We start from the raw sequence: 141,389 nt of genomic DNA, 5'->3' as shown, positions 1-141,389 counted from the left end.
CCCTAAACCCTAAACCCTAAACCCTAAACCCTAAACCCTAAACCCTAAACCCTAAACCCTAAGCCCTAACCTAACCCCAACCCTAAGCTAACTAAGTCTAACCTTAGTAGGAAGTAAGGTAGGCGTGTGAACTTCCGAAAGGCATGTGATTGTGAAGGGCCGGATCTAATTTAGTACATGGGAAAAGTTACTTAGTACCTCGGGAAAAGTTCCTTAGTACCGTGGAAACATTTTTGATGGACCGGATCATGAACTGTCCAATTAAGATTCACAACAATCAATCAATTGATTGTTAGGTAAGGACCCAGGTAAGCTATTTATACTCTTGACATGAGAATATTCCCATGTCACGGTTACTCGGAGCCACGTAACCAGAGTATTTTATATCCATGTGATTCACATCACAGTCAATAACCCACGATGTCAAAGAACAAAAGTGTTGGATCCACTTTTGACAGGTTACCATGTGCCACATCGACCCGTGACACTCTGTTCATCAGAGATCTGTCTAACTTGACAATAAACATTGACAGATTTGTGATAGTCGGTAAGATACATGACAGCTGCGCAGCATCACTTCACGCGCTGTCATCGGATGTTCCAGAACATTCCTTCTAAGAATAGCCACTGAAGAGTCTATAAAGACGAAAGGGCTGGCTGCTGATAACAATCAACAGCCCTCTGGCCTTCTTTCCATTTAACTCACAGTTTAAACAAGTCGCTCGCACCTCGCTTCGCTCGGTGCTCGCTCCCCCCCTAAACCCAACGACTTTGCTATTACCCAACAGCTACTATGTCTTCCACTTACTCTGCTGCCTTCTCTCGTGCCATGTCCCCCACCCTGGACGCACTCACCCAGGCTGTCGTCAACAACACAGTTTTTGGCGTCAACGACGAAGCTGGCCGCCACAACGCCCTCATCGACGAGTTGGCCACTGTCGTCATCAAGAAAATAGCTGAGTGCCGCTCCATTGACCAGATTGTAGACTGCGTCTTTTTTGACTATCGTGCTGCCCTTAGGGAGTTTCTCCTCAACCTCGCATCGTGGTGCGATAAGAGGGAAACAGTCAAGGCTAGCCTCGAGCGCCTTGAACTTGCCGTTAGCGCAGGCAACACCCCCAATCGCCTTCGGGTGAAGGCTCCCGAGTTCCAACTTACGAAGGAATTCGCGGATGCCGGGTCAGCGGAAGCTCTTCGAGTTTCCTCTACGTTCTCCACCGCTCGTGATGTCTTCCAAAAGGCAATCAACGACGGCGCCATTCAGGCGAAAAAGGACGAACTGGCCTTTTGGGATGATAAATGCGCACTCAATAACTGTTATGAAGCTGCTGCCCTCATCGTTAAGACAACTTACGATGATCGCAAATCCAGCTATAAGCTCCCCGTTTTCTCTACAGACAACAAGGGAGTTCGTCGAATAACAGATTGGGTAGTGTCACCGCAGAAGAAGGCTGAATGCAGCGCATTGCAAACCATTTTGCCAGCCATCTTCTCTCATATCAAACAGATTGTCAACTTGCGCCACCGCGCTTTGGCAATCAAGATTGAGAAAAAGCGGTCGACTGCGGCAACAGCCGATGTCGAGATGGCCGATGCGACCAAACCAGGTCCATCGATTCAATCCCTTATTGATAAGGGCTTGAATGCACGTCTCAAGAAGCTCAACCTTGGATCTGTGGGCAAGAAGGCAAGTTCTCGTAACCCTTCACCCATAATTCTGGATACTAATTACTATTCTAATTACCCAGACTTTGTCTGGCCAGAATTCGTCCAAGGCTCCTCAACCTCAGGCCAAGAAAGCTGGCCCTTCGAAATTCAAACCCTCGTCGACGCCTTCGCAGAAGAAGCCCCAAACCAAGGCTTCCAACAAGGTCGACAACAAGAAGAAAGGGAAGGGGAGAGCTCCCGTCAAGAACGATCCAAAGGGAAAGGGAAAGGCAAGAGCCTAGACGCGCGGTCTAATGTAGTACCTTTTACGTCGGTAAGACCCGCCTTCCCCAACTCTATTCCTGACGATATACTCACCATGACTAAAACAGACGCAGTTTCTTTTGTACACTTACATACGCCGATCTCATTCTTGTTGGCTGGCCAGTATCGTAGTAGTGTACACTGTAGTCCTGGTGTGGTGGTCCCTGTAGATATAGCAAATGATTTGTCACTCGGACTCAATTATATGTTTTTTACTCTGCCTTCTCAAAGTCTGATCATGCAAGCATGGAATGATTTTCAACGAAGAATAAGATGGCGTATCTATTTTTTGTTTAAGGAAGGCATGAACAAACCTTTTGATCCAGATTACGGAGTAAGCTCAAAAAAGAAAGAGAAACCTCCAGTATTACCGCAATACATGGAACTTGGCCTTTCGATGGGACGTCGGTACGTGCAACGCACGATCGCAAGTATCCCGGAAGAAGCCCTTACGGAGATGCGAAAGCACGCGTTCTCTCCTAAAAGGGACAAGATCCGTAAGTTTCTTATCGATAACAACTATGTTATTACGATGACAGATAAGAATCTTGGCCTCGCGGTGTCTGAACGCGACTGGATATTAAGGAATGAGCTCAATCTTCTTGAAGATGAACGTAACTATGAAGAGTTAGAATTCGAAGTTGCGCAAGAAGTAATGAAGAGCAAAATGATCCAGATGCAAACTCTTGCACGTACCGTCGAAGATGAACATCTGTTTCTATTTGAACTTGGGTTGTCTCGATTCTTTCTATCGAATGTACCGGAAGACGGATCATCGTTCAAGTATCCTCAATTTCATGGTATACCTAAAATCCACAAAAAACCTACTGGATTTAGACCCATAATTCCGTGTCACTCTGTAGTATTTAATCCTGCAGCCAAGTTTGTATCAAAAGAGCTTAAGCCGATTATTAAATCGACTCCTTCAATCATTCACGGAACGAAGGATCTCTTTACGAGATTAAGCCAATTGCGTATAGACCCCAAACGACAATGGTATTTTGTCACCGGGGATGTAGTTGCTTTCTATCCCAATATTCCGTTGGACTTGTGCATCGAAATCGTTTGTAATATGTACGAGGAATGGTTACTCAACGCTTCGGAAGAAAACACTGCATTAGCCCATATTAATCCAAATTCGTTAGAGAATAACTTGGTTAAATTGGGCATCTTTAAACGTGCTATCGAGATTGGCAATACGCAATTGATAACACAACATGGGTCTAGATATTTTAGACAAAAAAATGGCCTCGCAATGGGCGTCGCGGATTCTCCGGACCTTGCTAACCTCTTTGGAGCCCATTTTGAAATAAAGTCAAAAATCTTAGACCACCCAAACGTGGCCTTCTATGGAAGGTACATCGACGATTGTTTCGCAATTGTTTACGCCGAGTCCGAAGCACTTGCACTTAATCTTATTAAAGAAACAATAAAGTTCGATGGTTGTGTTATCGAATGGGCTGTTTCCTCGTCGGGATGTCAATTTCTCGATGCTTTCATATTCAAGGAGTCTGGAAAACTTCATTGGAAGCCATTTGTCAAGACAGGAAACAACCGAGAACGAGTTCCATGGGTATCACATCATCCTTTGGACGTCAAACGTGGCGTCTACATTGGAGAGTTATCCAGGTTAGCCGTGCTATGTAGTACCAAGGAAATCTACATCGGAGCAATTAGAGACCTTAACGCTCTCTATTTGATGCGCGGTTATCCCGAAAACCTAGTCATGTCTTGGTGTAAGAAGAATATACAAGAACGTTGGGAAAAGCGATTCGCTTTACGAGTCGCAGAGCACGACGAATCCATTCTTGTACTTAAAACCAGATTTGATCAGGTATGGAATTGGTTTTCAGCTGCTGAACTTGGAAAAACTGTTACCGAGTACTGGTCGGCATGGTATGAACATGCCGAGAAAGGTTTGTATAGTGCAGACTCGTCCAGACCCCTTATCAAACCAGATCCAAATTACGTTCACGACCTCGATGATGTTCGCCCGGAGCTGTTCACACAGATCCTCGTGGACGGAGAAACTGAGTTCGTACCGGATTTGAGGAAGATAGGACTACTCGGAAGTCGTTGGATAGTATCGCGAAAACGCAATACTAATCTTTTCGACCTTACAAATGTGTGGAAGAAAACAGTCTTTCGTAAACTGGATGAAGACATCGCTGAAAAAGGTGGTGTTGTTCCCGAAACTCAAAACGTTAATGAAACTTATCATTCTGCTTTAGTTGAAGCTGCTGAACAGATAAGTATCGAAAGTGATAACGAGATAATACTTCATAGACGTTCAATCTCACAAGAGAGGGAACATCCAGAATTCGGCAGAATATCCAAATCTTACAACCGATGAAAAGAATACTAGCGCGTAAGGCGTAAAGCATTAGAAAAAAACCCTAACCGTAAGTATTCCTTGCTACAAAGTAACAAACATCTACTTACAAGCAACACATTGGATTAAATAGCTAAACCTAAACCTAAACCCTAAACCCTAAACCCTAAGCCCTAACCTAACCCCAACCCTAAGCTAACTAAGTCTAACCTTAGTAGGAAGTAAGGTAGGCGTGTGAACTTCCGAAAGGCATGTGATTGTGAAGGGCCGGATCTAATTTAGTACATGGGAAAAGTTACTTAGTACCTCGGGAAAAGTTCCTTAGTACCGTGGAAACATTTTTGATGGACCGGATCATGAACTGTCCAATTAAGATTCACAACAATCAATCAATTGATTGTTAGGTAAGGACCCAGGTAAGCTATTTATACTCTTGACATGAGAATATTCCCATGTCACGGTTACTCGGAGCCACGTAACCAGAGTATTTTATATCCATGTGATTCACATCACAGTCAATAACCCACGATGTCAAAGAACAAAAGTGTTGGATCCACTTTTGACAGGTTACCATGTGCCACATCGACCCGTGACACTCTGTTCATCAGAGATCTGTCTAACTTGACAATAAACATTGACAGATTTGTGATAGTCGGTAAGATACATGACAGCTGCGCAGCATCACTTCACGCGCTGTCATCGGATGTTCCAGAACATTCCTTCTAAGAATAGCCACTGAAGAGTCTATAAAGACGAAAGGGCTGGCTGCTGATAACAATCAACAGCCCTCTGGCCTTCTTTCCATTTAACTCACAGTTTAAACAAGTCGCTCGCACCTCGCTTCGCTCGGTGCTCGCTCCCCCCCTAAACCCTAAACCCTAAACCCTAAACCCTAAACCCTAAACCCTAAACCCTAAACCCTAAACCCTAAACCCTATTTGATGCGCGGTTATCCCGAAAACCTAGTCATGTCTTGGTGTAAGAAGAATATACAAGAACGTTGGGAAAAGCGATTTGCTTTACGAGTCGCAGAGCACGACGAATCCATTCTTGTACTTAAAACCAGATTTGATCAGGTATGGAATTGGTTTTCAGCTGCTGAACTTGGAAAGACTGTTACCGAGTACTGGTCGGCATGGTATGAACATGCCGAGAAAGGTCTGTATAGTGCAGACTCGTCCAGACCCCTTATCAAACCAGATCCAAATTACGTTCACGACCTCGATGATGTTCGCCCGGAGCTGTTCACACAGATCCTCGTGGACGGAGAAACTGAGTTCGTACCGGATTTGAGGAAGATAGGACTACTCGGAAGTCGTTGGATAGTATCGCGAAAGCGCAATACTAATCTTTTCGACCTTGCAAATGTGTGGAAGAAAACAGTCTTTCGTAAACTGGATGAAAACATCGCTGAAAAAGGTGGTGTTGTTCCCGAAACTCAAAACGTTAATGAAACTTATCATTCTGCTCTAGTTGAAGCTGCTGAACAGATAAGTATCGAAAGTGATAACGAGATAATACTTCATAGACGTTCAATCTCACAAGAGAGGGAACATCCAGAATTCGGCAGAATATCCAAATCTTACAACCGATGAAAAGAATACTAGCGCGTAAGGCGTAAAGCATTAGAAAAAAACCCTAACCGTAAGTATTCCTTGCTATAAAGAAACAAACATCTACTTACAAGCAACACTTTGGATTAAATAGCTAAACCTAAACCCTAAACCCTAAACCCTAAACCCTAACCTAACCCCAACCCTAAGCTAACTAAGTCTAACCTTAGTAGGAAGTAAGGTAGGCGTGTGAACTTCCGAACGGCATGTGATTGTGAAGGGCCGGATCTAATTTAGTACATGGGAAAAGTTACTTAGTACTTCGGGAAAAGTTCCTTAGTACCGTGGAAACATTTTTGATGGACCGGATCATGAACTGTCCAATTAAGATTCACAACAATCAATCATTCTATTATTTGATTGTTAGGTAAGGACCCAGGTAAGCTATTTATACTCTAGACATGTGAATATTCCCATGTCGCGGTTACTCGGAGCCACGTAACCAGAGTAATCTATATCCATGTGATTCACATCACAGTCAATAACCCACGATGTCAAAGAACAAAAGTGTTGGATCCACTTTTGACAGGTTACCATGTGCCACATCGACCCGTGACACTCTGTTCATCAGAGACCTGTCTAACTTGACAATAAACATTGACAGATTTGTGATAGTCGGTAAGATACATGACAGCTGCGCAGCATCACTTCACGCGCTGTCATCGGATGTCTAGAACATTCCTTCTAAAGAATAGCCACTGAAGAGTCTATAAAGACGAAAGGGCTGGTTGTTGGGATCCCCCAACAGCCCTCTGGCCTTCTTTCTATTTCAAACTCACAGTTTAAACTAGTCGCTCGCACCTCGCTTCGCTCGGTGCTCGCTCCCCCCCTAAACCCTAAACCCTAAACCCTAAACCCTAACCTCCCGAGTTCCAACTTACGAAGGAATTCGCGGATGCCGGGTCAGCGGAAGCTCTTCGAGTTTCCTCTACGTTCTCCACCGCTCGTGATGTCTTCCAAAAGGCAATCAACGACGGCGCCATTCAGGCGAAAAAGGACGAACTGGCCTTTTGGGATGATAAATGCGCACTCAATAACTGTTATGAAGCTGCTGCCCTCATCGTTAAGACAACTTACGATGATCGCAAATCCAGCTATAAGCTCCCCGTTTTCTCTACAGACAACAAGGGAGTTCGTCGAATAACAGATTGGGTAGTGTCACCGCAGAAGAAGGCTGAATGCAGCGCATTGCAAACCATTTTGCCAGCCATCTTCTCTCATATCAAACAGATTGTCAACTTGCGCCACCGCGCTTTGGCAATCAAGATTGAGAAAAAGCGGTCGACTGCGGCAACAGCCGATGTCGAGATGGCCGATGCGACCAAACCAGGTCCATCGATTCAATCCCTTATTGATAAGGGCTTGAATGCACGTCTCAAGAAGCTCAACCTTGGATCTGTGGGCAAGAAGGCAAGTTCTCGTAACCCTTCACCCATAATTCTGGATACTAATTACTATTCTAATTACCCAGACTTTGTCTGGCCAGAATTCGTCCAAGGCTCCTCAACCTCAGGCCAAGAAAGCTGGCCCTTCGAAATTCAAACCCTCGTCGACGCCTTCGCAGAAGAAGCCCCAAACCAAGGCTTCCAACAAGGTCGACAACAAGAAGAAAGGGAAGGGGAGAGCTCCCGTCAAGAACGATCCAAAGGGAAAGGGAAAGGCAAGAGCCTAGACGCGCGGTCTAATGTAGTACCTTTTACGTCGGTAAGACCCGCCTTCCCCAACTCTATTCCTGACGATATACTCACCATGACTAAAACAGACGCAGTTTCTTTTGTACACTTACATACGCCGATCTCATTCTTGTTGGCTGGCCAGTATCGTAGTAGTGTACACTGTAGTCCTGGTGTGGTGGTCCCTGTAGATATAGCAAATGATTTGTCACTCGGACTCAATTATATGTTCTTTACTCTGCCTTCTCAAAGTCTGATCATGCAAGCATGGAATGATTTTCAACGAAGAATAAGATGGCGTATCTATTTTTTGTTTAAGGAAGGCATGAACAAACCTTTTGATCCAGATTACGGAGTAAGCTCAAAAAAGAAAGAGAAACCTCCAGTATTACCGCAATACATGGAACTTGGCCTTTCGATGGGACGTCGGTACGTGCAACGCACGATCGCAAGTATCCCGGAAGAAGCCCTTACGGAGATGCGAAAGCACGCGTTCTCTCCTAAAAGGGACAAGATCCGTAAGTTTCTTATCGATAACAACTATGTTATTACGATGACAGATAAGAATCTTGGCCTCGCGGTGTCTGAACGCGACTGGATATTAAGGAATGAGCTCAATCTTCTTGAAGATGAACGTAACTATGAAGAGTTAGAATTCGAAGTTGCGCAAGAAGTAATGAAGAGCAAAATGATCCAGATGCAAACTCTTGCACGTACCGTCGAAGATGAACATCTGTTTCTATTTGAACTTGGGTTGTCTCGATTCTTTCTATCGAATGTACCGGAAGACGGATCATCGTTCAAGTATCCTCAATTTCATGGTATACCTAAAATCCACAAGAAACCTACTGGATTTAGGCCCATAATTCCGTGTCACTCTGTAGTATTTAATCCTGCAGCCAAGTTTGTATCAAAAGAGCTTAAGCCGATTATTAAATCGACTCCTTCAATCATTCACGGAACGAAGGATCTCTTTACGAGATTAAGCCAATTGCGTATAGACCCCAAACGACAATGGTATTTTGTCACCGGGGATGTAGTTGCTTTCTATCCCAATATTCCGTTGGACTTGTGCATCGAAATCGTTTGTAGTATGTACGAGGAATGGTTACTCAATGCTTCGGAAGAAAACACTGCATTAGCCCATATTAATCCAAATTCGTTAGAGAATAACTTGGTTAAATTGGGCATCTTTAAACGTGCTATCGAGATTGGCAATACGCAATTGATAACACAACATGGGTCTAGATATTTTAGACAAAAAAATGGCCTCGCAATGGGCGTCGCGGATTCTCCGGACCTTGCTAACCTCTTTGGAGCCCATTTTGAAATAAAGTCAAAAATCTTAGACCACCCTAATGTGGCCTTCTATGGAAGGTACATCGACGATTGTTTTGCAATTGTTTACGCCGAGTCCGAAGCACTTGCACTTAATTTAATTAAAGAAACAATAAAGTTCGATGGTTGTGTTATCGAATGGGCTGTTTCCTCGTCGGGATGTCAATTTCTCGATGCTTTCATATTCAAGGAGTCTGGAAAACTTCATTGGAAGCCTTTTGTCAAGACAGGAAACAACCGAGAACGAGTTCCATGGGTATCACATCATCCTTTAGACGTCAAACGTGGCGTTTACATTGGAGAGTTATCCAGGTTAGCCGTACTATGTAGTACCAAGGAAATCTACATTGGAGCAATTAGAGACCTTAACGCTCTCTATTTGATGCGCGGTTATCCCGAAAACCTAGTCATGTCTTGGTGTAAGAAGAATATACAAGAACGTTGGGAAAAGCGATTCGCTTTACGAATCGCAGAGCACGACGAATCCATTCTTGTACTTAAAACCAGGTTTGATCAGGTATGGAATTGGTTTTCAGCTGCTGAACTTGGAAAAACTGTTACCGAGTACTGGTCGGCATGGTATGAACATGCCGAGAAAGGTCTGTATAGTGTAGACTCGTCCAGACCCCTTATCAAACCAGATCCAAATTACGTTCACGACCTCGATGATGTTCGCCCGGAGCTGTTCACACAGATCCTCGTGGACGGAGAAACTGAGTTCGTACCGGATTTGAGGAAGATAGGACTACTCGGAAGTCGTTGGATAGTATCGCGAAAGCGCAATACTAATCTTTTCGACCTTGCAAATGTGTGGAAGAAAACAGTTTTTCGTAAACTGGATGAAGACATTGCCGAAAAAGGTGGTGTTGTTCCCGAAACTCAAAACGTTAATGAAACTTATCATTCTGCTCTAGTTGAAGCTGCTGAACAGATAAGTATCGAAAGCGATAACGAGATAATACTTCATAGACGTTCAATCTCACAAGAGAGGGAACATCCAGAATTCGGCAGAATATCCAAATCTTACAACCGATGAAAAGAATACTAGCGCTTAAGGCGTAAAGCATTAGAAAAAAACCCTAACCGTAAGTATTCATTGCTATAAAGTAACAAACATCTACTTACAAGCAACACATTGGATTAAATAGCTAAACCTAAACCTAAACCCTAAACCCTAAACCCTAAGCCCTAACCTAACCCCAACCCTAAGCTAACTAAGTCTAACCTTAGTAGGAAGTAAGGTAGGCGTGTGAACTTCCGAACGGCATGTGATTGTGAAGGGCCGGATCTAATTTAGTACATGGGAAAAGTTACTTAGTACTTCGGGAAAAGTTCCTTAGTACCGTGGAAACATTTTTGATGGACCGGATCATGAACTGTCCAATTAAGATTCACAACAATCAATCAATTGATTGTTAGGTAAGGACCCAGGTAAGCTATTTATACTCTTGACATGTGAATATTCCCATGTCGCGGTTACTCGGAGCCACGTAACCAGAGTAATCTATATCCATGTGATTCACATCACAGTCAATAACCCACGATGTCAAAGAACAAAAGTGTTGGATCCACTTTTGACAGGTTACCATGTGCCACATTGACCCGTGACACTCTGTTCATCAGAGACCTGTCTAACTTGACAATAAACATTGACAGATTTGTGATAGTCGGTAAGATACATGACAGCTGCACAGCATCACTTCACGCGCTGTCATCGGATGTCTAGAACATTCCTTCTAAGAATAGCCACTGAAGAGTCTATAAAGACGAAAGGGCTGGTTGTTGGTACCCCCCAACAGCCCTCTGGCCTTCTTTCCATTTAACTCACAGTTTAAACAAGTCGCTCGCACCTCGCTTCGCTCGGTGCTCGCTCCCCCCCTAAACCCTAAACCCTAAACCCTAAACCCTAAACCCTAAACCCTAAACCCTAAACCCTAAACCCTAAACCCTAAGCCCTAACCTAACCCCAACCCTAAGCTAACTAAGTCTAACCTTAGTAGGAAGTAAGGTAGGCGTGTGAACTTCCGAACGGCATGTGATTGTGAAGGGCCGGATCTAATTTAGTACATGGGAAAAGTTACTTAGTACTTCGGGAAAAGTTCCTTAGTACCGTGGAAACATTTTTGATGGACCGGATCATGAATTGTCCAATTAAGATTCACAACAATCAATCATTCTATTTTTTGATTGTTAGGTAAGGACCCAGGTAAGCTATTTATACTCTAGACATGTGAATATTCCCATGTCGCGGTTACTCGGAGCCACGTAACCAGAGTAATCTATATCCATGTGATTCACATCACAGTCAATAACCCACGATGTCAAAGAACAAAAGTGTTGGATCCACTTTTGACAGGTTACCATGTGCCACATTGACCCGTGACACTCTGTTCATCAGAGACCTGTCTAACTTGACAATAAACATTGACAGATTTGTGATAGTCGGTAAGATACATGACAGCTGCGCAGCATCACTTCACGCGCTGTCATCGGATGTTCCAGAACATTCCTTCTAAGAATAGCCACTGAAGAGTCTATAAAGACGAAAGGGCTGGCCGTTTGTACCCCCAAACAGCCCTCAAGTACTCGTCCTCTCCCAAACTCCTGCCGCTTGTGCCTTCCCAACTCATCCGGGAGCCCTTTCGTCACTGATCTTGCCCTTGACTCGGGGACGTTTCATCGACATGTTGGCTGCCTCACGGCAAGCGGGGCCCTTTTTCTTTCACTCGCTCACGCCTTCTATGTTGGGTTACGGAGGTCATACAAACTCGTTTTAGTCTAGCTGCGGGGTTATCCAGCTATGATGACTTTGTAATTCGAGGGCGCGCAGTTCTTCAATGGGTATGGACATCAGGTGAGAGTACACTGGGGGTTGTCAGGACCAGCTCTGCTGGATACGCTCCTGGCAAGTCGGTTGCAGCCGGCGACACTACCGAATTGCTGGGACGTCCTAAAGCTTGTGGGTACCGCCGACCGCTGGAAACAGCCTAGGCACCGGTGGCGACCGGGTATGGTAACAATCCCCAAGATTCAGCGAAAGCTGGAATGGATAATCAGCAGCGAATCCGTAACGGTCACGCCGACGGAAGCGTTCAACGACTAGGTGGTAGTGGGGTCTTCGGATCTTAAGATATAGTCTTGGGAGTGGGGAAACCCACATCTGGTATCTAAACCGCGCCTCGCTGCTTACGAGGACGGCCCGAAGTCCAGAACCGCTTAAAACGCGGGTGACCCGGCCTCCCCTTAGTAAAGGGAGTTAACACAAGGATGGACAAATAGTTCGTCGCCGGAAATGAACCTGTGGCTGTAATGGCTGATGTGGCGCCCCTTGGTAAAGGGCTTAAAGGGTATTAGCCTGCCATGTCCAATGGCATGAGAGTGTCCCTTGGTAAAGGACTTAATAGGCAATAGCCTGCTCTTTTGTCATGAGCGGTATGTAGTGATCGTTTGCCTGTACGGTAGCGCCCATTGCTTGCACTGGTCCACGCCCGTAAAAAATCACGAGCCGCAAGTACTCGTCCTCTCCCAAACTCCTGCCGCTTGTGCCTTCCCAACTCATCCGGGAGCCCTTTCGTCACTGATCTTGCCCTTGACTCGGGGACGTTTCATCGACATGTTGGCTGCCTCACGGCAAGCGGGGCCCTTTTTCTTTCACTCGCTCACGCCTTCTATGTTGGGTTACGGAGGTCATACAAACTCGTTTTAGTCTAGCTGCGGGGTTATCCAGCTATGATGACTTTGTAATTCGAGGGCGCGCAGTTCTTCAATGGGTATGGACATCAGGTGAGAGTACACTGGGGGTTGTCAGGACCAGCTCTGCTGGATACGCTCCTGGCAAGTCGGTTGCAGCCGGCGACACTACCGAATTGCTGGGACGTCCTAAAGCTTGTGGGTACCGCCGACCGCTGGAAACAGCCTAGGCACCGGTGGCGACCGGGTATGGTAACAATCCCCAAGATTCAGCGAAAGCTGGAATGGATAATCAGCAGCGAATCCGTAACGGTCACGCCGACGGAAGCGTTCAACGACTAGGTGGTAGTGGGGTCTTCGGATCTTAAGATATAGTCTTGGGAGTGGGGAAACCCACATCTGGTATCTAAACCGCGCCTCGCTGCTTACGAGGACGGCCCGAAGTCCAGAACCGCTTAAAACGCGGGTGACCCGGCCTCCCCTTAGTAAAGGGAGTTAACACAAGGATGGACAAATAGTTCGTCGCCGGAAATGAACCTGTGGCTGTAATGGCTGATGTGGCGCCCCTTGGTAAAGGGCTTAAAGGGTATTAGCCTGCCATGTCCAATGGCATGAGAGTGTCCCTTGGTAAAGGACTTAATAGGCAATAGCCTGCTCTTTTGTCATGAGCGGTATGTAGTGATCGTTTGCCTGTACGGTAGCGCCCATTGCTTGCACTGGTCCACGCCCGTAAAAAATCACGAGCCGCTGGCCTTCTTTCTATTTCAAACTCACAGTTTAAACTAGTCGCTCGCACCTCGCTTCGCTCGGTGCTCGCTCCCCCCCTAAACCCAACGACTTTGCTATCACCCATCAGTTACCATGTCATCCCAATACTCTGCTGCATTCTCTCGTGCCATGTCCCCTACCCTGGACGCACTCACCCAGGCCGTCGTCAACAACACTGTCTTCGGCGTCAACGATGAAGCAGGCCGCCATAACGCTCTTATCGACGAGCTGGCCACTGTGGTCATCAAAAAAATAGCTGAGTGCCGCTCCGTTGACCAAGTCATAGACTGCGTCTTTTTTGACTATCGTGCTGCCCTCAGGGAGTTTCTCCTCAACCTCGCATCGTGGTGCGACAAGAGGGAAACAGTCAAGGCTAGCCTCGAGCGCCTTGAATCTGCCGTTAACGCAGGCAACACGCCCAATCGCCTTAAGGTGAAGGCGCCCGAGTTCCAACTCACGAAGGAATTCGCGGATGCCGGGTCAGCGGAGGCTCTTCGAGTCTCCACTACGTTCTCTACCGCTCGTGACGTCTTCCAAAAGACGATTAACGACGGCGCCATTCAGGCGAAAAAGGACGAGCTGGCCTTTTGGGATGATAAATGCGCGCTCAACTCTTGCTACGAAGCTGCTGCCCTCATCGTTAAGGCAACTTACGATGACCGCAAATCCAGCTACAAGCTCCCTGTTTTCTCTACAGACAACAAGGGAGTCCGACGTATAGCAGAGTGGGTAGTGTCTCCGCAAAAGAAAGCCGAATGCAGTGCGCTGCAAACTATACTGCCGGCGATCTTTTCTCATATCAAACAGATTGTCAACATGCGCCACCGCGCCTTGGCAATTAAGATTGAGAAAAAGCGGACGACTGCGGCAACAGCCGATGTCGAGATGGCCGACGCGACCAAACCAGGTCCGTCGATTCAATCCCTTATTGATAAGGGCTTGAATGCACGTCTCAAGAAGCTCAACCTTGGATCTGTGGGCAAGAAGGCAAGTTTTCGTAACCCTTCACCCATAATTCTGGACACTAATTATTACTCTAATTACCCAGACTTTGTCTGGCCCGAATTCGTCCAAGGCTCCTCAACCTCAGGCCAGAAAAGCTGGCCCTTCGAAACCCAAGTCGTCGTCGACGCCTTTGCAGAGGAAGCCTCAAACCAAGGCTTCCAACAAGGTCGACAACAAGAAGAAAGGGAAGGGGAGAGCTCCCGTCAAGAACAACGATCCAAAGGGAAAGGGAAAGGCAAGAGCCTAGACGCGCGGTCTACTGTAGCATCATTTACGTCGGTGAGACCCGCCTTCCCCAACTCTATTCCTGACGATATACTCACCATGACTAAAACAGACGCAGTTTCTTTTGTACACCTCAATACCCCGATTTCATTCTTATTGGCTGGCCAGTATAGATCTAGTGTACACTGTAGTCCTGGTGTTTCGGTCCCTGTTGATGTAGCAAATGATTTATCTCTTGGACTCAATTATATGTTTTTTACACTGCCTTCTAAAAGTCTGATCATGCAAGCATGGAATGATTTTCAACGAAGAATAAGATGGCGTATCTATTTTTTGTTTAAGGAAGGCATGAATAAACCCTTCGATCCAGACTATGGAGTAAGCTCTAAAAAGAAAGAGAAACCTCCAATGTTACCGCAATTTATGGAACTTGGCCTTTCAATGGGACGTCGGTACGTTATTAAAACGATCGCAAGTATCCCGGAAGAAGCCCTCAAGGAGATGCGAAAGCACGCGTTCTCTCCTAAAAGGGACAAGATCCAAAAGTTTCTTATCGATAACAACTATGTTATTACGATGACAGATAAGAATCTTGGCCTCGCGGTGTCTGAACGCGACTGGATATTAAGGAACGAGCTCAATCTTCTTGAAGATGAACGCAACTACGAAGAGTTAGAATTCGAAGTTGCTCAAGAAGTTATGAAGAGCAAAATGATTCAGATGCAAACTCTTGCACGTACCGTCGAAGATGAACATCTGTTTCTATTTGAACTTGGGTTGTCTCGATTTTTTCTATCGAATGTACCGGAAGATGGATCATCGTTCAAGTATCCTCAATTTCATGGTATACCTAAAATCCACAAGAAACCTACTGGATTTAGGCCCATAATTCCGTGTCACTCTGTAGTATTTAATCCTGCAGCCAAGTTTGTATCAAAAGAGCTTAAGCCGATTATTAAATCGACTCCTTCAATCATTCACGGAACGAAGGATCTCTTTACGAGATTAAGCCAATTGCGTATAGACTCCAAAAGACAATGGTATTTTGTCACTGGAGATGTAGTTGCTTTCTATCCCAATATTCCGTTGGACTTGTGCATCGAAATCGTTTGTAGTATGTACGAGGAATGGTTACTCAACACTTCGGAAGAAAACACTACATTAGCCCACATTAAGCCAAATTCGTTAGAGAATAACTTGGTTAAATTGGGCATCTTTAAACGTGCTATCGAGATTGGCAATACGCAATTGATAACACAACATGGGTCTAGATATTTTAGACAAAAAAATGGCCTCGCAATGGGCGTCGCGGATTCTCCGGACCTTGCTAACCTCTTTGGAGCCCATTTTGAAATAAAGTCAAAAATCTTGGACCACCCAAACGTGGCCTTCTATGGAAGGTACATCGACGATTGTTTCGCAATTGTTTACGCCGAGTCCGAAGCACTTGCACTTAATCTTATTAAAGAAACAATAAAGTTCGATGGTTGTGTTATCGAATGGGCTGTTTCCTCGTCGGGATGTCAATTTCTCGATGCTTTCATATTCAAGGAGTCTGGAAAACTTCATTGGAAGCCTTTTGTCAAGACAGGAAACAACCGAGAACGAGTTCCATGGGTATCACATCATCCTTTGGACGTCAAACGTGGCGTTTACATTGGAGAGTTATCCAGGTTAGCCGTGCTATGTAGTACCAAGGAAATCTACATCGGAGCAATTAGAGACCTTAACGCTCTCTATTTGATGCGCGGTTATCCCGAAAACCTAGTCATGTCTTGGTGTAAGAAGAATATACAAGAACGTTGGGAAAAGCGATTTGCTTTACGAGTCGCAGAGCACGACGAATCCATTCTTGTACTTAAAACCAGGTTTGATCAGGTATGGAATTGGTTTTCAGCTGCTGAACTTGGAAAAACTGTTACCGAGTACTGGTCGGCATGGTATGAACATGCCGAGAAAGGTCTGTATAGTGCAGACTCGTCCAGACCCCTTATCAAACCAGATCCAAATTACGTTCACGACCTCGATGATGTTCGCCCGGAGCTGTTCACACAGATCCTCGTGGACGGAGAAACTGAGTTCGTACCGGATTTGAGGAAGATAGGACTACTCGGAAGTCGTTGGATAGTATCGCGAAAGCGCAATACTAATCTTTTCGACCTTGCAAATGTGTGGAAGAAAACAGTTTTTCGTAAACTGGATGAAGACATTGCCGAAAAAGGTGGTGTTGTTCCCGAAACTCAAAACGTTAATGAAACTTATCATTCTGCTCTAGTTGAAGCTGCTGAACAGATAAGTATCGAAAGCGATAACGAGATAATACTTCATAGACGTTCAATCTCACAAGAGAGGGAACATCCAGAATTCGGCAGAATATCCAAATCTTACAACCGATGAAAAGAATACTAGCGCTTAAGGCGTAAAGCATTAGAAAAAAACCCTAACCGTAAGTATTCATTGCTATAAAGTAACAAACATCTACTTACAAGCAACACATTGGATTGAATAGCTAAACCTAAACCTAAACCCTAAACCCTAAACCCTAAGCCCTAACCTAACCCCAACCCTAAGCTAACTAAGTCTAACCTTAGTAGGAAGTAAGGTAGGCGTGTGAACTTCCGAACGGCATGTGATTGTGAAGGGCCGGATCTAATTTAGTACATGGGAAAAGTTACTTAGTACTTCGGGAAAAGTTCCTTAGTACCGTGGAAACATTTTTGATGGACCGGATCATGAATTGTCCAATTAAGATTCACAACAATCAATCATTCTATTTTTTGATTGTTAGGTAAGGACCCAGGTAAGCTATTTATACTCTAGACATGTGAATATTCCCATGTCGCGGTTACTCGGAGCCACGTAACCAGAGTAATCTATATCCATGTGATTCACATCACAGTCAATAACCCACGATGTCAAAGAACAAAAGTGTTGGATCCACTTTTGACAGGTTACCATGTGCCACATTGACCCGTGACACTCTGTTCATCAGAGACCTGTCTAACTTGACAATAAACATTGACAGATTTGTGATAGTCGGTAAGATACATGACAGCTGCGCAGCATCACTTCACGCGCTGTCATCGGATGTTCCAGAACATTCCTTCTAAGAATAGCCACTGAAGAGTCTATAAAGACGAAAGGGCTGGCCGTTTGTACCCCCAAACAGCCCTCTGGCCTTCTTTCTATTTCAAACTCACAGTTTAAACTAGTCGCTCGCACCTCGCTTCGCTCGGTGCTCGCTCCCCCCCCTAAACCCTAAACCCTAAACCCTAAACCCTAAACCCTAAACCCTAAACCCTAAACCCTAAACCCTAAACCCATTTAACTCACAGTTTAAATTAGTCGCTCGCACCTCGCTTCGCTCGGTGCTCGCTCCCCCCCTAAGCCCTAACCTAACCCCAACCCTAAGCTAACTAAGTCTAACCTTAGTAGGAAGTAAGGTAGGCGTGTGAACTTCCGAACGGCATGTGATTGTGAAGGGCCGGATCTAATTTAGTACATGGGAAAAGTTACTTAGTACTTCGGGAAAAGTTCCTTAGTACCGTGGAAACATTTTTGATGGACCGGATCATGAACTGTCCAATTAAGATTCACAACAATCAATCAATTGATTGTTAGGTAAGGACCCAGGTAAGCTATTTATACTCTTGACATGTGAATATTCCCATGTCGCGGTTACTCGGAGCCACGTAACCAGAGTAATCTATATCCATGTGATTCACATCACAGTCAATAACCCACGATGTCAAAGAACAAAAGTGTTGGATCCACTTTTGACAGGTTACCATGTGCCACATTGACCCGTGACACTCTGTTCATCAGAGACCTGTCTAACTTGACAATAAACATTGACAGATTTGTGATAGTCGGTAAGATACATGACAGCTGCACAGCATCACTTCACGCGCTGTCATCGGATGTCTAGAACATTCCTTCTAAGAATAGCCACTGAAGAGTCTATAAAGACGAAAGGGCTGGTTGTTGGTACCCCCCAACAGCCCTCTGGCCTTCTTTCCATTTAACTCACAGTTTAAACAAGTCGCTCGCACCTCGCTTCGCTCGGTGCTCGCTCCCCCCCTAAACCCAACGACTTTGCTATTACCCAACAGCTACCATGTCTTCCACTTACTCTGCTGCCTTCTCTCGTGCCATGTCCCCCACCCTGGACGCACTCACCCAGGCTGTCGTCAACAACACAGTTTTTGGCGTCAACGACGAAGCTGGCCGCCACAACGCCCTCATCGACGAGTTGGCCACTGTCGTCATCAAGAAAATAGCTGAGTGCCGCTCCATTGACCAGATTGTAGACTGCGTCTTTTTTGACTATCGTGCTGCCCTTAGGGAGTTTCTCCTCAACCTCGCATCGTGGTGCGATAAGAGGGAAACAGTCAAGGCTAGCCTCGAGCGCCTTGAACTTGCCGTTAGCGCAGGCAACACCCCCAATCGCCTTCGGGTGAAGGCTCCCGAGTTCCAACTTACGAAGGAATTCGCGGATGCCGGGTCAGCGGAAGCTCTTCGAGTTTCCTCTACGTTCTCCACCGCTCGTGATGTCTTCCAAAAGGCAATCAACGACGGCGCCATTCAGGCGAAAAAGGACGAACTGGCCTTTTGGGATGATAAATGCGCACTCAATAACTGTTATGAAGCTGCTGCCCTCATCGTTAAGACAACTTACGATGATCGCAAATCCAGCTATAAGCTCCCCGTTTTCTCTACAGACAACAAGGGAGTTCGTCGAATAACAGATTGGGTAGTGTCACCGCAGAAGAAGGCTGAATGCAGCGCATTGCAAACCATTTTGCCAGCCATCTTCTCTCATATCAAACAGATTGTCAACTTGCGCCACCGCGCTTTGGCAATCAAGATTGAGAAAAAGCGGTCGACTGCGGCAACAGCCGATGTCGAGATGGCCGATGCGACCAAACCAGGTCCATCGATTCAATCCCTTATTGATAAGGGCTTGAATGCACGTCTCAAGAAGCTCAACCTTGGATCTGTGGGCAAGAAGGCAAGTTCTCGTAACCCTTCACCCATAATTCTGGATACTAATTACTATTCTAATTACCCAGACTTTGTCTGGCCAGAATTCGTCCAAGGCTCCTCAACCTCAGGCCAAGAAAGCTGGCCCTTCGAAATTCAAACCCTCGTCGACGCCTTCGCAGAAGAAGCCCCAAACCAAGGCTTCCAACAAGGTCGACAACAAGAAGAAAGGGAAGGGGAGAGCTCCCGTCAAGAACGATCCAAAGGGAAAGGGAAAGGCAAGAGCCTAGACGCGCGGTCTAATGTAGTACCTTTTACGTCGGTAAGACCCGCCTTCCCCAACTCTATTCCTGACGATATACTCACCATGACTAAAACAGACGCAGTTTCTTTTGTACACTTACATACGCCGATCTCATTCTTGTTGGCTGGCCAGTATCGTAGTAGTGTACACTGTAGTCCTGGTGTGGTGGTCCCTGTAGATATAGCAAATGATTTGTCGCTCGGACTCAATTATATGTTTTTTACTCTGCCTTCTCAAAGTCTGATCATGCAAGCATGGAATGATTTTCAACGAAGAATAAGATGGCGTATCTATTTTTTGTTTAAGGAAGGCATGAACAAACCTTTTGATCCAGATTACGGAGTAAGCTCAAAAAAGAAAGAGAAACCTCCAGTATTACCGCAATACATGGAACTTGGCCTTTCGATGGGACGTCGGTACGTGCAACGCACGATCGCAAGTATCCCGGAAGAAGCCCTTACGGAGATGCGAAAGCACGCGTTCTCTCCTAAAAGGGACAAGATCCGTAAGTTTCTTATCGATAACAACTATGTTATTACGATGACAGATAAGAATCTTGGCCTCGCGGTGTCTGAACGCGACTGGATATTAAGGAATGAGCTCAATCTTCTTGAAGATGAACGTAACTATGAAGAGTTAGAATTCGAAGTTGCGCAAGAAGTAATGAAGAGCAAAATGATCCAGATGCAAACTCTTGCACGTACCGTCGAAGATGAACATCTGTTTCTATTTGAACTTGGGTTGTCTCGATTCTTTCTATCGAATGTACCGGAAGACGGATCATCGTTCAAGTATCCTCAATTTCATGGTATACCTAAAATCCACAAGAAACCTACTGGATTTAGGCCCATAATTCCGTGTCACTCTGTAGTATTTAATCCTGCAGCCAAGTTTGTATCAAAAGAGCTTAAGCCGATTATTAAATCGACTCCTTCAATCATTCACGGAACGAAGGATCTCTTTACGAGATTAAGCCAATTGCGTATAGACCCCAAACGACAATGGTATTTTGTCACCGGGGATGTAGTTGCTTTCTATCCCAATATTCCGTTGGACTTGTGCATCGAAATCGTTTGTAGTATGTACGAGGAATGGTTACTCAATGCTTCGGAAGAAAACACTGCATTAGCCCATATTAATCCAAATTCGTTAGAGAATAACTTGGTTAAATTGGGCATCTTTAAACGTGCTATCGAGATTGGCAATACGCAATTGATAACACAACATGGGTCTAGATATTTTAGACAAAAAAATGGCCTCGCAATGGGCGTCGCGGATTCTCCGGACCTTGCTAACCTCTTTGGAGCCCATTTTGAAATAAAGTCAAAAATCTTAGACCACCCTAATGTGGCCTTCTATGGAAGGTACATCGACGATTGTTTTGCAATTGTTTACGCCGAGTCCGAAGCACTTGCACTTAATTTAATTAAAGAAACAATAAAGTTCGATGGTTGTGTTATCGAATGGGCTGTTTCCTCGTCGGGATGTCAATTTCTCGATGCTTTCATATTCAAGGAGTCTGGAAAACTTCATTGGAAGCCTTTTGTCAAGACAGGAAACAACCGAGAACGAGTTCCATGGGTATCACATCATCCTTTAGACGTCAAACGTGGCGTTTACATTGGAGAGTTATCCAGGTTAGCCGTGCTATGTAGTACCAAGGAAATCTACATTGGAGCAATTAGAGACCTTAACGCTCTCTATTTGATGCGCGGTTATCCCGAAAACCTAGTCATGTCTTGGTGTAAGAAGAATATACAAGAACGTTGGGAAAAGCGATTCGCTTTACGAATCGCAGAGCACGACGAATCCATTCTTGTACTTAAAACCAGGTTTGATCAGGTATGGAATTGGTTTTCAGCTGCTGAACTTGGAAAAACTGTTACCGAGTACTGGTCGGCATGGTATGAACATGCCGAGAAAGGTCTGTATAGTGTAGACTCGTCCAGACCCCTTATCAAACCAGATCCAAATTACGTTCACGACCTCGATGATGTTCGCCCGGAGCTGTTCACACAGATCCTCGTGGACGGAGAAACTGAGTTCGTACCGGATTTGAGGAAGATAGGACTACTCGGAAGTCGTTGGATAGTATCGCGAAAGCGCAATACTAATCTTTTCGACCTTGCAAATGTGTGGAAGAAAACAGTTTTTCGTAAACTGGATGAAGACATTGCCGAAAAAGGTGGTGTTGTTCCCGAAACTCAAAACGTTAATGAAACTTATCATTCTGCTCTAGTTGAAGCTGCTGAACAGATAAGTATCGAAAGCGATAACGAGATAATACTTCATAGACGTTCAATCTCACAAGAGAGGGAACATCCAGAATTCGGCAGAATATCCAAATCTTACAACCGATGAAAAGAATACTAGCGCTTAAGGCGTAAAGCATTAGAAAAAAACCCTAACCGTAAGTATTCATTGCTATAAAGTAACAAACATCTACTTACAAGCAACACATTGGATTAAATAGCTAAACCTAAACCTAAACCCTAAACCCTAAGCCCTAACCTAACCCCAACCCTAAGCTAACTAAGTCTAACCTTAGTAGGAAGTAAGGTAGGCGTGTGAACTTCCGAACGGCATGTGATTGTGAAGGGCCGGATCTAATTTAGTACATGGGAAAAGTTACTTAGTACTTCGGGAAAAGTTCCTTAGTACCGTGGAAACATTTTTGATGGACCGGATCATGAACTGTCCAATTAAGATTCACAACAATCAATCAATTGATTGTTAGGTAAGGACCCAGGTAAGCTATTTATACTCTTGACATGTGAATATTCCCATGTCGCGGTTACTCGGAGCCACGTAACCAGAGTAATCTATATCCATGTGATTCACATCACAGTCAATAACCCACGATGTCAAAGAACAAAAGTGTTGGATCCACTTTTGACAGGTTACCATGTGCCACATTGACCCGTGACACTCTGTTCATCAGAGACCTGTCTAACTTGACAATAAACATTGACAGATTTGTGATAGTCGGTAAGATACATGACAGCTGCACAGCATCACTTCACGCGCTGTCATCGGATGTCTAGAACATTCCTTCTAAGAATAGCCACTGAAGAGTCTATAAAGACGAAAGGGCTGGTTGTTGGTACCCCCCAACAGCCCTCTGGCCTTCTTTCCATTTAACTCACAGTTTAAACAAGTCGCTCGCACCTCGCTTCGCTCGGTGCTCGCTCCCCCCCTAAACCCTAAGCCCTAACCTAACCCCAACCCTAAGCTAACTAAGTCTAACCTTAGTAGGAAGTAAGGTAGGCGTGTGAACTTCCGAACGGCATGTGATTGTGAAGGGCCGGATCTAATTTAGTACATGGGAAAAGTTACTTAGTACCTCGGGAAAAGTTCCTTAGTACCGTGGAAACATTTTTGATGGACCGGATCATGAACTGTCCAATTAAGATTCACAACAATCAATCAATTGATTGTTAGGTAAGGACCCAGGTAAGCTATTTATACTCTAGACATGTGAATATTCCCATGTCGCGGTTACTCGGAGCCACGTAACCAGAGTACTCTATATCCATGTGATTCACATCACAGTCAATAACCCACGATGTCAAAGAACAAAAGTGTTGGATCCACTTTTGACAGGTTACCATGTGCCACATTGACCCGTGACACTCTGTTCATCAGAGACCTGTCTAACTTGACAATAAACATTGACAGATTTGTGATAGTCGGTAAGATACATGACAGCTGCGCAGCATCACTTCACGCGCTGTCATCGGATGTCTAGAACATTCCTTCTAAGAATAGCCACTGAAGAGTCTATAAAGACGAAAGGGCTGGTTGTTGGGATCCCCCAACAGCCCTCTGGCTTCTTTCCATTTTAACTCCCAGTTTAAACTAGTCGCTCGCACCTCGCTTCGCTCGGTGCTCGCTCCCCCCCTAAACCCAACGACTTTGCTATCACCCATCAGCCACTATGTCATCCCAATATTCTGCTGCTTTCTCTCGTGCCATGTCCCCCACCCTGGACGCACTCACCCAGGCCGTCGTCAACAACACCGTCTTCGGCGTCAACGATGAAGCAGGCCGCCATAACGCTCTGATCGACGAGCTGGCCACTGTGGTCATCAAAAAAATAGCTGAGTGCCGCTCCGTTGACCAAGTCATAGACTGCGTCTTTTTTGACTATCGTGCTGCCCTTAGGGAGTTTCTCCACAACCTCGCATCGTGGTGCGATAAGAGGGAAACAGTCAAGGCTAGCCTCGAGCGCCTTGAATCTGCCGTTAGCGCAGGCAACACGCCCAATCGCCTTAAGGTGAAGGCACCCGAGTTCCAACTTACGAAGGAATTCGCGGATGCCGGGTCAGCGGAGGCTCTTCGAGTCTCCACTACGTTCTCTTCCGCTCGTGATGCCTTCCAAAAGGCAATTAACGACGGCGCCGTTCAGGCGAAAAAGGACGAGCTGGCTTTTTGGGATGATAAATGCGCGCTCAACTCTTGCTACGAAGCTGCTGCCCTCATCGTTAAGGCAACTTACGATGATCGCAAATCCAGCTACAAGCTCCCTGTTTTCTCTACAGACAACAAGGGAGTTCGACGTATAGCAGAGTGGGTAGTGTCTCCGCAAAAGAAAGCCGAATGCAGTGCGCTGCAAACTATACTGCCGGCGATCTTTTCTCATATCAAACAGATTGTCAACATGCGCCACCGCGTCTTGGCAATTAAGATTGAGAAAAAGCGGACGACTGCGGCAACAGCCGATGTCGAGATGGCCGATGCGACCAAACCAGGTCCATCGATTCAATCCCTTATTGATAAGGGCTTGAATGCACGTCTCAAAAAGCTCAACCTTGGATCTGTGGGCAAGAAGGCAAGTTTTCGTAACCCTTCACCCATAATTCTGGACACTAATTATTACTCTAATTACCCAGACTTTGTCTGGCCAGAATTCGTCCAAGGCTCCTCAACCTCAGGCCAGGAAAGCTGGCCCTTCGAAACCCAAGTCGTCGTCGACGCCTTCGCAGAGGAAGCCTCAAACCAAGGCTTCCAACAAGGTCGACAACAAGAAGAAAGGGAAGGGGAGAGCTCCCGTCAAGAACAACGATCCAAAGGGAAAGGGAAAGGCAAGAGCCTAGACGCGCGGTCTACTGTAGCATCATTTACGTCGGTGAGACCCGCCTTCCCCAACTCTATTCCTGACGATATACTCACCATGACTAAAACAGACGCAGTTTCTTTTGTACACCTCAATACCCCGATTTCATTCTTATTGGCTGGCCAGTATAGATCTAGTGTACACTGTAGTCCTGGTGTTTCGGTCCCTGTTGATGTAGCAAATGATTTATCTCTTGGACTCAATTATATGTTTTTTACACTGCCTTCTAAAAGTCTGATCATGCAAGCATGGAATGATTTTCAACGAAGAATAAGATGGCGTATCTATTTTTTGTTTAAAGAAGGCATGAATAAACCTTTCGATCCAGACTATGGAGTAAGCTCTAAAAAGAAAGAGAAACCTCCAATGTTACCGCAATTTATGGAACTTGGCCTTTCAATGGGACGTCGGTACGTTATTAAAACGATCGCAAGTATCCCGGAAGAAGCCCTTAAAGAGATGCGAAAGCACGCGTTCTCTCCTAAAAGGGACAAGATCCAAAAGTTTCTTATCGATAACAACTATGTTATTACGATGACAGATAAGAATCTTGGCCTCGCGGTGTCTGAACGCGACTGGATATTAAGGAATGAGCTCAATCTTCTTGAAGATGAACGCAACTACGAAGAGTTAGAATTCGAAGTTGCGCAAGAAGTTATGAAGAGCAAAATGATTCAGATGCAAACTCTCGCACGTACCGTCGAAGATGAACATCTGTTTCTATTTGAACTTGGGTTGTCTCGATTCTTTCTATCGAATGTACCGGAAGACGGATCATCGTTCAAGTATCCTCAATTTCATGGTATACCTAAAATCCACAAGAAACCTACTGGATTTAGGCCCATAATTCCGTGTCACTCTGTAGTTTTTAATCCTGCAGCCAAGTTTGTATCAAAAGAGCTTAAGCCGATTATTAAATCGACTCCTTCAATCATTCACGGAACGAAGGATCTCTTTACGAGATTAAGCCAATTGCGTATAGACCCCAAACGACAATGGTATTTTGTCACCGGGGATGTAGTCGCTTTCTATCCCAATATTCCGTTGGACTTGTGCATCGAAATCGTTTGTAGTATGTACGAGGAATGGTTACTCAACGCTTCGGAAGAAAACACTGCATTAGCCCATATTAATCCAAATTCGTTAGAGAATAACTTGGTTAAATTGGGCATCTTTAAACGTGCTATCGAGATTGGCAATACGCAATTGATAACACAACATGGGTCTAGATATTTTAGACAAAAAAATGGCCTCGCAATGGGCGTCGCGGATTCTCCGGACCTTGCTAACCTCTTTGGAGCCCATTTTGAAATAAAGTCAAAAATCTTAGACCACCCAAATGTGGCCTTCTATGGAAGGTACATCGACGATTGTTTCGCAATTGTTTACGCCGAGTCCGAAGCACTTGCACTTAATCTTATTAAAGAAACAATAAAGTTCGATGGTTGTGTTATCGAATGGGCTGTTTCCTTGTCGGGATGTCAATTTCTCGATGCTTTCATATTCAAGGAGTCTGGAAAACTTCATTGGAAGCCATTTGTCAAGACAGGAAACAACCGAGAACGAGTTCCATGGGTATCACATCATCCTTTGGACGTCAAACGTGGCGTCTACATTGGAGAGTTATCCAGGTTAGCCGTGCTATGTAGTACCAAGGAAATCTACATTGGAGCAATTAGAGACCTTAACGCTCTCTATTTGATGCGCGGTTATCCCGAAAACCTAGTCATGTCTTGGTGTAAGAAGAATATACAAGAACGTTGGAAAAAGCGATTCGCTTTACGAGTCGCAGAGCACGACGAATCCATTCTTGTACTTAAAACCAGGTTTGATCAGGTATGGAATTGGTTTTCAGCTGCTGAACTTGGAAAAACTGTTACCAAGTACTGGTCGGCATGGTATGAACATGCCGAGAAAGGTCTGTATAGTGCAGACTCGTCCAGACCCCTTATCAAACCAGATCCAAATTACGTTCACGACCTCGATGATGTTCGCCCGGAGCTGTTCACACAGATCCTCGTGGACGGAGAAACTGAGTTCGTACCGGATTTGAGGAAGATAGGACTACTCGGAAGTCGTTGGATAGTATCGCGAAAACGCAATACTAATCTTTTCGACCTTGCAAATGTGTGGAAGAAAACAGTCTTTCGTAAACTGGATGAAGACATTGCCGAAAAAGGTGGTGTTGTTCCCGAAACTCAAAACGTTAATGAAACTTATCATTCTGCTCTAGTTGAAGCTGCTGAGCAGATAAGTATCGAAAGTGATAACGAGATAATACTTCATAGACGTTCAATCTCACAAGAGAGGGAACATCCAGAATTCGGCAGAATATCCAAATCTTACAACCGATGAAAAGAATACTAGCGCTTAAGGCGTAAAGCATTAGAAAAAAACCCTAACCGTAAGTATTCCTTGCTACAAAGTAACAAACATCTACTTACAAGCAACACATTGGATTAAATAGCTAAACCTAAACCTAAACCCTAAACCCTAAACCCTAAGCCCTAACCTAACCCCAACCCTAAGCTAACTAAGTCTAACCTTAGTAGGAAGTAAGGTAGGCGTGTGAACTTCCGAACGGCATGTGATTGTGAAGGGCCGGATCTAATTTAGTACATGGGAAAAGTTACTTAGTACCTCGGGAAAAGTTCCTTAGTACCGTGGAAACATTTTTGATGGACCGGATCATGAACTGTCCAATTAAGATTCACAACAATCAATCAATTGATTGTTAGGTAAGGACCCAGGTAAGCTATTTATACTCTAGACATGTGAATATTCCCATGTCGCGGTTACTCGGAGCCACGTAACCAGAGTACTCTATATCCATGTGATTCACATCACAGTCAATAACCCACGATGTCAAAGAACAAAAGTGTTGGATCCACTTTTGACAGGTTACCATGTGCCACATTGACCCGTGACACTCTGTTCATCAGAGACCTGTCTAACTTGACAATAAACATTGACAGATTTGTGATAGTCGGTAAGATACATGACAGCTGCGCAGCATCACTTCACGCGCTGTCATCGGATGTCTAGAACATTCCTTCTAAGAATAGCCACTGAAGAGTCTATAAAGACGAAAGGGCTGGTTGTTGGGATCCCCCAACAGCCCTCTGGCTTCTTTCCATTTTAACTCCCAGTTTAAACTAGTCGCTCGCACCTCGCTTCGCTCGGTGCTCGCTCCCCCCCTAAACACTGATCTCGACAATGTCTCCAATTCGTATGGAGGCAGGATTATAAGAATAATATCTGTTGCAACATGATATTAGTTTGGTTGTGATGTGTTGTTGGTATTTTCTAAACATACCTGGCTGTTCCGTCAGGAAGTATCTCCCGACGAAGAAACTGTACCTTGTTATCGATTGCGTGGATGAAACTGTCCCCTACCATGGACGCCAACACGTTATCAGGGTTGACCAGGGGATGAAAACCTATGTTGTCAGATTTGTCTTGATATGCGGATACCTTCGTGAAATATTGGCTATGCGCATGGAAAACATTGAAACCCGTGTCTTTGTGAAGAACTGGGTCATAGCCGCTGACGCTGTCCGCGGGAAAATTGTTTGCAAAACGGAGGAAAACTTCTTCTAGCTTTTCCATCACCTTATTGAACACAATGTCTCCGAGTCCCGTGATAGCAATGGCGGTACGTAAATATGGTTGTTGCTTGACCGTTCTGTCGCGGCTGTAACAGTCCTCATTTGTAATTAATTCACCTCAATGGAGTGGACGTACAAAGCAGGCTTTGCCATTGGTGGTAGCATCTTGTCGCTAACTATGCCTTGGAGTCTGAATATCACTTCGTCCATTGCACCGATATCCACGTCAAAGTTGGACATATTTATATTATATTATATATATATTATATTATTACAAAGCGTGACGCTGAATCGTAAAGACTCGTCATGCCACGCTCCGCGGTGGCCCACTAAAACAAGTTGTGAACATAGACTATACTGTTACAAAATTTGGCTGTGTACGCTACTTTCACATGACGATTTGGAACATATGTTGATTGCTAACACCTCTTTCCCCTTAGTGAGCGGTGGTAGCCGGGTCCTCACGGTGATATCGGTACGAGGCTTAACAAAAGACTGAAAATACCTACTGATTGCATATGCGGGACTGCAGATATTACCAAGTATCAGTGCAATAGTGGCGGGATTATGTCCGTGGTATTTCTCGACGTGATGATAATTGACTAACACTGTCTATTTTTGAAATACAGATGCGTCATATTTGTCGTACGTGTATACAATGCTTGAACGGGCATTTTTTACATTGCGCTGTTATCTTAGTCATCGAGCAAATGGCATCGAAGCCATGAACATGACAGTGAGTTTGTAATAGCAAAACTCCATCTATAATAATTTCAGCTACATTTATGATATTATCAATAATCAGGGACCACTGTACGCCACCCTAATTTCAATATTTGTAGCCGATTCAACTATTGCGGCTACTCTGTGCGTCCTTCTTTGGCAGAAGAAATCCCAAATCAAACGGTGCGTCATGAGAACTTGGTTTTTCCTTGTTTTCTGACATCATAGCAGAACAAGATGCATTGTGAAATCATTGACGTTCTATGCGGTTGCTACAGGCATTCTTACAGTGCTGATAAACCTTACTACACTGCTCCTTGTAAGCCTCACCTTACAACACCGCATAACTTGATCACGCTAATGACTTTCTCAGAAAATATTTATGAACGGTACCCCAGCGTACGAAGGTCCATTATTTTTCCTCAGCAATGGTCCGTGTGTTTAACGTGCATATCATACTCTGACTAATGTTATTCTGTCTGCTGTATACCTTTATATAGTTTATGCATGCAGTCTCCTCACCTCTCTTGATCGACGTGAACGTATGCTGACCGAAATTTGCCCATCCAAAGGACATATCAGTATTTCTCTCAATAGCAAAGACCATTCTTCCTCCAAAATCGAAATATCTCCGTACACAAAATGCGATAGAGACGGCGACTGCTGCCAGCCATCAACTGAGAATATACAGGCTCAGTGTGCTCTGAACGGAGATTGCGGGAAAGATCACACCGATTATGTGCGTTGTAATTTTCTGTTTTTCTTTAATAGGCAAAACACTGAAGCAATTTATCTCACTTAGGGGGATGTTCAGATCAAGGTGGAGACACAGACTTTTCGGAGTACACCCGACCACGAATCTGCTTCAAAGTAATCGATATAGTTCAAGTTGGTGCTGAAAGCATGATCTATCATATTAAAAGCACACATTTATTTATGGAAGTGTCCGGAGGAATAAATACAAACACATCAGGAGTACAACGCATTTAAATCTACATTGGCGGAGGTGTTTCCAGAGCTGAAAAAAGTCTCATTTGCACTCCACATATCTTTGAAAAGACCCATATTATTCAATATACAGTGCTTTTAGCATAACCAAAATTGTATGATGCGCAAATTGTAGCCAATGGAAACAAGAAATCAGATAACGGTCTCCTACAGTGAGTCCTCCTTGGGTCGCCGGTCCATTATCTGGTCCACCAGAAAAGCGTGGTCATATTTGACACCCTCTACACGCACAGAGGATCCGCATTCCTTCTCGGCAGCCGCTCAACATCCTGGTATTGCATGCAGCCTTGCATAAAGATAAAAGCTGCAAAAGCCTGGATAAGTCTTTAAGGATGTGCAAAAGCGGTCATCACAGAGCTGGCAGTTCGTAAATATGCCGCTCGGAGTCCATCTAGAATTCCATGTTGTCCTACAAATTTTCCACAATATCACCATTGTGCAGTTGGGCTACACGACGTCCTGAGTTTTACTTACGATCTCCGCTACAAGCAATCCATATCGCTTGTACAATTGCAAGTACCACAACACTCCTGATCAGCACGTATCATTGAAGTTGTTTCACTCGTCGTTGACGTCGATCAGAAATTGCTTGTGTGTCGATGTACACAATCAGGTGGTACATTTACCTTTTCAAATACTCCCTATATTGTTCCTCCATTACCTTCTTTGGCACCTCGCCACAATCATCATCACGGTCAACACCTGCCCCTACAGACCCGACTCCCCACTCCGCAATCTCTACAACTGCCACCGCCTCTTCCTCTTCAACCACTACACCACCCTGTCAAAAACAAACTGGTTCATCACTCAACACCCCCTCTATCGGCTTCACACACACACTTTGTGCGCGGCGTCTCCCTTCCAAGTCGCGCATCTATGATAATTCACATAAGAGCTATAGGGGGGCTAATCCGACCAGAAACTATGTTGACGCACATACTGACAGTATCTAATTCATTCATGCGATATCATTTCAAGAGCTCGCTCGAGAAAGAAGCATGGAAGGACTATCGAGGCGCATATCGTCGCTGTGACCCATCCTTGCGTGCACATCAGGAGTCAAGCGGAGTTTGAATGCTCTTGACAACAGCAAGGACAAACAATGCGAGCCTCACTGCTTTCCTTTCTTTTTTCCACTGCCATCTCCACTCAGCTCTACTCCAACCAAGACAACGATTTGAATGGAGGTGTTTATCTCTGTATTTGGGACATTTAGGCGTTGACTTGGACAAGGATTTCGCTGAGCGCTCTAATTTTTCTCTTCTTTGTTCCCGCATGGAACCACCACTACCCTCTCCCCTCCCTCTGCTATGGCTCGCACCATCGACTACTCCAGCCACTCGAAGTACTATGACTCGAAGGGAAGGTCAGCTGTGTGTATTTGAGAAATGCTGGGAACCTTGTGGCTTACGTAGCAGTATGACCTTGAGGAGGGGACAATGGATTCAGATGTCGATGAGGAGGAATTCGGTGAGTACTTTACATGCTCTCCATCGTTTTTACATGGAACCACAGAAACTACCACCACCCTTTCCTGTCTTTCTGCTGTCGCTTACACCCGGCACCATCATTTTCCTAGTCAGCACTGCACTGGCGCATGCGAAACATCGACGCCGCGGCAGCTACACCCAGTCAATAACTGACTCTTGACATACTGTGTGCAGCGCAGTTGTGCATAAAGCGTCAGTAAAGTGGAATGGCAGGTCTACGCTACGTCTCCCTTCATTCTCCGAATGCTCCTCGCATCTCTATCTGTTGAGACACGTCATCGACCACTTATCGACCACCCGGGGCCTGCATATTTGTAGGCGCATACACACAGTACCTTCGTCTTTTGGACCCCGCCACACGCTCTCGTTCCCCTCCTCCCATTCCCATGCTCCCGTCATCAAAGACCTGCAAAACTTACTTGCCCAGTGCTTAACAAAGCGAATCTTGCTTTGGAGACGTATTACAGACGACAACAGGGTAAACATTCGACGGAAATCGCTAATCTGAGACTAGGGTTGTTTGTCCTTGCCGTTCATATCGCAGAAACACATGTCGCGTGTGTACGGCTTTCTCTGCGGTCCTGTTGGGGAAAAGCCCCGCCCCCACCGTCTCTCTATTGTTGACGTGTACGCTGCGTGGCCAACCTGCAGCGCATTTTCCGGTGTCGGTGTCCTCCCACTTCTATATTGTAACGCTCGATGCTCGTCGAAGCAGGCTGCGAATGGTGAACCTGATATCTCACTCACCCCGAACGCGTGAATCACGTAGCGTAGCACACCTCAGTCATTTTCACTTATGTACGTCGAATTCTAACTGTAATGGTGCAAATTTCTGAGCAATACAATTATAGTGCAACACAAAACGGACGGCGTCTCTGCTTAGGATCAATGAGATTACCCGCAACAAATGTGGCTCTGGGAGAGTAGCGCTCAGGATCATTCGCGCTTCGCACACTGGCATCTTTGGAAGGCCACACGTAAACCATAGCCAAGTTGCAGACACCTGTCCGAGACCGCCTCAGCCTGTATAAGCTGGTCTCTCCCTCTCCGTACCTCGCAACCTACACTACTTCTCGCCAACAACTCCGGGGTCCGACCACCTCAATTTCATCGTGTCCCCGTCTCCTCAGCGAATAACCCACTGTTCACTCATGTTCCGGTTCCTTCCTATCCACATCCCTCACCCGTGCCGCCAAATCAAAATGGCCGTGACAGATTTTGTGCTCGCTGAAGGTAACTGCAACGCTAACGGGAGTGCCGATATCCATCTCCCTGACTCAGAGCGCACAATCGACTTTGTCAAGGTCAGTTTTAATTTCCATCCGCATTTTATTTGTGAAATAGATGTACGGATGATCAAATATAATGAATCTTGTGGGCCACTTTGAAAATTTCCATCAAATTGCGCATATATTCGACAAATTGTGACGCGTATATATATGATAGGGTTGTACCGTGTTTCCTGCATCCAGGTTAGTGTGCATATTATGAAAACTGCCATATCGTTGATTATGCAACTCCTGAAGTGATGATTGAGCATCTAGTGCCAGGTTTAGTAGAAGTATTATAACTATCGACGTACGTCGTGTGATTAAACTAAAGTTGACAAATGAAGGTCTTAAGGATATACCGGGCTCATCCAACCATGGGCAATAAAACAGAGAAACAATTGACAACAACGCACATCTGTACGTCGACTGTACCTACCCACTCAAACACCCAAGCACGCATAATGATCTAAACATCCCGTCAACCCACAACATCGCAGCCTGCGTATGGACAAACGGAAACCTCACCGCGAACAAAACAAATTATGTATCATGCCCAAATCCTCCTGATATTCTCCCATGTCACAAGTCAGCCTCATTTCCACCGTCTCCTTTACTCCCAGATGCTGTTGCAGTCATAGCGCGTCCCTCTTTGGTTCAGCTAACGTGCCATCACGTTCTAGTGCAAGGATATTTGGGATACGAAGTGCAACGGGATGTTTCTCAACATTTTGGATATGTGGCACGATATTATGTGTCAATATGGGTCGTTTTATTATGGATAATGGATGTATAGGTAAGCTACAAGTTGCAAATTGCGTCTTTGAGGGCTGAAATTTGCGATGAAAGTTGGAGGGTTACTGGAGTGTGTGATACGATATCCGAAGGATGAAAAATACCAGTGATTTGCCTAGAATTCGTTATCTCCTGGGATTCATAATGCATGAAGGTAAATACGGTACTATTGTGGTAGAGTATACGGATCTGAGTCCAGCTGAACGTTTGAGATAAACTCCAAATTCACAAAAATCGCTCAAACGCATTGATTATCCACCAATACCGCACAACAAACACCCAAAAACCTTAACAAATGTGTAAACTGTAATTAGAGAGTGAGTTACAGCGTCATTTATTGCCTACAATTCGTCTCACTCACCACAATCATTCCTAATCATCCCAGACATGAAATTTTTCCTCCTCCCCAACATCTCCATTCCACCAACTCCAAACTTTCACCTCTACATAGAGTCTGTCCGAACTAGTCTAAAATTTCTTTACTGTACCTATACATAGCGTCTGTAGCCTGAGCACACGAGATAGCAGCGACGCTGTTGCGGTCCAAAAAACTCAAAGAGGTCTGTTCATCCACTGTGAATGAATTTGCATATTCCGTGAAAATCAGAGTCTCCATTCGCATTCTCAGTGTTGTACGTCTCGAATCTCCGATCGCGATTTATGGGGTGTGCCGATGAGGTTGAGTTGATTGACTTGCGTACTAAGTAGAATTGGATGACATCAGGTTGAGATTAGTCGATTTCGAGTATGTATATCCATAATCTAATACGCATATAAGACTCAGTTGGCTGCGGTGGTGTATGTTTCATGGGACACTCATTATTTGATCGTGATGCAAAGTTCCCGTTCTCATCGTGTACTTATACATCTTTCGCACAACGGCAATCTTGTTCATAGTTAATCTATTCTTGTTGGAGGGAGATATAAAACGCGTCTCTGTCTCTGTGCATCTGTATGAGATTTTGTCTAGAATTTTTTTGTGAACTTTGTACGGCATGAGTGATTATGTGCTGTGCAATCTAGAAGTGCTCCACTTGAAATATTTAATTCGTCAACGCATGAATAATGGCACAAATGTACTTATTATGGGTTCATTGTCTGTGTTATCATTGACGTTCCTCTTTTTACCGCCCAACTGTCGAGGTTGATCAAAAAGACGTGAACACAAAGTGCCGAAAGGCCGTTCGCAGCAATATGTCCCACGGTCACTGAGCGTCGTGATTATCTCGGAGATATTAGCTCAATGAAAACCAAAGGGTTATCTGATCTCTTCTTATCATGCTCTGGGACGACTGTCGCCTTTATGTTATCCCACCTACATTATGACAGTGTTAAAAGATACTCAAACTTATCAAGATATTCAGTGTCTCCCAAGGTATTTGTATACTTTTTCATTTTCTCAGATACTAACTACTTTCTGGTGGCTAGCATCAAACCGAGGTACTCCCCCCTAGAGCCTCCTATGGCCCTTGTGTGGGCCTCATCACCTGGAAGGTGAAACCCCCTTCCTTCTTTCGGTGACGCTCACGCTTTTCTATCACCAGACGCCCCTCTGAGAACCCGTCAGCGAGACAGCGCGGTCGCGCTGGCTGCACCACCTGCGGCCTCACTGCGGGCTTCAGGGTCGCCGAAACCCTGCCTTCTCCCTCTTTGGTCTGCACAGGGTCCTGTAGAGACCCTGTCCTCGGGCGTTTGGCGGTAGAAGCGGATTTGCCTCTGCATCAGAAATGGAAGGGAGGAGATAGACTGTTAGACATTGAGAGGATTGGTAAAAGGTGCGTTTGTACATACCTATCTCGGTCTGACGTCGACAACCTTCGCTTCCTGGAGTGTCTGGAAGCGTTGGTGACTCGGCTAATTTTGCAAGACAAAGTCAGTTCTGCTGACGGGTTCATTTACTATGTGAAGGAAGGCTCTTACCTGTCACCACCCTTCTTCGTAGAGGGACGGTCAACCATCCTAAAAATTGGCAAAACATATATCAGTTCCACTCTCTGGATATGAGAAAAGAATGCACGTTATCATACCCTCCATCATGGTGTCCACGCCTAGCGAAAGGCTCGACGGGGTCAACCCCGGAGCTTCCTTCGCTGTTCAAATCCATCTGCATGGATCCTGTATGACATGACTTCTTTTCTCCGGCGCTGGAGTGAAAACTGTTGGCAAGATTGCCTGGGAGGTTATCGTGCCTCCCAGGCTGATAGTACGAAACAAGTTGCTGAGTTCTTGAAAGCATTGGGTGGTTCAATTCTCTCTGCGATTCACAAGGCGTCGTTGTATACGGTACCTGGGATGCTGTGACCTTTGTTTCAGCGATCTTCGGCATTAGAAAAATCTGAGAGAATAACTAACCACGAGATTTCAGAGCCCCCAAACTCCTATCATTGACGTGCCTCACACGAGTAATCGGCTCAGGCGTACTGCACCAAAATCCTGCATGAGCAATGTCGACGTATCGACTTTGCTGTGTAGCTTCTTGGTTATCTCCCAACAAAGATACTTTGGGCGTCAAATGATAATTTGAATGCCTGACCGCCAATATCAGTTTGAATTTACATTCTATTGCAAGTTCGGACGTACTCATTATCCTGGCCCCCATATGTATCCGCCCACTGATTACTGGTCGGTTGAGATTGGTATCCGCAGAATGACGCCTCAAAGGAGGTGGGTGGGTGGCTTGAATACCTGATGAAATCCCCAGAGATGTCGGTGGGTTGTATAAATGCTGTGCTATCGTCTGGCGCATATGCCGAATTCACATCTATAGAGGGGAACGTCGCTAGCGACGATCCGGAAAATACTACTCAGGAGTGTATTGTTAGCTTGAAGTTGCGAGCGTGGAGTACTTTGGTTCTTACAGTGAGCATTCTCAAAAGGTTGAGAATGATAAGAGGGAGTCGGGACCGTCGCAGGCTCCTGGCGAAGTCGAGGGTGTGATGAAGACTCTGCTGTCAGTTGAGCGCAGTGTTGCGGAGACAACTGAACAACTGAATTGTAAAATGATGTGCCAGTGTGTGAATTGGGGACTGATGCGGCGTATCCTTCGTTTGTTCCGGTATGCACATTTGACATCCAATTGAACCTTTCTGCTTAATTTACGGTCAGCGTCGAATTTCGAATGCAGATTATCCCGTATCTTACTACGCATATTGGCCATAATTGGAAAAGAAGAGGAAGAGGAAGTTGCGATATGCTCGACGGGCATATCGAAGTCGCTTGAAAATGAGGGCATGGTGTTTGGAGGGCTGCCGACGCTGACCGGAAGACCATCTGTCAGGGGATAGCCATCAGATAGTCGTTCGGTATTGTCTAAGCAGCAGTCGAAAAATCGATAAGAAATTCAACTTTATTAGAGGGGAGTGTACTCACCGACCCATAAGTCAGGGAATAAAAGATCATGGCCCAAAGAATAATCAAAAAAGCCATAATCGTACGTATTGCTGGAATCCATTTTTGTGTTGGATTTACTGGCTTGGGGTAGCGATGTAGATGTGGGAGGAGGGAGAGAATGGTTTATCACAAATCGAACAATGAAGGGGTATTTCTCATGTTTTCGGCCTTGTAAGGCTAGTGTACAATGAACTCTCCAACTCCTCGTGTGTAAAATGACTCACCTCTTTTAGGAAAAAAAAACAATCTTCCTGTGAATACACACACTCGGCGTGGTTCTATGCTTACAGCCGCATCATTTCCATGACGTGCCCAGAGAAATGACCCGTCATCCACCTCATGTTCTATTTCCACCACAGAAACTGTGATTGGTTAATATGACATTTCTCCCAGGACTATTTTTAATACATCACGGCAGGTTACATCGAGGTTGATGTTTCTGCCTCGCGTTCAACCTATTAGTTGGACCTTAAATCATTTATATGGAAGAAAGGTGAGAGGCGGACGGGACACCCTCCATACGCATGTGTTCATTAACAATAATGATTATGACGCAAAGAAACACTGGAAAAAGGATCGAAACAGCTTTAAACGACTTACTTTCCCTTCGCTTCCTAGTGTAGCCCAGAAGGTCCATCCATATACATGTGTTCATTAACAATATAAACTCAGTGCAGCTGGAATGATTTGGGAGAAAACTGCGGGTGCGTCAGGGTATAAGAGACATATAGCATCAGGTGTATCCGTGCCACCGTCGTAGGGTTATATTCTCATGAGTACTCGCTACCCAGTAGTTAACATATGCAAGCAACCGTTATTATTTAACCATAGCACACATGAACAGCCATCGATAACCCAACAATCTCTCCTTTCCCACTTGAGCGGCGTCAGGAGAGATGAGGAGCATTAAAGAACATATCCGGAGCTCGAAATATGCTGAGTCAGAAACGACTGGTGTAGGAGCCTAGTGAAAAGCGAACAAAGACAAGTCTTTTCAATCTCCTCTCGAAACCACTCTGATCGCGAGTTCTTCCTTTTCTCACGCTCTCGTCCCTTTGTGTTCAATCGTTCAGACTCCATGGGTACTCTTGGATTATTACTTTATCTGAGACTCGCATTCGCTAAAGGCCGATCTTGGGAGAAGAGTATTCGGTGACGTAGAATGGCATGGTTAGAGGTGCGTAAGTCAATATCTCATTTTCTGCACCCCATGATGATTCGACATTACTTTCTGCCGCTTGGTCCCCTTCGGCCTCCTTCCCTTCCTCTTTCTAATCAATGGACGACAACTCACATAGAGTGGGGCTTACAAATCTGTGACAGGTCTTCAACCGTCCGGAAGCGGTCAACGGACAACCGTCAGGAGTTAGATGCGGCGCGTGGAACACACTCTTGGTAAGTGTTTTGCTTTCAGTCCCCCTTGCACTATCAAATTCCGAGGCGGCTCACGCACAGGAATGATATCTCTCTTTTCAGGCCCTTCCCTTCATTATTACTGCCTACACCTCCCGTTGAACCATTCTCCGCATCATCAATACTGTTTTCACTCAACTAAATCGACCCCCTCCTCCAGGCCTCCAGACCTTTCAATTACCTTCCTGTCATCCTGGGTACAGCCTCCCTATTCAAAATCCTGGCCTTCAAGTAGGCCCTACAGCGCCGTTCTCGACCTTTCCTTGACGTTTATGCGCACCCACCTCTGCCCGATGTATCGTAAACTCGCACTCCAGAGGTATAAAACATAGGGAAAACTGACAGGAGACTGATGGTACATTGCGGAACGGTTAGAGGTGCGTAATTGCTACTGTATCTGCATCTCGGACTCCTAATGATTCGTTTTGTCACCAGATTCCTGCTCAGTCCTCACCTTCACCCACCGTCGGCTACCGCTCCGTCCCCATGAAACGATTTTGTAACATCCCACCGGCTGAACGCGAGCACGGAAACGAGTGTGAGGTATATAATCACCAAAATGACGGGGAGAATACACCCTCGGTAAGTTTACTCTATTGGATTGACCATGTCCTGTAATCTTCTCGTGCAAGAAAATGATTTCTCTCGAACTCTCCCCTCAGTATCACTTCCACCCGCTTCCCATTTTACTGGTGTACGCTTTAGCAATGAAGGGTTTCGGTACCTCTGATTCGCAGTGAGCCGCTCCAATTTTACATCACTATGCCCCCCAGAAATGCTCTCACACCCGCATATAATCACCCCACCCCTAGAGATGTTCGAAGACGAGTAGCGTATGACAAGTTGCGTGTCTGACAAACAAACAAACCCTTTCCTCTTTTTCATACAGGTACTACATATTCCCCACTGCATACCACTGATAAGTATCACGCACCATCCTCCTGCGCGAATCATCCAGAGAAATCACAGATGAAAGCGACGGGAGTTTATGCAGACGCCCTCTTCTGTGCTCGACCCCATCGTTCGGCTTCCCGGGCGGCGGTGCAATTGAACTGGATATCAGCTCCTTACGCTCTCGAGCTCCCAAATAGGGTGAGCGGGTCGGGGAAAGGTTAGCAGTCGGCTACGTCCTGCACGGTCGCATATGTACTCAATTTCATCCCACGCGTCTTAATTGAGTGTCACGATGATGGGGTTGGTAATGTCTTCTGGCGTTGACGGAGTGGTGGTTGCGTTTGGATATTCAATTTTTTAAAAGTGAGTACACTAGCTGGGTGTATTAGCTCTCAGTCTCTCTGGTTGCTTCCCCCGCCCCAGCGCCACCACCCCCGCATTCCCCGCGACTGCCACATCCTCACGTCCACCTCATCAGTTTTGTCAAGCCACTGCAAACTGCGCGCTAGCCAGTAAGTACCTCCTCATTCACATCGTTGGCTTCAGACTCCCGGTTAATCACAAGTGACGGGCGCTCTAACACGTGTCCCGTTTTCTGTGCGTAGGAAGCTGGTGACACCAGGTCACTCAATTCGCCTGCCGGCCTATCGTTCGGCCTCTTGATCTTGTATCATAATATTGTGAGTGCCGTGCTCTTTTTGGGTGGATTTCATTTTGCTACGACACCAACACGCCTTTCGTTTCACGCTTCTATGCAGCGAAACTGGTAGACTGTAACAATTAAATATATTTCAGATCACTGTGCACCGGACCCTCTTAATGGAAAGATGTGAAATATTGTCGCTGCTTCGCATCAACCAGCTGACCAACAAGATCATTTCCAAGTCACATACAGAACGCACACTCTTTGTCGTCTATTCATCACCACACATTGACAATGGGTATACGCCTCAGTAACCTCACTGTCCCAATGGCATACATCAACATCAACATGAATACCCGCATGAACATTACTGCCACACACATGTACGCGCGCTTGGGATTAAGCTGGCGAAAACAGTGTTTGAGGTGGTTTGAGGATGATAGTAGGTTCGTTGATCTTTTGGGTACATTATCCTCGTTAGTATCGTTGCGTCTCTGCCATGTGTTCTTGAGATGCGTTTCTGACTTGAAACTTGTATCTCGCTGCTTGATTTTTACTTTCCCTATCTCATCGCATCCTACTCGTGGCGATACATTTGTACATTAACGGACATCCAGTAGACTCAATATTTTTGAATGGCGAATGTATATATGACAGGTTGCGAGGGTTCAAATGTTGTAAGGAGGGTATCAATTCAGACGCATGTAATGGCTTGAAAGGTGAGGAAAGAACTCCACCTCAACACAGTCCATGGTACAACGTTCGCTACACCGAGATCTCAGACATAGTACACAACTTCCTTCACTTACGGAACACCGCCAATTTGATTTCATACAAGACGTCTGAGAGCCTCCGCTTGATATTGTCCGAATTCTCAAAATGCAAGCCGAAGACGAGCCAGTTAGGCTTGTTTACTCCCCCTGCGTAGACTGGATCCGAGTAAAGCACAAGGGGACTCGAAATTGGGTGGATGGTTCTCGATATGCGTGAACCAGAGGTAAATGAGGGTAAAAGAACGGTGAATCGGACAGGATCCATGCAAAATTTCCTTGAATTTCAATGAATTGGAAGCATTCCTAAAGGAAGAGGTTAATTTGCTACTCACGGATGCATACCCCCTCGTTCTTTTCTGTGCCTTTGATATACTGAAGTGTGCGCCAGCGCGGCGGGCAGGCGGTGGTAGTGATGTTGTTAAAAAGAACAAGACCGTCAATTTTTGACCTGCGAAAGCATTTTGAGAGACAGTTACAGACCATGACGTAGAGCACTTGCCAATATCGAGTTCTCCCTGTCAACTTTGCGACCAGACTCCTCAAATTGGTCCCCCTCTTTGCAGTTGGTAATGGCGGCGGACCGGACTGAGCGCATGTTCTAACACTATGTTGGAAGATTGATGAACCGTCTTCAGCTTCGATTATACTGGGTGCTCCGTGAATGTTATTGTGCAAGCAGTGGAGGAAGTGAGGACGGTGAATGAGGACGGGACGCAGGCATGCAAACTCGAATCATCAAAAGAGGACAAAATTCAGAGAGCGATTACACACCTTTAACCATTGCTTAATACACCACCAGATTACCATCCCACTCCTCCAATCTCTATCGAGTAATAGTGATGGTGTCCTATGACATTTAAAAGGATCAAGGACGGGTTGATCGAGATCTCGCAAGCAAGGGGAGTTCACGAATCATCACAATCCCCCAAGTCTTTTAAAGCGGAGATTAAATCGAGTTCTCTTTGCGCCCGTGCCCCGTCAAGGCGTCTCACTTCATGGATACCTCACTCCTGGAATACTTTCTCGGACTGTAAATCCACGAGCGCTGGTAAGCTCTGTGAGATAAACGCTCCCCCAAACATGTCCATTGTATGTGTGAAACCAATGTTGCTGTAGGTGGAATACATTTTATAACCGGCAAGCTGTAGTAACTTTGGTGTGTACGTCGCGAGGTCAGGACACCAATCAGCAACTAATTCGACGACATAAAATAGCAAGAAATAGTATATACCGCGCAATTCAAAGTGACAATGCATGTGTACTGTTTCCCAGTACATGTTTATCCGTTGACGTATACAGGGCAATAGTTGATGCACAACTCACTTTTAGCATACACATACTTACCATCTGACGGGGTTTTAGCACTCAATCTCAAAAAAAGAGATAATGATACAAACTTAATAAAATGTATTGTAACAAACCCGAAGCACGAAAATAAGGATACAGCAGTGAGCATAATTAAAAAGGAATATTATACAAACACTTGTCAAGACACGAATGCATTGTCACCTGTGTCCATGGACCTTGGTCACGTTGAGGACCCAATAGTCTCCCTTCTTCCCATCACGCTCAATTCGCCTGAATTGAGGCAGATGTGTGAGGTACCCACGAAGTGTTCCCTAAGTAAAACAATATGGTCAATATTAAATCATTTAAAAAATATCAATGTACTTACACGCCATTCAACATTAGGAGTCTGTGTATTTGCTAGCACATTCTCTGAGCAGCAGAGAATGAGCATTAGGGTGGTTACTTTGCTATTCCGAACCCATGGAGTCACAGCGACGGCCGACCTGGCCGATGTACCAACTCATTAGTTTTTGGACGAGACCTAAGGTGTGAAGTTGACATACTTTTGATGAGCGCTGTGGGCCTATTTTTTTTCGTGATGATTGTAGACAGAGCTCGATGGTACTCAGAAAGATGAGTAAGGGGAGAAGGAGGCAGCGGGTATGGATGTGGCGCCGAATGAGCGATAAGAGGCAGGGTAGTAACTACCATAGGGGTAGTGGGTATAATTATACCATGGCGTATGGATACTAGCCTGGCACAAGTTGGGAAAGTTAGTTGAGGTCTGATAAATAATACAATTGAGGGAACATTACCGCAGGACTCCTCCATTCTGAATGTGCAAATTCATTGCTGTTGTCTTTGTTTCGAAGTTGAGAGTCTCCAACTGGCCGCCGCCTTCACTTTGTTTCTTCCTGTCCTTCTTCCGATGAGTCCAGCCTCAGATCTTGAGAGCGCACACAGGTTTTGTTGTTGGAGTGGAATTGACTTGCGCTGTGATTAAGACTATCCGACTCGAATTCGAACTCGTGGTCAAAATTCACATAGCCGTCCATTTATTGGTACCACTGTTCGATCTGCTCCTCTGTTGCGTCCGAGTCTTGTGAATGTACAATCACAGGGTCACCTTGGCTCCGTGAAGAATCCGAACACTGCATTGGCTTCATCATTGTATGCGGTGTTTTGGATATGCAAAAAAATGGGAAAGCGCAGGAGAAATGATCAAATCAGAAAGGACAATGACGAGATGGACAAAAAGGACACAATGATTACCGAATCGTCAGATCACCATGTTCCCTGGTTGAACGACTAGACGATTCCCAACCACTCAAGGTCTGGGAGGAGGTGGTGTAGCTTTCCATGCTATCAAGCCAATCAATCATAGGTGGATATCGAGTTCGGGAAGGGGTGTGATGCGTCAAAGGAGGTGAAGAAATGGACTGTCAGTGATAAATTGAGCTGTGAACGTAGCAGCATATGCACCTCTACTTCCGCCAGAGTGTCTGTCTCGGTGTAGGAAGCTGTATGGATGAATCTCCTTATTATCTACATAGTGCTCCATCTCCTGATTTCGCGTTACTGAGGTGTAGCAATAGACAGATAAAATAAGATGTGTGATACAAGTGCAATGTCAGGCGTTCCAAACTAAGAGCGAGCATTATGCGTGTAGCATTAAACGGCGACGATGGGGTGCAGCTGGTGTAAAGTCACAGCCTGAAATCTTTATCAACAATCACTGATATTCTTTCTGCTTAGTGTACATGACAGTATCTCACTACAGGTATAAAACCTCCCTATTGTCCATGTGCCATACGATCCGAAGCTGCTATAGCTCCTTGAGTGTTTCTCTCACCACGCCCTTCAACCGAATTGTAGCCGGCTATGGATATATACGCTCGTACCGGCACGGAACCACGAGGCTCATACTGAGAATCCGTTTAGTATTCTCAGACAATTTTCTTCGGCCGATGCAATACTGTGCAATACTCATATGTACAAAGAAAGTGTTCACAAGAGGAGTTGAGGTCGAAGATGCTAGAGGCCATAGACCGTGGGAAACCTCATGGGCCTTAGCCTGCCGATGCTACCGTTAAACGCATGGTATCCTTGTATCGAACTCTAAATCCCATCAACAAATTTTTCGGTATTGTCGTTTTAAATGTGTGCGCATACGTACTACCTTGGTTTTGTGGGGCGGCCTGATGAATGACACAATCTGTCAATCTGTGAATGTGGCAGATGAATTAAAAACACTTATTTATAATAAACTATTGGTGTACAATGGACTATTGGACTCTAATGTGGACGACAAGGACAATTTTGAGGAAGATATGGTTAGAGAAACAGAGCTATCGAGAGATGACGGTACAGATAGCCGTTTTGACATGGTGAACAAAATCCTGGTACGGCCTGTAAACGTTACTCGGGGCATAATGTATGTTTGTTACAGGAAATTTAATGACCGGCAGCTTCAATAATAGAAAGGCTGACACCGTATGTCTTGTCGATATACTCTGTGGGATTGGTAATCTGGATATGTCAAAAGTGTCAAAGCGTGCTTCCTTGTCGCTTGTGGTTATACGGCTTGCAGTGTCTGAAACCTTGACATTGACTTACCTAAATTTTGTAATCATTTCACTGACTGTTCATTTACAACCTCTGGTAAGCTCTGTAGAGTGAACGCGCCCCCAAACATGTCCATTGTATGTTTGATAATGAAATTAAAATGGATAGCGAACATCATAGGTAGTACAGCTTTCCGCAAGTCCTTGATTGTATAGAAATACTACAAAATATTAAGATAACGAGGTTTGACGAGAGCAATAAATAATAAAAAAAACAGGGACATTGTGCAAGTTTTAATCGACAAAAGCAAATGCATCCTCACTTGTTACGGTTACAGATCTTCGTCACATTCAGTACCCAGTAATCCCCCTTATTCCCTTCACGTTCTATTCGCCTGAATTGAGGCAAATGTGAGAGGTATCCACAAAGTGTTCGCTAAGTAATACAATATCATCAATATTAAAGCACTCGAAATACAATAATTTACTTACCCGCCATCCATGATTAGACGGTGTACTTTTAAGTGCTGGATACTTGTCAACCAGGAGTTTCTGAATTTCCTTTACTGTTGCCCTAGTATTCTCAGAGCAGCAGAGAACCAGCATTAGGGCGTTTACTTTGCCATACGGAACCCATGGAGTCACAGCCGTGGGCCACGCATCTTTAATTGCAACGTCGGGGGGTATGTTGAGAATGTCACGAATGACGTTCTCCGTGTACTCACGCGACGGCAATGAATCTTCTTCTTCACGGCTTAGCCGCCCAGTCCCGCCTGAAACGCGCTTTGTAACGCATTTTGAAGGTGTCCGTTTACGACGGCCAACCTGGCCAATGTACCAACTTGTTAGTTCTTGCAAAAGACCTAAGATGTAAAGCTCACATACCTTTGACAATTGGTGTGTGCCTTGCTTTGCTTTTGAATTTTCTAGGCTGGATTCAGGAGGTACAAATAAAGATGACGAAGTGGCAAATTGGACCGAGGGTATAAATGTGGCGCCGAATGAGCGATATGAGGCATGGTAGTAGCTATCGTACGGGTAGTGGGTATAATTATGCCATGGCGTATGGATAGTTGGCTGGCACAAGTTGGGAAAGTCAGTTGATGTCTGATAAATAATAAAATTAAGGGAACACTACCATGGGACTCCTCCATTCTGAATGCGCAAGTACATTGTTCATGTCTTTGCTGCGAAGTTGAGAATCCACAACTGGCCGCCTCCTCCCCTCTATTTCTTCTAGTCCTTCTTCCGATGAGTCAGAACTCAGATCTTGAGAATGCACACAGGCTGTGATGGTTGAGTGGGATGGACCAGCGCTGTCATTAAGACTGCCCGACTCGGACTCGGACTCGTCGTCAAAATTTACGTATCCCACCATTTCCTTATACCATGTCTCGGTCTGATCCACCGCTGCGTCTGAGTCTGGTGAATACTTATTTGCGGGGCCACCTTCTCTCCTGGAAGTCTGTGAGTACTGCATTGGCGTTGTCAGTGTATGTGGTGTTTTGGATATGAAAAAAACGGGGAATTGCAGAAGAAATGATCAAATCAGGGAGGGAGATAGAGAGAGGGATAGAACGGACACGATGCGCGCTATGGCTGTCCGTTTGCACATTTAATACCAATAATTAAACTTTTTGTCCCATACATATAGAGAACAGTTTTATACAATCCCCACTATATATATTAATGTCCCACTCATAGAGAGCTAGTTTCCGAGCATAGAGGAAATCATCCCGATAATTGTATTTACAGAATCTTCAACTTTAATGAATGGTACATACATATATACATCTCACCCCTATATATGACATCCCGTACCATACTTTGTAATCCCCTCCCCATATATCTAACATTTTTTCCAAAGACATAGAGTTGTCAAGATGACTACCCTGCGTGCCGGCACTGCCGAATCCGTGTGGGAATTATATTTGTACCCCGCTTTGGGGTGGATAGCTACTCCTGAAGCAGCTAGGGGAATACTTTAAGTTCAGATATGCATTAAAAATTTCGAGTTTGATGATGAAACACAAAACCTGTGCGTATAGCTGACCCTGAGTAGATTGACCACCTATAACCTCAACTTCAGGTGTATTTAACCTTAACCAAACTTAACATATCTGCTACTGGCTGTTATCACAGCGCTTGGCTCAGAAAAAACACTCAATAATGCTGTATTTAGCTTACATTATAGCATTCACAATCGGTTAGTATTTGAAACTGTGTCAGTGCTTACTCTGCCTGTGTCAAGGTGAAAAAACAGCAATGTGCTGTGATTCGTCTGGCTGATTGCCGAGATATGCCGAATTCGCACGAAGGCAAGCTTGCCACGGCAGGAACGAATGCCGAAAATCACCTGTATTTCTTCGGGACGACGACAGGTAAAATCTAAGATTGCCGGAACCAGTAGATATATGTGGGGGAGCAAAAAATGTATGAAACGGCATGGGTTTCCTATGTAAGGGATTCTAATATATATATATGTGGGCTCCAAAACTATATGTATGGTACTCAAAGTTGTACCTAAGGTTGCAATATACAAATGTGTGGATATGAGATCTTTATGATTGGAAGCCTTTTCTCTATCTTCGGACACCATAAGATATAGTTATTGGAAGACTTAGTCCAAGACTTCTAAATATGGGACAAAAAGTTTAATGATTGGTATTAAATGTGCAAACGGACAGCCATAGCGCGCCCTTAATTTTCCAGAGCCGCTGGTTGTATAAGATGCATCGGACTATCAAATAGTTTCCCATCAAAGTAATACGTGACCCATCGAACATGCAGCCTAAACGTTATCATGTTAATCGTGGAAGCTCATTGTTCTCTGCCTAAAATTCTCACAAAGATACTGACTAACTCCCAGTCAGCATCCAGATTAATGGTCACCAAAATGCACAATAGTTATAGAGTATTAGACGACTAATCTTGTTATGGGAATTAAATGAGTCGTGTGGCGACTTGGAGCGACTTTGGGACATCCGCGGGGAGGTTGACACAATCATCAGATAGCTGAATGACATATCCTAAGGCATCATGAAAAAAGGAACGCCTCTGAAAACCAAGCTTCTAAGCGTGTGTATTCTAGTTCAGAATACGTACAGCTATCAATCTATCCAGGGCGGTAGTTGACCCACAAATCATTTCTAGAACACGCGGCATGTGATGTAAGTCGACTGTTTTATTTAGATATCGTATATTGTTTACGAGACATCTTTCGTTATATCGATTATAACAGCCCCTCTGTGAGAGGTAGTTTCAACTTAAACTGCAATACCTAATTGTAAACCTACTTGTAATTAAGCGCCCATGCACAAGTAGTTCGAGCTGAAGAAATTCGCTAATTCCTCGACAACAAGTCACCGGGAAATACCGCCGCCGTATATCCAATAAATTAGGATTGGCTACACGCTGCTACATGCCTCCTGATCTTCGTCCATCTCAAATAGGCAGGTCCAGTCAGTCGGCTTCCGTCTAATGGAGCCGCTAGTTCTGTCCCTGCGCACAGACCACTGCCAATGGGAAACTTCTTCGTGGTTGAGGGCATGTGCAGGGTTCCTTCTCCAAATTCACCAATAGTATTGCATTCCGGAGCGCTCCATTCATGCGCTGGCAAAGCATGCGAGCTGGAAAAATGTCCGTTGAGCTGAGATTCCGGACAATAAAAGTATAATGACTTCTTTTTTCACCAGTCCTTTTTGAAGTACCTGTACATCGGGTCTTATCTAAACGCTCTGCAACCGTACAGCTCGTTTCACGGATCTTCATTGACACAGAGACATTGAGGACATGCAAGGTTCTCGGAGAACATGGCCGCGACACCTCGAGGAGTGGCCGTCATGATACTTCGGATTTTCGCGGATTGATGACGGGTTGGCTACTTATCGATTATCTCTCTAAGGTTGCTGTGAAATAATGACAGTGAGTTTTAGAAATAAATGTACATGTTATACAGACTGTTTTTGTTACCTTTAGATGGGTCATCAACAGCGTACTCAGGCTGTCTTCCAGCTTCTCGGTGGAGCCACCCAACAAGCCTAGGAGACCAGAAATCAGAAGGCTATGTTCTCAAAGGAGTTGTGGGTATGCCTCGACTCCCGATGACGTGGGAAATTACTCACAGTAATTAGCATCGGACCCAAATCTCACGTTATCGAGTCATCCGGAAACCTTAACCCAACCTATAGCTATCCTTGACATGATTGCTGACTCCTTGGGTATAGTGAGCTCCAAAGCGTTGCAAGCTCTTTGGCAGGCCTAGGATGATGAGCGGTCTTTCCCGGGTCGGAGATTAAAATAAATGATCAGCGAGTGGCGATCAGTGATCGTTGATCGTTGACTGCCGATTTTCTGGCTACTATCTTCACGACCGGTTTTGTAGGACTCTTGCCAATCTTGAAACTCAGTCTACTGGTCTTTTGACGTTTGTGCGCGAACGATTTGCCGGACGGATGGGGTGTAATGTGGGGGAAATCCTTGGTGCTTGAGGACATAGACTTAGCTATTTCGATGGAACATCTCGAATGGAGTGTTTTCTGGAGTAAACAAACCCATGAGTGTCGAGAGCTTAGGAAAATGCCATGGAATGGCTCTACTATTAAGGGAATCATGTGATGTGTAGGGACGACGCGTCCGAGTCGCAGCACGTCACAACGTTGGCATCAACTGATAGTGATACGGGGACCGACACGGGAAAGACAGAGATTACATGTACAAGCTGATAAGACCTGATAAGATCATACAGATTGCCCACGGATGTGCACACAACAACGTAACCGCACACACTGCTGGCGACGACTACTGTAAGTTAAACAAACAGCCATTGTTTTACATGTTTTATGTATGTTCAGCTGTAAGTTCGACATACATCATGACTTACACTCAAATAATTTCCATAAAAGGCGATTATTTGAGTGTAAGTAGACTGTATGTTGAACTTACAGCTGAACTTACATAAAACATGTAAAACAATGGCTGTTTGTTCAACTTACAGCAGTCATCGCCCGCAGTGACAGAATTCAACGTCGTTATCAGATGCCGAAGATATTCTCAGGCTTTTTGACAGTGGGACAAATCTGTACGTCTGTGGATGATGATGGTTCGAGTCAGGGCACACTCCTTCGACACAAACCACCCTGTAGTAAGTGCATTACAATCTACAATCATGATAGACAGCAATATGACATATGTGATCAAACAAGATGACCTCATTGCTTGAAATGAGGTTGACTGGAGGTCTTCAGTACGGAAATATGCATTAATTCAGGGCTGTAAAATCGGAGCGCAGTTGCTAATGCACCCTCTGATGTCCTATGCTCCGGTTAAAGAAGAGTTCTGCATGGGAAATGATAATCAAATCTCGGGTCGAATTTACACGTTGTAAGCGTTAGTCCAATTCTCCGGATTAAGAACTAGAGCCTGGGATTTTGCATGCACACATTAGAATGTCACTGTTCTCTGGCAACAGATTATTCCTCCCCACTTCCACCATTGCCCATCCACTCAACATTCCAATAATGCATCCCCTCGATTTTTCTGATTTGCAAAACTACATACAATATATTCCGTACAACACCAACCCAGGCGCCTTGTGCGAGGAGTCAAATACAAATGGCGACCCGGCCCCTTTGGAAGCCGCAGATACCCCTTTGACTGGGTCACCTAGCATTCATCATCAACCCTCCAGGCTCCGTTTAGACCCAGAGGTGCTGGCTAGCATCAAACGGCTTATTGAAGAGGTGGAAGAAGAAATGGGTGTAAACTATCTCGACTTGGTTAAGGTGCCAGAGGCGAGTGGCGCAGGCATCTACAATGGCTGGACATCAACCTCCCAGTCTGTCCCCGAGGATTTGTATGATGCTCATACTATATGTGATGCACCGTCATTGTATAACAGGACTGAATATGCGGTACCGCCCCCAGCGGCAGTACCTACACACATGAGCTCCTTACCGGAGCTAATCAACTCTCGGGATGCAACTTTGTTACGCAGTCGGCATGATGTTAAACCGTCAGTCCTAAATTCCCATATGTGATATCGCAATTGACAACAACTTTCTCATTCAGGACATCATCACCTTTAATGCCTGCAATGGGACAGCCAGGTCCGTCTCGTTGGCACCAAGAGCAATTCGACCCGTCGTCGATTGACTGGAGTGTGTGGCAGGAGCACGATATGGCGGGTGCGTTTCATGGTGAATCATATTTTCAATATGATTACTTATCGGTTCGTCCGCATATAGCACCACCTGCAAATTGTGGGGATTCAGAAAGCAAGGGCCTTCCTGCCCACAATGCAGTACTCGATGTCGTCAACAGTACTTCTTATCATACGGATAACGGGACGAGTACGTTTGTTCAGTTATTAACATAATCACTATTATCAATCTCATCATTCACAGACCTCCCGCTTGACCACGATACGGCGCTCGTCCTCAACGCGAATGGTGATGAAATGTGAGTCTTACCAGTATATTCACTACAATTTAGACTGAGAAAGAGCTTCACTTTCAGATCATCATCTCCGACTCCCTACGGGAGGACCGCTGATGCCGCCCAGTATCAGGGCATGTTTTCCGACCATGCTCAGCCATGGTTTCAGGCGGGTGAGGGTTCCAACACCCATCATTCATCAACGTCTTTCTCCTCAGAAAGAGAGAAGAAAGAAACTATCACAACGGGATCGATCAAGAATGGACGCGAAGAACTTCGCTCCAGGCTCACAAATGAGCCTGTAGAGCGTCAAGACATCAACGAAGCCCAAACAAATGATGGAGGGTATGAAATTTCTTCCTCCTCTCTTCCGAGTAGACACTGACATTGTTCTTTCTTCAATATCAGGTGCGGGGAGGGTGCAGAAGTAGGGCATGGCCAAACAATTGGGAGGTTTGTTGATCAGTAATGAGTTAGAGACTAAGGACTCACAAGGGGAAAAAATGCTTTTAGGGACGAGATCGCGTCTCGAAAGAGGCGACGCGAGGACACGGACTCGGAGATCGAGTCCGCTGGAGGCCCCCGGCAGCCCAGAAAACCCAAGGTGCAGGAGTCCCGGGAGTCAGTGCCAGGAAACATTAACACAGAGGTACAGGGCTCCCGGGGGAAGCCCAGAAACTTGAACCCGAGGGCGCCAGCAATGATGAGGTCGTACGCACACGCCTTGACCCCGCTGACGACGCCTGAGGCAAAGGAAGGGGGGTTCATTGCACTCGTCACTGCAGGGACAAAGGAAGCTAGCACAGTGTTTGGTGGTGACCAAACGCCCGTCGACATGGACAGCATGACAATGGTGTAAGTGCTTTCTGATTCCACATTGCTCGGATAAGATAGTGACTTACGTGCCGTAATTCCCAAAGAACCGGTTTCCCCGATGCAACCAAAAAGAAAGGCTCGAGAGGCCGTAAAAAGTTGAAGGCCAGTCAATGATGGGGTAGCGGAGGATACCACTGTGTATGGTAGTCAGTAGGCTGTAGAGGACGTCGTCGACGGTGGTGGAAATGAATTTTTTTAATCTTATCAGTCTTCCTCATCGATAGGCCGGTTTGATTTCTCACGGTAAATTTCGGCATTCGACTTCACAGCTCTTTGTGAAGTCTAGAAAATATTTAAGTAACTCTCATTCCCTGGGTGATTATTGTGGTGCGGTATGCACCGGGAATCACCCCTATATGCATTTCCAAAGTGAGTGGATTTGAGGCCCAAAAATTAGGATTTCATTGTCCACTTCTCGGGGATTTGAGGGCACTACAGGGCAGTTTAAGCACAAAATCGGTCGCATATTTCACTAGTATATAGGTGATGAAAATTTTGATTAGTTAATTTGTACATCCAACGAGTTTATGGCTGTGCAAAGAGTTAGACATCCAGAGATTAGGACATTGGAAGATTCATGTATCTTTAACATTCCTAACAAAAGTCTCGATAACTCCGCGAGATTTTGAGTCTCCAAAATCGTATGTACTTGTTGCGGGACAATTGGCTCAGGAGAAAAATTATGATTTCCTTCTGGTCTAGTCAATGGGAACGAACACAAATGGAACACAAATCCGCCATTGTACCGATATGGCAGATATTTGATATGCGGAACACGTTATAAGAACATGAATCAACATACATGCATAGAGGTGAGCTTCAATAACTCAGCGCCAGCACTGGCCCAGTTTTCATTCACCATTCTCATTATGTGCACAAGTATCGTTTAAATCTACACCGACACCTCGATATCCTAATTCCTACCTACAATTCAATTTTGAAAATGTTTTTGATCCACATTTTTACACACTCCCAAGCTCCGTCTCCAGTACTTCTCTCTCTTCAACCCGACGAAAACGTAGCGAGTCAATATCTGCACACGTACAGGTATCATATATCAAACCCCACAAGTGTCAAGCATGTTTTTCCCTCCTTCAACAACATCACACTGAATGACAACCCTATAGCTCCCTCTCTCATCCGAATCGCGTCCTGTATCCGAATTGAATTAAATAATCATGCAAAGGTCGTTCATTATTAAATACGTAGAGATCAATAGAACAAGAAACAAGAAAAAAAGAAGAAAAAAAAAGGACATAGACGTAAGACATGGACGGACAGACGGATATACGACGACTCGGGAAAAGAAAATGCAACTGAGCTACAAGAAAAGGGTTTAAACGAGGTATGTATGGATGTATGTATCGGATGTGTGTGTGTGTATGGATTGGATATGGAAAAATAAACGAGTGTATAGCCGACAACGGACGTGGCTTTGGGATTATACGACGGGGAAGGCAGACGGTCTGAACAACGGCAAAAAAAAATCGAAACAGCCGACGACGCCGCGAAAACAAGCCAAAACGATGAGCAAAGAAAAGAAAAGAAAAGAAAAAATAAGTGTAGTGTATCAAACAATCCTCCGACCGCGCCTCTAGAACATCAACAACCCAAACCATCACAGGGAATCATCAAGAAAAAGAACACAATAATAAAAAATGATCATAGAACACGAAATAGGCGAGGCGAAGACGAAAGTTGAAGGCAAATGGCCTGAAAGCCAGTTTTTGAGTGTCATCAAGCCAAATGGGGTGGGATGGCTCAACGGGACACTTTGGTTATGGTTGTAATCTTGTCGGTAATCGGCCAGTTTTTTGAGTGTCGGAATCGGTTATCAGGGATTTTGAGTGGTTATAATGATATAGTCGGCAGTGGCGGTCATCGTCGTTGGGCGGTAAAAATGACGAACTACTCGGGCTTGATCTTCCAAAACACAGCGGCAGCCGCAACACTGAGCAGCACTACGCCCACCGCAGTTTGGACATTGATATTCGGGTTTCCCGCGCTATCCTTGCCCTTGCCCTTGTTCAGGTGGTGCAACGTCTGTGTAGCCCAAGCATACACCCGAGTATCAGGAAGCGCAGCCGCCAAGGAATCAAGATCGACAGTCGACAGCCAGCGCGCGACCGACGATGAAGAGATCCAAACGACGCCCGACACAAGCCATGAATAAACAGAGATAGCAAGACCCACAAATACACCCAATACACCCAACACACAAGAAACAAAAACCCAGAAAAGGATCAGCAACGCGTCGCGCGCATACGTCGATGAGGAAGAAAATGGACTCGCCCTAGCGCCTTCTATTCCTTCTCCTTCTAGCCCTTCTCCACTTGATTGTTCGTATTGCCCAGCAACAGAATCTTCGTCGAAACTACGTGAGAGCACATCCGCGTCCACATCGCTCGAGTCTGCAAGCGGGTGTGTCCGTGTCTTCCCAGATAGATGAGATTCGTCCTGATCCCGGTCACCGTCGAGAGACGACACAGCGCTCTCCGAGAGCTTGAACACGACAGACGGTTCTGGCGTAGCAAGCATTCGCGTAGGGTCATCTACAAGTTCGACCCCCTTTCGTCCTTCAAGCTTCTGCGCAGACGGTGCCTTTTCGTCGCCCGAATCACGGTCTTCTTCGTCCTCACTACCACTCGCACCAGAGCTGCCTTCCACGGCGGATGTTGAAGTAGCACCAGCGTTAGTGAGCGCCGCACGCTTCTTCCGTCTCCTATACCTCCCTGAATCTGAGCTCTGCGACCGTGGACTCGGCGGCGTCGCTAGACCCCCCCTCGCATTACCGTTCCCACCACCATTCACCCTAGTCTTCGTCACCTCCCCTTCCCGTTCGCGTTCGGCATCACGCACTCTCTCAAGACCAAACTCAACCAGCCGCACCCTAGCCTCCCACTCCTCTCTCGCCCTCTCAAGCCGCGCACGTTCGTCACGCCACTCATCGCGGACAGAGCTCCATTGACCCTCGACAGCCTTCTTCCAGAGAGCCATTTTCTCCGCGAGGGCCGATTCGACAGTCGCTGCTATCGTGATAGCTGTGGAAGAGGGTTCCTCCGTTACAGGCTCGGCTTTAACCTGCACGTCATCCACAGGTTCCTCCTTCACCACAGCGGCAGCCTCTTCCTCCTTCGCAGCGCTAGCAGCTCTCAGCATCTCCTCCAACCCTTCAACCTTTTTCTCCAGTGCTCGAATCGTACCCTGCGCCTCGGCGTGCTGCCTATGCAGCGCCTCGCTCAATGCGACGACCGAGGAGACCTGCGCCGAAAGCTTGCTGACTTGCGCCAGCACCTCTGCGCTCGTGCTCGTTTCGGTGGACACTGCAGAGGATTTAGAGGCGGGATTCGCCTCCGTTTCGGAGTCGTCGTCGGCATCGGATACAGAGGACGGTAACGAAGGTCTGAAATGATCTTCTTCGCCATCCTCCTCGTCCTCGTCGACTTCAGGATGCTGCCCAGCTTCATCATCAGCGTCGCGCGGGCGTCGCCTGACGAGCGGTGATGCCCTGCGCTCACCCATACCCAGGAGCGAGGGTTCCGGTGTACGGGGCCTGCCGACCTTGAGATCCTCCTGCTTCCGCTTCTCTGCCTCTGCCTCATCCTCCGACCCATGTTCATGCCTTTGTTCGTGCTCGTGCTCCTGATCAAGAGTCGAAGGGTCGACAGCTTCAGACACAGAATGGTCTGTATCCTCAACTCCATGCTGCGCATCACGCGCCTCATGGTCGGGATCGCCATCGCCATCTTCACCACGCTCAGCACGCGCAACGGCCTCCTCATCCTCCTCCTCGACACTCTCGAGTTCGTGCGGAATAATCGTCGACACACTACGCGCATCGTCGTCGTCATCTTCTTCTTCCTCGTCGTCATCTTCATGGCCCTCCCCGCCTTCGTCCTCGTCATCACACGTACGATGCCTTTCACCCATTGCCTCTTCGTGAGACCCTTCCTCCAACCTTACCTCTCTTGAATCACCCGAACCCGCGCCGGACGTCCCTGATGAACTCGCGCCACGCATCACAAGCTCTCGCAACACCACAACCTCACGCCGTAAACCTTCCTGCGCCTCGAGAGCGCCCTCGAGTTGGCGGACGCGGTCATGGTGGGCAGCGAGGCTGCTCTGCGTCTCCCTGATCTGGGCCTGTAGTTCTGCGATGAGGGTCGCGGATAGACCGGACGGTGCAGGCTGCGCAGATGTCGAAGGCGGAGATGAGGTGGATGTTTGGTCGGTTGATGTCGACGTTGATGCGGTAGCGGATGTTGATGTCGATGTCGATGTCGATGCGGCCTCTGCTGATGCGGGTGCGGCATTGGGTGCGCTGGGTGACGTGGCTGCAGGTGCAGGTGCAGGTGCAGAAACAGCAGCAGGAGGTGGCGGCAAAGGTATGGATGGCTGCGCTTCCGGTGGAGGCGCACGCACAGGGGGTAGATGTGCCGGGAACGGTGGAAGGTTTGCAGGCTGCACCAATAATTACTGAGTATTTGGACCTACAAATGATATACAAAGCTCACCACGCCGACACCCCCAAGCACATCCCCAATTTCGCCCATCGCGCTCGTCAAACTGCCCAACTCTGCCCCTGTCTCGCGACTCTTCTGCACCTCGCCTTGCAGGCGACTCAGAATCACGTCGAAGCTCAGGCCGGTTTTACCTGGCGGCCTGAGGCCTATACCACCCATCGAACCGAGGCCTTGCGCAAGCTGTGGCCTCCTGGCACCCGGCTGCCCCTGTCCAAAGGGGAAATTCTGCGCACCTTGTCCACCGCCCGGGCCCGTCTGTCCACCATTCACCCCCAGTCCTCCCATCACGCCCTGTGGCTGGCCACCCATTGCTCCAAGGCCCATTGGACCGCCCAGTCCATGCGCCTGCCCTCCTAGCCCCCCGAGGCCTTGCTGGCCAGCGCCCATGAACCCTCCGGCACCTTGCGGGTGGCCGTGCTGCCCATGTTGCTGTGGATGCTGCTGCTGATGCTGCGCGGCCTGCTGTTGTGCTTGCATAGCTTGATGCTGCTCGGCGCGTGCAGCGACCTGGGCATCCTGTTCTGTGAACACACATACAACACGCGCGGCGACTTTGTGATGGATGATCGTCTTATTGTCTTCGCCCACGATGTCGATACCGAATTCCTAGAAAATGTGAGTGTACGAAAAAAGAGGGGTGAAAGGACATACGACGATGTCGTCGCTTTTGAGCTCGAATGGCTCCGATTCGTGTCCTTCGCTGCTGAGCCTCTCCCCATTGATAAACGTCCCATTCGAACTCTTCACATCTTTAATATATATCTAAACATTAATCAGAATCCGGCCGGAATGTGATGCATATATGCATATACGCGCATATACTCACCTTTCCACCCTCCTCCCACACTTCTGCGTGTTGTCGGCTCAGCACCTTGCTGTCAAAAAACCCATTCCGCTCGCCTGGCGCTGTTTTGCTGCTCGTCTGCCGTCCAATTTTCGTGTGCATACTCGTCAGCGCAATGTGTTTGGGTGCCCATGTGTCGTTCAAAGGGTACAGGTAGAGAGCCGGGAAGAGCGCGTTGGACGGTGGTAGGCCGGAAGACGACATGGATGGTGTTGTGGATGTCGATGTCGATGTGAGCCCTGGGTGTGCGTTGTGTTGGACAGAGGAAAAGGGTGCCGAAGGCATTTATAATGTTTTTTTGGGTGAGGTGGCGGTGGTGTTGGTGGTGTTGCGGCCACAAAAAAAGACTGTTCAATGGTTGTGCGACGCTCGTATATGCTCTCCTTTGTCCTTATCGTACCCGGCCTCAATATCGTCTCGTGGCGATGTAGTGTGTGGAAGACCCGAGGCCACAGAGTGCCTGTTAAAATATGCGTCTAGAAAGGGTCAAGTCGTGGGCGGATGGACCAGAGGCGAGGCACAGAGGGAGACGACGGAGACGGAGGTAGTCGTGGAGGTGATGGTGATGGTGCGTGCGTGTGAGCCACGGACCCTCCTCGTCACCGCTGGCGCTTGTGTCACACTCGTCACATACCCCACGTGTGACTGTTCCCACGCACAGAGCAGGGGCACATAAACATAGGATTACAAAGGGGGTTAGCAAGATGACTCGATGTCGAGGCAAAGCAAATTGCTGCGGAGGTAGGATCGATGCAGGAAGGTGCGTACATGTGGCATATGTGTTAGATCTATGGAGAAGCAAAGTTAGATTTTTCGAATCCACGTCTTCGACGGACACTGGTTAATTATACAATGATTTTTATACAGCCGAACTCTATGCATGTTGTGAACTGTGCCACCTCATTCATCGATACACCGGTTCCAGCGCCTATTCTACTCGATGCAATTTTGATGATAAGGTGGGAAGTCCATCTCTAATCCAATATATAATAGTTGTAAATTTACCGTAATTGTCATCGTTATGGAAATGTTATTGCTACGTATATGCTGGATGATGACGATTTTGTGTGCAAGTTTGGAAAAATGCTTACAGAGAATGGCATCCATAGTAGTCTAAAATTCCTGTGGCGAGAGGTTTAGCCTCTGAAAGCAAAATATCCACTGGTCTGTGTCGTGTCAATAACAGCAATATTACGCGGTTAAAGCTTCAACAGCCACAGTGAGTTATTTGATATTGACAGTCTGGTTCAAAATTTTATCTGTAATTTACTCTATCAGTGCTATTCCCTGTAATCAATACTACTAGCGTTGTAAGTGAATTCTAAAAGATATGACTAACTCTGTTCAAATCTACCCGACCTTCAGAGGCGAGTCCCTTTCACTCTCCAAACTTTTATGACTCATTAATTTTTTTCATAATGTAGCTGTGAGTGAAAATACGACATGAGGACAAAGTTTCTGACGAGACAACGGTTTTATAGGCCTGGTCTACTTTAAATGGCAAGCATGGACCTCTTTAGCAATTAATATGTTGTGTCAAGGTTTGTACATGACATGTTATACTGGCACACAGTTTGTATCAATTGTTGGGTATCACAGGAATTCTCCAAATCAGGTTATACGCCATGTACTTTAACAAGAAATTAGCAGCGATCCTGCTAGTGTTGTTTGTTATCTCGTCTACAGCATCTGGTATATTGATAGGAGTGTCTCTTCCCATCTTGAACGGTGGTTCCATTGTCTTCTTGGTCCGTTTATCGTCTCTGATAGATATTCTTTTTAGCCCAAGTAGTCCAAGTTCCCGGCGGCAGAGCTTGTATCCCACTCAAGTCAACACATGCGCTTTTTGCGTTTTGGATACCATTATTCTTTTTTGAGACGATAATGTGTATTTTGGCTTTGATAAAAGGGGTAAAGCTCTCGAGATCCTTTGCATACCTGAGGCAAGAAGGATTCTCTCCAGGATCCGCGAGCGGAAAACACTTGGTTGATATTCTGTACCGTGGCTCAGCCATATATTTCCTAACGTATGTGTTTATTCTACTTGACACTGCATTTGAATGTGAAATGGTGCTTTTATTATACTCATAAAATATAGAATTGGAGTGACATATATCACCCTCGCACTGGTCTGGGTCGGTATTCCGGTAGGTTCCGCATTTTCTTCTGCTGGTGAATCGACTCTATAACGGAATCTTTTGGTTTCGCGCAGTACAGTGAACTGGTGCAAGCGCCGATGGGATTTTGCATTGCATTCCCTTGCGTCATATCTTGCCGACTTGTCCTCAGCATCCGTAACGCTTCCAACAACAGTTTAATCGATTCAGGTACTGGAATTAGAATTACCCTCGGCGTCGGTCCGACACCAGACAGTGTGGGTAATACCGGACATCCTATTGAGCCGAATTCCATACTAGTAATCGGGGAGCATCGTTAGGCGGGTTATACGAGGAAAGTACGATGTATTTGATAAAATGTGGTATTTCATAAGGCATATAGTTATCATCGAGACTCTATCTCTATGCAAAAGACGCCAATGAAAGATCGAAGTATGCAGATCTTACCTACGCTGTCGCCATTGCTAGTCGAAGGGAGTGTCCTGGAGTACAGTTGTGACAATTTCTGCGTTTTATTTGGTATGTGTCGTACTTTCTTCCTATCACCTTGCTAGCCGTAAGAACCCAATACAAAAACATGACACTACTCATCTAGACATGATCCCCGTGTTCCGTCGCTGGGGACTTTTCAAGTAGGTGCCTCCTTGCCCATAAAAAGCTTCTAAACCAAAAAAATCTTCTTATAAGTGCAGATAGGGCAGACATCGTACACTAGATTTTCGCCAACGTTATATCACGCACCGGTGATGCAGAGGAAGCTACAGCGAGGAGAAAGGGTACCGATTACAAATGACAAATAGAAAAGAGATACGCGTGCAGACCGTACTTTGGTATGATGCCGTTGGATCCGCTGAAAACTGTATAATATCCAAACCTCCTGCAACACGAAGGAAAGCTGTGTCGGTAATGTCGTTGGTGGAACACGAGAATGTTCCATTGACACTCAAAGTTAAAAATGTGGCAGGTGACATAGAAAGTGAATGAACCAGGTTCGGATGTAAAAAATCGGCGTTGGCGCCGCAAATAAGGAATGCATGGTGCATCAAGTGCACGCTTTGCTGACGCGAGAATCGCCAAGAAGTGGAAAATTATGTGAGACCTTCATCCTCAGTGCAATTTTGACGCCGACATTGGTCGATTGCACCAGAGTACACCTTCAATGGGGCTTTCCCTGCTACCTGGACTAGAGTGCGAAAGACGGAAAAAGGGTTCGGCCGAGGTCTGGCAAGGTTCGGCCAACTGTAGACTATCATGTGATAATGTTCCCACGCCTCATCACAGACATTGCCATCGACATCACGAACTTGCGCTGGTACTTACCCAGTACTCACCTTTTGATCCTTTATCAGTGTTTATCTTGCTTAAATATCATTTATTGAGCCATAATTATGGGATGTAGATGATCGAGTTTCTCCTCCTATTGAGTTGGATGGCAAAAAAAAATTTACAGTAATTTTATCTGATTTTATCTGAAGATTTTGATAGTCATCCTTTGGTTATCCTACAACACGTTACATACAGAAACATTTTCAATGATACCCTACATCAGTGTTGTTGTCCATAATGTAATATCAACAATTATTTGTGCCATGAAACCCGAGGTGGGTATATGTTGAATGGTTCACGTTCAATGGCTTCATATAGATAATTTACAGAACGATGTGCATCTCTTTTCGCAAACCTCATATGCGCTGGAATCCTTACCTTTCAAGGTCTTTAAAGAGGAGAGAGTCCTCGACGTTCCATTGAAAGGGTTTCTATTACTCTCATTTGAAGTTTTGTTGAGTATAGGTACGTTGTCGATGTATCACTGCCATTTACGGATCATTGTCGCTGTTATCAATAGTGGAGCAGCGGATAATTATGCTGAAGCTGATTTGAGGTTGCTCTAGCAAGCTAACAACAGCACGGTTAATTGGTGGCTATAAAGCGCCGGTGACTCAAAGAAGAAGTCCGAAAGGGGTGGATATAGAAAACAATATGTAGGTCAGCTTGATAAGTACTGTATACATGTTTCTATCTACCTACCCACATACCAACGAACTGACTACATCACGATGCGAAACATATTGGGACCTTGATCTGTATATAATGCTCAATGTAAAGCTCGACTCACGCAGTCATGTCCACTTCCCCCTTCCCTTTCCGTGTTGAGGAGTCTGCAATCAGTCAGAATCTCAACGGAACCATGTTCCAACTTTGTTTGATGGGTATTGTTTATATCCCTTTAATGTTATGCTGAAGCATAACCGACACGTTACAGGAGTTTACACTATGGTCTATGCATGGACCGTACAAATATACCGTATATTGATACTGTAAGACAATTGTGACATTCTGACATTTTATTTTGCAGTGTCGAAGGCAAAATCAACCACAAATTTTATGGTTGTTTTGATCGCAATTTCTGCACTATACATTGTATGCCTCGCAGAAGCTATCTTTTCGTAGTGTTTCCTCAATAGTTCACTCCACGTACGGCACATTACGCCGGACACTGTCTTTGAAGCTATTATGGCTGAACCACGATGGCTTGAAGCAACACGCAATTTTATTAGCTTTGCATCATTGATTATATCCGATGGCCTATTGGTGAATCGATATATCTTCGTCCAACCCTTCTGAGTTTCTGATACATCTCACCAAAGATTTGGAGATGCTACCATGTGTGGGGTGGGTCTCTCAAGGCCATTTTGGTTCCGTCCTTGCTCCTGGCTACCAATTTTGGTGAGAGGCATTACCGAGAATAGTTTACAGAATGAAAATAATGTATTATAGGAGTCATTACAGTGGACCTCTTATTCGTGGCGAACCCTTACCTTTTCATCAACAAGTCAAATTTTTTAATTCTGGCATCCAGTATATCTACGGTCCCTGCTTTCCTCTTTCTAGGCACCACAGTCACAGCCACGTTTATCATTGCGCTCAGAATATTCTTACTGTTTCACGGTATTACTCGATCGCAAGGGAGATTTCGTCGCATTGTGGCTATAATCATCGAATCCTCCGCAGTATATTCAGTGCTCTTGCTAATATTTGGGGTGATGCTGGCCATACCTAAAGAGACAAAAGCATGGTCCCCTTTGGGCCAATCAATGAACTACATCGGCGTTTTGATGTCTGTAGCATCAGTAAGTCGCAATAAAATTAATCATACCAACGAAAGGGGATCGGGCCAACGCTAATGGTTTCAAGGTTGGCGATGGTCAATGATCACGAAGCCGAGTCTGATACAATCACCCACATATCTGGTCTCGATCCACCAGTTCAGCAACCCACAGAGCGGAGTCATAATATAAATAACTCCGGGGAAGATTCGAATGTTTACATACATGTGGTGAACCGGGTGTTGGAGGAGGTTAAGTGAGGTGGTGATATTTTTCCTCACTTCAATATGCTATTTGTCTGGAGTTTTGTGGCTCCCTATAGATGTAGAGATGGTGGTAATTCTCCATATCTCAACCAAGTGCCAAATCCCAAAGTTTAGAAAAAATATTGGAACAGAAGTTAGTTCGGAAAGGTGACGTCGGCTGACCACCAATTTTGGAACAATATGGGTAATAACTTACATTGAATCATATCCTACAAGTTCCCAGATGGCACGAATTATCGGCTTTTCGAGATGCATACCAGATTAACAAAGTGGTCATAATTTTTGATGATGGCGAGAGGGTGCATGCCTCTATGAAGCGGTGTTTGCATTACTGGCTTTTCCTGCCGGCTTACCGCTTTCGTGTGGCTGCAAATAACAGCACCAAACACGCATCTGCCTTTCTCACTGAATCTTGCATCTCATTACCAGACCTTCCACGCAAACTCTCGTGCTCGAACGTATTCCGAATGACCGTGTGGCGACTTTTACTCTCCCCTCGTTGCGGGAATTTGCCGCGAGAAATCAAAGCTGCCCATCGATGAGCGGGACTGATAAAAGGTACGAGATAAAAAATTTGGCATTACACTGCTGTTGACGACGTGCTCTACCAGCTACTGAATATTGTACAAGACGGTGTCCCCGCTATCGTATCACTAAGCGGCCTTCAACCTTTTGCTTCTCCTGGCACCTTTCTTTTTGGATGCATCGGGGCAGCCGGTCCTTTCAGGGATTACGGCATGTAAGTCTCTTATCTTATCTGAGCGATGCGGAATGACAAGCCACTTACTCCATCGTTATATTGTCCATGCTAACGGGCATTTGGTGGTCACCAAATTCCTTGTCAGCTGTTTTCTCCTCTGCAGTTACAAGTGGGACAAAGCCCCCTTCCTTTGCCTCAGGCGTCGTCAGCGGGGTCAAGTTGTGTGTGTACGACCTCATCATTGCTGGCGCCCTCGGGTTCAACTTTCTGGGCTTCCCCCGGGAGCCCTGTACCTCTGTGCTAATGTCTCCTGGCACGGTGTCCCGGGACTCCTGCACCTTGGGTTTTATGGGCAGCCGGGGGTCTCCAGCGGACTCGATCTCCGAGTTCGTGTCCTCGCGTCGCCTCTTTCGAGACGTGATCTTGTCCCTAAAAGCATTTTTCCCCTTGTGAGTCCTTAGTCTCTAACTCATTACTGATCAACAAACCTCCCAATTGTTTGGCCATGCCCTACTTCTACCCCCTCCCCGCACCTTATATTGAAGAAAGAACAATGTCAGTGTCTACTCGGAAGAGAGGAGGAAGAAATTTCATACCCTCCATCATTTGTTTGGGCTTCGTTGATGTCTTGACGCTCTACAGGCTCACTTGTGAGCCTGGAGCGAAGCTCTTCGTGTCCATCCTTGATCGATCCAGATGTGATTATCTCTTTCTTCTCTCTTTCTGAGGAGAAAGACGTTGATGGATGATGGGTGTTGGAACCCTCACCCGCCTGAAACCATGGCTGAGCATGGTCGTAAAACATGCCCTGATACTGGGCGGCATCAGCGGTCCTCCCGTAGGGAGTTGGAGATGATGATCTGAAAATGAAGCTTTTTCTCAGTCTAAATTTTAGTGAATATACCGGTAAGACTCACATTTCATCACCATTCGCGTTGTGCATCGGCGCAGTATTCAATTCAGGGATTAGGCTTGCGAATGATGAGATTGGTAATGGTCTTTTGGTTGACCATGGAGCAAGATCATTCATCCCGTTATTCCGTTGATAAGAAGATCCATTGAAGGCGTCAGATAGTGTATTGTGGGTAGGAAAGCCCGTGAATTCTGAATGTTTGGGATACAACGATGGTGCTGTATAAAATCGAAACGATGGGTAATCATGCTTAGAATACAAGTCTCCACAAGACGTACCCTCCACTTCGTGTTCGAGCCACTCACTCCAGTCAATCGATGGCTGGATCGGCTCACCGTATGCCCTTTCCTCTCGATGCCAACGAGAGGGACCTGCCGGCGTCGACAGTGACGCTGATCTAAAAGCATAATTAGCTTTCAATTGGGGTATCAAGTATTATGTTTTAGGACTGACATTTCAACATCACGTCTTCTACTTAAAGAAGTCATATTGTGCGAGTTTATTAGCTCCGGGAAGGTGCTCATCTGTGTAGGTATCGCTGCTGTGGCGGCTGGTGGCTCAAATCCATTCCGAGGATCGTATGAATCCTCAATTTCTTCGGGCATTGACTGTTGTATTGAATTCGAGGTAGGTAGTACCAATGGGACAGGCTGGGAGGTTGATGTCCAGGCATTGTAGATGCCTGCGCCACTCGCCTCTGGCATCTTAACCAAGTCGAGATAGTTTACACCCATTTCTTCTTCCACATCTTCAGTGAGTTTTTTTATGCTAGCCAGCACCTTTGGACAAAAGTGAAATTTTGAGGCTTGGGAAGGAATGATAGACGATCCAGCCAAATGAGCACCTGCGGCTTCCAAGGGTGTTGATTGGGCATTTTTATTTGGCTCGTCGTTTAACACACCGAGGTTGGTATTGTGAGAGATTTCTGGTACGTAGAGATCAGGCAAATGGAGTGAAGATGGCATTATTGAACGTTGAGCGGTTGTGAGATGAGTGAAGTGGGGAAGAATAATCTGTCAAAAGAGAACAATGGCTCTTTAATATGTGTATGGAAAATCCCAGGCTCCGTCTTTTAATCCGGAAAACAGGACTCTGATTTGTGTAACATCGTGTTGATATGACCAACATTTAATGATCGATTCCCATGCAGAACTCTTCTTTTACCGGCGCACAGGACACCGCAGCGCGCACTGGCCACTGCGATCTGAGTATAGAGCCTTGTACAATACACGTGTCCGTACTTAAAGTAGCCTCCAGTCAACCTCGTTTTAAGCAACGATGTGACCTCGTTTGATGGCTTATCTCATACTGATATCTCTGACTATTGAAAGATTGTAATGAATTCTCTACGGGGTGTTTCAAAAGACTGGATCATGACTCAAGTCTTCCTCACCAGCCAAGTACGCGTTTGTCCCATCGTCAACAAGTCCGAGAATATCTTCGCTATCTGATAACAGCATCCAGCACTGTGTGGTTACGTTGTTGTGTGCACATCCGTGGGTAATCAGGGTAATCTTATCAGCTTACGCATGTGAGCTCGATCTTCTCAATGCCATTCCCTTACCTATTTAAATGTACAACGACTGAGTGCCAATACCAATCTGGGTACTGTAATATCCCTTTCTCCCTGATGAAGTCTTCTATCGCATTGGCCTGAATTTTCCCCAATGGTTTCCCATACTCCAACAGCCATTCCAGATGATGGATCCTCGATCTTCTATCGATATTATAAAATCAAGATCTTCCGGAACGATTGCCCTCCCAATGTTATCCTTTCCCCCAAAGGCTAAAGTGGACCATAGCAGACAATATATCACCCGACGCACCTTCGCCCACACCTTTCGCTACAGCGTAGAACTGTCCTCGGGTGGCATGCATACTAAGTGGCTTCCATCGCACCAACTTTGTCGATAGGATGAGCAGGACAAATATGACTCGTGCAGAGCAATGATGATGCGGGAGAGGGAGTTTGACGACCAGTGTACCGCCGAGTTTGACTGCCTTTAATGCTATTATTAGCTGCAATATCAATAGCCTGTCGTTGTCCCCAGGGTGAGATGATGTCTGGGTGCGCAGATGATGTCCATCTAAGAGGACGAGGTCAAAAACGCGGGACTTGATATACAGCGGGAGAGGATAGAGGGAGACGGTGTGTTCTCTATTTGGGCCAAGGTCAAAATACGTGAGGTCGGTTGAAAGCAGTTGGTACCGCGTGCCCTCCTTGTTGCACAGGAAGTGATATGCCCTGTCCAGTTGCGTTGACATTTTTATCTAGTATATAGGAGGAAAATCCACCCGGAGATCACCTAGATATGCCATCATTCAGCCCATACATTCATCCCGAGATTTGGATTAATGGAAAATAGATACCCCAAGTCGTGGAAGACCAGATCCTGGGTACACGACACGACAAAGACATTGCGGTCTAACTCGGCGAACATTTTTTTCATCCGACAAAACCAAAAAAAATGTTCAGCTTTTGAGAAGCGGTATCGGCAGTACGTCGCTGCATGCAGAAGTAATCCTCTGTATTTTTGTCACGCCATCCCTGAGGATATGCCCAGGAATCCTGTATTTGACACTGACGATCAAGAATAGATACTGAGATTAGGTATCCCGTCAAATTCAGCGACATGATTCAATAGACGGTTAGAACTATGGACACCAGAACATAACGACTGGCGCTGTGGTTCATGAATGCGTATCCCGTCTTTATCTCCAAGGTTACTACATGTACACGGGGCTCTTCATCAAGGTATGAGGAAGTCAGATAAATATGGAAGAAAGGGGAATTCATGGAGAGGCAGAGAAGAAATGGAAACATGAAATCCTTTCAGCCAAATTTTAAGGTCGTACGTGAGGCAGACTCAATACGGTTGCTTCTGTAAGCTCTTTTTTAGCATCCGCAAGCGCTCTCAAGCCCATGGAGTCGAACCAAAGCGGCTGGACTTCATGAAGGTTTGAATTAATCAAAATCAAGAGGCGGGGCGATTATGTGCGGGAGTGAGATTGCCTCTGGGCCCCGGGGAGATATTAATGTGAAATTGGAGCGGCTCCATGCGACGTACCAAAACCTTTCATTGCTAAAGCGTGAACTAGTAATATGGGAAGCGGGTGGAAGTGATATTGAGAGGATAGTTCTACAGAACCCATTGTATTGTGCGAGAAGATTACAGGAATACAGTACACTTACAAAGGTGTATTCTCCCCGTCCTTTTGGTGATTAGATGCCTCACACTCGTTTCTGTGCTCGGTTTCAGCCGGTGGGATGTTACCGAATCGTTTCATGGTGACGGAGCGGTAGCCGACGGTGGGTGAAAGTGAGCACTGAGCGGGAATCTGGTGAAAAAACGAATCATTAGGAGTCCGAGATGCAGATACAGTAGCAATTACGCACCTCTAACCGTTCCGCAATGTACCGCCAATCTCCTGTCAGTTTTCACTATGTTTATACGTTGCGGGTGCGAGTTTACGATACATCGGCTAGAGGTGGGTGCGCATCAACGTCAAGGAAAGGTCGGGAACGGTGCCTTCGGCCCAACTTAGAAGCCAGGATTTTGAATAGGGAGGCTGTACCCTGGCAGGAAGGTAATCGAAAGGTCTGGAGGCCTGGAGGAGGGGGTCGATTTAGTGGAGTGAAAGCAGCATTGATGACGCGGAGAATGGCTCAATGGGAAGTGTAGGCAGTAGTAAAGAAGGGGAATGCGTGAAAAGAGAGATACCATTCCTGTGCGTGAGCCGCCTCGGAATTTGATAGTGGAAGGGGGACTGAAAGTAATGCCTTACCAACAGCGTGTCCCCTCATCCAACTCCTGACGTATGTCCCCTGTTCGTGGACAAATGGTCGATGACTTGATTTGTAAGCGCCATTCTTCTTGAGTTGTCGTCCAGGGATTAGAATGAGGAAGAGAAGGTGGTCGAAGGGGACAAAGCGGCAGAAAGTAATGTGGAATCATCATGTGGTGCCAAAAATGAGATAGCGTCGACTTACGCACCTCTAACCATGCCATGCTACGTCACCGAATCCTCGTCTCCCAGGATTGGCCTGTAGCGAATGCGAATCTCAGATAAGCAATAATCCAAGAGTGCCCATGGAGTCTGAACGATTGAACACAAAGGGACGAGAGCGTGAGAAAAGGAAGAACTCACGATCAGAGTGGTTTCGAGAGGAGATTGAAATCGACTTGTCCTTTGTTCGGTCTTCAACCAAATTTGACAACGCCAGCAAGACGTAAGACAAAGGAATCGGATGGATTGCTTAAGAAACAAAGGTAGGATACGTTTCAGAGTCAATTTTGTTGCCGGATAGCGTCCAAAAGGCGATTGACATTGCCTTTGTAAAAAAACGTTTAGATCGTTAGTCAGTCAAAGAGATAGCGAGAATCGAAGCGCAAATAACACATGATAGTGACCTCTGTCGTGAATGGCGCATGGGATAATCAGGAGAATCACATATTTCTTTGGAGATTATGATCAATCAAAAGGTTCTGCATGATAATGTTTTATTGTAAGCGAATAAAAGGATTTTTGTGCAGCAAATGGATCTCCGCAGCCTCCATAGGAAACAAAGAGACTTTGTCACTTTGCATTACTTATACATACACGTTACCGTTGCGTAGATCCCAACACCCCAATGCTTTACACAACTCTTCAGTCTTCACCAAAGCTATTGTGGCAGAAAACAATGCGATCCACGGTGACCGCCATGCTTCGACTCACGCAGACTCAAACACATTGTCTTATCTGTCTATTGCTACACTCTTCTCTTCTTCTCTGACTATCAGAAGCATCAGGGTATGTTTTCTTTTGCTTCATATATAAATTTGATTATTCAACGCTGCATTATCTCAATGTTTGAGCAGCAGTAATTCCTATCGCAAATGGAATTAATGCGGGTTTTGGATGGCATCTATCCAGGGCAATTGAGAGAGGCTGTTCGCCAGAGTAGATTGCAGAGAAATGTCATACATGCCAATTGTACGAGCCGTAAACGGAGTATTCGGCCGCTGACATCATCTATATTTTTTTTGCTAATATCTGTTCTTCCCAGTGACATTCTCCACGCCGAGCAGTCAGAAATGCTATGGAGGTACATCCAAGAGGAGAGCAAATAGCGGACGACTTGTAGATTACTAACAATGTTGTTGATGTATTACATTTATTATATTTTATAACTCGGAATTTTGTGGAAAGTGTAAGAATTTATATTGAGCAATATGTCATAGTCTTGTCAGTTCAAGTTGACCGGTGACCTCCAACTCGACGAGCCCCTGAATCTTGTTCCCGGCTTTTCCCGGCCAATCTCATTCCCCATCCCCAAAACAACAAGACCAAATAAAGCAACACTCTTCCTGCACCACCTGCTCGTTCAATAACGCTCACGACGAAGGCACGGAACATAGACTGAAACAATCTAGCGTCGACCGAACAGCTGCAGGTATTGATAAAGGAGGGAAATCGTGTTGTAAAATGGTGATTGTGGTGCGTGCGTATGTGCGTGGGGGTACCTTCTGGGCGACATTGGGAAACGATGCGAAAGTAAGTCGTTCAAAGCTTTTCGAGTCTTTTTCCAGTATTTTTTGTGTCATCTCCATCCTTACTACTCATAGCTTCAATTTATTCTCCCTGGCTGACGACCCGCCCCCGTTTCCTTTGCTATATGCGCGCGAAAATTGTCACGCAAGCTGACAGTCCTGGGTACACCGACGCTGACGCTTAAATCCATCTGTTCCACACCTGCCCAAATAAACCGTGTAAACTGCACATTCGGATAGTTTGTCTCCTGATCAATCAATCTGTAACAAAATTCTCGATGAAAAGGCGCAGAGTGTCTTTACTTGCTCTGTATGCGTTCATGCTCTTCTGCGTGGCTTTGGAATACTCCTGGTGCAAATCCTTGGGGGTCAAGATGTCACACGGAGGCCATAATCTGGGGTTTGTGCCGTTTGTAGCGCTAATCAATGGACCGATAGACGGCTGGCTCGATGCTATGATTCAACTTCTCAGCTTTTTTTATCGCTGCTGCTTATAAAGGTTCTGCTTAGGAGACACACGGATATTATGCTGGTAATGCTGACACTTATATTCCACATTTGTGTACGTTCATCGGTAACCCTGGATACATATATGCGCCTGCGGCGCGTACTTCGATCTGTGGGGACTACTTTGTGTTCAGTTCCTTATAAACTCTTGGGGCTCTCGTAAGATGTAGTCTCGCTCTTTTTATTCGTGCTGATACTTGGGTGACCTCTTTCGAGCTTTCGACCATGCTGATCTCAGACACATCAGCAACATGCAGTTCCTCTCACAGCTTGTCTGTTTCATCCATCAGACCCACAACGCCTGTCGCGACTACCTTTTTCCAGTAGCTTGTTCTCACACCTGCAATTGGCTTGGCTTTGGGAGGTCGATGGAAGGTTGAGAGGGGATACATACGATGTAGGATAGCGGGACGTGTAGTGAATCATACGTCAGCGGTCGTGTGGAAGGAACGATGGGACATGTTCTGTAATGCTCCTCGCCTCTCCTGACCCCGCTCAAGTGAGAAAGGAGAGATTGTTGGGTTATCGACGGCTGTTCATGTGTGCTATGGTTAAATAATAACGGTTGCTTGCATATGTTAACTACTGGGTAGCAGGATAGATTAAGAGAGTGAGTACTCATGAGAATATAACCCTACGACGGTGGCACGGATACACCTGATGCTATATGTCTCTTATACCCTGAATCACCTGCAGTTTTCTCCCAAATCATTCCAGGTGCACTGAGTGTATATTGTTAATGAACACATGTATATGGATGGACCTTCTGGGCTACACTGGGAAGCGATGGGAAAGTAAGTCGTTTAAAGCTGTTTCGAACCTTTTTCCAGTGTTTCTTTGCATCATATTCATTATTGTTAATGAACACATGCGTATGGAGGGTGTCCCGTCTTCCTCTCACTTATCCTCCGTTTAAATGATTTAAGGTCCAACTAATAGGTTAAACGCGAGGCAGGAATATTGACCTCGATGTAACCTGCTGTGATTCATTAAAAATAGACCTGTGAGAAATATCATATTAACCAATCACTGTGGTGGAAACAGAACACGAGGTGGATGAAGGGTCATTTCTCTGGGCACGTCATGGAAATGATGCGGCTGTAAGCGTAGGACCACGCCGATTGTGTGTATGCACAGGAAGGAAGATTATTTTTTTTCCTAAAAGAGGTGAGTCATTTTACACACGGCGAGGAGTTGGAGAGTTCATTGTACACTAGCCTTACAAGGGCCGAAAACATGAGAAATACCCGTTCATTGTTCGATTTGTGAAAAACCATTTTCTCCCCCCTCCCACATCTACATCGCTACCCCAATCCAGTACCCAACACACAAATGGATTCCACCAATACGTACGATTTTGGCTTTCTTGATTATCCTCAGTTGGGCTATGATCCGTTGTTCTCTGAGCTATGGGACGGTGAGTACACTCCCCTCTAATAAAGTTGAATTTCTTATCGATTCTTCAATCGGTGCTTAGAGAATACCCAACCATTGCTGGAAGGCTATCCACTGAGAGATGGTCTTTGGGAAAGCGTCGGCAGCCATGCAAACACCGTGCGCTCATTTTCAAGCGACTTCGATATGCCCGTCGAGCATATCGCATCATCCTCATCCTCTTCTTTTCCAAGTCCGGCCAATATGCATAGTAAGATACGGGATAATCTACATTCGAAATTTGACGCTGACTGTAAATTAAGCAGAAAGCTTCACTTGGACGTCAAATGTGCATGCCGGGACAAACCAAGGATACCGATCCGCCCCCCAGTCAGACACACCATTTTACAACTCAGTTGTTCAGTCTTCTCCGCAAGAGTGTGCTCAACCGACAGCATCTTCATCACACATTCGACTTCGCCAGGAGTCTGCAACGGTCCCGTCTCCATCTTATTCTTCTCAACCATTTGAAAATGTTCACTGTAAGAACTGAGGTACTCCACGCTCGCGACTTCAAGCTAACAATACACTCCTGAGCAGTATTTTCGGGATCGTCGCTAGCGACGTTCCCCTCTATAGATGTGAATTCGTCATATGCGCCAGACGACAGTACATTGTTTCTACAACCCACCGACATCTCTGGGAATTTCTTCAGGGCTTCAGGCCACCCATCCACCTCCCTCGAGGCATCGTTAGGCGGATACCAATCTCAACCAACGACTAATCAGTGGACGGATACATCTGGAAGCCAGGATAATAGGTACGTCCGAGTTTGCAACAGGATATAAATTTAAACTAATGAATATTGGTGGTCAGGCTTGCAGATTATCATTTGACCCCCAAAGTATCTTCATGGGGAGATGTCCAAGAAGCTGCACAGCAATGTCAATACATCGACATTGCTCATCGAGGAAACTGGTGCAGTACACCTGAGCCAAGTACTCGTGTGCCAATGCACGTCAATGATAGGGGTCTGGGGGCTCTGAAAGCTCGTGGTTAGTTATGCTCCCAGATTTTTCTAATGCCGAAGATCGCTGAAACAAAGGTTACAGTATCCGAGGTACCGCATACGACGACACCTTTTGAATGGCAGAGAGCGTTGGACAGCTATTCGCACTCCAGCGCCGGAGAAAAGAAAAAAAGTTATACAGAATCCATGCAGATGGATTTGAACCGCGAAGAGAACTCCGGGGCTGACCCCGTCGAGTCTCTTGCTAGGCATGGACACACTGATGGAGGGTATGATAACCTGTTTTCTTTTCTCATCTTCAGAGTGGAATTGATATGATGTGTTTTGCCAATTTTCAGGATGGTCGGCCATCCCTCAACGACGAAGGGTGGCGACAGGTAAGGGTCTTCCCTTCACGTAGCGTCAGCAGAACTGACTGTGTCTTAAAAAATTAGCCGAGTCACCAACGCTTCCAGACACACCAGGAAGCGGAGGCTGTCGAGGGTAGACCGAGATAGGTATGTACAAACGCATCTTTTCCCAATCCTCTCAATGTCTAACAGTCTATCTCCTCCCTTCCATCTATGATGCAGGCGCGAATCCACCTCTACGGCCAAACGCCCGAGAACAGGGTCTCAACAGGACCCTGCGCAGACCAAGGTTCCTCGGAACCAAAGGGGAGAAGGCAGGGTTGCGGCGACCCTGAAGCCCGCAGTGAGGCCGCAGGTGCAGCCAGCGCGACCGCGCTGTCTCGCTGACGGATTCTCACAGGGGCGTCTGGTGATAGACAAGCGTGAGCGTCACCGAAAGAAGGAGGGGGGTGTCACCTTCCAGGTGATGAGGCCTACCCAAGGGCCATAGGAGGCTCTAGGGGGGGAGTACCTCGGTTTGATGCTAGCCACCAGAAAGTAGTTAGTATCTGAGAAAATGAAAAAGTATACAAATACCTTGGGAGACACTGAATATCTTGATAAGTTTGAGTATCTTTTAACACTGTCATGATGTAGGTGGGATAGCATAAAGGCGACGTCGTCCCAGAGCAAGATAAGAGATCAGATAACCCTTTGATTTTCATTGAGCTAAAATCTCCGAGATAATCACGACGCACAGTGACCGTGGGACATATTGCTGCGAACGGCCTTTCGGCACTTCGTGTTCACGTCTTTTTGATCAACATCGACAGCTGGGCGGTAAGAAGAGGGACAAAAATGATAACACAATGTCTTGGATATGTATATTACCAATAACTTCAATTCTAACAATTGGAAAGCACACTATAGGGCTGGGACAGCGAAGGATCATGGTGGACTTGAGCACCACCATGACTCGAATCACATCTGTGCGCACCTTTCTCTGATATGTGAGTGGCTTTCCAGCAAATACAGACCACCAAGACCTCCTTCAATGAAGCTTTGGGACTCTCAATGACGCCTCGCGTGGTGCAGGAACTGTAATCAAGAATGAAAAGTAGAGGGTTACCCTAAAAAGAGAGTGAAAAAACGGTTGAATGACGCAGTCACGAAGTCAGACCTTCATCTTAAATGCGACTGTGACGCCATAACTGGTTGAATATACTTTCAATAGCCGTTTTTTCTGAACTAGAGTGAGAAAAGAGACGCAAAAAAAGTTCGGGCAAGGTTCGGCTAAGTCTAGAACATCATGTGATGAGGTTCCCACGCCTCATCACCTCACTGGCGCGTTGATTGCCCTGAAACTTGACTTTTATCAGTCGTGCTCCACCAGATCAACTCTGATATTAACCAACCAACAAAGAATGTTGGTTCCCATATTATCAGCTTGTAAATCTAAAAATTAATGACGTTTAAATCTTTAGGGTCGTAAGGGGTCGCGTTGTCAGAGGAAAGGACAACAAACATCATGTATCCGATGAAATATATATCGGGCCTTTAGCCAAAGCCTTCGCTTTCCCTTTGCTCATCCACCGGCAATGTCTGAACTCAATCCACTATTTGCAAACATAAACCTTAGCTCTGTTATATTCAACTCTTTTCTAGTCGGTGAGTCGGTAAAACAACATACTCCCGGACAACCATCGAATTTACATTATTAATGCACTCAGGGTTATACACTTCGTGCTACGCTGGCACGATGTTTCTGTACAGCAGGTCCAGTCGCTCTATTTCAAAGTATGAATACTTTTTTAAAAAAATGTTCAACCACTAAAATGAACATGCAGACATAATACCGTTTTACTGGCCATTGGTGCGATGTACACCATGAGTGTCGTCATACTGGTCGAACAGTGGATTTCTTTGCAGAGTGACATCTGCGATACCGACATTACAGGACCAGTGATTACTATTGCTCTATTTTTTGCTATTTTAATGGTAGGGGATGGATTAATGGTAAGATAATTTGTACTCCAGCTGATACTTATAACCTTAACGCAATTATTATAGTTATGGAGATGTTACCATGTATGGGGTGCTTCTATGCGTAATATAATAGCACCGTTAGCAGTATACTTTCTTCAGTGTAGTAAGTTCTACCTTCCAACACCCGAGTCAATGGGAAATTGACATATACATACCTCCAGTTTTCTCTTTCCTATCCGTGGCCGTCGAATCCAACATGCCATTCATTATCCTCTCACTCCTTTTCTCTCTTTTTACCACCTTCATCTCATTTGGAATGATCCAATACAAACTCTACAGAGTTGTAGTGCCTGAACCTCTTATCAATGGCGATGATGTTCCCGCAACCAGCAAAAAGTTAAAGGGTCGCCTCTCCCATCTTCCGAGAGTCTTAACAGACTCCGCAGTCGCTTATATACTCACTCTGATACTGTATATGGTGACCATTACCACAGCTATGCAAACATTCATGGCCGAGCTGCTCATATTTGTAACCGTACGTTACTTGATTAAGTTCTTTCATGACCTGACGAAATAATGACAGGGAATGGCATCTACCATCCTGGTGGCGAGAGTTGTCGTTGCTGAAGCAAACATATCAATCGTATCCTCACTCACCAATCTATCCGTCCTCGCCTTTCAGGGACAAAGTCAGGAGCAGGAAATTAGCGTTGGCGTCCAAACCCCACATTGATTCAGTAACTCCCTGAGTGAGTAATCGGGTCGGCGACGGCAGGATGTCGGGTGGCAAAGCAACGTTAGCCTGAAGATCCGAAACATCAACTGTCTGTATCTCAGCACTCCCTGACCCCTGAGTTCTGTTATTCGGATGTAAAATCGAAGTGTTGGTAAGTGAGCACACATCCGAATCATTCGTGCGCGAAGCTGTTATCCGAGCAACAAGAATCATAGGAGACATTCCCTGTACACTCCAAACCAGTTAGTATAGCCCTTCCCAACAAATAAACAGACATGTTACGCACTGCAGTAAAAGCCACCAAAATCTCAGCATAAAAATTGGCTTGCTGCCACACGCACATTTTGGTGTCACCAAAGACGATGTTCGGTTTACTGAGTATGCCTGAGGAAGTAAGACTGAAACGAGCTGTTCTCTTCATTAATCAAGGCGCTAACTGTGTGTTGTTCCATACGCACTAACAATATGTCCGCCAGAATGAGTGCAGAAAAAAATGCACAGAAATTGGTGATCTTCATTATTACTGGTGGATATTTGTCGCTTTGCATAGATGCATAAGAGAATAACCCCAACAACGATACAATGTATAAAGATGAAATCGAGGTGATGACCACCTTTGAACGAAAATTTCCTGAAATTTTGGAAAGTGAATACACATATCTCTTTTCGTTATCTTCGCCCACCCAATAAACATGTTAGAAACCTACTGTTGAGAAAAATTGTCGCAAGATAGACCGCGGTTTGTATTCCTACCAAAATTAAGTTTAGTCAGTATTAATTTCCCAACTCGCTGCATATTGTGAAAGTGCTTACCCATCAGGAAGCTATAGAGCATATTCGAGTTCAAAGCTGCAGACTGGCTACATCCTATCAATACTGCCGTGGCTAATGAGGAAGGCGTAGGGGCAATAGAGAGATAGCTTGCGATGCTGGATACATATATACCTTTTCCATCAATAACACAAGATGTAGAAAACAAGGAGGTATAGGGTGGGAAGGTTCTAATACACGAATTGGAGGAGTACGCTCGACAATCTTGTTCGCATCACAAGTGTCATCATGCTCCGCTGCTGATCAGCGCTCACCGATCATCTTCTGATCTCGCTCCACGTACTATCTGCATGGTTCGAAGCAATATGATTACCGTTGACGCATATATCAGAGTCCCCTGCCCATCGACCGTTCGCCTTCAAGCTTCAGCTGTCGCGCCCACAGATTGTTGCTTCACGTTGATACTGTTACCAGTTATTGTCTTAGCTTCAAACTTCTAATCCGGAGATGCGTGAGAGGTCAGGACTATGCTGGTAAAGGGTCGCAGTATAGATATTCTGCAGGAGATACCAAGATAAAGGCAGTGTAGGGCTATGATATGTCCTTCACACTGCTTCCTATTTCTTTCTCTTTACCGTGAAACTCGAGAAACAGATATAACACAACTCACCTAGCCATCGTCGTTGAACCTTGCATAGGGTATATGCGGTTCTAACTCCTGCCGCTCGACGCTGGTAAAAGATCCCACTACATATGTCTTGCTGAAGTTTCCTACTCGATGCGAATGGATGGCAGTGTTCGGATGACGATATGTCTTTCCTTCTTCGCTATGGCCTTGCTGCGCATTAAACCTTGCCCAACCAGCGTAACTGACTTACCCAGACATCATATCTGCAGTGTTCACAACATGACCGGATGTGGTTTGCTGTTCTAAAGCATTTTATGTTATTACGGGATGAGTGAAGGAGATAAAGGAACATGCACCACTTGTAACCGAATCAGTCTCCCTATCGATGCAGATGGTTCCAACATTTAAAGATGTTGGGTTCTGTAAACCAAAGGACGACTACCAGCATGTACGATATGACTGGACGAGGGTTATTCGGGAGTGTACGCGGTGCCAAAGCAAGCTGTCCGTATCCGAAATGCAGGCGGACATGGACTATGGACCTGTGAATTGTTGGACCAAGAGCGGAGAGGTATGCAGCATATCACATGCGTTAGAATGTGTAAGGGCAGCGGAAGAGTGAGATGGGGCGGACAGAAGGGTGAGATGGGGCATACGTGGGTGGAAGGAGTAAAGGATATGTCGATGAGGGTTGGGGATGGAGAGGGCCAAGAAGGAGGAAGAAGATCAGTGGGAGAGATTGGAAGAGAGATCTGTACACACCTTTCTCTGGTATAGGAGAGGCTCTTGGTTCCTTCAACAACTTCAGACTACCAATGGCTCCTCCAATCAAGCTTCGGGACTCCTAATGACGTCTCGCGTGGTGCAGAAACTACAATGAGGACCGATAGGGCAGGGGTTCCGATCGAAAGAGAGTGGAACAATGCGTGAGTGAGACGGTCACAGTGCCAGTCCTTCCTTCTCGACGCACTTCCAACGCCATTACTGCTTGACTATACCCTCAATAGGCGTTTTTCTCAACTAGAGTGAGAAAAAGACGCAAAAAAGTTCGGGTTCGGCTAAGTCTGGAACATCATGTGATGTGATTCCCACGCCTCATAGTTTGTCACAGCATTGTCACAGAATTGCTCAAATTCAAAGCTGAGTTCACGGGTCCTAAATGACAACCAGATGCTACTCATACAATCAAGGGTAGTACCCAAGTATTTTCTCACCGCTCTTTCTCAACTAATACTCCCATCCCAATCACCCATGGTTGCTCCTCTTCCTGCTCCAGCACCCGTTCATACATCAAATTGATGAGATATCAGATTTAGAATAGCTAAGGAAGTGTTGATGTGGAACATATGATGGACGGAATGACAGTCTAAAGCTAGTACAAGTCTAATGTAGCAGGTAGATTTGGGGTGGAATAGAAGTGCGACATAGTGAAATGGGATACCTAACAATGCACATGGATAGTCACCGTACTCTACATTGTACTGTGGTACAAGTTTGTCCACTATCGTGTCCACTCCCAGCCTATACTCGTCCATCAGAGGAATTCGCTATCGAAATCTTGTAAGACACTGCTCTGCTCCGGCAGATTCTTCTGATTTTTCTTCTAGTACTAAGATGGTCATTAGTTTAGAACGAATACCACAAATGAAAAAGAACTTGATCTCCATCATATCCACGCCGTGTTGAGTGAGATCCCAGCTGAGCATTTTAGCCCAGAATGCAATGCAATGAGACTCTTGTGAGATGGGAGCTTACATGGTACTGTATATATACAGGAACCTATACGACGCATAGTTTGCCATTTACTGTGTTTCCCCTTTCTCTGACAGACGCATTCACAAATGGCGGAGAGTGTTACATCTGTTTTCACTCTTCTAAGTGATCTTCAAATTACCAAATATGCTCACTGTACGTCTGTGTTACTTTTTACCGCCTTTAGGGATGGCACATACAACGCGACACTGAATCCATCCACGTTGACATCCTCTCTAGTATCAGCACAATCGATCATTTTATTTGACCATAGTGTGTTATATACCAGCTCACGGCGCCCTTGTACTAGCTCATGATACGACGATGGATAGTTATAACGTTTGACCAGGAGGTGAGCTTGGGTCATCATTGGCTAGACAAAGTGTTTACTCGACTATTAGGTCCAATACATATGGGTAACTGCCCTACTTTCATCTACATCTTCAGGCAGCGTAAACAGTTTCATAGAGTGGCCCCTGGTCCACGGTAAAGGTCCTTTTCCTATCAGTGAGTCGGACTCAAAAATCATTTCAATCGGGTGGCAAGTTGACTTGCATTTGACGGGCAGATTCGGTACTACGCGCTGGCGTGCATAGCGTGAGTCAACCTTGATCCTTTCAGTCAATAACATACCATTATCAACTCTGAAATACGGCCGTAAAGCTTCAATACCTACAGTGCGTTGTTCATCGTTACTCCGACATTTCAAACTCATCTAATCACTTGGACGAATCAGTGTTATTTCCTTTATCAATCAGTACCACGGTAAGTAAATACTTTTAGATAAATGTTACACATGTAGTTACTCTTGGTATATAGAGGTCTGTTCCTTCTCAGTTACAAGAATCTTAAGTTTGATTATTTTTCACGCATTACAGCTGTAAGTACAAAAATATTTTATCTCGAATGGTTTTGCCCACTCACCACCACCACACAGGCCTGGCCTACTTTAAATGGCAAGCATGGACCGCATTAGCAATTAGTATGCTGAGCGAAGGTTGGTATATTATTTCTCACAGTGCCACAGATTCTACGCCAACGCGTTGGAACATTACAGGGGTACTCCAAATCAGGTTATACGCCATGTACTTCAACAAGAAGCTCTTAATCACCCTTATACTCCTCTTCCTCCTTTCGTCCACCGCATCCGGTACAATCATAGAACTCTCTCTTATCCAACTAAAAGGTACCCTCATCCTCTCCCACTCCACTTGCACCTCACCTCACATCTAACCAACAAATTGTGTTAGCCGACGGCTTCGCGACTCCCATAGGACTATCCTGCATCCCGCTCAAATCCACACAATACCTCTCCGCTTTCTGGGCGCCAATATTCCTCTTTGAGATATTGCTGTGCATCTTAGCGTTGGTCAAAGGAGTGCAGATGTCTAGGTCCATTGCAAATGTGCGGCATGGACCACGCTCATTGGTGTACGTATCGGGGAGACAGCTGGTTGATATGCTTTATCGAGGCTCTGCGATCTATTTTATAATGTACGTCCTATCTACTTTGTATGTCACTGAAACATCTACTGATACAGTTAATTCATTTAAATTAGTATTACAGCAACGTATATGATAACAATATCAATATGGTTCGCTTTCCCGGTAGGTCCTATATCTTTTGCTTGATGATGCTACTTAGCAGCTTTATATTTTTTTCGCAACACAGTTCAGCGAAATGGATCAGGCTACGTTGGGATTTTGCATTGCATTCCCTTGCGTAATTTCGTGTCGGCTCGTTCTCAACATTCGTAGCGCATCCAACCACAATGAAAGCTTGTTTTAACGGGCCATTGTTGAGCACAGTATAACAAATTATTATGTATCCAAAGGTATCAGTTCCTGGAGTATCAATGCTCATTGTAACCAATCTATCACCGCGATTGTCGAGCTGGAATAAAAACTAAACTGATTAGCGACACGGTGTCCACCTTTCCCCATTCATAGAGCACAGCTTGAACATAATGCAGAATATTTACTCGAGACTGCTGAAATTTTAATTTACCTTTGCGTTGATGTCGCTATAAACTTACCTTAATGGTAAGAAATTCCACGTTAATGATTAATATTAGGTTGCTGCGGATGAGTATGGAACACCTTGTAGCCATCATCAAAAGCCTCGATTAGACTCAAGATGCCCTGAACAAACCCATATTACTCTACCTAGGGCAGCTGATAGTCATACTATTCCTAGATTAACACATAATGAAACGGCGAGGTACGGCGATACGTGCGGACATATTGACCGTACATTTTAAGATTGTGTTACATTACGGTGTCATGAACCCACGACCAGCTGTCTCTGAGTTACTTCCAATGGCAAGGATGGAGTGGCCTAGCAATCAGCATGATGTGTGAAGGTGCGTTACACCCTCTTGACCCCGCAGAACTTCGCACACTATCCAGTAACCTCGATGCCCCAGGAATACTCCAAATAAGGGTATATGCCATGTATCTCCGAGACAAGCGGGTGCTATCCATCCTCTTACCGTGTTTCGTCCTTTCGGCAACAGCATCTGCCGTGATCATGGCAATCTCGCTGCACAATCTCCAAGGTGAACTGTACATCTCGTTGAATGCATACCCCTTCAATATTACACACACAAGAGCTGATTACATTATCTTAATTAGCTGAGGCAATTTCGACCCCCATCGGATTGACGTGTATACCACTTGAGCCTCCAGGAAATTTGTACTCTTTCTGGATACCTATATTTTGCTTCGAGGCGCTGCTTTGCATCCTAGCCGTTGCTCGCGGCATTTATATGGCGAAGCCAGTGGGTGACATAGGCAACACCAATGGATTCCTGTTCTTCCGGGACGGCAAACAGTTAATTGCTGTTCTCTCTCGCGACTCCGCAATGTACTTTCTCGCGTACGTTTTAGTCGGTCCCTGGATACTTGCTCATCTTCTACTTACACATCTATATAATAAAGGATCGGTTTGACGTACTTGACCACGATTATAATGTGGATCCTTCTTCCAGTCAGTCCATTACATTCCGAAATACAAGAGTAACAAACACCTGTTGAAGTAGCCCGGGCTGGGTCAAGCGCCCTTAGGCTTCTGCCTTGCCTTCCCCAGTGTCATCTCCAACCGCCTCGTGCTCAGCATCCGCAGGATATCCCTTTATGATATAAAAAGCTCGGCAATCGACAGCATTATAAAGTTCGAAATTGGGACAGAGACAACCTCCCAAGACCATACAAACATACAGATGCGACCTTTCACCGAAATGGCACCCCTTTCAGTGTGTACGACGTATTTTATGGCTGTGGTTACTGACTATGAGGGTCCAGTGCAAGGAATCCACACCTCCAATATCCTCTGATCCACAGAACGGGGAGCAGAGTCTCTATGTATGACTTACGGACGGCTGTCGGCAACGCATTTCAGGCGGGGACGCATTGCGACATCAAAAGTGTACTATTTCCAAGGCAAGACTGCAGCACCCAATCGCCTACCCTCGCATTAACTCTTGAAGATGGATCGAAAAAGGCCAGGATACAACCGAGGCATCTGATGAGGGCAGATACGAGAGGATAGGAGGGTCTTGAAACAGCTGTTCCGAAAAGGGCAAAATGGAAGCCAAAACCTTCAGACCCATCAGATTCTCAAGGAGTAACCAGATAGCTAGAATAACAAGTCGGTTACGATGGTTGTAAGAAGGATAATAATCGTTGAGCGGCGTCGATTCACAACACTGATTCCAACATCGTCATCTGTAACTTTTACGATCAAGTCACTAGATGGTTCGTGCGCTCTATAATTATCAACGTGACACGATCATTGATGTTACCTAGTAGAACGAGAGCAGTGGGAAGGTCATATTCTAACTTTGTTTTAGATGAAGCAGAAGCACAATCTGAACATGATACATGGAAGAACGAGTTGTATATAGCACATAGATCACATGGGGTCATCCCCAGGCTTGTATATACTCATTCACTCGCAATTGGTTCTTTCCTACTTCTCATCAGATCTCACCTCTCAAATCCGCCCAATCTTCTTCAAGGCATGATAGTCTCAGATAGATGTACTGTGTCGACAATTGTCAATTCCAATATGCTTTATAGTCTTTTGATGGGTGGGTAACACCTAACATGCAATTCCAGAGCTTTGTTCAACTGAAATTTGTATTGACAGGAATACATACAATAATTTACTTAGGCACAATGCATCTTTATAGTACGAGAGAACCATTTTCTTACAGAATTAAACTTATCGAAGGTCGCGCATCTCTCCAGTTTCTAAAAGGGCCGGGAGCAATCGTTCCATGGTGGTCATTGCAACCATTTCGGTTTCCTATATTTTCTCTGTGGTGGAGTTACTGTCTCAGAGTCCCACTCGAAGTAGTGATACCCTGTATGTAACCGAGAAGATGCAGTTTATAGGCTTCTTTGCATTTGCTGGGGTGCTTTTTGCGGGTGACATGTTGCTGGTAAGTCAGAACAATCATACCCATAACACCATTCTGTGATTCGCTAAATGTTTTTAGATTTGGAGGTGTTATCGCGTCTGGGGGATGTCAAAACGTGTCATTTCTCTGCCCTGTGCCCTGTTTCTGCTTGAAATCGGTGTGTTCTGAATCAAAATTTATCCTCCATCATGACGCATCCCAATCCCCTCTCAATTGGCATCAGCCTTATTTGTTACAGGTTTTGCCTTTGTAGGGTCAACTTTTATGGTGATGACTGCACTATGCTTCTCATTTGCGGCCACAATTTCGTCTGCAGCTCTCATTGCATACAGAATTCAGACAGTCTCCAGAATTACACCCCGAGAACCTAGGAGACGGCTATCACATATTCTCAGGATCGTTCTGGAGTCAAGTTTTCTACACGCTTTCGCATTACTTGTCGATTCATTTATAACGGTCATTGCATACCAGCGCCTCACATCCTGCAAGTGGCAGAGAGTTAATTATTATGTTGAAAAATTCGTAGCTTTCATCGCAGTGCGTTATATGGTACCTTGATCTTTTCTAAATTACATGCTAAGGTATCTAATGCTTACAGGGGACCGCACCAACAATTCTTGTTGCGCGCATCACAGTGTCACCCACCGATGACTCAGACGTATTTGCGATAACCAATACATCAATCTTCCGTCAAAATGCTTCTGTTCATTTAGCATTGGAAAGAACCCCGATCAGTAACATGCAGAATATGATCTAGACTTTTGCATACGCTATTATTCACAGAATCACAATTGTTTGGAGCTTTTGCGTCCTAAACTTGTTCTCCGTGAATTCTGACAAATTCTGAAGACCACTAGACCACTGCTGCTATTTAAACCGTTCACGGCATTCATACGGTACAGGAGACTTGAGTTCCCTGTTTACACCTACACCTCATCGATTTAGAACAAAAAGAAGAAAAGGAATATGTGGTGGTGTGAGGGGTGGACGGCACGATACGCTTTAATCTGCGTGTCGTTGTGGATGAGAAACATGGGATGTCGTTAGGGGGGAAGCGGAGTGGGCAGCAGGATACCCCTCCCATTGCAACAGACCTCTGTCTATACATGGGTTTAGGCGGGAATCGGCTCACTGCGGACATCTGCCCCTCGTTTCATGCAGTGCAAAGCTCTGCAATTATGTGCTTTAAATATTTGGCTTACACCCAACATGGCAACCAATAGATTGTAGTACCGTATTGCCTTTACAACGTTTTGGATTGCTTGGTTGCATACAACGACGTAGCAATAGCAGGATATAAAGAGGAAGTATATAAGTGCATGAGCCAGCATGAGCCAATATCGTATTTATTCTTCTCGGGCCCCACAAACTTTGAGCAAGCTATGCCAGGACTCTTAGGGTGTACCGCGTCTCCAGAGTTAAACTCCAACATGCTTTCTAGTTTCCTGATGGGTGGGTAATGCGCGCAACACCAGAGATACTTCTGATTGCATTTTTCATTATAGGCGTACAAACAGCACTCTACCTAGGGACGTTGCACCTCTACAGTATGTCGGAATACGCGGGACATATCCTGATAAGGTCATGCTCACATAAAGGTTATATTTGAATCCAGTTTCCAGGCGATCCGAAAATTCCCGCTCCAAAATGGTCATTGGATCTATTTCAGCTCTTTTTATTATATCGTTGGTGGAGCAACTCTCGCTCACACCCGTTCAAAATAACCCCAATCTTGATGTGGGTGCGAATAGGATGTACACTAACTTCATTGCATTTTCCGGGTTGTTGACCGTGGCTGATGTACTGCTGGTAAGTACCTCTTGTTCAGACACTACTGTAATATCGTTGACCTTTTGATAGCTATGGAGGTGCTATCATATCTGGGGAATGTCAAAGCGTGTCATCACTATGCCTATTCTATTTTTGCTTCTCGAAATCAGTTCGTTCTCTACTGAAGTGACGTCCACGTTGAGTTGTACCCTAACCCTTGTTGTTATCAGTCTTATTCATTATTGGAACTGTTACATTGGATGCTTTCTGGTTAATGATTTCACTATACTCCTCATTCGTAGCCACGGTCACCGTGTCAACTCTCATAGCTTACAGAATTCATAAGGTCTCCAAGATCACTTGCCAAAATTCTGGCAGGCGTTACGCATATATCCTTCGTGTTCTTCTGGAATCCAGCTTTCTGTATGCAGTCGCCTTACTTGCCTATGCAATTTCGACGAGTATGCGAATTGCTTACGAAGCCGACACGTCCATTTGTTGTACTGGTATTGGGCAAAATCAATTTCCACTCTCTCAGGACGTGGTTTGCACATCTTCGGAATATATTTTCTATGTAGAGAGATTTACGACATTCATTGCAGTGCGTATCAGTGCCCGATTGATCGTCTACGAGCTGTATAACTAAGTTTACATGTACATGCTACAGGCGGCCTCACCAACAATTCTTGTTGCGCGCATCGCAGCTTCAAGCACCGACCGCACAGATGCATATTTCATAACCAACACGTCGATTATCCCCACAGATTATTCTCGGAATATGGGGTCCGGTGCAATGCCAGTTGTTGAGCAACCAGTGTTAGATATATCCCCCTCCAATATTTCAGAAGTTGTGTCATAGATTGGCGATGTGGTAATTCGAAGTCCCTACCCTACTCGACAATCTCCCTTGCATACAACCAAAAAAAAAATAATGTCCTGAAAAGGGTAATTCAAAGCAGAAACCAAAGTAATGATATCCATCTCCATATCCATATCCATATCCATATCCATATCCATATCCATATCCATATCCATATCCATATCCATATCCATATCCATATCCATATCCATATCCATATCCATATCCATATCCATATCCATATCCATGTTCGAGATCACATCCTATCAAATTCCCTGCCCCAACGTTATCAATCACCGCCCTCCAACACAACTCGGTCCACCTCTTTTCCCCATACCTCCCGCACCCTCGCTCGATTTACCTTACCCGCAGCCGTGCACATGCCATTCTCACTTGTCCACTCTTCACTGCTCAACAGTACCGCACACGGTATTTCCATACGTGCAAATCCGTTTTTCTTCGCGAGGGATGCGAGGGACTTCAGGACGGTTGTCTGGGCGCTGGTTGATTGGCATAGGTCTGGTAAGGGTTCAGATGACGACAGCTCTGCGCGCAAATTCCCCTCATGTGGAACGACCACAGCTACAGGCTGCGCCATCTCTGGACCTGCGATGATACATAGATTTGACACCAGTGTGGAGGATTTATACGTCGATTCTAGGCGTTCTAGGGCAATGTACTGCGGTGTGGGAATGTAAGTAGCTATAAAATCAAAGAGCAAGCACACAACATACCTCTCCACTGCGCATTTTCACTAAATTCTTTACGCGGTCTACAACGCTCAGTGTGCCATCTGCGTTCCACTGGCCGATGTCGCCCGTGCGGAACCACCTCACACCATCCTCCTCAGTAAAAACACTGGGGTCCGAGTTCAAGTCCTCCCGATTAAAGTATCCTGGCGTAACAGACATGCCGCGCAGCCATATCTCGCCTTGTTGCAGGTGGCCCAGTTTCCCACTCCCCCCACTAACGTTATCGTCCCCGCCTGTTCCCGTGAAATAACCCAACTCGGGCACATCTACCAGCTTCACCTCCAAACACGGCCCTGGGATACCTACGGCACCGAGTGTGGAATAGGAGAGCAACTCGGGCGGGAGGAACGCACCCATCCCTGATGTTTCTGTAAGACCGTATCCTGTGTACTCGGGTTAGTTAAATATTGTTTAAGAGAGAAAAGTACTAACCCTGTGTAAGTGGCATTACCGCGTCATTGAAAAACTCCTGTGTTGCCTTGCTTATCCCAGCGCCACCATTGACTGCAAATGTGATATCACCTCCAACTGCCTCCTGTATTTTCTTAAACACAATTCGATCCACAACCCAGCTCACCCCCGGCACATACGCACCCGCCCATCGCTTCACAGTTAACGCGCCGTAAAAAAACGCACGCGAAATCCGCCCTGCGCCGTCCACACGGGCCAGCACCGCCTTTCGGATTGTCTCGTACACTGCAGGGACGCCAAACAGCACATTCGGGCGCAGCGCAGCGAGGTCCCCTCTGCACCCCCGCACACTTGCATCTGTGAGCGTCTTTGGGCGTGCATATCCACTTGCAATGCCACAAAACACGGCGCACAGTTCGACAACATACTCCAGCACATGTGCGAGGGGGAGATATGCGATGTAGCGCCCACCCGCGGGTAGGTGGGGAGAGAACACAAAGTGCACGGCACCGACGGCTGCAATGAGGTTGGCGTGGGTGAGAATGACACCTTTGGGCGTGCCTGTAGATCCAGAAGTGTACATGATACAAGCTGTGGTGGATGGGGTGGGTTTCCGAGAGTCCAAAATCGAGATCGAAAGCTCACGGCCACGCGTGCGCAGCTCGTCGATGTGTATCGCGCGTATACCTGAATTGCCCTTGATCTCGTCAAGCTGCTTCGTCGATGGCTGCCCGTCGTAGAAAACATAGCGAACAGTGGGCGTATGTGGAAGCACGCGTGCCACCATGGGGAGAAGTTCTGGGTTTGTGAATACTGCAATACATTTTGGTTCGTTCAGCGAATGCGTGAGCCCCGACTCGCCGAGTGTGTCATATGCAGTCGCCGCCGTCGTTGATATGAGTGCACACGCATGTGAGATGAGTTGCCAGTTTACGCTGGTATATTGTAAGAAGACTGGAATGAAAAAAGAAGAACATGTAAAGCTCACCTTGTCTGTGCAAATATATCCACGACATCTTCAGTCCCAATTCCAATATCCACAAGCGCCCGCGCAACCTCACTGATGGCCTCCTTCAACTGAACATAATCAAGATATTTGTACTCGCTGAGCTCAAAGTATTTCCATGTCTTCCTCTCTGTCTCCCCGTCTCTTCCCCCTTTCTTCTTGACTTCCTTGACCTCCTCGTGCACCTTGATGACGTCCCGCCAGCCTAGCGCCGGGGAGTGTTCGTGTGTGCGTGCAGCGTAGGAAATGATGTCGGGGACGGTTACAATTGAAGAGTCTGGCGTCGTGATGAGTCTGTCGGCGCAGACTGCTAGGCGTCGGATCCCTGTTTCGCCTGTGCGTGCTGGCGGCGAGATCTCGACCGTATTGGCGCCGAAGAAGCCTGGAGGTCGCAAATTGAGTGGTGCCATTTGAGTTGTTTTATTTGTCGTATTTAGCGTGGTGAAAATGCAGCGGTTGTGCTCTTCGTGGTCGTGGTCTGGTAATGAGAGTAGTGGGTCGTTATATTAAGCATCATAGACCCACGAGGATGAACAAAGGAGGCGCTTTAATTATGAATGGCCAGCCACGTGGCGTTGATCTCACCAGTGATGTCAACGCCTCTCTCGCTTTCAAGCGGTCTCCCACCATCGTCATTGAGGTTCGCCACGCTTTGATGTATCTGGAGTTGTGGAGATTACGTATTTTCACATTCAGCAATATTTTTTCCAAGATTAGCCATTTCTGTGCACATACTACACACTTCAATTTATGTGCTAATTCTGGGATGTTGAACAGGAAAGGGACACAGTAAGTATATTATGCGATGTACAGGTGATTCCATAACTCTTGCTGCAAGTGAGTGGATAAGGTTATAATGATCAGATAATTTCATAATCTACTGCAGAAACCGTAATGCCGGCGACGAGAATTCTTGGTGCAATTAGCTGCAGACATCCAGAAGTTTAGTACTTTATTACCTCCTTAACAGTGAAGCACGTATGGCAATAAATGTGACAATTCTCTCCACATAGAAATTGTATTCCGGGAATGAGCAAATGCTTAATCCACCTGCACCTCTATCAACATCTAGCTAATATGTGTATATATCGCCAATTCCGTATTTGGCTGCTCGTAGGGTCGTTACAATTGCATAGACAATAACGAAGCTGCGTGTAAGATACTGGACTCCAGAACGACTCGGAGGATATGGTAGAGACGTCGCCCATATTGTCGGTAACTGAATTTGGAGATAGTATGAATTCTCAAAGCGATGAGGTTTGACATGACGATTGTGGCTGCAACTGAGATGTACACAGAAACCAATAACCAGACAGTCGCCTTTGTACCAGGACCAATCACGAATCGGAATGCACGGAATGATAAGAGCGCATATCAATGTGAGGTTAATTTTTACGTAGCTATGAAGAACATACCGATTTCCGGAACCTCCTGAGCTATTGAGCAGGTTAACGGAAACTCGGCAATGCTGTGTGCTGCTTACTTACTAGCAACATATCAGCTTCACCCAGTACCGCATAAAATGAAATATAGTTCGTATATTCCCGCAACTCCGTACCATAGAGATTAGAACGAACAGTTGTGACGGATTGCACACGTTGCAGAGACAGTTGTTCCACATGAGATAGGAAGTATTAAGCCGATATGCAAATGATGACCATGTTAGAACGGGATTTGCGAGATTTCCTATGCTGTACCCACCGTTCAAAAGACTCCAAAAACCCCGCCAGCCCCTGAGTCGCCTACGGATCACAACGGAAGCAATGTCGAGCGGAGATTCAATTTCCCACAGCACCCAAAATTCAATGGTCACCGTCGAATTGCAGTCTTTGATCTTCGATAACGCCGACGAGCTGTGGAACGATGGTCCTCGCCAGTGCTATGAAGCGTCAACGTCCTCATCTCAAATCATTGATTATAATGAAACTTGAAGTTACCAGGACGCCCATCATCCGGGAGATCATAGAAATGCCAGCGCTGCTATACAACCTACGCGACAGGAAAGTGTACGCGTCGTTCCACGAGTACGTCAAGCCTTCGCGGATTCGTGCTATTGACCAGAAGTGCGCGCAAGTCACTGGGGTACGACAGGTACGCTGTGTTGTAGCATAATGTCATCATCATCACAACTTGTTCACGTCTACCACACATATGCGCGATAGGATATGGTTGAGAACGCCGATTTGTTTCCGCCCGTTTGGAAGAGGTTCAAAGAATTTTTACAATATCACGATGTACTCCGTGACCCATCCACTACTGCATTTCTCACATACGATAAAGCGGACCTGAACGAAATTCTTCCAGCGCAACTGGCATACAAATCATTGGTGGATTCCCATCTCGACGACCTGTCTCTTCTCAGTCAAATATCGCGTCTCAACATCAAGAAAGCGTTCGCAAGGCAGTACAAGTTGAAACAGACGAAACCTCTGCGCAAGATGATGGGTCAACTGGCATTGTCCAAGGACGAGCGATATCATTTTGGGATGGAGGAGTGCTGGAGCTTGGCGAGGCTTGTGGAGGCCATGCAGCATGATGGGTGGAGACCCAGAACTCCTGATCTAAGCAAAACTCAGATGAAGGTGCCGAAATCAAAGCCAATTGTGTCTCCTGAATAGTTTCAAGCGATGCCCTGTCGTTCTGACAAACTCATGGAGTGGTCTATGTCATTGCGTGAGCATGAACAGGAGCAAGGTCAATGCTATATGGAAGATCAATATGGTGAGCTTTACAAGCCCGTCCTTATGGATATATGTAACCTCATCCAGTTTTAACATCTACGCGCGCGTTCCTATTGCGCGCTATATCCTACCTCTGCTGTCTCTTAATTTCACTGCTGCTTCGCATCTGCTCTGTTCTACGCAAAATTTAGGATTTCAGATTCACTAGTTCTGCTTCACTATATTGACTTGGGCCACGCTTCATTCACCCGAATCCTTCCCCAATTCTGAATCTGGATCAGCCGTGTCGACCCTAACCTCGAACGTTGTCATATTTCCCATTGTGGTATCACATTGCGCTGCTCCACGCACACTTAGCACTAGTCGGTTGGCAATGACGCATGGAAGTGTGATACAATATCCTAGTGGGGCCATGCTCAAACCGAGCTACAACGGTATAGAAATGGGTTACTGATGCGTGAGCATTTAGCGAGACAATATAGGTTGATAGACATACAGGTAAAGTCAGCCAAAATATTATGGTGATCATGAACGTTGCACCGATACTATTGATGAGTAAGAGTGATATTAGTCATGAACGATGTCAGTAGACGTATAAACCTTTACTTACGCTAGGAAGTAGACGATCGAACCGCGGTATAGCATGTCTATTACCCGCTTACCCCGTGTGAGGGGCGAAAATGAGGGTTGTACTGGTTCCCTACTTTCAGTTGGGTCAATGGCTCTGGACATCTGAATCCCCCTGATGAGGGCCAATACACATAGCAATCCCTCAAAACAAAGCAGGGGTATCCAATAAGCGTAGAAGCTTCCTGGCGCGCGACGGAGAGCACATGTTAGGCCTATTGGCGTTGCGATTGCCACCGCTGACAATTTAATTTCAATACTAGCCCTACTAGAGTGAAATGACGCCACTACTTACGTTGCAACGTCCGCGCTGACAGTGCCATCATCGTAGCTGATGCTGTCGAAGTCATGCCGAAGCATATTAGAAGCACAACAAGAACCGTTTTATTGTGGAAATACATGGCGTATATTCGAATTTGAAGCACTCCTAGATCAATGGGTTGACAATAGATTAGTTATGGAGTTGGTAAAATAGATCTTTACAAACCTTCGGCCATCATACTAATTGCTAATGTTGTCCATCCTTTGCCATTGGAAGTACCTCAGACCTATGTCACATAAAAAGTGTCAGATCGCTATTGAATTGTTTATCAACAATGAGAATATCAACTTACAGCTATTTTGAATCAAGCTTCGGATATAATTAGACATATGAATACTAGTCCTACCTCTGAAAAAGGAGAATTTAGTACCTAAAATACTTCAATTTTTCCACCTACCGAATCAGTTATTGTTAGAGGGAACAAGACTTGAAAATTTTCGTTAAGTTAGCAATTAAAATAGTCGAAGAGCAGAATTTACTATAGTCATTCAGTCTGAATTGCGGTCCCGAGAGGGGAAATGAGTCGCACCGATACTAGATATTAGTAGACGGAACCGCGGTATAGCATGTCTGGCGCGCGACGGAGAGCACTGAGTGTGCACTTATGACTCGCTTAATGTTTTTTCTGGTGAGATTTGTATCGGATAAATGTTTAGATCTATTAATAACTTCATGCAACACAACACCTTCAATTTATCGTACAAGCAGAGGTTAGCCCCGCCCGAAGGCCAATCGGGGGCGTAACCGGTCTGTCTACAACGAAATGAACGCACCTGTCACCTGTCAAATCAGAGTCGACACCTGTCCAGCTGTCCCGCGGGAATGGATAACAGTAGATCTCGATGACTTTGAACCTATTGGGAACTCGATAAGGGGCAGAGGTGAGTACCACAAAATAAACATACCGAGCATTGCACAAGTTTCGCGGGTGTCAAGACTTGTGAGTCCAGTTTGCGGGGAGAGGTGCCCAAAGCGATGCATAGCGTCGGGGAATGCGCGCGCATCAAGGCCATCAAAGTGACTGGAAGATATGTTCCTCGCCGGAAAGTAATATATAGCGTCGGTGCAGAGTCAGTACAAAAACAAACTCGGGCGGAAATAGTCACTTACCACTATCTGTGCAGTCCTGCTCACGGGAGGCCATCAGAGTGACTGGAAGATGTTCTCTCGCATTCCAATCATCGAGGAATGCTCGCGGGAGGTCCGTACGTCGTGTCAAGACCATCCGAGTTACTGGGAGAGCTGTCCCTTGCCAGAAAGAGATAAATATCATCAAAGAACGCTCACTGTGTCGCGGGAGGTCCATAGGTCTCGCACAGAGACTGGGCAACGTGGATGATGTGTTGCTTGTCGGGACATACTCGCGGGAGGTCCATACGTCGTGTCAAGACTATCTGAGAGGCTGGGAGATGTGTATGTCGCCGGAAAGAGATATAGTGTCGAACTATAATGGTGCAGTCAGTAAACATATAACTACAAGCACAAATCGTTACTCACAGGCGTCCTCTGTAATATACATATGGTTTTCAAATCCCGGGGAGTCAATGGATGGCTCCAGAGACGAGACGGGTCGACGTGACTCGCCGGAAAGCGATATATAGTGTCGAAGCATTCCCACTGTAACAGAACAGTCAGCATGCATCCAAGGTTAGGTCAAGATAGTTACTTACCAGAATCATGCCTCCCCCATAATGTGTACGTGGTATCACCTCCCGGGGAGTCGATATGTCGCATCAGGCAACCTGAGCGGATGTGCAGCTCGCGGGAAAGCGATATATGGTGTCGAGACTATGAGAACAGAGTCAGTATTCACCCACACACAAACTTCAATAGCAACTTACCTATACGTGGCATCCAGATCGCGGGGAGTCGATACATAGTGTCAATGTCGATGTGGTGTCACCACTATAGTACAAGCGTCTCAAATGATTACTTACCAGCTCGCGGGAAGTCGATACATAGCGTCAAGACAATGACGGTCGACGTGATAATGTGCAGCTCGCGGGAAGCCAATACGTCGTGTCAGAGCATCAACCTGTTTAGTCAGTTAGTACTTGCCCAAGCATTGACATACATCCCAACTTACAGTCCTCACAATCCCAGAACGCGTTACATAGCTCGCGGGAAGCCGATACGTCGTGTCAGAGCATTAACCTGTTCAACCACAGTCAGTACATGCCCAAACAACAATATACATGACAACTTACGCCTAAAACAGCACACCAATGCCCGGAATGCATTACATAGCGCCCAAACGAAACTAGAATCACTGTCAGTCAAACCCAATACACCACACAAAACTAACATACCTTGAACTCAACAGTCACGTCCCCACGTTCAGCGGAAGGCGAGAACTCAAACAGACATGATGGTGCACATAGAGATGGTGGTGGTCGAGGATGAAGTCGAGGTTGAGTCCGTGCGCATGAGTCGCTTGTTTGGCACTGCCAAACAATAATAGGGGCGACATAGATAATGGCGGCATGGGGACATACAGAACAGCTGGAGAACACAAAATGCGAGTCCCTCTTTATATCTTTTGCTTGCCAAGCTCCTGTTACATGATCATACACTAGTAAATTTGCTAGCTTCATCAACCGCACTAGACGCTGCAACCTCGTTTCCGAGCATTACGAGGTCTGCAAATTTTCTTTATTCAGATGCCATAACATATATTCTGAAAACATTTGATTGTACGTCCCTGCAATCCACAACTCGCGTACATCCCGAATATCATTACAATACCCGCTCCATGATTTCAGCATAGTCTAGTCACGGAGCTACTAGACGCGTATGTTTGTTTATCGTTGCCTCCCAACCGCGTAGCATTACGTGCACTCGTACGGCTACGTCCTTTCCTTGGAACAACACTGACTCACCTTGTCAAACACTTTAGCTCATTCAAATCATTTCCTTACACCAAAAATCCCGCTGGAAATTTGCATACAAGTGCTACGCGACTCCCAAAATAGCCCATCAAGTCACCTAAACGCGACGCGTCGACGCGTCTCAGGGTTCATTGCTGGCGACGGACTCTTCTCCGCGTATCAAACACCTACAGGCTATTACGGATGACGACACATCTCAGCAAATACTGCTGTAACATGCAATTAAGCTACGCTGCTTCCTACGCATCCGCTTTGGGTATAGTCCGGTAAGCGCCCGATCTGTTCAAAATCGCCATCGCGATTTCTGCCTAATTTTAAATCTCTGCGATTGTTTATTCAGGTCCCCATTTACGTAAGTTGGTTTTACAGTCGACTACCCACTCAACTATGTCTGTGGGTTATCTAGCACGGCCGGGAGCGCGTTTGGGCATGTTTTGAGTTGATTTGGAACTCCAGGTGCATCGGAAACGCACAACAACGTCTAGCAATGTAGATATTCTGCGTGAGACGGGACGCTTTGTGCTCTCGATACAAGTCTTGGGTGCTCGATAAGATAAGCTGTTCGTACCTGTATCATACCTTACTGATGCAAAGTCTATCAGAATCGGCTCAAATGCCTCGTATGGTACGTGTATGACGCACTGCTTCTGAGAAAAATAATTGAAACAGAATGTATCGAATTAACCGATGGATTCATCATATCTAGGTCAATATCTTTGATCTGGGAACGCAAACTGGTCCCTGAGAGATGCATTTCATGCGTGAACGGTAATTTCCCCTGAAACTCGCACACAGAGTCATCGGCTCGTTGATATTTTGAACAGCATTTCAGTCTATTTCGCGTCAATCGAAGTGCACCCAAAATCGGATTAGTGCTTCGGGTGTTCGGAGCCATTGCATGGCGTCATAAGTTGAGTCGCAATGTTCAAGTTTAGAGGGCCGTGTGATGACGTAGCAGGCAAATCCAGCGACTATCCATCTAAATAGGACACTTTGAAGGTGTATATGGAGTTGGGAGGTGTAACCTACATATGTGTGAGTTAATATGATGGCGATGCGAAGATTTGAGATAAATTGAAGAAAGATTTGGCTTCAGACCGTGCAAACATATCCAAAACGCTTATACACCAGTATTGAGTGCGGGAGCGCTGCATAGGGCACTGAAACGTTTCATATTGAGTGAAAATACATTGGTATATCACTATCAAATGTTAGAAACCGAGTACACGATGCCAAAGTGTCAAGATCACCAAACCTCTCCTCGTCCCCAAAATCGTCGTTCCCCTCGTTTCAATCGTCTCCTTTCAATCCCGGTCCGAATCTGGAATAGTCTAGCACTGCTCGGCTAATGGATAACGTTCAAACGGAGAGTTCCAAAGCCCAGAAGCCGGTGGAAGATTGGTTCACTCTCATTGATTTCAACATTGTATTGACGACGTGTCTAACTTCTGCGAGCCGTTTTCCGCATTTCCGTTGTTCTGGAGAGTGGTTAATGCGGCTCGGAGTGTTGGGATGCGTGACTGATGAGTTGGTGGCCCGGGGATCAGGTTTTGTGGTAGGAATTGTAAAGACTTTGTCCAAACCAAATCATGTGTTTCTAGTGTCTATGATGTTCACTGCGTGAATTTGACCTCTTGGGAGGTGAAGAGTCGTGTAATATAGTCTAATAATAGTAGAAGGTGACTTGGTTTGGGTCAGATCGGGTTCAACGAATTGCTAAGACTTAGGCGCCCGGATACGGGCTTGGATTGTATTCTTCGAGTTGTTGCTAATACACACATTTAACCACATACCATCCCCATATTCATACACTGATAGACAGTCCATATCCGTTCTATCCATCCCAGGTTGACGATATCAAAAAATTCAGCACCACATTCAATCCAACTCACGTACAATCCAATCATCCTACCCTCCCCCAATTCGCAATTCCAGCCTAAAATCGACGTCTCCTTTCATCGTGGGCTCTTCCCGGTACTAGCGGGGACCTGATCGGCTCGGCTAGGGTGCCGTTAGGCAACCTAGAAGGTTTGAAAAAATGAGAGCAACGACATCGGTCCTCAGGTTGTTGCAGTGTGTAATGGAGGTTCCACACGATTCTGCGTCTATTTCGTGGTTTTCTGGCTATTGGGGGGTCTTGTACGTTGTTTAAAATGTATTAGGTGAGCCGTGAATTGGATGAATGGGAACTGGTCTTGAAGTTTTGTGTGGGTGCAAATTGAAGGTTTGCGAACACATTTGTGCAGAATAGGTCGATTTACAGCACGTAGCAGCCACAAAGACCTTATTTCTGTATAATACTGTTAAGGATATATGTATGAACACGACTCAACATGAGATTTGCACCTCGATTGCGAAATGAATTGTAAACTTTCACTGAGTGTCTGGAGCATATTTACCTGTGTACCATCCATTTACACCCGTTATCTGCATATACACCTCGATTAACGTTATATATAGACCAGAGGACTGCTTTTCCAACCCATCCCATCCACTCCTTGCGTAGGGAAATCTCAATTCGCAAATACATTCCCAGCCAACCGGACCCCCTCCTCCTCTCCCAAATCACCAAATACACCATTTCCAAACGTTTCCTCTCTACCTCGGCCCCGAAAAGCACTAGTCCAAACATGAATAACGTCAACTGCACTAGCTGAAGCGCGGCGTTCAATTTGTTGCTGCGAGTCAGAAGATGGGTTCTGTATCATGTCCACAGCACCTCGCCGTGTACCGGGCGTGCTAGAATGCGATTTGGATAGAGTGTACGTATGTATTTGTGTGCTGGGTACGTATAGGTTCCCGAGTCATGAAGTTTTGTGGAAGCTTGGAGGTGGTGTCGAGATATTTGGGTGTCGTCGCTCCGGGCTATTCTGAAATAATGAATTATGTCACAAATCCGGTACTTGTTGACCTTGGGGGTTTTATTTATGTGTGGAATGTAGAAATCTGCAATTGCCTGAGTTTATTGAGCAAATCTTCGATAATTTCAATCAAGAATTGTTGAAATGTGCAATCAAAAGGAACTAGAAAAGTCGCTTGACAATGCACGTTCATTTCCAATCAGCACCAAAAACCAACTTGAAAAGTCACCTATTTTTTCAAATAAACGCACGATTGAGTATTCCAGAGGAATAGTTTCATCCAATATCTCACACACGGGCGACCGGACCACACCTCGCGTAACCACAAGCGACGAAAAAAAAAAAAAGTTGTATATTTGTGCTACTTACGACATGTAACAGGCGTACTAGTAACACTAGTACTAGAAGCACGGCGGGTATATAAAGGGCACGCACCTCGCTGGCATTTTTCATTCCCTCATCCTCTTCCCTTTACTTCAGTTCCCCCCTCTTTTTTCCCGCTCTGCGCCTGTTCCCTGTATCCACGGACGCCGAGAACGATGGTGAGCACCCTCTTCCTCTCACTGACGCCCTTGCTGATGTACATGTTGAGGACTGTAGTGTGTGCCGCCAGTGGTAAGTGCCGAGCCTAGCCCACAGCACAGCGTACTGACCCGCATTCTTTCACCCTCGGCACTGTGCAGGTGTATAGCGCGAACAGCGAACACGGTAAGCCACTGCACACCCGACGCGCTGAACACTGCTGACGCACCTTGCCAGCACACCCGCCATGTCTCCCAAGTCCCCTGGGCCCGCACCTGGTGTCGTTCAGCATGGTGAGTCTGTATAATGTGTTACACAACGTACGTGATGAATTTGACAACGTTTGGATAGAGAGAGGGACTGTGTAAGCGACGGTGAGTAGACGGCCGCATCTGTAATTCGGTTGACCACACTGACATACCTATGCCAGCGCAACATGCTGGGAGAGACGGTGAACTACCGTACTGTAGACGTTTCCATGCCCGACGCTGACGCCAACACAGCCCGCTCCGCTTAACGAGACTAATAGAACTGTAAGTAGGATGATACACCTTTTACAGACAAACACTGACACACCTATCCCTTGCATTCCCCACATCCCCCAGACCGTCGACCTAGACACGCGCACGATGACGGCGACGCAATGCTAAAAGACTGGAACACGAGAAGAGGTGAGCACGTCTCCATTGTGATGAGAGATATTAACACACCTTGCGTTTGAACCTTGACCTCGGCACTGGACACAACCACCACCACGCATTCCCCGCTGCCTTTGGACTGCCCACCTCATCACCGGGAACAATGACGACGAAGGATAACGGAGGAGGGCAATGTGGAGTGACTGGTTGAGTGAACACTAACATTGGTGAGTACCCTGATGGCCATTGTTATGCGGGACACTGACCGACCTTGCTTTTTGACTCTCCAACTCTGCATACGACGAGCGAAGCATTCCCCGGCGCCGTTAGACTGCCCGCCTCGACACTGGAAATAATGAAGACGAAGGAGAATGGATGAAGGCAATGGCTGAAGCCCAATGATGGAGAGGTGAGGGATCACGCACAGCGGTGAGTACGGTGGTGTCTAATGGGATAGGAGATACTCACAAACTTTGCCTTTGACGCTCAACTCGTCACAGACCTGAACAACGAGCCGACGTGATGACGACGATGGCGAACGTGTGAGGGAAGTGTGTGGTGACCAAAGATGGTGAGTCGATGGGACATGGGTACAGGTAAGCATGATGCGCACCCATTGTGATGACATTTAGTGACACACCTTGTGTTTGACTCACGGACACAACTGACCAGCCATCCGCCGCCGCCCTCGGACTCTCGACCTCAACACTCGGCACGATGACGACGAAGGAGAACTAGACCATGGGTTTATGGAACACGAGCGCGGGTGAGTATCAAATGACATTGACACACCTCTCCCTTGACTCGGCACCCAGCACAACGATGAAACCTGCGCATCCCCTTTGAAGATGTCGACGATGGTGAGCAAAGTCCCATTTATGAGATGAAGATGTGACTCACACGACGCAGTGCAGGACCGCACCAACCTGCTCCCTGCGGTCCACAACCACAATGTATACAGGTAGGTTGTAGAGTCCCCAATACCAACCAACTCGCATACCGTACCACCCCGCTCACACTTGACGCCCGATTCTACATGCCAGCATCGTTTTATCCCCCACGACGTCGAAGATATGTAGCGGCTGAGGAGGCGATGACGGTGAGATAGAAGTGTTGACGGACATTGTATGCAACAAGGCAGACGGTTGGAGTCTGAGGAACACGGGGCCCTGTGAGTACCAAGCTGCTCGCAGACGCTGACGATGAGTGAATTGACACACCTTTCCCTTGACTCGGCACCCAGCACAACGATGACAGAGGGCGATTGCGACGACTGGTGGGGACATTTTGACGGTGTGTACGGCTTGACACCTGCGCATCCCCTCTGAAGACGTGTACAAGGGTGAGCAATGACTCACTCACAACCCCAAAGCATACAGGTACGTTGTAGATTGGTGTGTTTGCAGGATAAAACACTGTTGTGTCGCATAATGGTAGAGAGAGGGGGAAGGAGTGGAGGTGGAGCTGGCAGAGGGGATGATGGATGAGTGTGTATGCGGAAAGAACATGCTGAGGTCTCGGCTATGTCCCGCACCACGGTTAATCGCAGAGTAGATATTGCGAGGGAGCGTCGGTTGAGTGGTGGGGTGGCGCTGACGGTGGACGGGACAGAGATTGCTGTGGAAGCATGAGTGGAAAGGCATAGTTTACAGCCTGTATTGAGTGTGCAAGTCACCATTTTCATCTGGACAAGACTGGATGAGCTCTATATTCCAAGTTGTAAGTCGCCTACGGATCACAACGGAAGCATCAACTGCACCCAATATTGTCACCGTCAAATTGTAGTCGTTGATATCCATCTTCGATAACGCCAACGAGCTGTGGAACGATGGTCCTCGCCAGTGCTATCAAGCGTCCACGTATACATCTCAACTCACTGATAATAATGAAACTTGAAGTTACCAGGACACCCATCATCCGGGAGATCATAGAAATGCCAGCGCTGCTATACAACCTACGCGACAGGAAAGTGTACGCGTCGTTCCACGAGTACGTCAAGCCTTCGCGGATTCGTGCTATTGACCAGAAGTGCGCGCAAGTCACTGGGGTACGACAGGTACGCTGTGTTGTAGCATAATGTCATCATCATCACAACTTGTTCACGTCTACCACACATATGCGCGATAGGATATGGTTGAGAACGCCGATTTGTTTCCGCCTGTTTGGAAGAGGTTCAAAGAATTTTTACAATATCACGATGTACTCCGTGACCCATCCACTACTGCATTTCTCACATACGATAAAGCGGACCTGAACGAAATTCTTCCAGCGCAACTGGCATACAAATCATTGGTGGATTCCCATCTCGACGACCTGTCTCTTCTCAGTCCAATATCGCGTCTCAACATCAAGAAAGCGTTCGCAAGGCAGTACAAGTTGAAACAGACGAAACCTCTGCGCAAGATGATGGGTCAACTGGCATTGTCCAAGGACGAGCGATATCATTTTGGGATGGAGGAGTGCTGGAGCTTGGCGAGGCTTGTGGAGGCCATGCAGCATGATGGGTGGAGACCCAGAACTCCTGATCTAAGCAAAACTCAGATGAAGGTGCCGAAATCAAAGCCAATTGTGTCTCCTGAATAGTTTCAAGCGATGCCCTTTCGTTCTGACAAACTCATGGAGTGGTCTATGTCATTGCGTGAGCATGAACAGGAGCAAGGTCAATGCTATATGGAAGATCAATATGGTGAGCTTTACAAGCCCGTCCTTATGGATATATGTAACCTCATCCAGTTTTAACATCTACGCGCGCGTTCCTATTGCGCGCTATATCCTACCTCTGCTGTCTCTTAATTTCACTGCTGCTTCGCATCTGCTCTGTTCTACGCAAAATTTAGGATTTCAGATTCACTAGTTCTGCTTCACTATATTGACTTGGGCCACGCTTCATTCACCCGAATCCTTCCCCAATTCTGAATCTGGATCAGCCGTGTCGACCCTAACCTCGAACGTTGTCATATTTCCCATTGTGGTATCCCATTGCGCTGCTCCACGCACACTTAGCACTAGTCGGTTGGCAATGACGCATGGAAGTGTGATACAATATCCTAGTGGGGCCATGCTCAAACCGAGCTACAACGTGGGTTACTGATGCGTGAGCATTTAGCGAGACTATATAGGTTGATAGACATACAGGTAAAGTCAGCCAAAATATTATGGTGATCATGAACGTTGCACCGATACTATTGGTGAGTAAGAGTGATATTAGTCATGAACGATGTCAGTAGACGTATAAACCTTTACTTACGCTAGGAAGTAGACGATCGAACCGCGGTATAGCATGTCTATTACCCGCTTACCCCGTGTGAGGGGCGAAAATGAGGGTTGTACTGGTTCCCTACTTTCAGTTGGGTCAATGGCTCTGGACATCTGAATCCCCCTGATGAGGGCCAATACACATAGCAATCCCTCAAAACAAAGCAGGGGTATCCAATAAGCGTAGAAGCTTCCTGGCGCGCGACGGAGAGCACATGTTAGGCCTATTGGCGTTGCGATTGCCACCGCTGACAATTTAATTTCAATACTAGCCTACTAGAGTGAAATGACGCCACTACTTACGTTGCAACGTCCGCGCTGACAGTGCCATCATCGTAGCTGATGCTGTCGAAGTCATGCCGAAGCATATCAGAAGCACAACAAGAACCGTTTTATTGTGGAAATACATGGCGTATATTCGAATTTGAAGCACTCCTAAATCAATGGGTTGACAATAGATTAGCTAGGGAGTTGGTAAAATAGATCTTTACAGACCTTCGGCCATCATACTAATTGCTAATGTTGTCCATCCTTGCCATTGGAAGTACCTCAGACCTATGTCACATGAAAAGTGTCAGATCGCTATTGAATTGTTTATCAACGATGAGAATATCAACTTACAGCTATTTTGAATCAAGCTTCGGATATAATTAGACATATGAATACTAGTCCTACCTCTGAAAAAGGAGAATTTAGTACCTAAAATACTTCAATTTTTCCACCTACCGAATCAGTTATTGTTAGAGGGAACAAAACTTGAAAATTTTCGTTAAGTTAGCAATTAAAATAGTCGAAGAGCAGAATTTACTATAGTCATTCAGTCTGAATTGCGGTCCCGGGAGGGGAAATGAGTCTATGAATGTTAATATGGTAATGAATGATACCTACGCTGCGCTCGCCAAACCATAATATCGAATCTAACTGACACAGTTAATCACAAGCAATGTTGGAATCTCTATTTTTGTAATGGCGACGCACACATAAGAAGAGAATCTTCACCAATGACCATGGGCTTTTCTGAAATGGCAAGATGATAAGAGTACTTCTATTGTATTAAGTACTTCACCCACCCATATCAAGTTAACCTGGAGCTTGAGTCAGTCTGCTGAGACAACTGAGAACTTGGATTGTTGGGGCATACCTCTTGGTCAAACGTTAGAACTTGAAATCATTTAAGTGTTATCCTCCAGTATTCCTTTGGATTACCAAACAGCTTGGAATACCTACAGTGCTCGAGGATTATAATGGTCTGAGAGGATACTGTGCATTTCAGACAATTACACTGACAGCCTGCGCTTGGTGGAAATGAAAGATGAAGAACATACACTGTGCAAAACGAGTGATTTGTACATCCCTCAGCTGACCGAAAAGTGCGGGGGGAATACTCTCTGCGCTCATTCCGAGAAGTCTCGACTGTAAGCAATTAATTAAGCAGGGAGACAGGGTTTCAAACTCACCCTTTATACGCAATACACCAAGAAACCTTTTGGGGATTCATTGCTGCAATAAAGAAGACTCTTCTCACGCGTACTTTGCTCTGAGCAGCCTAGTCTACAGTTGTAATTGCTTAGTATCAGCTGGTATATCAGGCATGGCCAGAATGCCCCACGAGTTCGCTTGAATTCGCTATCTCAAATGCGCTAATCACTCTTAAGTTCCCACGCACGGTCTTCAAATCGAGACTTTTACTCACGATTTGGCTTCTTGATGGTCGTGGCGAGCTGTATTCTTGCCCTGATGATCAACGTCAACGAATTCCTCAAGATAATCAGAATGTCTGAAGGGGTTTGAAACTGATGAAATAACATGATCGCCCCGCAGGTCCATTTATCGGCCTCAATTTTCTATTCGCTTCTGGGATCATTCACAATGGTTCTTTGCGCTGTGCCGCTGATACACGTCTCTTCATCTTTCGTAGACCGTCTAGCTCTTTATTTTACTGGGTAATTTTGTAAACCAATTTTCCCATGGTTGAATAATACTCTGTTAACTAACGACCAACTATCCGCTTATGCATTGAAGAAAAGTTCTACCCGCAGAAAAAGACATCCAGCGGTATAGCACTGATAATGATCAACTCTCTTTAAAGACATGGGAATTCCTTTTTTTGTTAAACTCCTTCAGGGTGACCATTACAAATATAGACGAGGGCCAGACAACGAGGCGAGACATACCGGAGTCTCCATCAACACATTTATCAGGATCTCGCTCGCAGTTGAGTGTATTGAGTGTGTCCTCTAGATACAAGGTGTTACTGTCTATCCAAGAAACATGGTGTCTATTAATCAGCGGATGAGGAGGTACAGCTATTCATGGGCCTTATTACACTATCATTACAAGTTCTATGCTGGAAATTTAGTTGGGAAATCTTATCCAATGGTTCAGCTGTAATTTTGCTTTTTCCAGACGTTAATGCAATTCTTGTCGCAATCAAAGTTGGAGCCAGACCCTGTCACATAAGGAGAATAAAATCTAAGTGAATCCAGAACCAGAGACTAAACTGACGTACAGAAACAGCCGTAATCACTGTCTGGAGATAATACCCTTCAAGCAGCAAGGGGGATTTTATGAGACTCTCAGACGAAATGGGGATAGCTGCCTGAATAGCATACACGAGGATAATGAACAAATAGACAGCTGCTGACTCAATCAGAACCTTGATGATATGAGAAAACCGTGCGCTGCTTGATCGATTGGCTCCGTCCATATTCGAAACTTTGTTGATCCTGTACCCTATCAGCACTGTACATAACGCTGTTGTAGCGAAGGACGCAAATGCTTGAATGCATGTAAGGGTTTTAAAGTGTGAGATAGATGAGATAGTTGTTCGTGGTTTGACAATAGGCAACACTGTCAGCGCTATAGAAGTACCTGGATATGGCATTCACTTCAAGTTTTCTGCTTTGTTGAGTCTCGACCACAAATTACTCACCGGTTTCGGCCATGATTAATGCCACTGGAAGTACAGTGACTCTGACTGACTGACCCCATACCTGATAGCATATCTATACTGTGATTTAGGAATTCTTTAATTGATTAAAATACAAGAGTACTTACTAGTAGGGCATCGGACACAATAAACATCATACAAAACGCGGTCTGAGTTACAGCGTAAACCGTAACCGATCCACGTGTGAGGGCAGAGATGAAGATAGAAACCCGTGTGTCACCGTTCTCAATGATTGCCAAGTTGAGATAATACCATTGGACCGCAAACTGCACCATAAACAGGATGTAAAGCAAGGAAATGGTAGATAAAACTACCATTCTACTCTTGGTCGCGCGTCGTCTTGTTACTAAAAGGTTTAAAAGAAGAGAATAGATTACAGTAAACAAATAGCTTACTATAAAAGTACATTGTCCCAACATAGACAATCGAGTACACACCTAAAAATTGTCAATATGGACCGTCCTGGCGCTCATGAATCAATTATGAAATATAACCTACCAGTTAAGATTGCAAAAACTACGACGGAGTTAAGAGTGCCACTAATGACTGATATCTGAACCCTGGTGGGGATAGAGAAAGGAACATCAGATGTAGACATATTGCTGAAGTACCCCTTTTGCTGGTACACTCCAGATAGATAGTATTTAGAGGGATTCAAGGATCTGGTTGCTCAAATGCTTGCATTATAACATGTAGCCGCTACTTGGCACCATTCAATGCGTTCGGTGACTTGCAGCAACTATCAAGTTATGCGCCATAGCAATACGTCAAGTTGAACGCAGGACATTATATTATGGTATAAATAATCATTGATCATTGCGTCACTGTTATATATCCTTCACAAATGACTGTAGAATCGTGTCATATTTTTTCTTCGGATATTCGATGAGTAAGTTCAATATCAATTAGATACGCGCAGGTGGAATCACATTTATAGACCACATTGAATGTCTTGAACTGAACCCATAAACATCAATGCAATTCGTTCTATTTCAGATCCTTAGAGATTAAATGCGACATCTGCATCATTATACCATTGACAGGCCGACAGATCTAATTCTACACTGCTGCTTGCTGAGCAAGAAAGTGCTTCGGGAAAAGCACATTACCAGCACAATGACCAGTAATGTTGACCAATGAGGCCTAGCAGTCATTTTTATATATAGACCTTCTGCAAAGATGTGAATAAGATTATACATGTACTGCACTAATTACTGTCTATGATAATTATCCATGTTCCTGCTGTCCCGATGAATAAACACCAACAGTCCCAGCGTCAGTCATTGACAATTATTCATGGCATTGTTCATCCATTTGTGTGTGCATTATCCATCGGTCTGTCATTCATTCCCTTCTCATTTATCCAATGACTGTGTCTCTTATACATTGCTCCATAATCAATGCCCATCCCCATTATCCATTGTCCATGGGTTACATCATCCTACTATCCTGTCCATTGGTGCGTCTATTATCCATCGGTCCGTCATTCATTCCCTTCTCATTTATTCAATGTACTAGGTCTCTTATACATCGCTCTATAATCAATCCCCGTCCCCATTATCCATCATCCATGGGTTACATCATCCTACTATCCTGTCCATCCATTGGTGCGTCTATTATCCATCGGTCCGTCATTCATTCCCTTCTCATTTATCCAATGTACTAGGTCTCTTAGACAGCACTCCATAATCCATCCCCGTCCCTATTATCCATCATCCATGTGTTCTATCCTCCTACTATCCTGTCCATCCATTGGTGTGTCTATTATCCATTGGTTCATTATCCATTCCCTTCTCATTTATCCAATGGACTAGGTCTCTTATACATCGCTCCATAATCAATTCCCGTCCCAATTATCCATTGTCTATGTGTTCCATCCGCCTATTATCCCGTCCATCCATTGGTGCGTCTATTATCCATTGGTTCATTTTCCATTCCCTTCTCATTTATCCATTGTTATGGACCCATGTCGGATTATCCATGGCGCTGTCCATCCATGACTGTGTCCATTATTCATGCTCTAGTAGCACCCCATTTCCATATACGTTCAATGTGCATTACCCACGATTATCCATTGCTTTCAGGTCATAGCACCAAGCATCAACAACTGTCTTCACTACCCCCGCTAATATGGGACGACGACCTTGCAAGCGTCAGATCTACAATGAGTACGAATCTCTTGAAGAGCAACAACGAAAGCAAGTTCTACTAGGAGATATACATACTGAATATCATGGACGACTCAATCAACATTCAATTCGCATGGCAGTACCAGTTGGCGCTCCTCATCCACTTATATATCCTCCTCCCGGTGCCCCAGAATTGCCTACACCCCAGCTTGACTGGGTTTTTCAATCTCCATATCGTGTTTTTGATGGCGACCTTGACATGGAAGAGATGGAAGATTGTGAATTGGAGGCGCTGGGACTGAAGAAATATCTTCGTCCTGACAGGGAAAATGGTCTCGAGAGCACAAAAACGCTACAAAAAAAGAAAACACAGTCGGTATGTCTGAAATTTATGTCTATCTATATTTATTAAGCCACATGATACATGCAGACTCATCCGCTACTTTTTTGGACACCCCATATCGATTCATATGTAGAAGAGTTTCTGAGGTTGGAAGGACGATGTGGCAACACCCTGGATCAATGTTCAACTGCCGACTGCAAGTCTAATATGAGTAATGGTGCCTTTCGTTGCAAGGATTGCTATGGCATGCAGATTTTCTGTATCGAGTGCACCCTTTCCTCCCATATCCATAACCCTTTCCATTGTATTGAGGTGAGCGTATGATTTGACTTGACTCAATAACATGACATTGGTACTAATGGCGGTTTAGGTTTGGACTGAAAGTGGATATTTTCGCAAGGTCACTTTGAAGAGCTTAGGGTTGTACATTCAGCTTGGACATAACGACTGTCAGGTCCCAATAAACGCATTCAACGACGACTTCATTGTCATCTGTCAGACCGGAATTCATGAAGTATCCTTGAGATATTGTGGGTGTCCCCACGCTCCTTTGAAGCCAACACAATTACTCCGTGCTCGTTTATTTCCCTCAACTGTGGCTGATCCCAAAACAGCCGCCACGTTTGACGTTCTCGAACATTTCCAGCTTCTTTCATTTAACTCAAAGGTCTCTGGCTATGAGTTTTATCACACACTAGCTCGAATTACTGACAACATGGGAACCAGGCCGCCACCGGTATGATATTTTCATTATTTTTCCCATGCCATTTGCTTCAAAGCGTAATCTCAACCATCTGTTTTAGGATCGCTATCCTGTCTTTATGAGGATTGTGCGTGAATGGCGGCACATCCGGCTTCTCAAACGAATGGGTCGCGGGCACGCAGAGTCTGGAGTCAAAGGTACCAAAGAAGGAGAGTGCGCTGTGTTATGTCCTGCCTGCCCCCATCCCGGCATTAATTTGCCCGAGGACTGGAAAGAAAGGCCGGAATCGGAACGGCAAGATCTTTACCTTGATATATGTCCAAATTTCTGATCTATATAATAGATGGCTTTATTCTCTTTTCATCGCCATTGACGCCAATTTCCGCCTGAAGCGAATGAATGTGTCTAGTGATGAAAGGGATCCTGGATTGAATCATGGATATGCTTACATGGTGGAAAGTAATAAGTTCAAGAACTACCTGGCTACTTATGACGGTCGAATCGCTGACGAGAAAAGCACATGCAATAATCATGATGCTATCAAATCGGCAAACGCGAGGGGAGGACACGGTACTGCTGCTAGTGGGCTTGGAACAGCTGAATGTAGTAGGCACGACATGAAACGCCCTGTTTCGGTCGGTGACCTGCAAAAGGGTGAACGGTCAGTGCCTTTGTAAGATTAATCTGGGCGTCACTCACTATGACTTCTAGCTATGTAAATATGGATTATTTTTTTCTGTCAAGCATAGCATATACAATATTGCTTCGCATTGTTGTCTCATATGACATTGCTTGTCAATGGTGGGTAAACCTTCTCAAACGATGTCAAATCTACCCAGAAAATGTGCTCTCAAACCCTTCTGCACCTTCCCTTGTATACCTTGTACCTAAGTTTCACCTTCCCGCCCACGTTCAAAAATGCCAAGCCGCTTTCTCTTTCAACTACACACCGGGTGTTGGCCGGACAGACGGCGAAGCTCCTGAGCGGGGATGGTCAGCCACAAATGGTATTGCAAGCAGCACCAAGGAAATGGGTCCGGGATCACGCAATGACACCCTGGACAACCATTTTGGGGATTACAACTGGCGAAAAATCATTACAATTGGTCAGTTACTTCCTTTTCTTTGACATAAGTAGATTTTCTCAACTTCAAGCTTTCTCAGCTGATACATTTGTTCGCAAAGCAAAAGAGGCTATTCACGAACGAAAAGAGCATGTGGAGTCTTTCATCGAGTTTGATGCAGTGCTCCCCAAGGATACAACGTCAGAATGGACACAAATGTGTCAAGCCTGGGAAAAAGACCCAAAACAGCCAAACCCTTTTGCGCTTGCCAAGAATGGTTCGTTTTTGTTGCCACTTATTCACTCCAGTATCTCACAATGCTCCTTTGTATTCTTTGTAGCCAATATCACCGAGTCTGATGTCCGCTTGCGCCTAGCTTGCAAGGAATCCGAAGCAGTGAAGCGAGGAGACTCACTTGCGCTACACGTTGATGTCAGTCCTAGTGTCTTAATCTCCCAAGGTCTTCAACTAGAAGAGCTGCAGTACGTCCTCTCTTTCTGTTGCTCACTTGCGACTAACATTATGATCAGAGCGCGTCTTTCCATTGATACTGCCAAACTTGGGCCGCACTCCACCAGTTTACAACAAACAAAAATTCTAGAAAGGTCCAATTCGTTGAAGCGTCGCATTGATGCTTGGACTGCTGTCCAACATCTTTATATGCCCGGAGTTGTGTTGTATCGCTCCAAGATTGACGCCAATACCGCAATACCAGTTGCAATCCAAGACATCAAGCTCTTCCTTCTATCGTACAACGGCTATACTCTTCGTTGTTCCTCGCTTCCCTTGCTTAAATGCGAATGGGAATATCGTTACGCTCAAGCTGAAGAATCCCTCAATTCCTTACGTGGGTTTCTCCTCCTTCGCTCTCACATGTTTAAGTCCAAGAAAAGGCACTCCCGTGGCCAGCGAATGCAAACTAGAAGTTTGGGCTTGCTTGCAGCTGTTGAAGAAAAGGTCAAGTTTGCGACAAAGACCTACAATGTTGCATACAACGCATTAGAAGCTCTTTCGACCCCCCTCGTCCAGTGCGCATGGCGACAAATCCTTCGACCCCTTTTGGACACCGATGTCACTGGCCTAACCTCGATGGATTACTCCGGGAGCAAAGGGCGCAAAAAGCTGTCTTGGATATGGAAAGTTCATGGCATGGGGGAAGACGCGGAGAAGTCTACTCAAGCAGGTGCATCTTTATCATTTCGTGCTCACTTCCAGACTTATGGCCCTATCCATCCCAGTACTTCGTGTTGAGTGGTGCAAGTCGCGTGCCAGAGCACATCGCTGGCAGGAAGAATGCTTGCTACTGGCCGAAGAAATGCGTCGGGTAATAGCATTTTTTAACTGGCAGGCAAATATATGGGAAACACGAGCTACAGATATTGTTGCATCATCTAACTCGATCTCGGACTCTACAACATTAGATGGGAAGATTGCATATGCCCAAAAGCAGGCAGGAATTCGTCGGGACATAGTAGCTCTTTGTGAGAAGGAATGGAAGGGTATTTCAGAGTCGTTGACAACATTAGAAGGCCACAATGCATATGTTATGGTAGAATGCCACTAAATAGACATAACATTGTATCATGCAACTCAAGTGGAATACGATGTGGTTGTTATAAATTTGGGTATGCAAATTAGCTACACAAACATATAATCACGAAAACATATCAAATGGGTCATTAACAGAAGGTTCTAATCGTCAATAACAATGCACTCTGGCTCTAGGGACGGTTCCTCCTCCTCCTGCTTGATGACTTTGGGGCGGGGCCTGGGCCGAGGGCGGGAATGATTAGCGGATGTGTTGGATGTCGAGGCCACATTGGCTTTCTTTGCGTGGAATTCGGCCGTCTTTGTGGCAAGATATCCACGCCAAGGTTGATCACTTTCGTGACTAAATGCTCCAGTAAATCTTAATTCTCGAAGGACCTTCTACAAGTGTTGTTAGAACACCTGGTAGGAATACTACAAAGCTAAAATTGACAAACCTTCCTTGTAACGGATTGCCGGTGGTACGCAAAGTCTACATCAGCTGAGTCAACGGGTAACTCAGGCCATTTGGCAAACCAAAGGTCAAGAAATGCATCCATAAAGTGCATTTGCTCGTTGAGCCTGGTTGCTTGGCGAAAATACGGTCCAAATTCAACTATAAAGCGGAATTGGTCGGAGTTGACCTCTGGCGAGACAGGCGTAATTCCAGGTTCAACACAAAAGTCCTGCAAATTCCAATCAACAGGCACACAATGTTCTGAAGAAGGAGATACGCACAAAGGAGTTTTTAGGCTTGTTTCTCCTGTATTTGGTGGCCTTTGGCATTGGAACAGGGTTTGACGATGGAAAAAGTAAGTCGAGTGGGGAAAAAGTAAGGCGAGCATCGAATGGAAGAAGGCTTTTATATGTGTGCACACAATTGACCTGGCCTTCAAACATTTCAATGGATAACAACGACAGCAATTGACAAGCCATCAATAACATATACAGCTTTGAAAAATGTGTGGTGGGCTTTTCATGTATAACGAGTAAGGTTATGGATTTTGATCGCTAGGCGGCATGGTCGATTACCAATGATGTGGATTGCCGGGCCGTCTGGGCCTCTTGCTGATGCCAAATCCTGAAAACAAATATCTAGTAAAATCAATAGCAATATAACGATGAGCTCAATCTGTTTAAAAATGAGATAATATTGATCCAATTAATTCTAGCTATCGAATGGTACCGCTTTCAAAAGTGGTTTCTCAGCAGGTTAAAAAGGTCAGGTGAAACGCTCAAAATACCCAGACGGCTACACTAATTCATTAAGAATCATTGCTTCCCTTCACCGCTACCACCATGGGTCGTAAGCGAAAATACTTTACTGCTGAAGAACGAGTTGCTGCAAACAGAGCAAAGAGCAAGAAACATTATGAGAAGTATGTTTAATATTGTTCTCTACCATAAAGTACTTATTTACATGCCACTCATAGGGCAAAAGAGCAGATTAACAAGAAGAAACGAAGGCAGTACAAACAAGTTCAGAGACAAAAGTGGGTGCTCTCTCAGCCATGCACTACTCTACTACATATACTAAAGCCTCAATCTGCGCAGGTCTAGCCAAGAGAACCTGAACAGAAAAACTCAACAACTGCCTGAACCAAAGCCAGTCAAGACACCCGTTCAAGTTTGGGTGGATCAGGCCCAGCGCCTCAAACGACGCTTCAATGAATACATCTTGTCAGACCCAATAGCCTTCACAGCCAAGCAATGCGCACAGTATCTTGCGCAGAAAAATATCAAGAGCATTGCCGATTGCAATTCTGTGCTAGACCACTACCAAGAACGAATCCACCGTTACCAAAATAGTGTGTACGGGTTGACGGGTCTTGGACCAGAGTATAATCAATTGAAGACCATTGCCCTCGAAGTTGATAATGTGCATCGATGGGTAGAGGAAATTCATATGGCTGCCCTTATTGGCTATGATGAAGTCAAATCTATGTATGCCAGGATGTCATTTGAGTTCCAGACAGATCTCAAGTAATGTACCATTCTTCTTACATTTGGTTAGACAGACGATATCTAGCCACATGTAATTTTTTAACTATCCATGTATTTACATATAAATCTCGCGCTGTACACTTAGGATCCAACAGATAGAGCCACCAAATAAAACATATATTCTTTTTCTCTCAATGCGCAAGATACAAACTAAATGAAACGACTAGATACTGGCTGGCCCGACAAGAAGGATGGGGAAACTCCTGGAATGTGCAGACAATGAAATGATCTATCTACAGCGGAAAATATCCAAGAGGAAAAACCCCACCACATAGCAAGAAGATTAGGCAGAAAGGGCACCAGCAGAGGGTGCGGGAGGTGGGGGAGGAGGATGACTGCTTCCTGGGGCCATCGAAGGAGCAACAGAAGGAGTGGGGAGGATTCTAACCTCACTGCGCGTGACAGAGTCCTTGTACGCCTTCTCAGCATCCTCTTTCTTCGAATACTTCTTGTAGCAAGAGTGCGAGACACCAGAGGTGTATCGTTGGACTGTGGACCTGAATCAGGTGAGCGACAATTAGAACAACATTTTAAAAATTTAAAACAGAGTTACTTACCAGTCGTCGAATACACCAACATTTGTGCCAGCAAACACAACATACCAGCGACCTCCAGAGCACGTAGAACATACATAGTTTGCTGGAGTCGCTTCCGGAGCAGAGGCGACCGCAGTGGCAGTAGCGCCAGTAAGGGATGTGCTTGTGGCTACTGCTGGCGCAGGCTCCAAGGAAGATACAGGGTGTGCATAGTAATCTTCGTCGTCGGCATCGGACTCGCCGTCAGTGTCGGAACTAACCACTATGATCGAATCACCAGTAGAGACGGCCCGCAGCCCTGTATTACCACCCACAGCAATGCCAGCAGGAGAATCCAAGGAGCTGCCTTCGAGACATTCGGAAGAAGCATCCCATGCAGCCTGAATGCGGTGGTCAAGGCGAGAAGGACCTGTTAATAAATGTTAGTGTCAGTTGTAAATCCAGATAGGCGCTTTTACCATTTGTGGGCTGGCCCGGGGCATCTGCTCATACAAAAAAAGGAGTTTGGTAAGTGTAAGGCAAAAAAAAAGTAAGAAAATAAAAAGGTAAGGTGAATAGACAGGCTCAGTTAACTCACCACTGGTTTGGTTTGGTCCATTGACCAACTGAAGAATGAAGGCACGGAAGGCATCAAGCACCTCCGGAAGGGACATATAACAAGGGGGAGAGGCCGGGTTTCCATCGGATGCCGTATCTGATGCTGATGGTTGTTTACTTTTTGAACGGTGATAAGTGCTAGTATACTACTCACCGGCAATTTCAAGAGCAATGAGGGAATCCAAGATATGATCGATGACCACGTTGGCATCTGCCGCCGTGGGTGGAGGAGGAGGAGGGGGGTTGGGATTGCGAGTCATGGTTTGAAAATACAGTAATGTTTGATGGTGGAAGTTGGGGATGAAAAAGTCAGACGATTTCGAGTCCCGTCAGCTATTTGTACCCCCAGAAGAAAAAGAAACTATATAGTTGCACGGGAAATAGCGGCGAATCTTGCGGATCCCATAATGTAAGCATCTATTGGTCCATGCGTAGAGCTTCTGGAGGCAAACAAGGTTGCAGAGAGAAGTGCCCGATCCTGTCTATCAGGAAATAAGTTTTTAACTTTTAAACAAGTAAGTTTGTTCAGCGCTTTTGTGTTTGGATATGTTGTAATATTTGACTTATTCTTAGGACATTTATTCTTAGACATATTATCAAAATGCCTCCGCTGCCGTGGGCTACCCCTGATCAAATCGATTTTCTTACCGCCAAGGTTCCGGATTTTCAGATGGCCCAGCGCACCAAGACAACCCCGGACTTTTGGAATAAAGTCTATCATGAGTTTTTTACCATCTGGGCTAAAGCCGAGGATGAAGTGCGACCTTTGACAGTCCCTCGCAAAAAAAAAAAGAAATCCAAACCAGATTCCAAACCAAGAGTTGATACCTCTTCACTTTCTCATGCCGAATGGGTGACATTGCGCAAGAATATAAGCTAGCTTTCTGTATCGAGCTGAATGAGCGCTTATTTTTTGGCAGCAAATCGTGAACTGGTTCAACAACCGGGGATCCGGCTCCACTCACCGACGCGGTCCCACCATTGTAATTGGCAGCACCAGTCCTCCGACACGCTTGCTATCTGAGATGAATTTATACTCCAAGCGGTTTTATGATGACCGAATCAGGGAAAACGTCATGAAAAGTTTGCAAGAGAATCCTGGAGGGAGCCGGATTGCAATCATTAACCGCTGCATTGCCGAGGCTTGGAATGCGGAAACCGACAAAGTCAAAGAAGAGATTTGGGCTGAGCTGGAGAAACTCAAGGAGTCAAAATTGAAAGTGCCAGAGGGGCTGGAGATTGTCAGCCCGCAGGAATGTGCAGTGTACGTACTGGTTGATTCCCATTAGATTGGATCTAATTTTTCCTCTGTCCATTAGAAATCTTATCACTTTGCCTGAAACCGTGAAGGCCTTCATTGATGAAATGTGTCGTCGAACGGGGTGGGCATTTACTGTGTTGATGGGTGGTCCAGAGCCCTCGGACCAGGGTAGAATCCGTACATTGGCAGCTCATAATGGTCGAGATCAATACGATCAACTTTTTTCAACTGCTAATGATAAGTTCTATGAGAATATTGTGACCCCATATCAAACATTCTTGTACAGCGTGTATTGTAAGCTTAAATCATTTCATTAATGTTTTGATTCACTGATTGATCTACAAACTTAGCTCAGGAAGATAGGGATCGACAAGCCATTGTACCACCCTCAAGTGCCTCATCCATCAATCAAAATACGGCAGTCGCAGAGAAATCAAACAACGCAGCAACAGACACCTCCACAGCTATATCCAAGCCCGAGGAAGTGACCAAAGATGCGTTGTTGGAACCTGTTACCGCAAGTGCAGCAGCACATTCCGTTCCCATTCCGCCAAACCCAACCCCGCCGACTACTCAACCTTCTACGGCTGTCTCTTCCCCTCCCGCCGTCACCGCCACCACAATCCCGCCGCCAGCCATCACGTCTCCGCCCACAACCACTCCTGCACTAGGCGCCAATAATGATGGGGCCATCAATAATGAGGGTGCCATCAATAATGAGGGCGCCATCAATAACGAAGGGGCCATCAATAAGGAGCCTGCTAGCAAGGGTGAGGGTGCACCTGTCGAACCTGCTGTCAATGGCCCGCCCGCCGAACCTGCTATCAATGGCCTGCCTGCCGAACCCGCTATCAATGGCCCGTCTACCAACGCTACTATCAATGGCCTGCCTGTCGAGTCCAGTACGAATGGTCCACTGGTCAATCCTCAAACCGGCTTCAACAATCCGCTCACCCTCAATACCCCATTCATCATGAATCCTCAGCCCAGCCTTGGAAACCCGCTGGTCTTCAACAACCATCCTGCAATTGATTCTTTGCTTGCCATCAATAACTCGCTCGGCTTCCTTAACCAACTTGCCTTCAATAACCAACTCACTTTCAATAACCAACTCGGCATGAACCAACTCGCCGTCAACCAACTTGCTGTCAACAATCAGTTCAGCTTCCCTATGCAAGAGGATTTATGGACAAATGACAAACCAGATGAGACGTATGGACTGCCGGAAGAGGACTGGGTAGAGCTACAGAAGATGATAATTCAAATGAACGAAGGTAAATTGCAAATACCAATAGTTCAGACACCCCCCGTTTTGCCTGCACCAGCACTTGCATTGACGGAGAACCATCATACTGATGGAGCTCCTCCATCCACAACTCCATTACCAAATGCCGCAGTCAAACAGGCCTCGAATGAAATGGTTGCGGAGCCGGCAGATGAAAATGTAGACACTACTGTCACAACCCGAGGTCGTAATCAAAGGGCGGCCGCCTCAAAGGATGTTGCATTGCCCCAAGCATGGTTGACAACAGCAACTGAGTTCTTGTTCAAGGACTTGAGCGTGGAGAAGTGGCAGAAGTGCGTGGCCGCATGGGAGGCATTTGAAAAGGCTGAGCTTAGAAATATGGACACAAGTTCGGTAAGTTCGTACAATGCCATTGATCTATAGCAAAACTGCTGACACGTACCCTTGTAGATGAGATTTCCTGCGCAAAAGAGACCCCCAGCACTATCAAAATGGCTGTCATCTAGAAACTATGGCTCGCTACCCTCTGTTGAACCTGAGGAATTTGGTACATTATGGTTAACATGGTGGAACAGCTTACAACCAGCATGGCGAAGGAACAGTGTTCCAGGCGAGTTGCCATTGTCTTTCAGTGTGGCCAAGCCAAGGGACTCCGTTGAAGGATTAAGACGAGGTGGTCCAAACGGTTTGTTGACAGTTATGGTGGGATTGAAATGGTGGTCGGGTGCTCAAGGAGCCAGATGGGAAGCGGCTGTTGATGATATGCTTCAAACATTGAGCGCCTTTGGGATGACAACAACAGCTGAATTAGAGCCGGGGAAGGCAGGAAACGGAAAGGGAAGGGGCAAGCGAAAGGCTGCAGGCGAGGGAGGAAAGAAGGCGGGTAAAAAAGCCCGTGTGTAGACAAACGTGAACATTGAACTGTGACACGTGATCTTGGACTTTAATTCTTGTATGATCTACGCACGATTGTATTTTATTTATAGGCTATGTTTTCTTGAATGCATTGTGTTTTCTTGGAATAGGTTTATCTGTTACGGTACAAGGAAAGATTTAGAAGACAAGAATACAGGTACTTTGAAAAATGATGCAGAAATGAATAATGGAGTTCATGGATAACGTGCTTGGTAATGGATAATATTGATGGATAATGAGGGCAGGAATAAACAGCACGGCTTGAGGGTGCTTTGAATAACAATGGCGGGAATGAATAGCAGGCCAATGGATAATGAGGGCGGGAATAAATGGCAGCACAGCACAAGGGTGCTTTGAATGACAAGGGCGGGAATGAACAGACAGGCTGATGGATAATGAGGATGGTAATAAAAAACACAGCACAAGGGTGTTTTGAATGACAAGGGCGGGAATGAATAGCAGGCCGATAGATAATGAGGGCGGGAGTAAAAACCACAGCACAAGGGTGCTTTGAATGACGAGGGCGGGAATGAATAGCAGGCCGATGGATAATGAGGGCGGGAATAAAAACCACAGCACAAGGGTGCTTTGAATGACGAGGGCGGGAATGAATAGCAGGCCGATGGATAATGAGGGCGGGAATAAAAACCACAGCACAAGGGTGCTTTGAATGACGAGGGCGGGAATGAATAGCAGGCCGATGGATAATGAGGGCAGGAATAAACAGCGTAGGGGATGGGTAATGAACAGCGTAGGGGATGGGAGGGAGATGAATAATGGACGGCCCTATGTATAATGTGGTTAAAATCAATGGATAAACGATTATCAATGCAGTAATAGCTGTGCACCATGTATAAGGTAATTGATTGTATTGTAAGGGTTCTATTCATAGTCAGGGTATGTACAGGTGGACCAATGGTCGTATAAAGATTTGGATGGAATAATTAACCTCCACTTGATGAAAACAATGGTATTGAGCCTCTGGTGAAAATCAGTTTGACTTGTCTCCACATTTCAGCATTGGCTGATAATTTCTTCCTCGGCGCTGATTGAACTAAAAATAATCCCCTAAAAATTTACACCAAAAAGGACTCTGTAATGTTGATTCCAGTTTTGGAGCAGAGTTAAATGTAAATTATTGACATAGTGTGCAGGGCAGACCCTAAGTATTGGACCTTCAAGCATCAAGGCGTGCGCGACACGGTACGTAGTTTGCTTCCTTCGGTGGGAATTGATGGCGGTGGGGATTGATGGCGCTAACAGGCGCTTCCTTCAACGATCCCGGGGCGATTGGGCATCTTCCCACGCTTCTGGTGACCAGATTCTCCTCTGATTCGTCTCTAAATCGTCCACTTTAACTTCCCCTATTTGAATATTAATTGATTACTGCATTCCTATAGCTTTATAAATTATATTATTCGTAAACCCTTATATTTCACGCTTCTCCATCTTATACTATTTTGAATATCCCGGAATCCCAAAAGGTCCTCCACCATGGCGCAACAAACTCAATGTCCGTGATGTTTTCTGCACTGCCCAAAGCACCTACTGCTCGATTTTTACATGTGAATATCCGCCGATCCTTTTAGTGCCAGAACTATCCCCAGTTTCTTTCAAAGAAGTGGAATGGTTCAGACAAAAACTCCAATTACAAATACAACGTGGCATAAATCTATGCCTAGTTCAATTTCCTAAAACTATCAAAGTTCTCAATGAAATAATTATATCAGTTCCAGTCCTTCAGATTTCTCCTCGCATCATTATTCCATGTATTCTGAGAACCAGTCGATTACAAAGGATAGATGCAATGGTTATTTGAAAAGCCATAGGGGCACCAAAAAGTTCCTGTTGCAAGTGTAAGTTTGGACCCTCTGTAGACTTATATAATTAGCTACCGTGTTGACTTTCCAAATCGCCAGGCAAACCAAATAAGTCAGGGCAATTCTGAAATTAACCTATCAGTAGTTCATTCCAGTTGACCAGGTAGTCCTGAACTCACCCTAGAAAGTACGCGAGGGAATCACGGACAAGAATATCTAGTAAACGCTTCCCAGTGGAAAAAGTAGATCCATAATCCCTAAAATTTCTGACCCCTCTCATGACAGCAAGAGTGCACAAAAGAAGCTCAAACGAAATTATAGGGATCCAGAAAGCGTACAGATACGTCGGAATATCTGTGATTGCACATGCCTTTCCATTCGGAAGAACCTGCGCGCGTATGTTTCCTTTTTCTAACAGTATTCTGTATCAAGTGGATTAATGTAGCTATGTGGAAAGTCGGGCTTACCTGCCGTAGCCTGACCAAAGCCAACAGCCAGAATAGCTGTCCCGGCAGCACCGCACAGCACGTACATTGGCAATAACAGTGCCAGTAGTCTCTTATTAGCACCATACAGTGCGTATAGTCGGATCTGTAAAATGGCTATAGTTCCAATGAGATTCATGGAACTGCATGGCTGGGAAGGGACATGCCTTGAGGGATAAATACCCCCACGACAGCAGACCAGTGTATCCCGTTTAAAAATCGTATGCCTTAAAGCATACGGTGTAAGTAACACGTTGGATTATTCAGGCGCTTTGGAAATTTTTACAGCTAAAGTGCATATTAACAAAATTGGTTACGCTTTGATTTGACTTGAAATGACCTACTACTGTGGTATGAAGGGAAATTAGACGACAGACCAGATGTGAGGTAACAATATACGCACTATATCACTCGGGGCATTGAAGAAGTAGCCTATTTCCCATGTGTCAACGCTTTCATTGACTCTTGAAAACGTCGGAACTCACCTAAAAGGCAAGAACTATCAAAATGTGGAAAATGAGGTCAAGCTTTCAAATTTTATTCTGCGTCGGGGATTGCAGATGCCTCACGTACAGGAATGTTCCCGGAACCAGATACCGACTCTAGGTGAGAGTGTAAGGCAAGATAGGATCTTATATTGAAATCGTTCCTACTCACGCAGACGAATAGCGCCTTCACCAAGCTAATCTTCTTGTTCTGCATGACCATGTTCAGTTACGGAACATTGAGGAGATACTGATTTTTACCGAGAAGAATGCCATCTGTGCCGCGTAAGTGAATAATGATGCTCGTAAATGCCGTATATCAGCAAACAAGCGCACCTCTTGGTCAAATGTTAACACTAGGTAAATTCGTGAGCTTTAGGGTTTTAAAACATTCAATTAGGGTTCTTCACCATAGTCGTAAGCAAACAGACAGATAGAGGCAACTATACAGTGGATGGATTACATTCTGAAGCCTAATTGGATACACAACAGGTGTAGATACCGGTGCAGTATTTATCTGTCTGTTTGATACGCAATGCATCGAATAGCTTGGCCAAAACCAGGGGCGAAAGTGGGGAAGAAGGACTTGACGTGATCATGTCATTGAACATTCCAGTGATGATATGGCACGTCCTCCATATCGTAACAACATTGCTTTATAGTCCTTTGCATTGTCTATTAAAAATATAATGCGATCGTGAAGCTTTAATGGGTTTCTCAAGCTTTACGTTTCACAAACCTAAGCGGAGCAGTATCGTGACCAAATAGAGATACTACCTCTGGTTGCATCTGAATCTGACATTCGTGCATGTACCTATTTAAATCTTTGAAATCCATGAATAAATGTCTACACAGAAACACCTATTCTGTGTCCACTTGAATCACCTTAAGTATGATATACATGGTCCTTCATTCGGTATCACTGCCATTCTTTCAGAGTTATATCCCCATCGTTGTTCAGGCTTCAATATGTATCTGAAGAGATCAGACCGGTTGTAAATTAACTCTGACGTCCTCCGTGATAGAAATCGGCTATGTGATTGACCGAGACACAACACGTCACTGCACACCTGTCATCCAAGATGGTATACTGGAAGCTTGAAGCTTGAACCCCTGTCAATATAAGCGCCAACTTGGTCAACGCACCTGAGATGAAGCTACCGCGACCGTCAAGATGAACCACTTCAAATTTCCATGATGAATTCCGTCTCTTAATTCGATCTCTCACCGAAGACGCCTCCCCGAGAGTAGTGCTATGATTCAAAAGAGCATGACCGCTCTCCATATATCCTCCCAATTTTTCCCATTCTCTTTCATGCGTGGAGTATCGCGGCGATGTGACATACTTCACACCGTTGCTTCTGTGAAACGGCCTCATCGATACCAATGTTTGACTTGCATCTGTAGATAACATATCTACGCAGTTAATTTCCCAGAAAGCGAAATGACTGACGATATGATCCGCAGTGTGCAAGTCCATGTTGTACCGCTAGGTATTGTTCTTGAACTCCAAGAAGATCAACGCGTTCCCGCCTACATCGTTTACAAATACGAAGGGTACACTTACAGACCAAACGACCGGCAGCAGCGATTGTGGTCGTAAATCAGAGTACATCAAAGATCTTACGTTTAGAACATCGTCATAAACTCCCGCAAAATGCAGATCCTGAGATATATCGCGCGTGTGGACCTGTCAATGGTATCCAATCAATCATCACCCCCGTCCGACCAGCGTGGGTTACGAACACTGCCTAACCTGATTTTACTGTGTGTCATGATCCTGTAAGGAACCTTCTGACTACCTACAGGCAACTGTCAACAATGCGGAATATTCGTAATATACAGAATCAGAAGACATCCATGTATCGTCAAGGTGTTAGGGATGGCGATCTGACGGTGTTGGTTATCTTATCTTATCTTATCTTTTTGCGTCACGGATCAGTGATCAGGCCTACCTTTGCTGCGAGTCCTTCACCATGATTACCAGGCATATTCAAACTCTTTAAAAAATATACCGCGAAATTGGCGAAGTGGAAATTTTTCACTTAGCCAATGATCAGATATCCATATTGATAGATAATCTCCAGACTAGGATGTGTAAAACGCCATTCAGGACAAAAGTACCCGAAAAGCAAACAAAGCGAAGGTGTGGTATTGCTACAAGAAGGCTCAACCACAACCAAAGGAGGACACAAAGACAGTGGGAGGACCAAATAGCAACCAAGACAGACCAAGAACAGTGAGCGGGGGCGTTAAAGGAGAGACAGAGATCCACTTCACACAATTCGAGGACAAGACGAATGGAATTCGGGAACTACGACCACTCTAGAAACACCAGTCAAAGACAGTTGTTGCAGAAAATGCAACTAGATGCTATCACAGAACACCCTCACTGGCGTCGTCCTCGAATGTGTTCGCAGTACTTTCTGGCAGCTTTTCCAGATTAAATTTAGCTACTCGACAGCACGCCCCCGCAAGCTGTGACGATAATGAACACTGGAAGTCGTAAATTCGAGGTTTGAAAACCACCCCGCGCATAAACACGCCCGCGACCCACGACTATCAAAATACACGGACGGGCAACTGGGAGCTGGATCCACAGGATGTATTCGGTGATGTAGTGTAAACATGAGGTGAGGACAACGCGAACGAGTAATCCCGGGGCGACACTCGTTGAATGCTGCTGAGCTGGAAGTGGAAGAGTGCGGAAGTCAGTTGAACGGTTGAATCCCACCTCAATGCCCTCGCCTCCGCCAGCACCCAAGGCCGCCCAAGCACCTAACGTCGCGGAATTGGAAATGCTTGTGTGACTCTAGATGACCTTGAGATGAGCCTTGGAGGGACTTGGCGCACCTCGGAACACGATCTTGGAGGTGCACGGATCCCGGGATGGCGTGCTTCGGGACCTATAAACTGCGCTATCGGCCAATTTTATTCATGGAATGTGATGCCAGATATAGGGGTAAGGCTTGGACTAGTCAGTAACGCTGGGTGGGTTATGGTTAAGGGCTTCTTTGGATGCTGTGTGCTGTTCGGGGATGGCTAGTGGAGCATGCAATGCGCATAGTGGATACTGGATAGATTGTGTGACGAATTGAAGGAGGCGTGTGCTCGACGACGAAGGGTGGGGGAAGGGTGATGTGAATCTATGGGGAGACATGGATGCAATCAAATGCAAAGGAGCAAATATCGACAGTGCACTGCGCAGCGCGAACGGTACTAAAGAGCAAAGCGGATTCCATGGACATACATGCTCGAGAATCGTTCCTTATTCCACCGATACCGTGCTGCGTCTTGTCACTCGGCTGCTGAGCCAATGAGCACCTAAAAAGACAGAAAGAGCAGCTGAATCGCGGATGTCGCCGTACTACGGGAATGAAAAAATAGGATCGAAGCTTGTACGAAAGATTTAGGGATTAGATGGCGCGTCGACACAGCCTCGTCAAAGTCATTGGCTAGCCCGGAGAATGAGGGTGTGGAGTGAGAAGAGCAAATCACGGACGTCGTCGAATGGCAATGGGAAATGGGAAGTGGCGAAAGTCGGACTCGGAAAATAGCGAATTGTAATGCTTACACGTCCTTGGACCGTGTACAAATTCAATTATAGTAAGCATGTAATTTACAATGCAAGTCCAACGTGACCACTCCTCGCGATGCGTCAGTGGGACTCCATTGTCAATTGACACGCTCGACGGATGCCTATCAGTTGTTTAAGAGGAGAAGCATATGTAGGTACTAATATAAGCGAGAAAAGAATAGAATCAAGACACGAATCACGTCATGAACCATGATTATTATTAAATCGCAGCAGAACAGAAGAACAGAAGACCGTGCGTCGATCCGCAAAATCCCGCGAACGTTGAACATAACAGGAACAGGGTCAGGGTCAATGAATTATGACAGGGAAGCATGTCAGATTGAAAATATGTACGTAGTTTGTGTAGTACTATAATTTAGGTTATGTGAAGGATGCGGATGGTCATATGTAGCCAGACCCGGTTATTAGCTATATACATACACGACTCGGACAATATCCAGCGTCGTTAAGCGGGGTTGGGATGATGCAGATGACACTGGCATCGCATCTGGTGAAGTTGAACCAGCTCTCGACCACTTTCGAATCGCAAAGGAAATGGAATCACACAGGGTTCAGAGGGACAGTGCAGCGAAATACGACTCCAGAGGCCCTAATGGCGCGATAAATAGTCGACATAGCGCAGAGAGTACAGGTAGTCGTATGACGCGACATTCGCAATTAAACACCCCCTCCGAACCTTCCATTCAATTCTATTCCTATGAACGCGTGAGCACCTCGCCTCGAATGCGAATGTGAAAATGAAACGAAAATAATGGACACAAACACAGTCATCGGACCCTGTTGACCCTGGTTCAATGTGCAGAGAAATGAGTGATTTTTTTAGAATTTATTGTGAAGACCTAAAAAAACGAATGAATGAAAGCATGAATGAATGAATGCTCAATAGGTAGATGGACAGGTGCATCGTGACCACCCCAGAATCTCCAGTACATACACACGTACTTCCGATTTTGAAATATGTAGCTCTACTTTTGTGGCGCGCGAAAGTGGCGAAATAATACCGCGGCTCGGCTCGGATCTCGCTTGCTCTCCCCCAAGTCGCAATAGAAAGCTTGTTCAGTTGTTCAGTCGTTCAGGCGCTGGGAGATGTTCAATAATATCAAGCGTCGGGACTCGGGAGTCAGCTGCTCAGTCAGGTTAACTTGAGAATAAGAATAAGTTAGGAATAAGGGTCTGCGGAATGGAATTGGAAAATAGAATGAAATGCAGGAACATACCTATGTCCGATATATGAGAACACGAGAACACGAGAACGCGGGATCATTGCGGGTATGTAGGTCATAGAACATATCAAGCACATAGGCTCACATATGACTGTATGACATGGGATGATGCGTTGATCACGTTGGATGGCGTCTGAAATTGGAGTAAATACCATTGCTTATTTTCGTTCGGGAATATATCTAGGAATGTAGGCATTATATGGGATTATTCTATTCAGAAACCCCAGAAACCCCCAGAAACCCCTAGAAACCCCAGGGGTTTCTGAATAGTCCTCGAAGCAACATTCTAAACCCCTGCTTGAACATGTATGGGAGGTCTAAGGTCCGACCTAGCTTTTCTGGTCTGCCGTGTCGTGCCGTCGTCATTGCTTTTGAATCAGTAGTTGATCGTCTTCATGTAAATACATTCAATTGTTAAATTCCTCTACGCTAACGTTTCTAATGCAAGCCATAGTGCCAATGAAACTCACCAAACACATTCAGTGGACTTTCGAGTCGTTTAACGGTTATTTATTCGAGGGGATATCATATTTGATGTTTATGAACACCGAGGTAGGGCATCCAGAGTACTATAAGATACAAGAAAATTACTAGAGAGTATAGTAGTGGTGGTAGGTACAAAGAGCTACATTATACAGAGGTTTCTAGGCTTTTAACTTGTTAATTTACTGCTTTTTCCATTTTTGAGCGAAGTTGCACCTACGCACCCGAGTGGCCACTTGAAACGGCCCGCATGAGAATACAAGCTCCTACCTAATCCGCCGAAACGGCATTCTGAACATTCATCACACCTTCATCACAACATTCATAACGATTTTATGAATTTTGGGGGTTTCTATGGGGTTTCTAGGGTTTCTGGGGTTTCTGAATAGAATAATCCCATTATATGTAAGGAGATATGTATGCAGGTGAGGGGTGAGGGGGGCAGGAGGGGTTAGATGATTCCATTATAGAGTCATAGCGCGAAATTATCTCACAAAAACGCGAAGACGAAATTTAGGGTTCGGTTGTCGTTCCTGAAACGTAGGGTCAGGTGTTAAATATACGCATGAATGCTCAAAAGCAGACTAGGAACCCGAGGCGACGCGAACATTGTCGAAACAGTGATAAATTGAACATGAGCGAGAATACACAAAAATGACGAAAAGTAAATAGCTATTATTATCAAAAGCACGAAATGACGAAAAACTGCACCACATCAGTGGATTATACCGCGTGTCTATACGCGCTTTCAACACGTATCGTATTGCGTATGGTTTTTAGGGTGTATACTCATACCAGTATCGCGAAAGATCGCGAATAGCGAGTATGCATGGAGTAAGCATCGCGAATGCGTCGGGTCAAACCGAACGTCTGGTCAATGATAGTATGGCTTAACATCCCGAATGTAGAGTGGAGTAACAATTACCATGCTGAAAATGGCGAGTACGGCGAAAAATGGCGGAAAACCGCGAGCGTAACGTAACCGTTGCATACGCAAATAGCAAATAGCAAATAGCAAATAGCAAGTCCACATTCCATATATTCTAGTTCTATAGCTTCAAAGTTCGAGCTGAGTTCCGAAGCTCGGAAGCTCGTGGTTGGAGGCTGGAGGCTTGGGCTTGAGGTCTGTTACGCCAGGTTTGGTTCAGTCCCAAGAAGTCCCAGTCCCCAGTCCCCGTACCAATGTCACACCCGCAGACGCACCCACACCGGCAGACACAGACGCAGACGCAGACGCAGAGGGAGGGTTAGTCCCAGGCATACTCGCAGACCTAAATTCGCAGTCACAATGCGAACGTACTCGCAGGCTCAGCGCTCAGCCATAATATCGCGATTGCACGACGCAGGCTTAGTCCGAGTCTCATGGAGTCGAGGTCTCGTAGAGTCGCAATCGCATGCATAATTGCAGTTGCAGTCGCATGAATAGTTGCAGTTGCAGTTGCAGTTCCATAGAGTCGCAATCGCATAGAGTCACAGTTGCAATCGCCAGACACCAGTCCCAGATCGAATTAGCAATTTGTCAGACCCAATTTCGCACTCTCACTCGCACTCGCACTCGCACTCGCACTCGCACTCGCTGTCGAGTCGCATTCCCTAATCTCCAATCCCAATCACAATCACAATCTCAATGCCAATCCCAATCTCGCAGGCCCAGGCTGAATCACAAGATAAATCGCAGTCCTAGTCCTAGTCCTAGTCCTAGTCTAAGCCTTAATCTAAGCCTTAATCGCACTCGCCGCCGAGTGACAGTCCCAAATTTCCCAGCCGCAGGGCTCAGTCGCAAGAACAAGAATCCCAATCCCGCACGCCGAGTCCCAGTACCAGTCTCGATCGCACTCCCAGTCCCAGTCCCAGTCCCTGTCCCTGCGCACGCGAAGTCAACTCCTAGACCCACTCCCAGTCGATTCCCAGTCCCAGTCCCAGTCCCAGTTCCAAGCAAGACATACGGACATAACTAGACCACAAGGCACGCAGGCGCAGGACCAGAAATTAGGATTGTGGGTACCGGTGACGGAGACGGAGACGGAGACGGACTGCTTCCTGTTTCGCGGGTGTAAAAGGGGGAGGGGGAGGGGGGAGGGGGTGCTGGAATGTGACTCGGAAATGAGGGGGGACTGTGACGGTAGGTGTTGAGGATACTAATACTAGTATTTTGCAGTTCTGTGGTTCGGTAGTTCTGTGGTTCGGTAGTTCTGTAGTTCTGTGGTTGTGGTTCGGTAGTTCTGTGGTTGTGGTTCGATAGTTCTGTGGTTCTGTGGTTCTGTAAATCAGTGATGCAAAATCGATAGGAAGAAAGAGACAAGGAAACGAAAAAATAGGAAACACGAACATGGAAAACATGAAAAAAAGGGAAACACGCGAAATGGGAAACACACGAAATGGGAAACACACGAAAAATGGGGTATCACGAAAATGGGAAACACACGAAAAATGGGGTATCACGAAAATGGGAAACACGAAAACACGAAAAAGAAGCATACAAAAACGACAACCGCTGGAAAATGGGGCAGGAAAAACATAACCGCTGAAAAAAGCACCGCTGAAAAAAGGACCGATGGAAAGGACCGCAGAACAAAGCAAACCCAACCCAAACCACACGCAAAGTTAGCAAACCCAAACAACAAGCAAAAGAGAAACGTTAACACGTTACACACCGCACGAAAGGAGAACCACGAAAACGTAAATCCAAAATCTAAAATCCAAACCACACGAAGAAATCAAAATCAAAAGGGGGTTGCGTTGGGTTAGGTTGGGTTACACAACACACCAAAGAAAAATACGAAAACCAAAACAAAAAAAACCAAAAAAGAAAGGGGGTTGGACAGGGTTGAACGCACGCACATATTGCCTATTGCCCACAAGCCAAGAAACGGAACATAACATAACATAACATAACCCCCTGGACCAGGACTGGAAGCAAAGCGGCGATATTAAAATCGGACCATCCATCTCTCTCTCTCCTCTCCACTCCACTCCTCTCCTCTCCACTCCTCTCCTATCCTCCTGGAGTCTTGGTCCCGCTTCTGCTTCGCCCGCTTCTGCTTCTGCCCAACCGAACAGCAGCCCACCATCCCAGCTCACACAACACCGCAGTCCACCCCGAACTCGTTGCACCAACTCGCTGCACCAGCGCGAACACTGAATAAAATAAAAAGTCTCAGCCTCCCCACCGCGTCACGTTGCGTTGCGTTGCGTTGCGTTGCGTTGCGTTGTGTCTCGATCGGCTTGGACAATTCTTTTTCTTGGGTTCTAGGTTCTAGCACGCAAGAACGACGAATCGCGAATCGCGTTGCGTAGTGAATAGGCGCGAGGAACGGGGGAACGTGTCGGTGTTCTTTTTCCTTCCTTCCACTGTCCACTGTCCACTGTCCACTGTCCACTGTCCACTGTCCGCTGTCCACATCCAGCACACCGCACCGCGAGCACGACCGCACCGCACCGCACCGCACCGCGACAGCGATATAGTGGTATCTGAATCACGAGACGCACTGAACGAGACATCGACGATCGACGATCGACGACTCTGCTAGTTATCGCCACATCGCCACATCGCCACATCGCCACCACAAGCACCGTCAGCGCCGGCGTGTCGGTATACTTGAACGCGAGCTCGAGCGCGAGGTGATTCGAGCTCACCTTGGACGTTAGACGTTAGACGTTGCGCGTTGCGCGGTCCGTACTTCGGCACATCCACGAGCGCCACCGACGACACCAGCACCGCTGACTTCAAACAACAACCACCACCACAACACAACACAACACACCTACAACCCCCACAAAACCACCACGAAACCCCCTCAAAACCACCCAACACATCCACAACGCAACCATAAACCACCTCAAAACCACAACATAAATCAGCAACGCAAAATGTCAACAACAATCGCATCCTCGCCCGTCCCTGCTCCCCTCCCTTCTCCCGTCCCTCCCCCCTCCGTCCCCACCTCCGTCCCTTCCTCTATCCCCTCCCCCTCTCCCACCCAACCACCCGTCGCAGCACAACAGCAACAGCACGCGCGCCGCCCATCCTCCCCCTCTCCATCCAGCCGCGTTGCATCGTTAGGCAGCAAAATTTCCGCGTTGGGTGCGCGGCTTGGGAGGACGTTGAGTCTTAGCGGCGGTGGATCTTCCGCTGTGGGGGGTGGGGAGGAGGGTAAGGAGGGTAAAGAGCGCGGGAGGGGGCGCGCGAATGGGAATGGGAATGGGGCGAATGGACACGGGCAAGGGGGGGTTGGGCACGGGGATGGGGAGGATGGGGATGGAGAGGAAGGAGAAGAAGGAGATGAACTAGGAGACCGCGTGGATTCTGTTGTGCGCGTTTTGTATCGCGGTGAGTGGTCTTTGTGCTTTTGTTCGTTTGTTCGTTTGTTCGTTTTTTTCTTTTTTCTTTTTTCTTTTTTTGGAGGGGGGGGATGCGTCGGGCGTCGGGTCGAGTCAGTGCCAGTCCTGTCGCATGTCGCATCGTTCACGCCGGATCTGCAGCTGTGCTTGTACCTGCAGCACAATCCATCGGTGCTGTTCTCGCAGGCGCGGACGTGGACATAGAGGCGGAGTGCTTTTCTGGCATACTAGCGCAGGAGAAGGTGGTGGTGGTAGTTCAGAATCAAGGGGTACGTGATACGCCAGGACAGGGCAGGGCGGGAGATAAGAGATAAGCACACGCTATCTATCATAGATAGATACGCTATCTATCATAGATAGATACGCTATCTCTCTCTTTATCTCTCTCTCGTTATCTTTATCTTTTCTTTATCTTCTCTTTATCTTTGTGATGTTTTGTTTTTGTTTATCTTTGGGTGTGCTTATCGTTCTCTTGCTTTGTGTTGCTGGGCTTACTGGGGTTTGGGGCTTACTGTGGTTTTGGGCTTGCTGGGGTGGTGCGGTGTGCGGTGCGCCCTGATGTGACACTGACGCAGGCAGGCGCAGGAACGGGATGGGCGGGAGGCTCGTCCTCCCCGATCCTCGTCCTCCGCTCCGACCATACGCGTACAGTCCAGTCCAGTCCTGCGATACTAGCTCCGCGTTTCGCGTTTTCGTTTTTTTTTTTTTTTGTGTGCGTTGTGTTCTTTTCCTATTCCTATTCCTATCCTATTCCATTCGCATTCCTATTCCTATTCTTTTCCTATTCGCATTCGCATTCCTATCCTATTCCCATTCCATTCCACCCATTCCACCCCGATTCCGATTCCGATGGGTTATGCATAAATCCCAAGCGCCCTGTCCCAAGCGCAGCACACCGCACCGCATTGGCATATGTTGCGTCATGCGCACGACACGGGTGTCTATGTTTCCGTCTCTCCATGGATGGATGGATCATGGATGGATGACATGGACACGTCTAGATCCGAGACAAGGTGCATTAGCCGGACTGGTCTGGATCCAGTATTCCTTCATACATGACACCTTCTCATGTCACTGCCGACAAGAGAAGAGAAGAGGAAAAAAAGAAAAAGACAAGAATAGCAAATGTGATGTGATGTGCCTGGTCTGCGCCGAGTTTGGAGCGGCGATGATCGATGATCGTCATCTGCCCTTTCCTTTTTCTTTTGCTTTTGCTTGTCATTTTCGCGCCCTGACTTGATTTGAGGACCTGACCTGACCTGACCTGACCTGGCGCCCCTGACATTTATAACAACCCCTTCTTTTCTTCCTTTCTCCGTTTTCCATTTTCCTTTCTTCCGTTTTCTGTTTTCTGTTTGTTTTCCGCGACATTCTATATCTCCCTCCAACGATAACGAAAAGAAAAGAAGAGAAGAGAAACGGTAGCTGATTCGCAATATGACAGACGCTGCTGCTGCTGAACGCTCGACATCGCGCGGCCGTGAGACTTTTGTGCGTACTGTCTCTCTCTTCTGCTTCTGCTTATCTGATGTGTTTCTTTGCCGCTACCTCCATTCACCTCCTCACAACCCTCCACTCGCTCACCGCCACACTAACCACCTCCACCCCCAACCCCTCCATTCTCCACCACCACCCCTCCACACCACCACCACCTCCACCACCCCTCAACCCTCCACCACCACCGCCAACAACAACAGTCCACCGGCCGCGGCGGCATCGGCAACATCCGCCAAGCCTCCGCCTCGCGCGACGCCCGTCCCACCACGGGCCCCGACGATTTCTCCGTGACGCGCGGGAGGGAGCCTGCGCCTGTGTATGGTGCTGCTGCGGGTGGGGGCGGGGGTGCTCAGGTGGGTTTGTCCTTTCATGTCCTGCGAATTTATGATGGTGTATGACGTGTAGCTGACATCACCCCTTTCCCCTTTCCCTTTCCCTTTCCCCTTTCCCCTTTCCCCTCCCTCTTCCCCTTCTCTCCTCGAACTTGAACTTGAACTCGAACTCGAACTTGAATTCGAACGCGAACGCGAACTCGAACGCGAAACAGGTATTCTCAACAGGCCGAGGCGGCGCAGGCAACCTCCGCTCGCCATCCCGCACCCCGCGCGATATCCGCGAGGCGGCACAGGCTGAAGCGGCGGAGCAGGAGGTCATTAGGGAGTATGTGGCTAGTCAGGAGTTTGCTGTTGTATGTCGTTCTTCGTTCTTCGTTTTTTGGGTTTTTTTTTTGTTTTTTGTTTTTTTTTTTTGGTTTTTTTTTTTTGGTTTGCTTTCGCTTTCGCTTTCGCTTTGTTGTTCCGTTCCACTTTCCTCATCGGACATGTCGCATGTCGCATGTCGCATGTCGCATGTCGCACGGCGTATTATCCCACTTCCCATATCCCATATCCCATATCCCATATCCCATATCCCATATCTCACTCCTCCTTTCGCATCTACTTTCGCATCTACTTTCGCATCTACTCCGAATACGGTGCATATACTAACCCACCTCTTGCGATCCAGAAATCATCAGGAAGAGGCGGAATAGGCAACATCAACCGATCCCGCTCGCGCGGCCCGCACTCTGCGCTCGATATCGATCTCGATGCGGCGCCGTCGCATTCGCATTCGCATTCGCATTCGCATTCGCCGACGAGGCCTTTGAGTGGTAGGTGTCTACGTCTACGTCTAAAATCTTTCTTCTTCTCTTTCTCTTTCTCTTTTCACTCCTGCATCCCATCTCCCATCTCCCATCTCCCATCTCTCATCTTTCATTGGATTGGATTGGATTGGATTGGATTGGATTGGATTGGATTGGATTGGAGTAGCGCCGTGCAGGCTTTTCCGAGATGATAATGCTAACACTACTTGGCGTATAGGTGCTGCACCTACTACAGGACCAGGCAAATTCTCCACGGGAAGAGGCGGCGCGGGGAACATTTTGAATGAACATGCGCATGCACATGCACATGTGAGCGCGGAAGTGGCGGATGAGGAGGAGCGGAGGAGGGCGCTTGCTAGTGTTCATGCTAGTGCTAATAATGGGGGTGGGGGTGTTTAGTGAGTGTTTTTGTTTTTGTTATACTCTTTTTTTTTTTTTTTTTTTTTTTTGGGGGGGGGGGGGGGGGGGCTTTTGGGGGTTTTGCGCTTTTTTCGCTTTGTTCGCTTTTATTGTAGTTGTATTTGGTGTTGGTGTTGGTGTTGGTGTTGGTGTTGGTGTTGGTGTTTGGGGTGTGCGTTGGGAGTGGCATTGGGCGTTGCGCGCAGTGTCTGTATGCGCAGTGCCGTTGTCCTTGCGTGTCGGGCTGGCGTTGGGCGTTGGGTGTCTCTGCCTTGGGGAGCTCCCATCCTCTCTCATCTCCTCTCCTCTCCCGTTCTCTCTTCTGTCTTGTGTCTTCTGTCTTGTGTCTTGTGTCTTGTGTCTTTTGTGTATTTTGTGTATATTGCGTCTTTCGCGTCGTCTTCTCTTCTCTTTCCTCCTCCCTCCTCCCTCCCTCCTCCTTCCTTCCTCCCTCATTCCTCATTCCTCATTCGAACAAACAAAACATACTAACCACCCCCTCCCCCTTCCTCCCTCCCTCATCTAATCAAAACCTACACCCACACCTAAACAGCCACTCAACAGGCCGCGGAGGCAACGCGAACTATACAACTGCACACGAGCCACCCGTCGAGCGGCCTGCGCATGGACATGGACACGGGCATGGGCATGGGGAAGGGGAGGTGTATCAGAGTACGGGGCGGGGAGGGGCGGGGAATATTGTTAGGGGTGAGTGAGTGGGGGGGAGGGGGAGGGAGGGGGTTATGAGTAGGGGGGGGATGAAGGAGGAAGGAAGGAGGAAGGATGAAGGAGGAAGGAAGAAGAATGAATAAGGAACAAGAAATGAATGAAATGTATATGTGTATCTCTCTGATTTTCTTTGATTTTTTGAATATTTGAACTTTTAACTTTTAACTTTTAACTTTTAACTTTTTACGACGATGACGATGACGATGACGATGACGAAGAAGAGGATCTTTATGCCTATTTCTATCTCTATCTCTACTTTACACATTTTTACTTTACGTTACGCTTATATGGCGTTTTGAATATCTCATCTCATTTCTATCTCTACGTCTGTGACTGTCTACGAATCCGATTCGAGTGTGCTGTGCTTTTTGAACTTTGAATTTTGAACTTTTGAGTTTGAAGCTTGAATCTAGGCCTCTCAAGGCTCCCCAAGTCTCTCCAAGACTACTCTCAAGGTCACCTAGAGCCACACAAGCCTTTCCGATGTCACAACGTTGGATGCTTTGGCGGGCTTGGGGCACTGGGCGGGGTTCAACTGCCTGCCACTCTTCGAGTTCAATCGCATTGACTAGTCAGCTTCGCATTGTCCTCACCTCGCCCTGACCCGACTCACACTGTACACATAGTGAATCCCTACTTGCTCGATTACGCGTGAAGTTACAGTAACGACGGATCGGCCCGCTGTGCGGGTCTGGTGCTCCAAATATCGACTCTTGTCAATGAATTAAATGTCAAATCTCGAGCTTCCAACCCCTTCGTGGGTCGCGGGGCCGTCACACACGTCTACATGGCGGTGAACCAGATAAACTGCCGGACGATACCACATCTCCTTCTTCCGGTGCTGTGAAAGTGGACGGCCCTAATTACAGCGGATGTGAGCTGCGACAGCGTCCAGTTGCATATTCTGCGATATTTGTGATGGTATTTCTTGTGCGCCTGTGGATGCTGAATCCTGCCTATTTCCTCCGCAAAATTCGTCGGATGGCTCTCTATTTTTCGTCTTTCATACCCCTGCTTCTCGCTTTCGATCTGCGCACGCTTTGCCCGATGTCTTTTCAGTTTCAGTATTGAACTGTCCTGTCTCGTCGCAAAACCACACCTTTGCTTCGTTTGCTCTGCGGGTCTTCCGCGTCTCTATTTCTTATTTGATATCTTCTGCAGTCACTGACGGAAAACTGCGCTGAGATTATATGGAAATCAACCCGGTCCGGCGGTTACCTGGAAATCTGGACCAAAACTTCATTTCTCGTATTCAATGGTAGTTTATGAGGAGCGTTAACAAAATGTCAATGGGCCATAATGCTTCACATCTGAGTCGGGACACTGCTCACTGCGATGGGAAACAGTTCCTTCGCTCGCGGGGAGAAAGTCAACTGCGCTGATGCTATTTTCGATCTGATTCTCTGAATCATCCATGGAATGTGGAATTTGGAAATAAATACACACGCTTTAAATTGATATGCTTTGATTAACCTGGTGCTTCTCGAGACTCGAGACTCGAGACTGCGCAGGCATTTCCACTGTCCAGCCACTAGTATATTTCTGGGATACCACTGAATCTCATCGAACGTCGGTGTAAATTTGGAGTCGATGGCTCGACTCTCGACTCTCGGGGCTCGAGGACTCGAGGACTCGAGGACCCAATGCGCATGCCCAGCCAGACCTAGACCCAGACCCAGATATATTGAAACGTCTATTTTTTGAACGTGGATTCCTAATCTTAGGATAGATTTATGAAGTAGCTCATCCGTGATTAACATGCAGAGCATCTCGTGGGTATTTATTTGTACATCATGTTATAGAGACTTGTTGAATTTGTAATTCGTAAATGACGATTCGAAGGTATATCACAAAGATTGTGTTACCGACAAAACGAGATTGCGAACAGCAATGCATCCCAACACGGTGTCTCCCACTCTCGACCGTTACGAGTTGATTATTCACGTCTCAAAAGTTCACGGTTCAAGTGACAAGAATGGTATTAATTCATTATCATCATCGGTAACACATTTAAGTAACTAAGACTCAGAGGTGCCAAAAAGTTGCTTACTTGTCAAGATTAATAGCGAATATCTACGATAGGAGACCACAGGAAGGCATTATTAGCATAGAGTAAAACAAGGTAAATATGAGCCTCACCACGTTGTCAATACCGAGCTCGGAGCGACCAACAAAGAACAAATGAATTTGTTTTTGTGCGATTGGTCAGTCACATCTATCGGATTTATTTCGATTCAAGAAGCGACCTAAGCCAAGGAGCCACGACAAGGCTGCACACGGATATCTCCCAACACCGAAGCCACCCTCTCCTCGGAAAAAAAAATCCCTCTTGAACCGCGCTTCGAAAGGAGCACGGATCGAAGAGGTTGTGATCGCCGTTATCCAGCGATGAGTGGGTCTCCGTAAGAGACCCCATTGTCATTCTCTTGCGCGAACAACAGTGCCGGTCTACGATCGCGCTTTGCAGCGCGAGAGGCCTGGCCAGTACCGCTCGAGCTCCCTTGCCAGTCAAGTCCTGCCCTACCCGGCAGGCTTGACTGGGGAGCGGTAGAATGGGGTAGGGGCGATTTTGGGAATGGGGGGCAATGGATGGGTAGTATATTTTTGGGGGGAGGGGGGGAGGGGACTCGATGTTGTACACCGGCTTCTCGTTAGAGAAGGGTTCAATCATCGATGATGTGGGGATATATTGTGTATTTTTTTTTTTCTGTTGGTTGCGAGTCAGTATGCGATGCGTCGAATGATATCTGAAGTTCACCTACTTTGGTATTCTAGCTCGTCGTTCGAGCATAGTAGATAGTTATCTGAATGGAAGTGTTATCGATTAGCGCTGTAGAGGACAACAGAAAGGAGGGATACTCACTAGAGCTTAACGGGCCGGCTGTTATTTCTACTGCAGCCGGCCAAAGTAGTCGATGACCCCTTTGACGGTGAAGGGGACATCTATATCTCATCGTAGTCGAGTATTTGAGGCACACAGTAAAAAGAATCTGTAAACCGATGGTAGGTCAGATCAAATTTCGGGCACATTGATGAAGATTGAAACACACCTTGACGCACGCATAATGTCTTCATTTGATAATGGTGGAACCTAGCGATGTGGCGGCATACAGTGAGTATAGCTGTGTGTACGATAGAAATCAAGGACTTACATCTTGAGGCACACGGTTAGCCATAGAATTCATTGATGTCTGAACACGATGCGGAAGAAAGTTAGCCACGAAAAGCCATCGATAACAAGAAGTACTCACTTGCTGCTTAGTGGACCGGCGGGCAGTTGTGCCGCGCCGAAAAAAGTGGTCGTAGATACCGTCGACCTCGTCTACGGCATAGAACCGTCGATCGAGCTTTGCCATCGAGCATACACACTCGATGGCAGTGCCTCACGTCGCCGAAGCGACGGAGGCCTTTATCGACACCGCGCTGCCGTTTGGCTGCGCGATGCCGATAGTACGATCGTTTGGTGAGCGATCGTAGAGGCCTGTATAAGAGGAGAATATGTTAATACCGATGCCACAACGAGTGGCACAACGACGCACCTCTGTTTGCGGCCTGCTGCCATGTCGGTGATGATTGAATCAGCGTCCTCTGAGGACGCGATGCAGTCTTCATCGCATAGCAGTCTTTGGGGGTTTGTGAAGGGAATGAACGCCAGCTGGACTGGGATTTATACCTGTGGCATGTGCTAGTTTTTCCCAAGTTGTTCCAAGGTGCCACTCGACTTGTGTGTGTAGATGAGTAAGAACGGCACATCCGGCACCCGTTTATTCACGATCGTGACATCATGGCATCATGGACTTCAACTGATTTCCACATCTGGATTTGAAGCTGGACGTATTCAGGAACATTTTCCAGAGGACGTGTGCGCCCGAGGCTTCTGCGGATCGATAACAATCAGCGACAGGTTGATAAAAGGCGATCCGTTTGTTATTGGTTTCTATGGTGCGTCCAGCTTGAAGGTGAAGGAAAGAGGGGGTCCCCGATCATATGCTGAGGATTTGGGTGCAAAAATGTGGTGTATATTTTTGTCGCCGAATCTCTCTTGCGAGGGGACAACCCAACCGACACGTGAAGTCTCGGCGGGGTGTGTGCCCAGGCTCAAGCCGGAACAGGCGAGTATAACTATGGGAATAGAAGTAGATACGAGCATGAATAAATCAGAAAGGAGAAACCAAGGAAATGAAGGCAGAATTGGGAAGTGGTAAGGGTGGGGATGCAAAAAGAGCCTTAGGCAAGGCCTAACGAGCTATGTGAGTATGAAGAGAGATGTCTACAAGATCTAAACAAACCTAACGAGCTATGTGAGTATGAAGAGAGATGAGAAAAGGGAAGGATCAGAAAACGAGTGACTATATACGAGAGCATGAACAAAGGCCTTTGAGAGAACGCGACTTGCTGACATCTAATCTAATCAGCGCGTCATAGACGCGCGCGACAGCTTTCCTCTCATAGACCCTGATCAAATTTATTTGATCTCCCTATCTATGGTGCGTCCAGCTTGAAGGTGAAGGAAAGAGGGGGTCCCCGATCATATGCTGAGGATTTGGGTGCAAAAATGTGGTGTATATTTTTGTCGCCGAATCTCTCTTGCGAGGGGACAACCCAACCGACACGTGAAGTCTCGGCGGGGTGTGTGCCCAGGCTCAAGCCACCGGTATTGCCCAGGGAAGAGCCAGCGGGTCGGGAGCTGGGAGAGGTGCAAGGGCCAAGTGAAGGCGAGATGAGAGGTGGAGGGTACGGTCTGGAGGTGTGTCAATATACAGCTTGTAGCAGTCGCTCCGCCATCGCCCAAGCAATTGAATCTCGAAATCCGAGTAGCCTGCGCAAGCTGCAGAGGTAGCGGCTCCGCGTCTGAAGCTATGACCCGAATATTTCGATTCGTCAACTCCTATAGCAGCGAGCCGGCGCTTAAGGATTGAGATAAACGCTTGACGTGATAACGGAGCACCAAGCGCGTCAGAAAACAGCGGGGCGGTGGGTTCGCGTGGGTCCATCAAGAAAAGCGACTGCATGGCTGCCACAGGGCACGTCAATGTCCCTTTAGGTGCCCGTGCAATGAGGATTGTGACACCAGAGCGAAATGGATCCGTCTTGGATGCTGGGAGAGTAAGGCGTATATGGGTAGGGTCTGCTATGGATGGAATAAATTCTATAGAGGATCGTGATAAATGAATAACAGGGTTGAATTTGGTTTTGTTGGGCACCGTGAATTCCCCGCAGCGCAGAAACCCAGCCCACGCTAATTTCGTAGCGGCGTCAAAATTGAGATTATCTAAAATAGACAGGTTGCCAGAAACTGAAGTGAGGCGCTGAAGGATGTCAAGGGTTATGGGAAGCTTAGGTGCGCGGTGATCACCATAAACTAGTTTGATGCCTCTGAACACGCGCTGGGTTGTTGGGGAAGTGATGCTCTCGGGTGACAGCCCAGCGTCGACATGGAGGGAACGAAGACCGGACAAGTAGGATTTAATGGTTGTGTATTTGAGGCCTCTATCTGCGAGCGAGGCCATCCATTCAGCGACTGCGATTGGGTTAGCTGGGAGGAAGACTCCGGGCTGTGCTTGATATTTTGGGTTGAGGGTAATGAAGTCAAGGAAGCTCTTCTGGCCTGAAGAGTAGGTTTTTCGAGTACTGGCTGCAAGACCGTGCCAGAGGTAGAACGCGGCTCTACGAGAGAACTCAGAGTGCGTTTTATACCAATAATCCGGGACTTCGTTAATGAGGAGTTTCTTTCTAGTGTCGGCCGGAGTTGGAACATTCGGCTGTACTGAAAACGAGAAGCGGCGTCAGCAATTGCGTTCTGCTCAGTGGGAATCCATACGCAAGAAAAAGAAAAGTTGAGATGCGCTGCCATCATGAAGATCATCCGAACAATTGACATGGACACAGCTGAGCGGCCGGTACCAGAAGACAGCCACCCTACGACGGCTTCGTTATCCACACGGAAAACAACATGGCAGCCAAACCAGAGATCACCCCAGCGCAACATAGCCTGCAGAACCGCGAGCGCTTCTTTATACTGAATATCTCGAGGACGTATGCGCCGAGGGCAGCGAGCAGAGAACCATTTGTCGCCAAAGTGACCTCCCATGCCCTTGGAACCACTAGCGTCTGTAAAGACTTCGACTTTGGGCTTCGATGGGGACAGAAGACGGATACCATTCCATGGTAAGCAATAAACCGCCCACCAGCGGATATCAGCTCGCGCTCCTCTTGGGACGTGTCGGCGCTGGAAGGGCGTGGAGAACTTCATTGAAAAATCAATGATTCGACGGATAAATGTACGAGAGTAAGGGATAACCTGCGATGCAAATTGCAGGTACCCTACTAGCTCTTGCACCTCCCGTAACGATGCCAACTTCTTGCCATCCCACGTAGCAAGCAACTTGCGAAGGAAAACAATTTTGTCGTGAGGAAGCCGGGCTTCCATCCTGACGGAATCGAGTTCAATGCCAAGGAACTCGATAGACGTAGACGGCCAGACCGTTTTAGCACCTTGAAACTCCAGCCCAAGGCAACGACCGAGGCCCATAACCCACTCCACAGCATGAGTGCACAAAGACTCAGGAAGCAAGGTGCCAAAATTGAGGAAAAAGTCGTCCAAATAGTGACGCAAGGCAGCGGGAATATGGCGTTGGATAATCCAATGAAGCGCCTCCGCAAAGAGATTGAATATGTAGGGTGCAGAGCGTAAACCAAAGGTCAGCACGGTGCAGTAATAGAATAAGCCCCTCCAGGAGAAACCCAAGTGGTGCCAATCGTCTGGACGTATGGGAACATGGCGAAAGGCATCTTTCAAATCAAGCTTTGCCATTAGAGAACCTGGTCCTGAAAGAACCAAGTCCTCAACCGCCCGCTCAAACATGTCATAATGAATGTGAGCCTCGGAGTCAGCAATGCCGTCATTGATTGACTTGCCCGGCGGAAAAGATAAATGGTTGATCAACCGGCGCTTAGTAGGGTCATGTTTCCGTGAGACTGCGCCTAAGGGAGAGCAAAAGAAGTTTGGCAGCGGAGGTTCAGCGAACGGTCCACAAATCTGAGAATTTGAGACAAGCTTGCTGACAGCAGTGTCCATAAAGGAGAGATCCTCAAATGCGGATCGGAGATTGCTGCAAGAGTGTGCAGCATCGGGACCCACAAAGCCAATATTTGCCCCATGCTCAATAATGTTAAGCAGGGATGAGACAAATTCACGGTCAGGGTAATCACGGAGGAAATAAGACCAGGACTGGGACACGAGTGGGGTAGAGACTCTTTGTGAAGAAAGAGAAGCATTAAAATTATTAAACGAATTACAGCGGGGGTCTGTGTTAGGACGAAGAGGTGGAAGGTGGTGAGAAGGTGGAAACAAATTAGAGTGGGGGATGGAGAAAGTAGAATCAAAGGGATTAATAAATTCAGCATGAGGATGGTGTTTGAAAGTAGAATGAGTAACAACATCATTAACCAAAGGGGGGCATGAAGAAATAAAAGAAGTTGAACACAAATTGAGAAGCAAATGGTTATTGGAGCGAGCGGGTACAAAGTTTTTTGAAAAAGAGGAAAGCAAAGAAGAAAGAGAATTTGTGCTCGCCCCAGCGAGTCCC

General features: G+C 46.2%; 28 protein-coding genes across 28 annotated transcripts; 17 read left to right on the top strand and 11 right to left on the bottom strand.

Moving 5' to 3' along the window:
- Window positions 1–793: 793 nt before the first annotated feature.
- Window positions 794–1,949, top strand: JR316_0010355 (uncharacterized protein; the record flags this gene model as incomplete). Its single annotated transcript, XM_047896023.1, has 2 exons — window positions 794–1,675; window positions 1,749–1,949. 2 exons carry the CDS (start codon window positions 794–796, stop codon window positions 1,947–1,949), a joined length of 1,083 nt encoding a protein of 360 aa, XP_047745742.1.
- Window positions 1,950–5,271: 3,322 nt separating this feature from the next.
- Window positions 5,272–7,588, top strand: JR316_0010354 (uncharacterized protein; the record flags this gene model as incomplete). The annotated part of the gene is made up of 4 exons (XM_047896022.1): window positions 5,272–5,748; window positions 6,284–6,295; window positions 6,802–7,314; window positions 7,388–7,588. The coding sequence occupies 4 exons, from the start codon at window positions 5,272–5,274 to the stop codon at window positions 7,586–7,588; spliced, it is 1,203 nt and encodes a 400-aa protein (XP_047745741.1).
- A 326-nt stretch (window positions 7,589–7,914) lies between these two features.
- On the top strand, window positions 7,915–9,963 carry JR316_0010353 (uncharacterized protein; the record flags this gene model as incomplete). The annotated part of the gene is made up of 2 exons (XM_047896021.1): window positions 7,915–8,107; window positions 8,150–9,963. 2 exons carry the CDS (start codon window positions 7,915–7,917, stop codon window positions 9,961–9,963), a joined length of 2,007 nt encoding a protein of 668 aa, XP_047745740.1.
- A 3,515-nt stretch (window positions 9,964–13,478) lies between these two features.
- JR316_0010352 (uncharacterized protein) lies at window positions 13,479–17,012 on the top strand (the record flags this gene model as incomplete). Its single annotated transcript, XM_047896020.1, has 2 exons — window positions 13,479–14,669; window positions 14,958–17,012. The coding sequence occupies 2 exons, from the start codon at window positions 13,479–13,481 to the stop codon at window positions 17,010–17,012; spliced, it is 3,246 nt and encodes a 1,081-aa protein (XP_047745739.1).
- A 1,720-nt stretch (window positions 17,013–18,732) lies between these two features.
- JR316_0010351 (uncharacterized protein) lies at window positions 18,733–19,888 on the top strand (the record flags this gene model as incomplete). Its single annotated transcript, XM_047896019.1, has 2 exons — window positions 18,733–19,614; window positions 19,688–19,888. The coding sequence occupies 2 exons, from the start codon at window positions 18,733–18,735 to the stop codon at window positions 19,886–19,888; spliced, it is 1,083 nt and encodes a 360-aa protein (XP_047745738.1).
- Window positions 19,889–20,214: 326 nt separating this feature from the next.
- On the top strand, window positions 20,215–22,263 carry JR316_0010350 (uncharacterized protein; the record flags this gene model as incomplete). Its single annotated transcript, XM_047896018.1, has 2 exons — window positions 20,215–20,407; window positions 20,450–22,263. The coding sequence occupies 2 exons, from the start codon at window positions 20,215–20,217 to the stop codon at window positions 22,261–22,263; spliced, it is 2,007 nt and encodes a 668-aa protein (XP_047745737.1).
- Window positions 22,264–23,839: 1,576 nt separating this feature from the next.
- Window positions 23,840–24,998, top strand: JR316_0010349 (uncharacterized protein; the record flags this gene model as incomplete). The annotated part of the gene is made up of 2 exons (XM_047896017.1): window positions 23,840–24,721; window positions 24,795–24,998. 2 exons carry the CDS (start codon window positions 23,840–23,842, stop codon window positions 24,996–24,998), a joined length of 1,086 nt encoding a protein of 361 aa, XP_047745736.1.
- A 326-nt stretch (window positions 24,999–25,324) lies between these two features.
- On the top strand, window positions 25,325–27,373 carry JR316_0010348 (uncharacterized protein; the record flags this gene model as incomplete). The annotated part of the gene is made up of 2 exons (XM_047896016.1): window positions 25,325–26,830; window positions 26,855–27,373. The coding sequence occupies 2 exons, from the start codon at window positions 25,325–25,327 to the stop codon at window positions 27,371–27,373; spliced, it is 2,025 nt and encodes a 674-aa protein (XP_047745735.1).
- Window positions 27,374–28,215: 842 nt separating this feature from the next.
- JR316_0010347 (uncharacterized protein) lies at window positions 28,216–28,866 on the bottom strand (the record flags this gene model as incomplete). The annotated part of the gene is made up of 3 exons (XM_047896015.1): window positions 28,216–28,276; window positions 28,335–28,712; window positions 28,763–28,866. The coding sequence occupies 3 exons, from the start codon at window positions 28,864–28,866 to the stop codon at window positions 28,216–28,218; spliced, it is 543 nt and encodes a 180-aa protein (XP_047745734.1).
- A 6,504-nt stretch (window positions 28,867–35,370) lies between these two features.
- JR316_0010346 (uncharacterized protein) lies at window positions 35,371–35,868 on the bottom strand (the record flags this gene model as incomplete). Its single annotated transcript, XM_047896014.1, has 3 exons — window positions 35,371–35,626; window positions 35,702–35,764; window positions 35,831–35,868. The coding sequence occupies 3 exons, from the start codon at window positions 35,866–35,868 to the stop codon at window positions 35,371–35,373; spliced, it is 357 nt and encodes a 118-aa protein (XP_047745733.1).
- A 9,074-nt stretch (window positions 35,869–44,942) lies between these two features.
- JR316_0010345 (uncharacterized protein) lies at window positions 44,943–46,357 on the bottom strand (the record flags this gene model as incomplete). The annotated part of the gene is made up of 5 exons (XM_047896013.1): window positions 44,943–45,098; window positions 45,227–45,313; window positions 45,370–45,702; window positions 45,763–45,984; window positions 46,049–46,357. The coding sequence occupies 5 exons, from the start codon at window positions 46,355–46,357 to the stop codon at window positions 44,943–44,945; spliced, it is 1,107 nt and encodes a 368-aa protein (XP_047745732.1).
- A 4,039-nt stretch (window positions 46,358–50,396) lies between these two features.
- Window positions 50,397–52,171, top strand: JR316_0010344 (uncharacterized protein; the record flags this gene model as incomplete). The annotated part of the gene is made up of 7 exons (XM_047896012.1): window positions 50,397–50,890; window positions 50,947–51,062; window positions 51,123–51,227; window positions 51,282–51,336; window positions 51,370–51,657; window positions 51,721–51,765; window positions 51,826–52,171. The coding sequence occupies 7 exons, from the start codon at window positions 50,397–50,399 to the stop codon at window positions 52,169–52,171; spliced, it is 1,449 nt and encodes a 482-aa protein (XP_047745731.1).
- Window positions 52,172–54,096: 1,925 nt separating this feature from the next.
- JR316_0010343 (uncharacterized protein) lies at window positions 54,097–57,759 on the bottom strand (the record flags this gene model as incomplete). The annotated part of the gene is made up of 4 exons (XM_047896011.1): window positions 54,097–56,649; window positions 56,703–57,317; window positions 57,363–57,473; window positions 57,538–57,759. 4 exons carry the CDS (start codon window positions 57,757–57,759, stop codon window positions 54,097–54,099), a joined length of 3,501 nt encoding a protein of 1,166 aa, XP_047745730.1.
- Window positions 57,760–63,828: 6,069 nt separating this feature from the next.
- On the bottom strand, window positions 63,829–65,623 carry JR316_0010342 (uncharacterized protein; the record flags this gene model as incomplete). Its single annotated transcript, XM_047896010.1, has 5 exons — window positions 63,829–64,207; window positions 64,342–64,605; window positions 64,663–64,876; window positions 64,937–65,055; window positions 65,112–65,623. 5 exons carry the CDS (start codon window positions 65,621–65,623, stop codon window positions 63,829–63,831), a joined length of 1,488 nt encoding a protein of 495 aa, XP_047745729.1.
- A 7,819-nt stretch (window positions 65,624–73,442) lies between these two features.
- On the top strand, window positions 73,443–73,943 carry JR316_0010341 (uncharacterized protein; the record flags this gene model as incomplete). Its single annotated transcript, XM_047896009.1, has 3 exons — window positions 73,443–73,480; window positions 73,538–73,600; window positions 73,676–73,943. 3 exons carry the CDS (start codon window positions 73,443–73,445, stop codon window positions 73,941–73,943), a joined length of 369 nt encoding a protein of 122 aa, XP_047745728.1.
- Window positions 73,944–86,647: 12,704 nt separating this feature from the next.
- Window positions 86,648–88,937, bottom strand: JR316_0010340 (Long-chain-fatty-acid--CoA ligase 2; the record flags this gene model as incomplete). The annotated part of the gene is made up of 4 exons (XM_047896008.1): window positions 86,648–87,037; window positions 87,093–87,493; window positions 87,543–88,456; window positions 88,510–88,937. The coding sequence occupies 4 exons, from the start codon at window positions 88,935–88,937 to the stop codon at window positions 86,648–86,650; spliced, it is 2,133 nt and encodes a 710-aa protein (XP_047745727.1).
- A 1,453-nt stretch (window positions 88,938–90,390) lies between these two features.
- JR316_0010339 (3'-5' exoribonuclease 1) lies at window positions 90,391–91,145 on the top strand (the record flags this gene model as incomplete). The annotated part of the gene is made up of 2 exons (XM_047896007.1): window positions 90,391–90,618; window positions 90,690–91,145. The coding sequence occupies 2 exons, from the start codon at window positions 90,391–90,393 to the stop codon at window positions 91,143–91,145; spliced, it is 684 nt and encodes a 227-aa protein (XP_047745726.1).
- A 1,765-nt stretch (window positions 91,146–92,910) lies between these two features.
- On the bottom strand, window positions 92,911–93,891 carry JR316_0010338 (uncharacterized protein; the record flags this gene model as incomplete). The annotated part of the gene is made up of 5 exons (XM_047896006.1): window positions 92,911–92,930; window positions 93,063–93,178; window positions 93,445–93,601; window positions 93,655–93,774; window positions 93,828–93,891. The coding sequence occupies 5 exons, from the start codon at window positions 93,889–93,891 to the stop codon at window positions 92,911–92,913; spliced, it is 477 nt and encodes a 158-aa protein (XP_047745725.1).
- Window positions 93,892–100,951: 7,060 nt separating this feature from the next.
- Window positions 100,952–101,649, top strand: JR316_0010337 (3'-5' exoribonuclease 1; the record flags this gene model as incomplete). Its single annotated transcript, XM_047896005.1, has 2 exons — window positions 100,952–101,122; window positions 101,194–101,649. The coding sequence occupies 2 exons, from the start codon at window positions 100,952–100,954 to the stop codon at window positions 101,647–101,649; spliced, it is 627 nt and encodes a 208-aa protein (XP_047745724.1).
- A 303-nt stretch (window positions 101,650–101,952) lies between these two features.
- Window positions 101,953–103,819, bottom strand: JR316_0010336 (uncharacterized protein; the record flags this gene model as incomplete). Its single annotated transcript, XM_047896004.1, has 7 exons — window positions 101,953–102,138; window positions 102,200–102,248; window positions 102,314–102,569; window positions 102,625–102,756; window positions 102,817–102,876; window positions 103,647–103,734; window positions 103,805–103,819. The coding sequence occupies 7 exons, from the start codon at window positions 103,817–103,819 to the stop codon at window positions 101,953–101,955; spliced, it is 786 nt and encodes a 261-aa protein (XP_047745723.1).
- An 883-nt stretch (window positions 103,820–104,702) lies between these two features.
- JR316_0010335 (uncharacterized protein) lies at window positions 104,703–105,869 on the bottom strand (the record flags this gene model as incomplete). The annotated part of the gene is made up of 7 exons (XM_047896003.1): window positions 104,703–104,770; window positions 104,827–105,054; window positions 105,254–105,326; window positions 105,379–105,537; window positions 105,586–105,617; window positions 105,667–105,708; window positions 105,770–105,869. The coding sequence occupies 7 exons, from the start codon at window positions 105,867–105,869 to the stop codon at window positions 104,703–104,705; spliced, it is 702 nt and encodes a 233-aa protein (XP_047745722.1).
- Window positions 105,870–107,401: 1,532 nt separating this feature from the next.
- JR316_0010334 (uncharacterized protein) lies at window positions 107,402–111,074 on the top strand (the record flags this gene model as incomplete). Its single annotated transcript, XM_047896002.1, has 9 exons — window positions 107,402–107,776; window positions 108,114–108,479; window positions 108,547–108,659; window positions 108,790–109,107; window positions 109,158–109,552; window positions 109,611–109,787; window positions 109,851–109,992; window positions 110,041–110,693; window positions 110,749–111,074. The coding sequence occupies 9 exons, from the start codon at window positions 107,402–107,404 to the stop codon at window positions 111,072–111,074; spliced, it is 2,865 nt and encodes a 954-aa protein (XP_047745721.1).
- A 128-nt stretch (window positions 111,075–111,202) lies between these two features.
- JR316_0010333 (uncharacterized protein) lies at window positions 111,203–111,823 on the bottom strand (the record flags this gene model as incomplete). The annotated part of the gene is made up of 3 exons (XM_047896001.1): window positions 111,203–111,439; window positions 111,496–111,723; window positions 111,776–111,823. The coding sequence occupies 3 exons, from the start codon at window positions 111,821–111,823 to the stop codon at window positions 111,203–111,205; spliced, it is 513 nt and encodes a 170-aa protein (XP_047745720.1).
- Window positions 111,824–112,336: 513 nt separating this feature from the next.
- JR316_0010332 (uncharacterized protein) lies at window positions 112,337–113,024 on the top strand (the record flags this gene model as incomplete). Its single annotated transcript, XM_047896000.1, has 3 exons — window positions 112,337–112,416; window positions 112,471–112,530; window positions 112,577–113,024. 3 exons carry the CDS (start codon window positions 112,337–112,339, stop codon window positions 113,022–113,024), a joined length of 588 nt encoding a protein of 195 aa, XP_047745719.1.
- Window positions 113,025–113,324: 300 nt separating this feature from the next.
- Window positions 113,325–114,434, bottom strand: JR316_0010331 (uncharacterized protein; the record flags this gene model as incomplete). The annotated part of the gene is made up of 4 exons (XM_047895999.1): window positions 113,325–113,538; window positions 113,599–113,986; window positions 114,155–114,271; window positions 114,329–114,434. The coding sequence occupies 4 exons, from the start codon at window positions 114,432–114,434 to the stop codon at window positions 113,325–113,327; spliced, it is 825 nt and encodes a 274-aa protein (XP_047745718.1).
- A 341-nt stretch (window positions 114,435–114,775) lies between these two features.
- Window positions 114,776–117,584, top strand: JR316_0010330 (uncharacterized protein; the record flags this gene model as incomplete). Its single annotated transcript, XM_047895998.1, has 5 exons — window positions 114,776–115,027; window positions 115,095–115,438; window positions 115,494–115,729; window positions 115,786–117,074; window positions 117,132–117,584. The coding sequence occupies 5 exons, from the start codon at window positions 114,776–114,778 to the stop codon at window positions 117,582–117,584; spliced, it is 2,574 nt and encodes an 857-aa protein (XP_047745717.1).
- Window positions 117,585–129,560: 11,976 nt separating this feature from the next.
- On the top strand, window positions 129,561–130,235 carry JR316_0010329 (uncharacterized protein; the record flags this gene model as incomplete). Its single annotated transcript, XM_047895997.1, has 2 exons — window positions 129,561–130,020; window positions 130,096–130,235. The coding sequence occupies 2 exons, from the start codon at window positions 129,561–129,563 to the stop codon at window positions 130,233–130,235; spliced, it is 600 nt and encodes a 199-aa protein (XP_047745716.1).
- Window positions 130,236–131,468: 1,233 nt separating this feature from the next.
- JR316_0010328 (uncharacterized protein) lies at window positions 131,469–133,071 on the top strand (the record flags this gene model as incomplete). Its single annotated transcript, XM_047895996.1, has 5 exons — window positions 131,469–131,522; window positions 131,729–131,881; window positions 132,076–132,216; window positions 132,534–132,678; window positions 132,890–133,071. 5 exons carry the CDS (start codon window positions 131,469–131,471, stop codon window positions 133,069–133,071), a joined length of 675 nt encoding a protein of 224 aa, XP_047745715.1.
- Window positions 133,072–141,389: the final 8,318 nt, after the last annotated feature.

Source organism: Psilocybe cubensis, chromosome 9 (genome assembly GCF_017499595.1).
Source record: "Psilocybe cubensis strain MGC-MH-2018 chromosome 9, whole genome shotgun sequence".
In the NCBI taxonomy this organism is placed as follows: domain Eukaryota; kingdom Fungi; phylum Basidiomycota; class Agaricomycetes; order Agaricales; family Agrocybaceae; genus Psilocybe; species Psilocybe cubensis.
This window is presented reverse-complemented; position numbering and strand designations above follow the sequence as displayed.